We start from the raw sequence: 142,335 nt of genomic DNA on the forward strand, positions 1-142,335 counted from the left end.
ATAGGTGGGTGTATTATTTTCCTGGGGTTGCCATGTCAAAGTACCACAAATGGGGTGGTTTAAACAACAGAAATTTATTCTCCCATTGTTGCAGAGGCCAGAAATCCAAAATCCAGGTGTCAGCAGGGCTATGTTCCCTCTGAAGGCTCCAGGGGAGGGGCCTCCCTTGCTTCTTCCAGCTTTTGGCATTTGCCAGAAATCCTCGATGTTCCTGCTTGTAGAGGCAGCCGTCTTCTCTCCGTGTCTGTCTCTGTGTCCAAATGTCCCCTTTGTACAAGGACGTCAATCACGTTGGATTAGAGCCCACCCTAATGACTTCATCTTAACTTGATCATCTGCAAAGATCCTATTTCCAGATAGGGTCACATTCACAGGTATTGGGGCTTAGGACTGCAACATATCTTTTTAGGAACACAATTCAACCCATAACAGTGGGTCTCACCCGGTCCTTGGGCACCTAGCCCCTAAGTTCCTCCCCAGCCACTCTCATGGGTACTGTGGAGTCTCAGGGTTTTGACCATCCACTTGATACCATCATTTTCCTTACCTCTGTCCTCTGATCCTTGTAGATATGTTTGCTACTTAGGCTGCCAAGATCCTCAAACATCTGTGAAGACCCATAGGCAGTTTGTGGCTGTAAAATGGCCCTGACAAAATGTCTAACTCTCCCCTTGAGGAGTTAGTGAAGCATTCTGACATTTTTGCAGCAACTTCTACCATGGACCCAGGAATGAGTCCATGGGGCTGGCTGCACACAGCAGCACCTCATCTCTGGGCTTGTTCACTGGCCTTGGACTGTCTGCCATGGGCCCCACCACCTTGGATAGCCTCAGCCCCCATGCATGCCCTGCTCTGCTAGTAGGCTCTTTGCCCTGCTGGTGATCTGGCACTCTGGGGGCTGGGGGGTGCATGCCCTCAGAACCCCCACCTGCAAGGCTGGGAGCCCCCCGTGAGCAAGGCTGCCTAGCTTTTTCCAGTGGGCCATTTAATGTGTCATATCTTCCCCTGCATCTCTAGTACAAATAAACTGGGAACTGCTGGTCATTTTCTGGTCCCACTCTGTTGTTGGGCTCTGCTGACCTGCTTTTTGAAGCCATCTCTGCTGTGGAAAACTTACAAATAGACTTGCAGCTGCTGGAAGGGACCACTGTTTCTGGACCCCTCCAAGCCTTGTTCCCAGCTGTACACAAGGAGCACCAGTCCCTTCTTTGTCACTAAGAGCACCGTTAATGACACAAGTTCTGATCCTAATCTTTACAACCCAGAGTAGAAAACTTGTCTTCAGCTGTGAGCTCCAGGCCCCTGCCCACCACGCAAAATAATATGGCTCTTTAGGACACACCGTGAGTGTGAGGGTTCATGCCCCTTTGCTCACTCCACCTGCCCTGATTATTTTAGAGCTCTCAGACCCTCACTGCTCACCATTTTCACTACCTGTTCCTCAGCTCAAATTCCTTTTAGATGAACAAATGCAGTGGCTGGAGTTGCTCCAGGACACTGGAGATCAGTGGTTCTGCTTTCAGCCCGCCTATCTCTCAAAATAATTCAAGCTCATTTTCAAAGTTTTAGGTTTTCCTAGTACTTCAAAATGTTTTGTCCTTGTAACATGCATTCGATGAGGTCTGGACAGTACTGAGAAGAGATTTTAAGGGTTCTCTTTCCATGCAGCTCTGTAACAGCGTCAAGGATGGACCTGTACCTGATATTCAGAGCAATGGGACAAGCTTGCCTTTTGCCTGTGACACAGTTTAAAAATTCTAGTCTCATTTCCTTACGGGCTCCTGTGCCTTGTGATGCAGACCAGCCAGCATGTTTCAGGCCCCTGCTGCCTCTGCTGACTGAGAGGGGATGTGAATGCCAGTAGCTCTCCAGCACGGGTAATGAAGCTCCCGGAAGTGGGTGTGTTCGGGAAGACATTGATTGAACAGATGATTGCAAGATTATTTGGAAGGAAAGGTTGATTACCAACAAAAAGAGAAAGGGAGGAGAAATAATGGATGGACGTCTTAAGGATGTAGATGAAGTATTAACTTTGCAATGAATTTAACTTGGCATATACTTAGGACCACAGTTCCCGCATGGTGTGCCATGGTGCCCTGCAGCAGCACTGAGAACTCACGGGGCAGCAGGATATTTTAAATTTTGGAGGGAACCAGTGAAATCTGTCAGAAACCATGTGGATTGCTAGCTTCAGATAATGCACCCTTTCAGCATTAGATTCCCCTGCATTCCTGATGATGTCATATCTTTGCAAAGTTAGGCTTCTGGTGGTTGCTGTGATCAAAAGCAATTACCACATGAAAATCGGTGTGGACAAGAAACAAGGATGGCTGGTTCAATTCCCAGGTCTGAGAAGTTGTCCAGTGTCCAACAGGCATGACTGTCCCATTAATGTGTAACTGCTTATTTAGGAAGAAAAATTCTTTTGATGTGTATGGATCATTTTTTAAAAAACAGCTACTAAGTTGTTAGACCATTAATTTTTTGTTTTCAAAAATAGAGGGAATTTACATCACATAAAATTAGCCTTTTTTATTGTAAAATATATATAAGATTTATCATTTTAACATTTTTAAGTGAACCATCAGTGGCATTTAGTACATTCACGATGTTGTGCAGCCTCTATTGATACCTAGTGGTCATCCTGCCGGAAGGAAACCCCATACCCGCTAAGCAGTTGCTCTGTATTCTCCCCTCCCATCCCCACCCCCGGGCAACGGACAGTCTGCTTTCTGTCTCCATGGATTTGCCTATTTAGGAAATTTCATATAAATGAATTGGTACAGCATGTGGCATTCTGTGTCTGGCCTCTTCCACTGAGCATAATGATTTCAAGGGCTATTCAAGTTGTAGGACCTCACTCCTTGTTATGGTTGAATAATATTCCATCGTATGGCGAGACCACTTTTTCTTACCCATTTGTGAATCGATGGACACGTAAATTGTTTCAACCTTTTGCTGTTGTGAAACATTCTGTGAATATCTGTGTACAAGTTTTTGTTTGAATTCCTGTTTTGAATTCTTTTGGGTCTATACCCATAAGTGAAATTGCTGGATCATATAGTAATTACATGCTTAACCTTTTCTAAAGTTTTTTTATTTTATCAAATATACATCACAGTGGTTCAACAGTCCCCTCCCCCTTTTTAACCACTAGTCACTCCTCAGTGTCTATGAGTCTAATGCTGTTTTGTTCTTTCTGTTTTGCTCTGTTTTTATATTCCACAAATAAGTGAAATCATATAGTATTTTTGTCTTTTTATGCCTGGCTTATTTTACTGAGCATAGTACCCTCTAAATCCATCTATGTTGTTGCAAATGGCAGGATTTCTTTTAATGACTGACATACTTAACTTTTTAAGGAACTGTCAGATTGTTTTCCCATAAATACTTTTAAAGTTCAATCCTAATTGCATAATAACTGAACCTACTAGACATTTCTCTGGGCCTAGGGTGGCTATAGAGAGATTCCTGAGATACTAAGGGTGCCATGTACAGGGCAAGGTTGGGAACCCCTGACTTAGGGGTGCTCTGGAGATAACCTAAGCGGGCCTCACTTGAGTGACTGAGTCACCCAGTGCTTTAGGGTAAGTGTCAGGAGATGATGAACCCCCAAGGTGCTCCAAGGGGCAGCATTGAGGAGGACGGGAATCAGTGCTGCTGTTTGGGACAGGTCAGCTGGGAAGACCTTGGCCATGTGGTAACATTGAACAAACCTGGTGAAGGCAGGTGAGGCTGACAGCAGACTGGGGGCAGAGCATCCCGAGAGAGGAGCCACACTCACAGAGGGTCTGAGGAAGGAAGAGACCAGTGTGGCCTGAACAGAGCCAGGACAGGCGCTGCCCACCCCTAGGGGGCCCAGAGTTGGGGAGCTCAGGGTTGATCAGCAGCCCCCTAATAAACACGATGACACGCCCAGCCATATGCCCCGTGAGCCTGTATCAGAGGAGTCTGACCTAGTCTTGGGCTTAGGGAAAGACAGAGAGATGGGCTGTGTGGGAGTAAACCAGGCCTCAGTTCAGCTTTCTAGACAGACAGGACAGCTTGTGCACAGGCCCTGGGGGACCGGAGTGGGGGACCGGAGAGAATCAGTGGGGGAGGCGGGGCTGCCAAGAGCAGCGGAGACGAGAGGATAGCTAGAGAGGTTGGCCTGTTTCCATCCGTTTTCAAAACTTCCTGCTGCCCCATGGAGAGTGCAGAGTGGAAATGCCTGGGACAGGTCCAGGGGCTGGCATGGAAGACAGAGTTCCATCAGGAGATACGTACGAGGAAAAGATACTGTCTTGGGACCAGACTGCTGACATTGTTAGGGAAGGTACAAATTGAGACCTACATGCCCCGTGTTTAAATTGTTAAAAATTATGGTTAAAGCTAACAAAATGTTAAATAAAGTGGGCTGTCCTTCTGCTTTGACAAATATACCATCACAACAACTTGGAGGGCCAAATAACATCTGGGAAATCTCAGACTTCCAGCCCTCTTTCTACCTCCTGCATGTGGCAGAGAGAGGCCTCTGGACACCTGGGTGGACATCCCAGCCCCAGCCCTAGCTCTGCCCACATCCCCTGCAAACAGCTTTCCTGGCATACACCTTGGGCCTTAGGGTGCTCTCACAGCAGGGGGCCCCCTCTGGAGGAGGGACTGTGGGGGAGTTGGAAGGTGGGCTTGGGGACGTTTGGGGACATTTTGGGCAGGCGTGTAGAGCTTGATCCATGCGGTGGGCAGCTCCTGACCCCACTTGACTCCTGGCCCTGTGTAGTCAGCAGGCTCTCTGAGGGCCAGTGTGGGCCCTTGTGGGGCACAGCCAGGGCAGGCACGTTGCCCACATCTAGGGTGGGCAGCTCCTCTTGGAGGAGAGGATGATATATGAGCTTCTGCAGGCCCTTGGTTCCTGGTCTTCAGAAGAGAAGGCAGTTTGTTCTCAAGAGATGGGGGATTCTGGAAAGAATGAGTTTGTTTGGCAGTAAAAAATCAGAGGCTCATCTCAAACGTGCTGGGGTGCCTCAGAGACATCCTAGGGGCGGGTGCCAGGTTTAATCTGGCTCTCAGAGGACAGGTCTGGCCAGGATGTGAACACGTCGGAGTCTTTTGTTGAACAGATGAGAGCTGAGGCAGGTGGCCTGACCGGAGCGCCTAAGGGTGAAGGGGAGAGTGTGCAGTGCGGGGGCAGAGGGCGTGGCCTGGGGCTGCAGGGAGGGCTGAGGGAAGAGGGAAGCTGCAAGGCCATATTTTAAGTGTAGTTCAGCCTCCTCTCTCCAGAGCCTCTGGCAGCAGGTCCCCGAGGCATGGAATCAGGGAATGATCTTACTTGAAGGCTGGGGACGGACGTGGGGCCACTGAGTCAAAGGAGGGGGCTCCGAAAACGGGGGTTTGTGTCCAAGAACATATTTTCTTGAGAAAAGCTAGAAGTTGGGGGTCGGTCCCCCACCCCGTCCCCTGGTTCCTTCGCCCGCAAGCACTGGGGTGGCTGAGGAAGTCCTTGGCATGCAGTCTGCTCCTGGTACCCTCCAGAATGAATGAGGGCAGAACCGCAGCAGTGAACAGCGAGGTCCTTTTAGCAAGTAACATTCAAATAACGCAGGGAATTCTCAAAAACAGGCAAGTTGCAGCAGGTGCCCGTCGCAGGGCCTCCGTGGGGAGGAGCCAGCGGGCCGGAAAAGGGCGGCCCCGGAGGAGGGGCCGGGAGGACTGCGCGCTGAGTGGGGAGAGCCGACGGGAGGGGAGGGTAGCCAACTTCAGCGACGGAGAAGGCGGGTGGCCTGGGCTCTGCGGCCCTTCCCGGGGCGCTCCGGCCGGGGAGCCGGGTCCGTCCTCGGTGGCGCCAGGACCTGGTGAGCCACTGGCCCCGGAGCGCCTGGTCAGGGCGGTGCGCCGCCCTGGGGAGGACACACCCCAGAAGTCACCGCAAGCCCGCGCCGCGCGTCCCTCGCCGGGCTCACGCCGCGCGCAGCCTCCTCGGACCCCCGCGGCGGCCGAGGCAGAGCCCCCTCTTCCCGCCTTGCGGGGACCGGCCATCTTGGAGAGCCTTCGCCCCCCCCCGGCCCCTGGGCGCAGGGAGGGTCCGTTCCCCACGGGGAGGCAGAGGCTGCTCACTGGGTCCGCAACGGTGCTAAATGGCCGGTGCAGAGGGGGGCATTCCCTCCGAGCCGGGTGCCCCGGGGGGACCCGGACATTGGCCACTGGTAAGCAGGGGAAGGCAGGCGGGGGCCGCCGAGGGAAGTGCGGATGGGAATTCCTAGGAAAGGGCCCGCAGGAGCCCCGGGGGCCTGCACGTTCCTCCCCGCGGCCGCCCCCAGCTCTCCCGCGCTCCCGGGCGGGCGGGGTGAGCGCCTCTGGAGGGCTTCCTGCCCTCGGGGCTCCCTTCCGCGGACCCTCCGGCCCGGGGCTCCGGCGCTGCGCAGCGCCCGCCATCCTGGTCGTGCGGCGACCACCGGCCCTTCGCAGACGCGGAGGCGTCAGTCTACGCGACCGACCTTCTCAAGTCCGAGATGCCAAACGGATGCAATTACTGCGCCAAATTTCCTTCAATCGGTCCACTTCTATTTTTACCTAAAGCTTAGTACAAAGAAACTTCATGCCTTGATTAAGGTTTTTCATTAAGGTACTCTGTTGACACTGTGGTAGGTTCACTCAATTTAAGAGGATATGAACGTTTACAAAGTGGTGGACAAGGTTTCTTGCTTTATTAAAGAAACTACTGCAGCTCTTCAAGGTGCAAATTCAAGTTGAAATAATATTCTGACTAGATTTACTGTATTTTAAAGCTGGCCTTGAAAGCTTTAAATTTCAATTTGCAAATGCTTGATCTCAAACATAAAATGGTACGTTAGCCTTTTTGTAAAGCTTATTACAAGTGATTAAATATCTACAGTTCTAGAATGACAGATCTTTTTATTTTGTACCTTTCAAATTATTGTATCATTTCCACAAAATGATTTGTGTTCATTTAAAATCTTTTTATCTACTCTGTCACTACTACTTGCTATGTATTTATGTGGAATATTTGCACAACAATAAAACTAAATATTTTCTTCTCCTTAGGTACTTTTGTCTTACAGCTTAATGGAATACCAAGTTTTCTCTGTCAAAAATGATAAGGTATCTTCTGCATCTAAACTATCGTTGGGGCTTGTTGGATGGCCACTGAGTAACCATAAAGGTTACTATCCCCTCACATTAAAAAAAAAATGCTAAAATAATCATGAAAATATTGAAACTGTGACTTACTCTTATACCTGCAAGTATTAACCTTACCTGCCAATGACCAGTGAACATGAGATATAAATAACAATTACTACTGTCCTATCATACCAGAGGGGCCAGAACCCACCTGTCTTCACCAATGCTACAAGGATTTTTGTTTTCCTTTTACTGATGAAAAAATGGATTGAGTGGTAAAGACCTGAATGTAAGTCATGAAACCATAAAACTCTTAGAAGAAAACATAGGCAAAAATCTCTTGAATATAAATATGAGCAACTTTTTCCTGAATGCATCTCCTAGGGCAAGGGAAACAAAATAAAAAATGAACAAATGGGACTTAATCATGCTAAAAAGTTTCTGTACAGCAAAGGACACCATCAGCAGAACAAAAAGGCATCCTACAGTATGGGAGAATATATTTGTAAATGACATATCTGACAAGGGGTTAACATCCAAAATATATAAAGAACTCATATACCTCAACACCCAAAAAACAAATAACCCTATCAAAAAATGGGTGGAGGATATGAACAGACACTTCTCCAAAGAAGAAATTCAGATGGCCAACAGGCACATGAAAAGATGCTCCACATAGCTAACTATCAGGGAAATGCAAATAAAAATCACAATGAGATATCACCTCACACCAGTTAGGATGGCCAACATAGAAAAGACTAGGAACAACAAATGCTGGCGAGGGTGTGGAGAAAGGGGAACCCTCCTACACTGCTGGTGGGAATGTAAGCTAGTTCAACCATTGTGGAAAGCATTATGGAGGTTCTTCAAAAAACTAAAAATAGAAATAACCATTTGACTCGGGAATTCCACCCCTAGGGATTTACCCTAAGAATGCAGCAGCCCAGTTTGAAAAAGACATATGCACCCCTATGTTTATTGCAGCACTATTTACAATAGCCAAGAAATGGAAGCAACCTAAGTGTCCCATCAGTAGATGAATGGATAAAGAAGATGTACATATACACAATGGAATACTATTCAGCCATAAGAAGAAAACAAATCCTACCATTTGCAACAGCATGGATGGAGCTAGAGGGTATTATGCTCAGTGAAATAAATCAGGCAGAGAAAGACATACTGAATGATTTCCCTCATTTGTGGAGTATAACAATGAAGCAAAACTGAAGGAACAAAATAGCAGACTCACAGACTTCAAGAAGGGACTAGTGGTTACCAAAGGGGAGGGGTGTGAGAGGGCGAATGGGAAGGAAGGGAGAAGGGGATGGAGGGGTATCATGATGGGTGCACGTGGTATGTGTGGGATCACAGGGAAGACAGTGTATCTCAGAGAAGACCAATAGGCACTCTGTGGCATCTTACTACACACTGATGGGGGGGACTTGATAATAAGGGTGAATGTAATAACCACATTGTTTTTCTTGTGAAACATAAGAGTGTGTATCAATGATACCTTAATAAAAAAATATGGATTGAGTGGCCTGTGTGAGGAATCTAGCCAAGTTCAAGGAGGAGCCCGGCCAGTCGGCCCAGCTCTGGCTGGGATCTTTGTCCCCCATCCGCTTGCAGCGGGGGCTGGCTGCTGAGGCCTCTGTGGCTCTGGTTACCTGGCACAGGATCCCAGCGGAGCCTGCAGCAGACACTCCATAAATATTTGTCAGGTGAAGCAAGCGGATGATTAAATAAATGAAATCGGTGTGTTTTATTACTAGATCTGGGTGGACTGTTAGTCACCTAAGCTGCGGACCTTCATGGGGCTACCAGGAGTCTAGAGGAAGGTGCCTGGAGCTCAATCCCAGAAACAGCACGAATGACTCATTTTCTAGTCAATTCATTTTTTTCCCACCAAAATAATGACTACTGTACTTTCAAGTTATCTTTCTATATTTGAAAATCCCAATTATTTTTAAAATGTTAGTTTAAATGTTACATATTTTTACAAACAGGCTTGACATAACTAACCACTTGGCACTCTATTGTGGAGCAGTTTGACTTCAAGATTATGTGGTAAAAGATGAGCCTGCCCTCTTCTGACTGAGCACAGTAACAGCCCAGTGAAGGAGGGGAGGCAGTGGGCTGTTTACAAAGCAGAAAGGCGCTAATTACTGGTGGTAAAATAAGATTATCATATGTGCAGTAGAAGGTAAGGCCTGTGGAAGTTACGTGTGAGGCTTCCATACACCACCTAGGATCAGCCTCTCCTTTTTGGGTCACACAAAAACACAGAAGTCTCATTAGGATGCTTCCCTACTTATCTCTGCATCCTGCCCCCATTATTATCTCATTGGCCTAGAATCCACCTTCACTCACTGTACGGGAGGAAGTGGTTTTTAGGTGTGGAAGTTGCAATTACCCTTAACCTCTGACCCAGATATCTTTCCGAGAGGGATGCATTCAGGCTGGGAATTCTTTTTCCCCTCCAAGGTTAAAAAACATCTTTCCTTCTCAAGCAACCTATTCTACATGTCAAAAGAATCTGTTCTCCAGGAAAGGACTGAGGAACCCCTGCTGTCTTTGAACCAGGCTTTTGATTTGCTGTTGTGGTAGCTTAAAAAAAAGTTATTTCCAAAGCAGAAACTTTGGTATAAAAAACCCCCAAAGATCTCCAGGGAAATATATTGTTTATATTGATAGACAAAAGCCAATTCCAAAAGATCCCAAGCTATATGATTTCTGTTTGCAAACACGACATATTTTGAAATAACAAATTTTAGAAGTAGAGGAACGATTAGGGATGGCCAACACTCGGGGTTCAGTTATTAAAGAGCCATAGAAGGGGGTCCTTTTGTGATGGAATGTTCTCCGTCTTGACTGTAGTGATGGATAAACAGACCTACACAGGTGAAAACATACAGAACTTAATACACGCGAAGACAAGTAAAACTGGGGAAATTTGAATAAAATCGGTGGATTGTATCAAAGTCAGTCCCTGGTTGTGAGATATATACACAGTTACATTATTTTTTTTGCAAACTTTGGCAAAGTGACACCACTGGAGAAACTTGGCACAGCGAGTTATTTCTTACAACGGCGCGTGACTACAATGAGCTAAATACACGCACACCCGCAGGCCCGCAGCCGCGCCCCCCCACCCTGCTCCCGCAGCGCCCCGGGGAGGACGCAGGGACTCCTGGCGTGCCTTGGTGGGTCTGCAGCCTAGCGTCCGGGGGCGGAGCCGGCGGGGCGGGGCGCGCGGCGGAAGTGACGTAGGTGGGCGGGGCGCTCACCTGGGCACCTGGGCACCTGGGCTGCCGCGGCGGCTCGGGGCGGCTGCGAGACGCGCGCGATGGAGGGCCAGAGCGGGAGCCCGTGGGCCCTGGGGCTGCTGCGCACCTTCGACGCGGGCGAGTTCGCGGGCTGGGAGAAGGTCGGCTCGGGCGGCTTCGGGCAGGTGTACAAGGTGCGCCACGTCCACTGGAAGACGTGGCTCGCCATCAAGTGCTCGCCGAGCCTGCACGTCGACGACAGGTCAGCGGCCCGGGGCCGGGGAGGCGCCGCGGCGCTGGGGCGGGCGACGGGGTGCGTGGATTCCGGGGGGGTCTTCTCTCCAGCCGGGTGGCCGGAGCGCTCGGAGGGAAAACCAGGCGCCGGGCCAGACCGGGAGCCGCCGGCGGAGGGGCGCGGGGCGTGGTTTGCCGAGCTCCGCGCCCAGGTGCGCGCTCCGGGCGGGGGCCGGGCCCTGTGAGGGGCCGGTGGTGCAGCCCGGTTGCCCCCGACGCCGCGGACTTTCGGGGCAGCCAGCTCGCCCGGCGCCTGGGACCCGCGCCTGGAGGCGAATCCGGGCCGCCCGGACCCGCCTGGGCGCCGCGGTCCGCACCTGATTAGAAGAATTTTTGTGGATATCTGGGCTTTGTGAGTTAGACTCCGTTCGACTTCCTTAGTAATTCTCGGTGGAGCGCAGAGTGGTAAAGACGGTAATTATTTCGGTCGGGAGCCCTGGCTTGGTGTGGCCAGGCTTCCTCGGCGCCGCGGCACTTGGGGGCGGGATCTGGCCTGGCCGTGGGGTCCTTCGAGCGGCCCAAGGGCTTTTCCGCTCAGCGCTTCCTCGTAGCACCGTCCCGTTTTAGCTTGACTTCATATCGATGCCAACCCCGGACGGCGGGCGCTTGCATTAACCCTCGTGGTGGCCGCGCCACAGCGCCCTCCTGCACTCCAGTTGTCCGGCCCAAAAGCGGAGGGAGGATTTGCCTCCTTAACGGGGCGCTCAAGGTAATGCAGACACCGTCGGAAAGGACGCAAAGCCGCCCATACTAAGCTCGACGGGTCGGGTGCGGTCTGTGCATAATTTTGGTGGCGGGGGACGGGAGGGTCGTGAGAGGTAGCTTTTCTTTTTTTTTTTAACTATTTAATGTTGCATTTAATAATTTATATGTGAGTTTCGGTTGAGCACGCTTAAAATACACTTTAGTGAAGTTTGCATTCCACGTGGAAGTTGTGTTGTGCTTATGTTCTGTGTGAAAATCCCCCTTAGACAATCACCCCCAACACGTCCGCGCCCACACACACTTTTTCTCGGAAAAGCAGCTTTTTCTACGTATCGGCGTAGCCTTTGCTGTCTCAGAGACCTGGTTTATAATTCTCCGCTTATGAGTGTTGGGGCCTCCAAACCGGCTTTCAGCTGTAGGTGGCAGGTGCTGGTCTCTGGGGTGGTTCTATGCGTCCCTAGGAGTAAGGCATGTCTGGGATTGGAGTGTGGGCTGTTACAGGCAGTAGCAATAGGCCTGGGGAGAAGAGCTCCTCTCCCGCACCGGCTGCTGGTGCGTTTTCATTCTGGCCTACGAGATGAGAGTAGAGCTTTTGCTATAAGCCTTGAACTTGGCGTTTATCTTAGAAACTTCAGTGAAATGGTGACAAGAGGCATAAAAATGTCACTAACTCAAAGGTGCAATGCTCCTTCCCGGGCCGGGGAGCTGGGAACGGCTCAGGCTGGGAGCGGCGCTCTGGTTATTTTGGTGGTGGCCAAACCACCTTGAATGCCAGCCGGTGGTTAGACCCTGAAAGGCAAGACCCTTGCCATGCGGCTGCTCTTACGCTTTCGGGGGGGCATTTGTCTGATGGAGTCTTCTGGTTGAAGTGGGTATTTGTCATCAGCGAACACATTTCTTGTATTGGAAGAGCAAAGTAAACAACACGTCCCCAGGCTGACTCATCACCCTGCATCCTTAGAATCTGTTACTTCCAGCAACCAGGCCCTTATTTCCTGGGTGGCCTAGGGTAGGTAGGGTTTCTCCACTTGAGGCGGGACACTTGGGCGATTGCATAGCATGGTAGAAAAGTGTTTTGTCCTTTGACTGGAAACCTTTCCTGCCCTGCCTGAATCGGGCAAGTGGTGGCGCGTACTGGGGCGGCCAGGTCGAGGTCAGCATCGCCCAATAGGAAGCGATTCACCTGCACTTTGCTGGCCAGGTAGAGCAGGCTGGGGTTCTGCATATTTGCAGCAAAGGTGGAATTCTCAGAGAATATGGTCAAAGCCCTGCTCATTGTAAAGACAGCTCCTCTCTGTTAATGATTAACTGTATTGAGCTTGAGGCTCTCGGTAGGAATTTGTGTCACTGCCGCTGGTTAGCGGAGGGCGGGTGGGCTGGGTGCACCGCAGTCTTGCAGGGCTGCATCTACACCCTGGCTTCTGCTCTTGGATAAGCCACCCTCCATCCCCACCCCGCTACTGGCATGCTATTGCCTGGAGTGGGGAATAGGATTTTCCTGGGGTTCCTGGGTGCAGCCCCCAGCTCTGTACCGCTCCTGGCTAAGTCTTTCCTCTGTTTGAAGGATGACATCTCTCACCCCTACTATGAGGGTCTGGGCCTCTTCTCTCCCAGGATTGGAGTCAACTGTGACCCTTCCACATGTTACATAGGAGGCATTGCAGGTACAGGTGTGCACCAGGCCAATTTATGTCCACTGTTTCTCTCTCCAGGAAGCCTGGGGTGTCCTGGCCCCAGCCTTTATGCCTCTCTTTGGCCATAGCAGGGTCTGATCCCCAGCACCTGCCTGGGGCTCCTCTTGGAGGGGCAGGCTGCCCCAGGCCTTGCAAGCAGATATCTCTGCGTGGGAAGGTTGGGGGCTGCCGAGCCCCAGACACCCTTTGAGGGTCCTCAGGGGGCAGAGAAACACCTACTGGAGGGCTTCCAAGGGCATCTTCTGGGAGTTCAAGAGGAACCTCCACTGATCTTCCTAGCAATGGGTGTGCCTGTGGGGACATGCGGCCTCCCTGGCTGACCCTCATTAGCAGGTGGGGTCTAAGGATGGGCATGTTACCATCTAGGTGAGAACACGGTGATCCAAAGGCCCCGTTCCCCCATCCCCACCTCAGGCTAAGAGGAAGCCCTGAATAACAGTGCCTGGCTTGGTGCCGCGCAGCAGCTAATGCACCCTGGGCACCAGCTAGTCTGGGCGAGTCTGAGCAAACCCCAGGTCTGTAAGTACAGAGCTGACAGTCAGACAAGCCCATTTCTTGTCAATTTTAAAAATAGCAGCGTGGGAACCCCTTGGAGGCACCTTGGGAGCATAATTGGATTGGTGCACAGCAGGAAGGCCTAGCTGAGAGGCATCAGCTAACAAATGATTAAACCGTTTTCCCAAAGGTGGTTCCCAGGTCTCTCCCTCTGAGGAGCTCTTTGTCACCGACGCCTTTCACCACACCCCCATCTTTCCCCTCCCCTGCCTTCCTGGGCACCCCCTGGGTCTCCTTTCCCCCTTTCCAAGGGGTGTGCTTCCCAAACGGAAGCCGCACTTCCCTTGCCTCTGGACATCTCTGGAATTCCTGAGTCAGGAGGCAAACCCATGCCTTCTCCAGAAAGTGTCTTAGAAATGATCAGTCTGACGGGATTTCTGATAATTCTCCCGACCCCGATGGTCTCTGTGGGATACATTTTGGCCAGCTCTCAATGAGAAAAAAAGGGAATTAATATGAGTGCTAATGAGAAAGTATTGTCAACAAATTGAACCCCAGCTTTGTCCTATGCCCAGAGACCTTTCGTCTGGGACCAAAAGGGGGCCCTGAGGGTGGGGGCACCTTCTCCATTCCTGCTAGGAGACAGAATTAGCAACCCTTCCCCAAAAGACAAAGGAGGAGACATTTTTTTTGGAATGATTACATTAGAGAAATATGCTGCCACTCCTACTGAATTATGCCTAATTGTAGAAACACGATTAGCACATCACAGTTTTTAGGTCGTTTTAATTAGGATTGATGTCAGTGGATTTGCGTGGCCCTGAACTTCCCTCCTGATAATAAAGACTGGGATTGATGGTGGTAGGACCATGACCCAGACGGCACCATCAAGGTCAGTGCACTCCCAGCCCCTTACCAGCTCCTGGCTCTGGGACTGGTTTGAAAAGTCTGTGCAGGCCCTCAGGTAATAATAGTAATCGCAGTAATAGGTCTGCAGTTTCTTAGTGTTTTTGTCAACATAAACCAGAAACTCCACTTCTAGGAAAAAGTGTATTAAAAAAAAACTGCCACTGACCAAAAGAAAAAAAAATTGGTGTTTTCTTCGAGTGAAAAGCGTTTTCTGTCTTTTCTGAGGGCCCATTTCAGGCTTATTGAATCGCAAATGCCACCAGGGATGACAATGGCATCCCAAAGCTGGTGTTGGCCACTGGGGGTGTCCCAGGGGAGGAGGAGAGCACCCCTGCGGGTATCCCGGAAGCAGTTGAACAAGTCCTAGAGGATGCAGTCATTTGGATATGGGCTTAGTTGTTACTAGAATATAAACTGGATGAACATTTTTTTGTGCCAACCCTTGTGAACACAACCAGTGCGGGCCTTAGGGAACCCTGGCCAACCCGACTCCCCAGGCCTGTGCAAAACAGCCGGCCTCTGCAGCCACTTGAATGTCCACAGGCCTTCCTGGAACCCCTGCCTCTCCCAGGGGGTGTGGACATGGGCAGGGTCCTTCCTACCCTAAGGCATCTGTCTGGTTTGAGTTGTCACAAGGGGCCAGGAACCAACTTCTTTACCAGGACAGCTGGTTTTCTTCAATGAAATGTCCTGAATGTGCGTTCAGTTGTGTAAAGCCTGCCTGGCATTTATTCCAAAGAGGCTATGGGCTCTCTTAGACTAGTCAAGCTGTGAGCTTTCTGGAGCCAACCAACAGTAGTGGCTTTTTTTAATTTTTAATTTTTTTGTAACTAAGGTAAATGGGGTCTCTGTGTTCAATGGAAAGAGCCTGGGGCAGGGGAAAGAGCAGGAACTTGCTGAACTTGGTGTGCTGGGGAGGGAAGAGTGACCAGCTGCCAGCAGAGTCACTGATGAGCTCACCAATCAGAAGTCACCTGGGCTTAGGTATTAAGCCCTTTGGGCAAATGGAAGAAAACACTTTTTTTTGCAGATTGGCTCAGAGCTTCCACTTAGCAAGATACTCAGCCTTAAAGTAATTGACTTTGTTCTCAAGGTCCCATCTGTTACCAGTCAGCTTTGGCACTGGGCTCACCCTCTGAATGTCAGCTGAAAAGTGGAAAATGACTTCCTTAAAGGCCAGCCCATCAACATCTGGCAGTCTGTGCCTCAGAACCTGCAGACCAGGAGGGGAGGCCAGCACCGTGCCACACTGCAAGTGGGTCCCCGCATATCCTGCAGCAGGACCCATCTCAGTGCTGAGCAGCCACAGTGCCCTGCCAGGGACGCACGCTGGGAGGGGGTAGGTGGCAAGCCAGTCACTGTGAAAGAAGGTAAAAGCAATAGGACCCGACAAGTCACAAAACTGATTCTTAACAAAACAGGAACAGAAGCAGCAGCTGGTGGCCCTGGGATGGTGAGGAGAGTTGCTGGAAGTGGTCATGGTACTCGCACAGTGGAGGTGACAACCAGGGCTTCCCCCCCGGGTGTCCTTTCCTGTCTCCTTGAGTGACACTGCAGGCGTCCAGCCCTTCCTGCCTTAGAGACCGGCCCTGGTTGGGGTCCGTCCCTGTGGTCTCTGGCCCTGAGCTGAGGCTGCAGGGAGGGGCTGGCCCCAGATCCTTCCCATTGGAGCGGGGAGCGGCTCTTCAGCCAGGCCAAAACTGCACTGCCCTGGTTAGCTTGCTCTCTTTAACTGGCCATTCAACCAGCATACTAAGAAAGCAAGCCACACGGAACTCAACCTTTGTTTTATAGTAGCTGACTGGTTTCTAAGGTTAGTGGGAGTCTTTGCTCCTTGAGGAATTTGTTCAAAATCAAACTCTTGCCCCCCACCTTGTGCTTCTACTCCATGAATGCCCAGTGACCCCGGGCAGAGATCTGGAGTGTGGATCTTGTTACTCCTCCACATCCACTCAGTCATCAGCTCTCACTGATTCTCCTTCAGAAAGTGCCCTGTGTCTGCTGGCTTCCCCCTGCCCACTGCAGCCAGCTTGCCAGGGCCGGTGGCCATCTAGAGTATGTCCTGCTTCCTGGAGGCAGAGTTGGCTGCTGCAGCTTTTGGCCAGCTGTGTAATTCGGGATTCCTCATGCTGGCTGGCTGGCCTTTCCCTCTGCGAAATGTTTTCCTAACTGTAAGGGAAACCTGGCAGCACATAGACTCAGAGAGGAGGTCAAATTAATAAGAAATGGACTGGTTTTGTGGGTACAGTTTCAGACTCTGCAGACTAGGCAGTGGGAGCAGGTGCAGTCGGTGGGGTGGCCAGGTGCCTTCCAGCTCCACAAGACCCCTGCAGCCAAATGCGCAGCTGTGGGTCTGGGCAGGCCTGCTTGTGTAGGAATCTGCATTCTGGGGGAGCCCCTCTGGCTGCCCAGCCTGCTGCCTGTGTGGCGGGGTGTGGATGCCGGAGCTGCTCAGTTCCAGCTCCCATAGCGTAGGTCTGGGTGTGTGGTTCTAGGCTTTTCCTTTTAGGAGCTTTGTTAGAAAGCAGGTTTCTCAGCACCCTCCCAGAACCCATTCTCCAAGAGACAGATTAAAACTTTTTTATTGGATAAATTTGACATGTCATATTGTATACATTTAAGGTATTTATTGTGTTACTTTTATACATTTATACATCGTTAACATGGTTGTCTTTGGGATGGTATTTATTACATTATATACTTATAATATTGTCTGTTCAATAAACTCTGTAATCAGTCTCTGTGGCTCATTTTGTACTGGTTACAAGCTTGACCCTTAAATGCTACCAGTGTTATCCCCCCAACCCCGCCCTCTGGTCCCTTGGTCACCACTATTTTGCTCTCTCTCTCTTTTTGAACGTTTGATTTCTTAGGTTCCTATGTGGTGTCCATTACTTTCCCTTGTCTTATCTCACTTACTATAATGTGCTCAGCCTCCATCCTTGTTGCAAATGGCAGGATATTCTCCTTTCTCATGGCTGAATAATATTCCGTCATGTACATTTATCACATCTTTTTTATCCCTCCTCTGATGGGGGCATTTGGGTTGTTCCATATCTTGGCTGTTGTGAATAGTGCTTGATAAACACAGGACTGAGTGTGTCTCGTTGAAGTCCTGTTTTCATTTACTTTGGGTATATACCCAGAAGTAGGATTGCTGAGTCATATGGTAGGTCTATTTTAAAGTTTTTGAGGAACCCGCATACTGTTCTCCATAGTGGTTGGACTGATTTGCATTCCTGCCAACAGTGCCCGGGGCTCCCTTTCCCGCACCTCCTCCGGAGGAGCATCGCTGTCTCCTGTCTCCCTGATGACCTCCGTTCTAGCAGCAGAGAGGGTAGCTCACTGTAGTTTTGGCTTGTATTTCCCTGATGATTAGTGACATGGAGCATCTTCTCATGTGCCTGTTGCCCATTTCAATGACCTCTTTGGAAAAATGTCTGTTTAGTTCTTCTGGCCATTTTTAAACCAGATTATTTTTGTGTTTTAGATATTAAGCCCTTGTCTGATACATGGTTTGCAAAATTCTCCCATTCTGTAAGAGGCCTTCTCATTTTGTTCATGGTTTTTTTTGCTTTGCCAGCAGCTGTTGAGTTGGATATAACACCTTTGATGGTTTTTGCTTACTTCGTGCTTTTGGTGTCACCCAGAAGATCATGGCCACGACCAGTACTGACGCGCTTCCCCCTACATTTTCCTCTGGGAGTTTTGTGTTTTCAGATTTCCCATCTGTGATCCGTTTGATGTGGTCTTTGTGAGTGGCGTGATAGAGGGGCTCGAGTTCATCGTCCGGCAGTGTTGCCAGCATTGTGGCTTTAAGAGACTGTTCTTTTTTGTTCTTTGCTCCTGTTCTGGTTGAATATCAGTTGACCGTAGAAACAGATTTAAATTAAATGCTGGGAGTACTTATGAGGATGATTCCGCACTGAAGCGGTTTATTTTAAATTTGGCTCATGTGCTTTAGCTTGGTCTCTGTCAGGGCTTCTCAGATGTGGTGCTGTTGGTGTTTGGGGCCACATGGGCCTTGGCCTGGGGGGCTGTCTCATTCGTTGTAGGGTTGAGCGATGCTCCAGGTCTCGACCCACTGGATGCCAGTGGCAGCCCCCCCATTTGTGAGAGCCAGAATGTCTCCTGTCCCCAATGTCTCCCAGGGACAAAGTTGCCCTTCTGTGAGAATCACTGGTCTATCCCCAGTGTCTGTCCCTGGATGCCCACTCTGCAGCCCCTTGGCATGTGCTTATGTGGGGTGCAGCCCCCAGCTGCAGGGCTTGGATGGTTTGGCAGAGAGGCTGAGATCCTGTCTAAGCCCCTGGTGCCCGTGTGGGAGCAGGGCCTGGAAACCTGCATCTCCGCAAGCCTCCTGGCTGTTCACGTCTGAGCCTGTGCGTAAGAACCACTGGCCCGGATTGTACACAGTCAAGCTCTGTCCTCATGGCATTCAGCCCTTGTCCTGAGTGCACTCTGGGACTTTTGACCCATAATGCTAACATAGACTGTGACACTGGGATTCCAGTCTGCACAGGCAGCACCTGGAAGTGACCTTGGACTGGGGCTGGCATGATTCCCGTGGGGGGCTGGAGAGCACATGCCTCAGGTCCTGCCGGCTGGGCCTCTGCAAACGCACCTCACTGCCTCCATGCGCAAAGGCAGCCCGGCCCACGGGGACGTGGATGGTGTCACAGAAGTGGGGCAGGTGGTACACAGCAGTCTGGCAGTTTCTCAGATGGCTAAGCACAGCATTAGTCACAACAGGCAAAAGATGGAAATGACCCAAGTGCCCATCGACAGGTGAATGGATGAGTGAAATGTGTGTGTTCATGCAGCAGAGTGGTAGTAAGCTGTAACAAGGGGTGGGTTTCAGGTATACGGTACAGCACGGATGCCCCTTGAACACATGACGCTGAGTGAGATAAGCCAGACACAGAAGGTCAAACACTGCAGGATTCCACTCACTCGAGGTCCCCAGGGCAGACACGTTCAGAGGGAGGGGAGTGGGGAAGAGGCAGTGGGGGAGGGCATATTGATCAATGGGCACAGTTGGTGTTGGGGGCGATGGAGAAGATTTGGGAGTAGATGTCACTGTGATCGCACAGTATTGTTGACTGTAGGTAACGCCTTTGAATCAGACACTGAGCAGTGAGAACTAGTATGTTACGTGTGTGTCACTACGTTTAAAAAGGGGTTCTTGGGCAGTAGTCTGCAGGCCCCGGCTTCAGGCTACCTCTCACTGATGTAGGGTGGGGCGGTCAGGAGTGGCCGGGCCAGCAGGGGGGTGGGGTGGGCTTAACAAAGGTGACTCAGGTTCTTTCGTGGATAATTTGTTACAGCTTGTAAACTTCTCTTCCCTCATCTCAGAGAGGGATCGTCAGCGGGGGCCTCCTCACCCTGTGACACCTGAGCGTGCGCTGGTTCAGAGATACCCGGGTCTGCAGAAAATAATGAGAATTTCTCTTTTCCTCACTTAGGATAAACTTGTGATGCATAAATGTGTTTGTGTAGCCATAGGACCAAAGACTTCAGAAAGCCCAGAGTTTAGTTATAGGACACTGAAGTGAGCTCTCTGCACATGCATGCATGCACATACTTGCACGTGTGTATGCTTTTTGGTGATTTCTCAGCCTTTTGGAGCTGGTTGCCGCTTGGCAGTGGTGCTTCGTGTTAGTGTCTAGGTGGCCACTGCGTGTTCCTCATGTCTTCATACTTTTTCAGGGAGCGTATGGAACTTTTGGAGGAAGCCAAGAAGATGGAGATGGCCAAGTTCCGGTATATTCTGCCTGTGTATGGCATATGCCAAGCGCCTGTTGGCCTGGTCATGGAATACATGGAGACGGGCTCGCTGGAGAAGCTGCTGGCCTCTGAGCCGTTGCCGTGGGATCTGCGCTTCCGCATCATCCACGAGACCGCAGTGGGCATGAACTTCCTGCACTGCATGGCCCCGCCGCTCCTTCACTTGGACCTCAAGCCTGCAAATATCCTGCTGGATGCCCACTATCATGTCAAGGTGGGGACTTGCATGGTGCCCCATGTGGGGGCCCGTGGCTGTTGTGGCAAGGACAGTGATGGCAGGGGGAATGGAATAAAGATGGGCATGGGGTGGAAGGGGGGCTGTCCCTCTTGGAGGGAAGAACTGGAAGCAGAGGGCTTTCGTGGGAGAATTGGTCAGGTGGTCCCGGCTTGTAGTTGGTATAGACATCACAAAGCATGTAGCTGGGAAATGGACCTGAAGAGCATGGGTCACTCCCCAGATCCTGGAGCATGAGTCTGAATTGTGGGCACCCTGGATAAAGAGATTGTGGATTTGCACATTGGGGTCTTATCGGATGCCTTGTGAAATCAAGTTAGAAGTCAGACCGAGGATCAGCTGTCTCCGTGGAGTCCCCAGGCTCCGTGGTTTGAGGCTGCATTTCCCCTCAGTGGTTTTAGGGGCTGGGGGCTGGGGGAGCATGGGGATGCTCTGAAACCAGGCTGCAGAGGGCTGTGGAAGAGCCTCTGAAGTGGAAGAGCCTCTTCCAGTAATGCAAGGCCTGAGTTCTGCCCCCCACCTGTCTTTGGGAGAGGTTTATGGAACACAGGGAAGTAACAACTAAAAACGAGGTACCGGCCCCCTGCAGTCGGCAGTCAGTGATGCCAGGTTTGTATTGCGCTGAGCATGTCTCCTTTGGAAGGCAGCAGCCTGGGTCTGCTGTCCACACCGTGGGGGCACATGGCATGAGGTTCTCCACAAGGTGCTGTTCACATGCTCGGGAGGCCCAGGGTTGTATGCTGACCCGTAAGACACACTTCCCTTTCCCTTCCATTTGGGAAGGCAGATTGGCGCATGAGTGAGTGAGAAGGTCCCCAGAGCAGTGGGCTGGGACACAGGCGGGGGTCATGCCACGTGCTCTGACACTGCTGTCCCAGGCTGCATTGTGCTCTCAGGACACCACCGCCCCCCGTGGCCTGAGGAGAAGGAGGGGCCTGAGTCCATTGTGGCCTGCCCCCCAGCTCTCTCAGGGCCTCTATTTCCTCACCCATGACAGTGACAAGTGGCCTGTACGTGGCTACCCCAGACTTTTCAGTGGGCACAGTGCTCCTGGCTGAGCCAGCCTGGGGCTGGTGGAGAAGTCGATTTCACTTTGGACAGTAATTCAAGTTGCCCCTTGAATAGGCATTGCTTAGTAGTAAGATTCTGGCAGGAAGATGGCAGTGCCCTCCTGCTAACGTGAAGCGGGGAATGGTTTGGTTTGAGTGGGATCCCTGGTGGCTCCCAGTGTCCCCTGGAGTCTGGGATTCCTGGGAGGCCTCTTTCCTTCTGGCTGCTCATGCTGGTTTCCCATGTGGACCCTGCACCACCCACTAGCATTAGACTTGTTTTAGGGAAGTGGGGTCCAGTGGGCATCACGTAACAGTGAGGCCTATCTCAAACTTGGATATGTACAAGAAAGGGGAGATAAGATAGTGACCAGTCCCTGCTGGGGCCAGGGCCCCACCCCCACTGCAGGAGCTGCCGGACCTTCCATGGGGGTGCAGAATGGGTAGTGGCCCCTGCCAGGCTGAGGCTCGGGTTAAGTCACCAGCTGGTGTTGCCCACTGTAGGTCATCAAGCAGGAGGGAGAACGGGTTCTGCGCCCCTGGAACCCTTGCTTTCCCCTGCAGCCTGCCGCTTTCTGTGAGGTACTCATGACCTGCATGTGGCACATGGAAGTCACACAAGGGCAGAGTGGGCAGCAGGGTTTAGGTGTCCAGGCACCATGGGGTGGGGATGGAGTTACTTCTGCAACTGCAACTTGGAGGTGAGGGTAGGATGGAGATTTAGGCCATCAGAGCATATGGGGCCTCTCCTCCTGAGTGGCGTGGCGTCCTGGGGAGCCCAGCCCTCTGCCCCGGCTCTGCCCCTGGAGAACGGGCCACACCTGTGTGGTTGGAGGGCTTGTCCTGGCCTATGCAGGTGCTCAGGGAGGGTGGCGCTGTTGGAGCTGGTGTTTTTGTGGACAGGAGTCATCTTTTCCACAGTGGGGGTGTTGGCGTTCATCCAGGGATTGTCCCCAGTGCTGGGTACACAGTAGGCATGTTGTACCTGCTCAGTAAGGTGGTGAGAGCTGTGCTCTGCCTGGTACACTGTAGGCTGCTTTCCTTGCTGTCTGTACTGTGGCAGCTCATGAGCTTCCTCCCTTGAATACTTTTTTTTTCCTCTCTGTTATAAACCCCTACTTGGCAGGCCCAGTGCTTTGTAGCAGTTTTAGTAAGAGTTGGTGAAGATTCTTTTAAAAACCTAGCAGTGGGTAATAAGGAGCCTAGGGTGGCTGAGTAGGGAGTGGGGAAAAGCCTGCATGGACGGGTCCCGGCTGATAGGGAGCAGAGGGATCCCAGAGTGAACCGCAGCGCCTGGGCAGCTGGGGGCACCGGTCAGGGGCAGACCCACCCTGCTTCCCTGGCATGCTGCAGGGTCCTGCATGGCCACTTGTCTGCGGCCCCCTCTAGCAGAGTTAGTCTATGAGCCCCAGACAGGACGTATGTGCTTAGTAATCTGGGCATGCAGGGCAGTGGGGGCCTCTTTTGGGGTCCAAGTCGGCTGAGTGATTGGCCACAGGATTTCTGGGCAGTTTTCAGTCTGTGATTATTTGAAGCAATACAACAGTAATTTCAGAATCTTGAAATAAGATTGTAAATTGTCAGCCACATCCCTTCCCCCTGTGCCCCTGAAGGCTTCCTTTCTCAGCCTGGAGAGGACGATTGGGACGGGAAAGTCACACAGCAGCTGCCTACCTCCTTTGCAAAGCATGTTAAAGATACTCGTAAAATTAATACTTGGTATTCATGTTACATATACTAAGTATTAATATTAAAATACTAATTTTAACATTGGTACTAAACCCATGTCAAGTTGAAAGTGAAATAACCGCTTAAAATCTCAGGCTACCTCTGGCCCCCTTGCCCAGAGCAGACTGTTCAGAGGGTTTCCTGGGGTCCTGTTCTCCCGAGTTTGACATGGCCTTTCTCTCCGAGGCCGCACAGCCCTGGCCACCCCCTTCACTGGTCCCAGCCAGCCGGACCCGAGAGGGGTGGGATCGCGCCTCGGGGGAGCCGTGAGCTCTGAGCTCTGGGAGGTGCTGCAGCAGAGGCTGGGTGTGAAGGTTACGGCTCATCGGGGTTTCCATGGGGTCCCACTGTTGAGGAAGCGGGCAGTCAGGCCCTGGGTGGGAAGGGCTTGGGGAGCCACCTGAGAAGCCCTTGGGGCCCAGGCCATCAGAGAACTCTAGTTTCTCAGTTTGCATTTTGACTGCTGTTTTTTACATAGAATTTAAGGTTATTTTCTCTCACCAAGTATGTGTTGAAGTGGCTGGCTCTATCTGAAAGTAGCAGAAATAGAGAAAAAAGTCTACAAACGGGACACTGGGTGCCAAGACCCCTGCACCCCAGTCTGCCTTCATTTTGGAATGTAAAGTGTTCCAGCTGCCGAGTTTGGGCTGAAACTTTCCCCCTCCCCAGCGTGTTTCACGAGTTGCCGTGCTCTGCGCTTTCTCAGGCCTCGAGCTGCTTACAGGGGTCTGCACGGTCACGCTGATGGGTTTGCTCTGGGGAACTTGGGGTTTCCTTCCCAGAACGGGGAATTCCCTGAGGGTCGGAGGAAGGCAGCTGTCAGGAGCCCAGAAATGGCCAGGCTGGCCTCACTGGTGAGGACCTGGTGCAGCTGGCCGCAGGTGGGGCGGGTCCCGCCCTGCGGGCTTCCTTCCCGTCACCTCCCCGCAGGTGTGGTCAGAGATCACTGAAGGACCAAGTGATAAATCTCCCCGTGTTTGGTGGCGATGACACCAGGCTGTTGGCCCATCTCGGCATGGTGAGCCCAGAGTGAAGGCCTGACTCAGCCTCATTTCCCGTCACTCTATGGGTGTGTTTGGGGAGGAACTGTAGAGGTAATTAGGCGGCTTAAAAAAAAAATCCATAAGCCTTGAAGGATAATACAAAAGGGTTGTTTTCCACGTGGATCCTGAGTCCTTAATGCCAGTGAGTGTGGCCCAAGACCACACAGCGCTGACGGGTGGGATTCACACCAGGAGGAGGGGAGCTGGGGAAGCTGGCCCCAGAGCCTGTGATGGCTTCACTCTCCCTGTGTGGAGTGAATGGCTTCAGGACCCCCTCAGGGCCTTTGTCCACAGGAAACGAGGAGGAGGTGGAGGTGTGGGGCTGCGGTGACCGGGTCCAGGCACGTATCAGACCTTTTGTTGGGGGGGGGGGCAATGTGTCTGGTGAAGGAGCTGGCAAGTGTCTGCTGATGCCCAGACATTCCAGGTGGAGAACAGAATGCCCTGCCGTGGCTGTGCAGTGTTTTGTTTGATTTAAAGGGCTTCTGAAGATGCGTTTCCCTTAAAGAGCTTGCAGCCACTTGCCCGCCTCCCAGCTGGCTGATTGCAGAACCAGCTGCCCTAGCACCAGGCCTCGCTCTCTGCGTGTCACCTGAAAACTCCAGGGTTGCTTTTCCCTTTGTGCCGACTTGGGCAGTCAGCCACAGAGGCAGGTAGTGCCCGACAGCAAGAAGTGTCCAGTTCTGTCCTCGTGAATCCCTCTGTTCAAACGTCATCTGGTCCCTGTCCATCAGGCTCTTAGTGGCTTCAGACTTGGTTCTTCCTGAGCTGTTGGGCGCCCCTGGCTGCTGGGGGCACACAGGTGGTGCCTCTGCCTGAACGCACCCATGCAGCGGCAGCAGGGGACCCCTGCAGTCTGACGGTGCAGAGGGCAGATGTTCACATACCCTGAGACTGCAGCCCGTGGCACCTCACTCGGCGGGGCACCAGCGAAGCCTAATGGCAGCCTGCCTGCTGTGTTACAGATCTCCGATTTTGGGCTGGCCAAGTGCAATGGGCTGTCCCACTCCCACGACCTCAGCATGGACGGCCTGTTCGGCACCATTGCCTACCTCCCTCCGGAGCGCATCCGGGAGAAGAGCCGGCTCTTTGACACCAAGCATGACGTGTACAGGTGTGTGATGGGGCTGCAGGCCCTGGCCCTGGGTGTGGGACCTCAGGTTCAGTCCACAGAAAAGGGTTTGGAGTTTTTGGCCCATGGGTGCAGGCCCCTCAGGTGTACAGGCTTGCCTCTTGGGAGTGCTGCTGGCTGAGGACAAGAATGTGAAGGGTTGGGACCGTGAGAGCCGGTTGTATAACCAGATGGTGGCTCCTGCACTGGAAAAGCTTTGGTGTTCTTACCAAACGTGGGTTTCCTGGCTTACCTGCCGAAAGAGCCCATTGTGGCAAGGGGTCGTGTGTCTGTACATGTGTGGATTCGGGCTCCCCGAAATCCGTCCCCTCTGGCCTAGCAGCTCATGCTTCCTCACGTCACTTACCTTTGATAGAGGAGCACAGACATGCTAGAGACAGTCCACACCCAGCGTCCCTGGGATTTATGTACCAGGGACCAACCCCTGAGTCACTGGGTGCCTTTTCTTCTAAACTGTAAAAATCTTGAGCACTCAGACTTCCTGGAGAAGAAAAGAGGGAGGGAGGTGCAGGCAAGCACGTAAGCCCCTGTTTGTGGTCCTTGTCTTACACACGGTGACCCGGACCCCGAGCCCCAGAGCCTTCGAGCCCTGCCCTGTTATCGCCACCACCTGAAGTCCTGGCAGACTGGTTTGACAGTAACCACAGTGCCTGTGCTTAGCTGGGCTCGGAGCTCTTCATCTGTTAGGGAATGGCGCTCAGATGCCAGTCACAGCTTGTAGAGTCTGGGGAAAATAAGAGTCTCTGTTTTAGAACTGAGAGTTTCAACTTTTGAACTTGTAGATTTCAGTTAGTGTTCAATGGAGAATTCTTGCGTCTCTATTAACAGCGGCTACCAACTCAGTGCAGGGCGGTGGCTCAGAGTTAGGACTCCTGGTTTTGTTGTTTTTAAAAGATCATCAGACTAAGCTCTTTTTTTGGTGTATCCAGAGTAATTTTATGTATTACATAGATACACATGTAACTTCCAGTAACCCAGAAAGGGCTTTGGGAAGTCCCGCTTCTTGATTGCTTCCTGTTGTTTGTGCCCCATCTTCAATGGCCCCCCATAAAATCTCACAAAGTAACTGGCACCGGGCGGAGCTGTAGTCAGCAACTGGTTGCCCAGTGCTGCAAGATGGTGTTACAGGTGAATTAAGCACATGTGGGCCACAGCCCCCACGCGCTGGTGGCCTGGTGACAGAGTGGCCTTCCTTCCTGGGGATCTACCCTGCTCTTGGAACTTGGCAGGGGTGTGGTGTGTCTGCTGTTTAACCCCTCAGCTGTCGGCGTGGTGTGTTACAGTAACAGTGTCTGCCTGTTCAGAAAGTTCACGAGCAGCACCTAGGTGTCCTCTCTCTCATAGCCTCTGGAATGGCCTTCAGGCTTGTTGCTGTGACTGGGAGCTTTTAACTTCATTTGAGGATCCGGCTCACAGACTAACCTGCTCCATTCCCTTCCAGCTTTGCCATTGTGCTCTGGGGTGTGCTTACACAGAAGAAACCATTTGCAGGTGAGTGTGTGTGTCTCTGGGGCTGTGCGTCCACTTGCCGGAACAGTGGGGGGCAGGCTTGGTGGCCCTCTCCCTGCTGGAGCAGCACCCGTGCACCCCACTCCATGGTGGGGCTGCTCTGGGCCAGAAGGCCAGCGGGAGGCAGCTGGGGCTTCTCTGTCCTGCCCACAGGTCCTGTCCGCCGGGACACCTGAGGCCACCTCATCTCAGGCTTCCCTTTGTGCAGACAAAGCACTCTTATGGCATAAAGTACATGCAGAAAGCACAGATCTGAAAGTGTCTGTTTAGAAAGGATTTTTTTTTAAGGTGATAGCTAATTTTTTTGTGAGTGTGATATAATACTCATAACATAAATGTCATCAGTTTGTCCATTTAAGGTGTACAGTTCAGTGGTATTACGTGCATCCTCTGTGTTGCACAATCACCACCACTATCGAGTTGCAGAAAATTCTCACTGAGAAGGGACCCCCCCCATGCCTCCTGGTGGCTACTAATCTGCTTTTTCTCTCTATGGATTTGCCTGTTGTGGATGTTTCTGGCTTATTCTTTCTTTGGGGCTTCTTAATGGTGACAAAATACACATAATGTAAAATTGACCACCTTAACTACTTTTAAGTGTGTGGTTCAGTTGTGTGGAGCATGTTCATGTTGCTGGGCAGCCGATGTTGAGTGGATTTGATGCAAAGCTGTGCCCCCAGGTCACACACCTGGCCGAGCCCTGTGGCATTTCTTCCCGCTTCCAGGCTACCGGTGTTCGATTCCTGTCCTCAGTGGTAATAAACTGACATACTGTAAAAATTGAGTAGACTTTATTTTTGTTGGAGAAATACTCTGTTTTCCTCTGTAGGCACATCTGGGCTACTCATGATATTTTGTGGTTTGACCAATAATACCTAAAAATGTAGAGCAGAGTCAGTGGGCGCCCCAGCTCTGGGAGTTCCATATCTGGTAAGGTGCAGACTTGGAGTGGGTGTGTGGAAAAGGGGGGTTGCAAGGCTCAGAATGTCCTGGGAACTTTCTTGTCCTGATGGAAAGGATGGGCTAATGTGTGTATGATTGTCTTTCTACCCATTTCCCTGTCTCTCTGCCTCCTCCTCCTCTTCCTCCCTGGAGATCCGCAGTCTGAACTCCTCTTAGTGTGGCAGGCATGATAGCTGTAGCACCTGGGCAGGTATCTGATAAAAATGTCAAGAACTGAGGCCACGTGCTTCATTGCTTGGATAATAGGGAAGTTCAAGGTGCAGGAGCAAAAGGCATTTAGCAACTTTTTCCATCCATTTTTGGCAGCAGAAAATCTTCCAGGTGCTTAGTGTAGTTTCTTCTTATTGAGAAGACCTGCTGGGATTTGGAAGTCTGAGTTATCATGGAAATAATGTGTAGATCCCTAAAACAGCTGATTCACAAGATTTAACGGGAACATGAAACACGACATAGGGTAGTGTCTAGGCAGCTGTCGTTGACTTTGGGCCAGTTTCCCACACACCTGCCGATGAACACCTGCTGCCTCTCCAGAGTTCCCTTGTCGTGGGCGTGTCAGGAGCTGTGGTGGTGGTGGGTGGCTGTGGGGACGAGAGGCTCGGCGTCCAGCTGGATGGGCAGTGGGGTTTTAGCCTGAGCAGAGAAAAAAACCTGGCCCACTGAGGTTTCCGGTGGGCCCCTCGGTCAGTGACCAGGACAATGAGGATGAGTCTGTGCAAGCCTGGGGAGGGGTTGGAAGGAGGACAGATGGGGGGGCCCTGTGTCAGTCGCTTGGGAATGGACTTGAGAGGCCTGGCCGCCACCGCTGCAGCTGCCCCATGGCAGAGGCCACCCGGGCACCTGTGTTCTGGGGTAGGACTTGGCACTGGAATTCAGGAAGGCATTTCTGTCCTTGTAGGGAGTTTGGGTCTGTGGGGGCCGGACCCTGTGCCTCCACTGTCCCAGGTGCTACCCCCTCTTGGTGGGCGGGCCTCTTGGGAACATGTCTCAACAGTTATTTTTCTCCTTGACTTCTGTTTTCCTTTCAATTCAATGCCCAGAAAGATCTGCTCTGTGATGCACGGATTCCATTTTCTGCATCATAGGTGGTTTCCAGAGCCCAGAAAATCGGGAGCAGATGTGCAGGGAGGATAAGGAGTAAAGGCAGTGCCCAGGAGTGTGCGCTGAGAGTTCCCTCGCGCTCTCCGGCTCTGCGTGCAGGAGATAAGCAGCATGGCCGCCCGCTTGCACGCGGCCCTCACTCGTGTGCCTTCCCTTTGCAGACGAGAAGAACATCCTGCACATCATGGTGAAGGTGGTGAAGGGGCACCGCCCGGAGCTGCCGCCTGTCTGCAGAGCCCGGCCGCGCGCCTGCGGCAGCCTCGTACACCTCATGCAGCGGTGCTGGCACGGGGACCCCAGAGAGCGGCCCACCTTCCAGGGTGAGTGCCCTGGACAGGCATCCCCACCTCGGGCTCCCCTGACGTCACTCCTGGTGTCACAGGGAGAGTTGGTAACCAGGATGGGGTTGGGGCGCAGGCCTGGGAGGGAAGACTGAGCAGAGACAGGTGCACCAAGGCGAGCCCTGCACGAACAGAAGGGCTGCAGCACCTCCCCGGGGCCACCCAGCACTCGGGCTGGGACAGGGCAGCTGGAACTCGGAGGTCGCCTCCCGGTGCCCCCTCGGGGCTCAGGCCCTGGGCTGAGCGTGCTGCTGAGGAGCCCTCACTTGGTGTTCCAGGCCCAGATACAGGTGTGTGTCTTAGAGACTGTCATGACCTGAGGCTTTCTTTGCATTCCCCTTGGGTTCTGGTCCCCAGGAGCGGAGGTCTGGTCAGGACAGTGACTCTGATGACACTGCTCATTGCATCTGAGATGTGCCGGGAGACAGTGGGGCCTCACGCTGGGTGTAGGCCGCTTCGGCAGGTCGGGGCACGAGCGTGGTGGCCCTGGCAGGTGGGGCGCTCGCTGAGGGCGGTTTCTTTGGGAGCTGGGGCGCTGTGGCTGCCCCTTGGAGTCTGGCAGACCCTGTAGGTGGCTGTTGAGGGCAGGTGCAGGTCTGGCTCTTGTAGGGGCCCCAGGGCATGGGCTGTGGGCTCAGGGAGGGTGGAGCTGCCAGCAGCCGGCACATTGCAGTGCTGAATGAGTCCTGGGGGGCGTTGATGCTTTGTGGTGCTGCCTCTGTCCCTGCCTGAGGTCACACATTTTAAGTAGAGCGTATGTATGTGGAAGTCATTGTCTGAGTGATGTAGTGTTTTTGTTTTCTTTTTGTTTTCTCCACAAAAGAAATTACTTCCGAAACCGAGGACCTGTGTGAAAAACCCGATGAAGAGGTGAAGGAGACGACGGCCCATGATGTAGATGTGAGGAGTCCGCCGCAGCCCAGGAGCCAGGTGAGGGGGGCCGCCTCAGGTGCAGTGTGTTGACCGCTGGGTGGAGTTCTCCAGCTCCAAGCCTGTGTCCTCTGCTACCCCCACACCCCCTGCTCCAGACATTGGCCCGACGTCTAAGCCCCTCCTGGGCCAGCCCTCCTGATGCTTGCCGCTGTAGCTCAGTAGCAGGAGGGCAGGTTGGCCCTGGATTCATTCCTGCCCGACTTCATCACATCCCCACCTCCTCCCTGTGGTTAAGAATGAGCAGAGTGGGCCCACACTTGACACTGATGAGCTGCTGGCCGGGTGCCCTCTGAACTAGGGCACCACTTGGGGGGCTCTGGTGGTCTGGACGTCTTTGCTCCCTGGCTTGGAGACCTGGCCACTTGCTGACTGCTCATCTCATAAGTGATTTGTTTTATGAGTGTTGTGCAGGTTATGTAAGATGGGATAAGAAATTCCAAATGCTAGGGCTCGCTCGGTGTGAAGGCAGTGAGACCATAGCAGGCTTGTAAAGCGAAGCCTGATAAACTGACTAGATAATGTGTTACCTGGTGTTGCACAATTCATCCCAGGCCAGCGGTGAGAGGCTGGGGTACGAGGCTGGGAGATAAGCGAATGTTTATGGCCTGCCCACTGCTGAACATAAAGGGGCGTGCAGGTCAGGTTGGGGAGAAGAGGTGCCAGGGCAGGCCACTGGGCCCCTGATAAGGGAAGAAAAGCACCCAACACGTGGGTGTGACTTGGGGCCCAGGTCACCAAGTCTGAGCAGATCAGTTTCCGAGGAGGCGAGGATTGGGGGACACGTGGGAGTGAACTGGGAAGGTCGTGAATGACCCTCAGATTCTAAGCGCTCGCCAGAAAGGTGCCTTTCTTGTAGCTGCCAGTGAGACCCTTTGAGAGGCTGTCAGGACACATGTGGAAGCCGTGTTGTCCCTGCGGCTGGGCCCTGCCCATCACCTGGGTGCCACATGCAGGTCCCAGAGGAGGCTCAGAAACAGGTGTCAGGGTGCTAGCATCGTGGGGGTCCCAGCACAGCTCTGCCTGCTCTTTTTTTTTTTTAACAGTGCCAACCTGCTCTGGGCGGGCGCAGCCGGCACCCAGGTCTCAGCTACTCTTGTTCTGCTTCCCATGTTTATCAGGTCACTCTTGCCTCACAGTGCCTTCTGCTGGTGGGCCCGGGCGGTGTCTGGGCTCCTGGGGCCGTGCATGCGGTAACAGGTCAAGTTCCCTGTGTGGCCTGCTGGGGACCCCCGTGGGCCCCCCTTCCTCGGCCCTCCTCGTGTGCCGCGGGTGGCCTAATCCACCTCCCTCTGGCTTTGCAGGCCCCTGTGTCCACACCTCTGAAACGAGCCTCCGCCCCAACCTTTGATAACGACTACAGCCTCTCGGAGCTGTTGTCTCAGCTGGACTCGGGCATCTCGCAGACTCTCGAGGGCCCTGAAGAGTTCAGCCGCAGCTCCTCCGAGTCCAGGCTTCCGTCGACAGGCAGCGGCAAGCGGCTGTCGGGGGTGTCTTCAGTGGACTCTGCCTTCTCCTCCAGGGGATCTCTGTCCCTGTCCTTTGAGCGGGAGCCTTCCACGGGAGGTACGTGAGGACCCTGTGCCCTGGGAGTCACTGAGCGGAATGGTGGGCTGGGGCTGGCAGTGTGGGGGTCCACGAGCCACTAGCAGGAATTGCACCAGCTGGCTGTGTGGGAGTCCACGTGCCACCAGCAGGAATCGCACCAGGGTTCTCAACTGGACAATGGCTCTTTGTTTTCTCCGTGCCTTAGCGAGCTGATCTCGGGTGCGGTTTCGGTAGAGCTCTCTGAGCAGAGCGGGTACTCACTGCCCACTGAACACAGAGTCGAGCAGCTCCATGGGCTGTCACTTTGTGTGAGGGGACTGGGCCATGAACCCTGCTGTGCAGGAGGTTCTTGACGTCAGGTGTGGGGTCTGACCTCAGGGTTGCAGATTGAGAACCCCGAATTCTCAACTGAGTCCAGTGGATGGATTGAACCCCAGACCTATAGAGGCAGCCTGTACCCCCCTTCTCCAGTCATGCAGGGAAGGCACCCCCATGCTTTCTGATTCTTGAGCTCCCTGTTTGCTGTAGCCGTGCACTGTAGTGGTAAGTCTCCCTCGGAGGTGTGTAGGCCTGTCAGGGCAGGGCCCCATGGAGCCCGTCTGATCTTTCTGGGGTAGCTGTGGCGGTTTGCTCATTAGAAGGCACTTCCCTCCCCTGCACCTGCTCCACAGGCTGGTCCTTGGGCATGGGGCTGGTGCTGTCCAGGTGCTGCGGCCCATGAACCAAGGACGGTGGCCTGACTCAGGGCTGTGGCCATGCAGGGTGGCCCCAGGCGTGGGAAGGGTGCAGACCCCAGCAGGAGGGAAAGTTCATTTTTCCTGGCCGATTGGGGGATTCCTTCTGGCAGGGACTACTTTTCCTGGACACTGTGGATTTTTAGAGTGGCATATTTGGAGCAAAAGAAGGTATTTTGATTTGAGAAAATGTCCTGAGCAAGACACAGGAGAGGAAGGCCCAGCTGGACAACTTGATCAGGGTCAGCAGTGGTCGAAAAGAAAGAGATGCCCTGTCTGCCATGGAGTATATATGTTGTAGAAATTTCTCTCTGGGTCTGGTACTCTCAGATATCTTGTCTCTGCTTGGAGAGGATCTGTTGCTGGCCCCACTCAGGAGCCAGTGTTAAAGCGCTAAGACTGGGCTGATTCCAGTGTCTTATGTCTGCCCCTCCCCCCACCCCCACCCGCTGTGGAGGCCCCTTTGAGTTCTGTGTGAACAGAGAGAGTTGTTCCCTGTGAACCAGAGCCCCAGACAATGTGCTGGATTTTTCTGTTAAGCAGCACCTTTCATCCTGAATGACAGTCCCCCTGAAATGGGAGATTCAGTCCTTTGAGGGTGACCACAGAAAATGCCCTTTGTGATGAGACAGGAGATGCCACCAGGAGGCTGGCTGGGAGCAGGCCGGTGGGCCCTGGGCTGTCCTTGGAGGGGAGCGCGCTCAGCTCCCAGGTACACTGGGGGCTCCTGTCCAGTCTGTGTCATCTGGTCTTTTCCGTCTGCCCCCCTTGAAGGAATGGTAGTGGTCCCTGCCGTTTCTGAGCACTGCCGGCGGCTCTGAGTTTTACACCCTTTATCTAATCACGATGCTACAGGACAGCCAGAATGACTTTCTTTTTGCAAACGGGTAAGATCACCTTGGTATACTCCCAGGTCTCCCACTTGACCTAAAATTAAGCGAAGTAACACCAACCACATGTAAGCAGTTTAAGGGAAATAGCTTCCTTGAGGCCAGTGGGGAGGCGTAGGCCACATTACAACACCAGCCAGGCCTCAGAGAAGCTGGGGCCCATGGACAGGCGGCCTCAGGCTGACCCTGGATCTGTTTTCCCTGTAGATCTTGGCACCACTGACGTCCAGAAGAAGAAACTTGTGGATGCTGTGGTGACCGGGGACACCAGCAGGCTGATGAAGATCCTGCAGCCCCAGGACGTCGACCTGGTCTTGGATGGCGGCGCCAGTCTACTGCACCTGGCTGTGGAGGCCGGGCAGGAGGAGTGTGTCAAGTGGCTTCTCCTCAACAACGCCAACCCCAACCTGACCAACAAGAAGGGCTCCACCCCGCTCCATGTGGCCGTGGAGAAGCGGGTGCGTGGTGTTGTGGAGCTCCTGCTGGCCCGGAAGATCAGTGTCAATGCCGCGGATGAGGACCAGTGGACGGCCCTCCACTTTGCGGCCCAGAACGGGGACGAGTGTAGCACGCGGCTGCTGCTGGAGAAGAATGCCTCCATCAATGAGGTGGACTGCGAGGGCCGCACGCCCATGCACGTGGCCTGCCAGCATGGGCAGGAAAGCATCGTGCGCATCTTGCTGCGCAGAGGTGTCGACGGGGGACTGCAGGGGAAGGATGCCTGGGGGCCGCTGCACTACGCCGCCTGGCAGGGCCACCTGCCCATCGTCAAGCTGCTGGCGAAACAGCCAGGGGTGAGTGTGAACGCCCAGACGTTGGATGGGAGGACGCCCCTGCATCTAGCCGCCCAGCGAGGGCACTACCGTGTGGCCCGCATCCTCATCGACTTGCAGTCTGATGTCAACCTCTGCAGCCTGCTCTCGCAGACGCCCCTGCATGTCGCCGCAGAGACGGGGCACACGAGCACCACCAGGCTGCTCCTGCATCGGGGTGCCAGCATGGAGGCAGTGACTTCGGAGGGCTGCACTGCCCTGCACCTGGCTTCCCGGAATGGGCACCTGGCAACTGTCAAGCTGCTCGTGGAGGCGAAGGCCGATGTGCTGGCCCGGGGGCCCCGGAACCAGACAGCGCTGCACCTGGCTGCCTCCGGTGGGCACTCAGATGTCGTTGAGGAGCTGGTGAGTGCTGACATGCTCAACTTGTCCGATGAGCAGGGCCTCAGCGCGCTGCACTTGGCCGCCCAGGGCCGGCATGCCAGGACCGTGGAGACACTGCTTAAACACGGGGCCCATGTCAACCTGCAGAGTCTCAAGTTCCAGGGTGGCCACAGCCCAGCTGCCATGCTGCTTCGGCGGAGCAAGACCTAGCCTGCTGCCTATGGAGACCGGGGCCCCACACAGGGTTCTCGTCCCATTGTGTTCTGCTGTGGGGATGAAACGATGCTGAGCTGGTCAGCATCGCTCGCCTTGTCAGTGGCCTGGCGGGCATTGACCAAGCAGGCCCCAAAGAGGCAGGTGGCTGCTGACTCTTGATCCGTGCTGGGCATCTGCTTATGTGTTACCCTCCGAGTGAAGTTGGTTATTAGAACGTGCTTGGCTGCCAGCCCACCTTTCCCTCCGTGCCTGGTGTCGGGTAATGTGTTGGAATCATTTCGCTGTGGTCCTTGCTCCTGCTGTGGGTGCCTCTCTCAGCACAAGGTGGACCCCGAGCTTCGGCGGGATTGGGTCCGCCCTGTCATGAGCCAAGCCACGTGTGACTGTGTGCAGCGCACCAGCCTGGAGCAGCCGGTGTGGGAGGAGGTGTGATTCTTACTCGTGGGCAGTGGCAGGCAAAGCAGCCTGTTTCAGAAAGTTGTAGTGGAATTCTTGTTTTATAGAATATCTTTGATAGATGAACACAATATCAGCTGTTGCTTTAAGCCTGTTAATGTTCATATCTTTGGAGAGGCTAGTCTGAGGAATGAGTATATAAAGTAATAGGGTTGGTTTTGGAAAACAGTTATCCTAGCAGCTCTTTCATGTCCAAATATGTTTGTCCTGCCAGCAGTCCTCATGGCAGCGACACACGTCTCCTGACTGCTGCATGATCTCGTTAATTTCTTTTTGCATAAAATATTTTGTGAGGTCTAGAGCCAAATGTGTGAAAGTCATTAAGGAATTCATACGTGATAACCTCAGCTGTGGGCTGAAACCAGGGTCGCCTAGCTGATGAACCCCCTTACCCCTGGTTTCTCCCAGCTCTGGGCTGCGGTAAGGTGTGTGTGTGTGCTGCTGTTTGGGCCTCAGGTGTTCTGACCCACTTTACAAACAGCTGTGCTGGGCAGGAGCCTTGGTGATTGAGGTGTGACCCCGAGGTGGCTCTCGGAGACAGCTGCACACTTGGGTATGAAAAACTTTATTTTGTAACCCAATTCCCTTGTTGTTGTGTGTCCCGTGTGGCACTCCCTGAGTGTGTTAGAGAATGCTGCAGGGCGTGAGCTTGCACATGCCCTGTAGCCCGGTGTATAATACAGAGATTGATATTAATGTACCGTGTATGTTAATGTGAATCTGTGGGCAGGAAATACCCAGACTGCTTAGAACTGGCTATGTTTTAATATGCCTCGTGCTTTTACTATGTTATGCTATTGTTGTATAGAATGTGTGGAGGATGGAAAGTTCTGTTTGATGTCAATAAAGCTAAGTACTCTTTTTTTTTTGCATCAGATTCCACTTTTTCTTATAAAAACGAGCTCAAATCTAATTTCTGGAAACTAGAGCTGGGAGGCAGTTTTGTGGTGTGGAGATGCCTTCCAGACGGCAGCCCAGGGGTGCTGAATTAACCTGTGACCTGGGGGGGATGAAGGGAGTGGAAGGGTGGCCCTGGGCTTCCTGCCTCAGCCCAGGCCTTTGCACATGTGTGAGCCAGCGGGGAGATGTCTTGGTGGAGGGAGCTCCCCACTCCAAAGTTTGTATGTCTTTCTCAGTGTAACTCTCATTGTTAAATTTACATTTTAAAATAATTTCAAATTACAGAAGTTCCAACAATAGTGTAAAGAACTCTGGTGTACCTGTGATCTAGATTTCCCATTTGCTTATGTTTATCTTGTTAGCTTGGTCATTCTCTTTTCTTCCTCATCTACTGCATATCCACCCATCCAGCCATCCACCTGCCCACCCATCTACCCAGCTGTCCATCCATCCACCCACCCACCCATCCACCCATCTTCCCAGCCAGCCAGCCATCTGCCTGGCTTTCCACCCATATGTCTGAGCGGTTTGCAGACAATGTGCCCCAGGCCCCTAAGTACTTCAGTGTGTAATTCCTAAAAGCAAGGACTTAATCCTGTATAGCCCCAGTGTACCCATCGAAATCAGGAGGTCACTGTTAATATGATACTGCCACCTAATCCACAAGTCCTTTTCAAATTTTGTTGATTGTCTCAAAAATGTCCTTTATAAGAAAAACAGCCAACAGCAGCAAGAAGCAACTCGTCCGTGTCTGCTTCCGGCCCAGGACCTGCCATGTTCAATTGTCCTGACTTTTGGGCCCTCAGTCCTGTGCTCCTCAGCCTTGACTTCCATGACCTTGCTTTTCGTGAGCCAGTTATTTTGCAGCATGTCCTCAGTAGAGGTTTGTTTTAATTCTCGGGATTTGATTTAGTATTCCTGACAGAAATACCACAGACGTGATACTGTGTATTAAGTATAGCTTTCCCTTCCCTCTTTTTAATTCTTTATTTCTATCCGTGTGCAGTCACAGGTTCCTATTTAATCAATGGGTTCTTCTCCATTATCAAGTATTTTGATGATCAAATTACCCTGTCTGGCCAGTTTGAGTGCCCTCCCACTGGCTCTTCTTTCCCTTTGATGGATGCCTGTCACTCTTGAGTACTTCCTTGCTTCCTGACACATGAGAGTCCCTGGCTCATCTTGCACTTGCACACCCCAGCCTCAGAGGCAGCCATTTCTCCAAGGAAACCAGTTTCTTTTAGTGGAGAACGGTATTTAGAAACCAGCAACTGGGTGTTAGATGTGCTCATTGTTCCTGAGGTGTCGGTGGCTCAGCAGACAGATCTAGGGTTTGAGGGTGGGTGTGACTTACGTGTATCTACACTACACATATCTCCATCTCAAGAACCATGATTTCACACCAGTGCCTTCAATTACTGTCCAACACCCCAGGGTTTATTCTAGTTCATTCATAGTGGTATCCGCTTCCTCTGATAGGTTGGTCCCCATCATCCTCAGTGTGTGCACATTTTCTCAGTCCTTGTGTGTGTAAAAGATCTTCCTGCTCGCTCTGTGCCCTCACAGGCTGAGCCAGCCAGGCTCCTCCCAGCCTTGTGTGCAGCGGTGTGCCAGCTGAGTTTTTTGGCCCCACAGAATGACAATTCCTTTTAAGAGCCTTTTATGCCAGGAGTTGAGCTTTTGAACTTTTTCTTACTAAGACTTTGCCACTTGACCTTTCCCCTCTTGGTTCCACACATCATTTCCCTTCCTGTCCTGAGAGAGTGATCATCAAACATTATACTTTTCCTTCCTCACTCCCCAGAAAACAGGTAACTTTTCCTTTTTCCTCTGATCCCTGATCCATGTCTTTTCTTTCAGGAGCATCTAATGGTTTGAGGGCTGCCAAACTTTTCCCTTAGATATTCCATCTTAGGAAAAAACTGCCCTGCTGTTCCTGGGAGGAAACAGAAGTGAATCCTTAGCCTCGGATGCTGTGCTGTTGCTCTAGGGCTGAGGGCACCTTAGGACTCCCCAGTGAGTCCGTCCTGGGCCTTAGCCCTGAGCAGGATCAGAGAGGCGTGCCGGCTTTTCTTCGACAGCTCTGAGACACGGAGATGATTGATGCTGGAAGAGAAGTTCTCCCCGGCCGGAGCAGGCACAGGGCAACCCCCTTAGGCCCTGACACCCGGGTTCATAGGCTCCTGCTTACAGCAGCCTGGGGTGAGATCATTACCAGGGGGATGGGGCACCAAATATTCCCTTTTGCTGACCAGGTTGGGGACCACCTGGCAAGTAGTGAAACTAAGGACTCAGACTCGGCCTCTGATTCACACACCGCACAGCTGGGCAAGGAGAACGTGAGTCCCCTTAGCCTGTCTTAATGCCTGTCTCTCCTTGCCTGAAGCCAGAGTGTAGGCCACCTGACCACAAATGGCATGCCCCTCAGGTTCCACTGTTTCAAGACTCCGTTCTGCAAATCTTAGGAAAATCTGGGCCCCGGTGCAGGGTCTTTGTGAAGTCCTTGCTGGGCAGGGGTCCACAGCCAGTCAGCCTCCTGGCGCTCTCATCATGGACATGGCTGGTGGCACATGCACCTGTACACCTGAGGGCTTCCTCAGTAAACAACTAGATGACCACTGAACTCCACTAGCTGAGCTGATTAGCCAAGAGTTGCCACCTCCTTCCAGGTCACTGGAGCTGATTCCAGTTCTGCAGGGCCTTCCTTTGCTGGAGGCATTTCACTGTACTGAGCATTAGCTGTTCATTGCAAGAGTGGGTGTGGTGGACACTGTTATTACAGCCTCCTGTTGACATGGCAGCAGAAGGGAGCAGGTGTTCGCAGAAGCTGACATTCATAGGAGAGAGAATCCTTGCCCCTAAGCCTGTACTTTGGTGGCCAAGTTCTTGAAAATGTAGACTCCTGACCCTGGGCAAGTTCGCTTTCCATTCACCTTCCCTCCCTTGCCTTCCTATCTTCTCCCTCAGTGAAGGCCCAAACCACATGTGGAGTGAGGAAAAGGGGTCATCTCCAGTCACTGAGCTCTGTCTGGAAGAAGAGGCAAAGAACTATGGTCCCCACAGAATCATTGTCCCTCACAGAGCCAGGGTCCCTGCCAGGGAGAGTGGGGGTGCCCCAGCATTCCTAACTCAAGTGCGACCTAAGGGACAGCCCACCTAAATGAAGGGACAAAGCCACCAAATAATGGAGAAAGGCTTGTAGGAACAATCCCCTTGCTCAGGTGATTGCCTTTGCCAGCTTGGGAGGGAAAGAACATTCCAGAGCCTTCCAGGTAACTGCTGGGGCCACAGTGATAAAAGGGTTAACAAAGCCTTTTTATAAGGTGCCTCCCTGGCCAATGGCAAGTGCTAAAACCTATATTGAAAATGTGCTGAAAGAAACAAGCTCAAATTTTAAAAAATATGTTGAGTGTTGGCTCAGGAAGAGAAAAACACGCGGCAGGAATAAGCAGGCTGCAGGACAGGAAATCCTCTGCTTCGCGTTTCACGTGTGGGAGGACACGCGGCTAAAAGAGTATGTGCATGGTTGTATGTGACTCTTCAGAAAGTCTCTCCAAAGTGCAGATGGCGCTGCCCCAGACAGTGGGGATCCTGGGTGCTGGGCGACCCCCACCTTTTATGTGACAAGTCTGGGTCAGATGCCACCACTTCAAGTTTCATCAAGCCTCGGTCCCTCTGTGGCAACCAAAAGGAATGAGGTCTCCCTGCCATGTCCGCCTCCTCGTGTCACTGCCTGGACCGGCTGTGCCACCAGAAAAACGAGCCCTGGGTGGGGTGGCACCTGGCGGGGCCCTGGGTGGTGTTGGGGGAGAAAGCTGATCATAGGGTGGCAGCTGCCTCCTCTGTGGGCTGGGGCCCAGGCCCTCCTTGTGCTCTTCCTTGGGGCTCGTGGGGGGAGAGGCTGGGCACAGTGAAGCCCAGCCTATCACCCAGGGCCAGCCGGCTGCCTGGAGGGGAGCGCTCTCCAGTCCTGGCTGCCTCTTTGTTCCCCAGGGACACAGCCAGCCCCAGGGGCCCTACTCTGTGAGGACTGCCCTATGGGGCCCAGGAGGGCATATGGCATTGTGAGACCCTGTTTCTGCCATCAGGTGGTGACAGTTTCCGTGGGGAGAGCAGAGAGCAAATAGTGTCGGATGGTACCAAGCTGCCGAGGACGGTGTGGCCTGGCCATGTACCCCACCCCAGGGCTCTGTGAGCTCCAGACAGGAGGCGAGCCTCTAGAGGGCCCCCCGGGAGCTGGCCTGAGCTTGTCTTCCCAGGGCGGCGGGAAGGGGGGACTCAGCAGGAGGAAGTTAGGGCGAGTCTATGTACTCAGAAGTGACAGCAGTGTCAGCCCCAGCCCGCCAGCCCCTCCCCCCTCTGTAGCTCCTGGCGCCTCTAGCTCAGAGATTTGCCTGCAGCCCTGACTGTCCGAGGGTCCCCACCCGTCATGCTGCAGAGACACTCACCCTTTGAATGCCCCACCCCTGTGTCCAACACAGGGTGTCCAAACATCCGTTCCTAACTCCTGTCTGGAAGGCAAACAACAGGCCCACTGGACACAAAGACAAACCAACTCAACCAGCGGGGGAAAGTCCAGAGGAACCGAGTAAGGACCAGGAGGAAACTTTTACACATCTACAATTATTCCAGAGAGAAAAAGGAGATTTCAAAGAAATGTAAAGCAGAACAGGAGCGGGTGTGTGTGTGTAAACATTGGGAGAACAGAAATTGAAAAATTTTAGTGGGATAAGAGAAATCAAACTCTTAAAAGAAGGGAAGAAGCTTAAAATAATTCCAGGGGGTCCAACATCACAGTGATAGGAGTCCCAGAAACAGAGAAAGAAGGGCCCCCCCAGACTGAAGGATGCACATCTCAGCCAGAGTAGGTCCCCGGGTGCGTGGAGTGATGACTGGCAGGGCAGCTGTCCAAGGAGCAGCCGGGCCAGCCCCAGCCCACCAGCAACCTGAAAGCCTCCAGAGGTCTTAGGGGACTCTAATCAGGTGGCATCCAACCTCTAGACAACAACAGGCAGGTAAGTAGGAGACAAGGAACACACCTTCTTCATTCAGAAGGTGATTTTCAGTCTAGAACCTTCAAATTTTCTCATTTCTCATTTTCAACATTTCTCAACTTCCTGTTCATCTTTTCGTCTTTCTATCTCCCTGTGCTACATTGTGCACAGCTGACCCCTAAGCAGGGGGTGTTCTTTCCAGTTGCTGAGTGGAGCTGGTGTTGGGACGATGAGGCTGCATCTCATATGTAGCCAAACTATCCCTTGAGATCTTTATTTCACTCATTGTATTTTCCATTTTTGGAAGTCCTGCTTTATTCCTTCCCAAGCTGCCTGGTTTTCAGTAGTGTCTTACGTTCAACCCCTTATTTTCCGTCTGTAATAATTTTAAATATGTTTGTTTCAAGCCATTATCTCCTGAGGTTCTTAGGACTCCCATTTCTCTGTTTACTGGGTCTGCTGGTGGGTCGTGTCCTTGCATTTTATGGTTTGGGATTGTGAGCTCATTTTCGTCAGGGCTCTACCTGTGGGAATCTTTTGTGCCTGGGCTGAGGATCCGTCCTTACTGAGAGAGTTTGTGTTGGTATGACTGGCCGTTGTATTGCCAGCCTGTCGTCACTTTTATGCCAGTTTCAGGGCTCTGAAGGGGACAGGCCCGTCACTACAAGGGGGATTTTTTTCTCACCCATGGCTTAGGCTGAGATAGACATGCTCTCAGGTCTTCTCCCTTTGCTGGGAGGTGGCTACATTCCCTTGTGGGGGCCCTTCAAGGGTATCACTTATATAGCCAACCTGCCTTGGGCCGCCACCTTCTGTCCCTGGGATATCCAACCCATGCGTCCCTGGTGATGAGACAGGTGTGCTCTCACTGAAGCAGCTGTGTTCAGCATGCTGTTCTTCACATCTCTCTTCTATTTTGGCCCCTGGAGATTTCATTCCCTTTCTTGTATGTTTAGCTAGTCATCTAAAAGGATTCTCACAACTTATGCCCCCTTCCTAGCTATGAAGCAGGAAAGTCTTCCTTTTGGTCCCCACAGGCATGGTGTGGGTCTCTTCATCTTGATGCTCATGATGCATAAGCGGTGCGGTTTGATTTCGCTGTAAGTGATGATGTAGGTGCTCTGGGTAGCCCTGGGTGTGGCCGGGTTGTTGTGAATGAGCTACATACTCATCTTCCACAGTCGGAAACGAGTACCCAAGACATCCAACAGAAAAGGTGTCAGCATGTAACAGATGAACACAAGGAGAAAGGGCTGCCTGGCTGCACTGGGCTGCCCATGGGTGGGAGCTGGACAGGGGGCTGGGCAAGCTGTGGGCAGGGGATGGCCGTATTGTTTTCTTGCCATGGGCTTTCGACTTTTACACTGCGTCGTCTTACTGATCCGATAAAACACAAACTGACGTGAAAGAGCCTGCAAATGCTGCCTACACTTGTTTGCTGATGGGAGGGTCCCCGGAGCAAGCAGGAGGGCAGGCGCCGTGGTGGGGGCCCTTCTCCCTGAGGGATCCTGAATGGCAGAAATCAAGGGAATCAGCTTCCACTCTTTAGGGCAGCTGCCTTGAGTTTTAACATCAATTCAGCAAACACCTTCAGCGTCACCTGCTGCCAGTGGCCGGGCTAGGAGTGGAGGAGCTCACAGCTTCCAGACGGCAGAGGGAAGACGTGCCTAAGCGATGTCCCGGTTGGTATACCACCTGGTTGGACCCAAACGCCTGCCTCACTGACTTAGAGCCAGTCAGTTGACTATGCAGTCAGTGCACATCGGGTTCAGCTCTCCAAGCAAAGAAACCTCCAAGCCTCACACGGCTTCCTGGGAAGGCAGCATTACTGGGGAAATTTCCTCTCATGCCTGTAACTGCAAGTGGGAATAACCCGTGTTTATTTGATGCTGAGTGACTGGGTGGGGCTCCCCATGAGCCTGCTCCTCCTGCTCCCTCTCCTTGGCCCAGGCTCTGGATTAGCCTTCCAAAGAAGCAAGGTCTTTGCCTCTGAATGTGGGGAGCTTGCGCCTTGATCTCGTGCTGAGACCCTCGCCAGGTTTCCTGTTGTGCGGGCAAACCCCACTATTGCATGGTGGGCAGTCAGGTGATTGGGCCCCTCCTCTGATGACACCGCCTGCGGTCTGGCCTGCTGTGTGTTGCCCAACCTGCTAAGGTGAGTGGAGCTAAGGCACCTCACTGCCTTCCGCAGGGGCCTTGGTAACATGACGGCAGCCTTTCCCGGGAGCATGCGTGGTGCACGGCTGGGAGACCTCGGTCCCAGGCCTGGCCCTGCTGTTCCTGACCCGTGTGCCCTTTGGTCAAGTTGTGATGTCTGGAAACCGAGGGGTCCAGAGTCTTGTGAGCTATAAAAAACTGTTGGTGGTTACACTCAAAAGAATGGCAAGTAAGGGCTCAAACAGGTGCATGCACACCATGCTCATGGGGGCACTGTTCACAGCAGCCCGACAGGGGACCAACCTAAGTGCCCATCAGCATAAAAATGGAAAATAAAACATGGTCCATCGCACAATAGAATACTATTAAGCTATAAAAAGGATGAACCCCCAAGCATTACGCTCAGTGTGGGGTAGCAGACACAAAGGGCCACATGTTGTAGGATTCCATGTCCACAAAATATCCAGAACAGGGAAACCCACAAGGTAGACTGGTAGTGCCAGGGCTGTGGGAGGTGGGATGGGGGGAGACTGCTGATGGGCTGAGGGTGTCACTTTGGAGGGATGGGAATGTGGTGTGAGACAGAGGCGGTAGCTGCACATTGCAAATGTGCCAAATGCCTCTGATGGATCACTGTAAACTGGCTGATTTTATCTCGTGTGCCTGTCACCTCAGTGAGTTAAAAACAGTATTGGCTCCTCCACAGAAGCAAGTTCTGCAACTGCCAGTACCCTAAGGAACAGGAGCAGATGTACCTGTTCCCTCAGACAGAGGTGGGCGGCGATGAGGCTCAGCCCCGGAACCGAGCCCAGTGCCCCATTTCTTATGTGGACTTTTGCCTTATTCTATGATTCGCCCAGTTGCCTTTATGGTTCTTAAAGTCGTGGAACACAGGTGTGCAGCGTGAAGACGTCATTTGCTCACTTACCCACTCACTGGTTCGTTTTTGTCATTTGATAGGTGTACAGTGTACAGGGCTGCATTCCTACCATTCCTGTCCTCCTCCTTACAAAGGGCAGTGTCACCCAGCCCACTGTCCTCCATCCCTCCATTCACTTTCCCGAGGATGTGGGGTGAAGGAGGGAGCCAGCCTCCAGGGGAGTGACAGGGAGGGTGCCGGAGGCCCCCAGCCTGGGGAGCGTGCCCCGTGTGGCCGCTGGAGGTCTTGGAACCTTGCTGGTGGGGAAGAACAAGGAAACGGGGTGAGTCACAGCGGGAGCGTGGGGGGTCACCTTAACGCTGGGCAGCGTGGGGGTGGTGGAGACAGGGAGCAGCATGGGGCTGCCCTCAGATGTTAATTATGGGCCCTTTTTGGAGCCAGCTGGGCTGTGGCTCAGAACTGTCTCTGTCTGTGGCCCGGCATTCAAGGGATGTGTGAATAAGGCCCATGCTGGGCGGGCAGGCCCCCAGGGCAGAAGCAGGCTTGTGGCCAGTGCCATCCAGGCCTCCCCACCCCTTCCCTTCCCTGTCCTGCCACTTCCATCCTGGCTGCTAAGGCTCCCTTCCCAGGCAAGTCTCCATAGCAGGACCTCCTGCATGGCTGGAGTCTCTACTCACAGCAAATGGCCTCGTGGGAAAGGGCCAGTTCACTTTCTGTAAGAGTTTCTAAAATGGCAAAACTCCCAGGAAGGCAGGGAAGATCTGGGCACAAAGACGTGGGTGGCGTGAGGCGCTGTGTGGGCGCGTGGGGCTGGGCTGAATTTCCGGTGATTATTAGCCAGGGTAACAAGGACTGCCACACCCCAGCCAGGGGGCTTTCCAGGCCGGAGAGGTGGGGCTGGCACCTGCAGGAGGGGAGGGGGCTTGTGGGGTGTTCTGGGTGATCTGGCCCTAATCTGACCCTCCAGAAGGACTCTGTCAGCTGTGGCCAGGCCTGTACTGCTGTGTGCCTGATGCTTGTCACCAGCACATGGAACAAGGGCTCAGCCTTCTGCCGGTTGGCGGAAGGAGCAGCTGGGATGGCCTATGCTCCCTGTGTTCATCACAGCGCTCCAGGGAAACACCGATAGGATGTGGATGGATATATATTATATGTATAAATATGTACAAGGCTTTATTTCAATGAATTGTCTCGTGCAATTATGGAAGGTGGCAAATCCCAAATCTGGATGGTGGACCTGCAGGCCAGCAACCCAGCTAAGAGCCAGTGTTGCAGTTCAGGTGTGAGGGTCATGTGCACAGACTTCCCTCTTCTGGAGAGCAAGGCTTTGGTGCTGGTGGTCCTTCAACTGATTGGATGAGGCCCACCCACCCTGTGGAGGGCAATCTGCTTTACTCAAAGTCCACCAATTTAAATGTTAATTTCATTCAAAACCAACCTCATAGGAACATCCAGAATAATGCTTGACCAAATGTTTGGGCGCCCTGGCCCAGCCTAGCCGAGGCATAAAATTAACTAGCACTTGCCTCTCACCAGTGGCCCTGGGCCACTCAATCCAGACTCCCCTTGAGCCTGCTTTTCAGTTTGGTTGAGTGTCATTGTCCCCACTTAGCATCCAGGCAAACCCAGGGAGAGGGGCCAGCTTCCCCAGGGATGCAGGGTGGCCTGGGGGCTCCACTTGAGGTTGGGCCACATTTGCTATCTGGAGGGAACAGTGGGAAGAGAAGGGTTAACAACCACTCTGTGCTCAGGAGGCCAAGTCTCCAGAAACTGCTGCTGCTTATCCAGTACATTTTCCCTTCATTTATCAAAGCCCCAGGCAGCCTGTTGGGACCTGCCGCAGACAATCGTCACCTCCACCTACCTGAGCACAGCCTTCTTGGGGTGAGGGGACCGCCCCCCTTCCAGGTGGCCTCCCCGTGTCTTCATAGCGGCCTCTCCTGCCGCCTTCAGCCCAGGGGATGGGCACCCTGCGGTCCCACTGCCCCTCGGAACTGCGGGAGCCAGGGCTTTGCAGCCAGGGCTGATTTGCCCTGCCTTTGCTCCTTAAATCTGAGGCCAGCACCACCGCTCCCAGGGGAAGAGCGGGACATCACCATACCATCTGTCCCGTTTGAGGAGCAGGGGCAGTGGTGGGCCTCAGCCTCCTTCTGCACCTGGATAGAGCCTGGGCCGAGTCCTGTTACGTGCCTGCAGTGTTTGGGCACGCAGGACTCTGATGGCTGGGAACTGTGAGGTTATAATCTGCCTCCTCTCCCCACTTCCCCTTGCCTACCTTTTCTTTCTTCACCTCTGCTGTCACCAGCATCCCCAGCCACCTGGGCTGGGACCCCTGTGGTCTCCCTCAGCCTTGCCCAGCACTGCCTCTCTGCCCGCAAACTTCTAGAACTTGCCCTCTGCTCTCTGTCCTTCCCACCAGGCTCCAGCCCGCTGTCTGAAGCATTTCCTAGGACACTACCAGGGACCTTCGCATCTTCCAGCCGATGAGCAGCCCTCAGCTGCTCAGGGCTCAGCACTCCTACCCAGCTGGCCTTCCAGCTTCTGGCCCTGGGAGAGGGCTGGCCTGGTCTAGAGAGTGTACCGTCCTCCCTGCTTTCCCCCTTTGCTCTGACAGTTCCCCCTGGGTGCCCTCCACTTCCTCTGCCGTGGGCAAAGCAGAGTTAGGCCCTTCTCCTGGTCTAGCAGTCTCCTGCGTGGCTTCTCTGCGCATGGGATTTCATCCTGCTGCTTGTTGTGTGGCTTTTGAAAAGAAAGAAAGAAGGAAAAGAGAAAGAAAGTGAAGAAGAGGAAGGGAGGGAGGATGGTCTGAGCCCAGACCACCTGCAGGGTGGTGCCCATTCCTTTGTTTGGGGAACTGCTTCGATGTCATGTTCACGGCTGTGCACGTGGCAGGTCAGGTCTGCCTGGTGCCCGGCCCGGCTCTGAGGCATGTGCCCTCCAGCCTCTGGGAAGGCGCCGCTCCGTGCTGCCTCTGCTGGGCCCGGAAGGCCTTGCCCCGGCTGGACAGAGAGACCTCTCTGGGGAGGCCCAGGCTGGCCGGCTGCTCACGGCCTGGGCCTGCCGCTGTGTGACGTGGACTTGGGAGACACAGCGGGAGGCCTGAGTGGCTGAGGTCTTGGACACCAGTAGGCAGCACCGGCCTGGACCTCGGGCTGTGAGACCCCACCCACCCTCCATGAAGCCCCTGACTTGATCAATCCAGGTGGGCTCTTAGGGAACTGAGAACAGCAATTCTGAGCTCCAGGGCCCTCCCAGAAGGAGGCCAGCGTGCGTCAAGAAGTAGGGTGGCTAGAAAACAGATTTGGACTGGCTGTGAGCTGACTTTCGGGTGCCCAGCATTCACCCATAGAAGAGATGTGCCCCAAACTGGTGTTTCCTTTCCCTCAAGGCTTGGCCCATCCCCGGAGCTGCATCCCCGGGGGTGCCCAGCTGGACCTTGCCCAGCACTTGGGGCCTCTCATCACCTCACACCCTTCCTGCATCAGAATAACACCTGACTCAATTTGCATGTGAGTCATAGCACCTGAGATATGCAATGGTGGCCAACCTGGTAGAGACCTAGCACCTTACTGTAGAGGCGCTGAGGCTGAGACCCAAGGTCAAGAGCTATCTTGTGGCAGAACCAGGTCACCTGTCACCACCTGCCAGCCATTATCTCAGATAGTGTCGTTCATTGTCCAGCCACCAGCTTGGCGTGTACACCTTTGAGTGCTTTGCATGCGAGCTGCAAGCAGCAAGATAGCCAGCCCTCCCAAAGGGTGCGGCAACCGCTGAGCACCCCAAGTTTGTTAGAGCTTCTAGCAGGGGTAGCCAGTGCAAAAGGTGAAGCATGCCCAGTTACATTTAGATTTCAGATAAACAACCATTTTTTTAGTGTAATATGTCCTAAATATTGCATGAGACACACTTAAACTAAAATGTTATCCATGATGCAGTTTATTTTTTATTAAAATTTAAAATCCTCAATTTTACTAATTCTATTTGAACTTTTTATTAAAAATTTTTCATAATTTTTTAGAAGTGTATCCCAAATATTGCATAGGACTTATAGACGTTTATGAATAATTTACAAATATTTATAATTTATACTTATACTAAAAATTATTTGCTGCTTATCTGAAATTCACATTTACCTGGGTTCACTGAGAAATGGGAAAGAAGGTTGGCATGTGCATGTGTGTTTGTGTGTGCATGTGTGTGTGCGTGCGTGTGCATGCATATGTTTGGTGCTTCCTGAAATTCTAACCCTCCAGGACTCCAAGCCGTAAGGACTGGGTGAGCTTGGGAGCGGGTTCTTCTTCAGAGCTTCCAGACATCAGCCCAGCCAGGCTGGCGCCTGAACTTTACCCCAACAAGACCCGATGGAGATCATAGCCACACTGGACCCAGAACTGTGTGCCAATAGGTGGGCACCATTGTAAGCTGCTACATTTGTGCTCATCTTTACACAGCAGCAGGAGATCAATATGGAAGGTTTCTGTGATCTGAACAACACCCAGCCACTCAGAGGACCCACTTAAACCCATGTGAGTCCAGCCTCCAGGCCCCACCTGTCTCCCCAACATCCTGTCGCCTCCAGGTCCACCTATTTTGAAAAGCCAATGCTTTCTCCAAAGAAGATACAAAATGGCCAGTTGGCACACAAGATGCTCAATGTCAGTAGTCAGAAGGGAACTGCAGGTCAAAACCACAGTGAGGTATCACTACATACCTATCAAGGCAGTCAAGATGCCAGCAAGGATGAGGTATGGGAGCTCCCTGACATGGCTGGTGGGCACGGGGAATGGGGCGGCTGCTTTGCAAAACCACCTGGCTGTCCTGCAAAAGGTTAAACACAGACTCACCCTGGAACCCAGCCACTCCTTCCTTCGGTCTATAGCCAAGAGAAACAAAAGCCTATGTCCACACAAGACCTTACACACAAATGTCCATAGCAGCACTACACAGAACAGGCAGGAGGTGGTAATGGCCCACGTGTCCAGCTGAGGCATGGATGTGCAGAATGCGGTCTAGCCACACACCAGAATGCTGTTTGGCTATAAAAGGATTTAAGGATGGACACAGGCTACAGCATTATGCCAAGTGAAAGAAGCCAGTTAAAAAAGACCATGGATCACATGGTTCCTTTCCTATGAAACGTCCAGAAGAGGCAAACCCATCGAGAAAGAAAGTAGATCAGTGGTGGCCAGGGGCTGGGGGACTTGGGGGGTGCTAGCTAAAGGGTAGGGGATTTCTTTTTGGGGGTGGCGAAAATGCTTTAAAATTGACTGTGGCGATGGCTGCACATACTAAATATATTAACTACCACTGACTATACTAAAAACTATTGAACTGTATGTACCTTTTCGATGGGTGACTTGTATGGTATATTAATTGTGAAAGATGAGGGGTGGGCTGGGTCATCACCTCTCCAACTCTCTGTAGTGAGAAGTATCCCCTGAAGGTAGTCCAGGTCCTAAACCCCACACCTGTGCAGGTGGCTTATTTGGCAATAGGGTCTTTGCAAATGTAATTAATTCAAGGATCTCGAGATGAGAGCATCGGGGTGGAGGGGGCCCTAAATCCAGCGACGGGTATCCTGTAAGAGTGAGGCTGAGGGAGATCATATGGAAGAGCACAGGACAGACCTGCAGGAGGAATGGCCTGGGAGGCTGGTGGCAGAGAGCCGGGGGATGCATCTATGAGCCACACAACGGTACGGGCCGCAGGAGCCTCCAGAAGCTGGGAGAGAGGCCGCGGCCAGATTCTGCCTGGGCATCTCCAGGAGGAGGCAACCCTGAGACGCCTTAACCGGGGACAGCTTGACCTTGGGGGAGAATGAATGTCTGCTCTGTAAGCCCCAGGCCGGGGTGCTTTGCTACAGCAGCCCCAGCGACCCTGTGGACTCCCAGGGAAGGGAAGGACAGCACATCAAAAGATGCTCCTGCAAACTATCAATGCCGACTGAAGTCACTGTCGTGTGCAGCTCTTACATCAATGAAAAGCAAGGCAAATCTAGTCAACACCACCTAACGTTTCAAACACCATTCAGATTAAGATTGTTCCTTGCCTTGACTGAGCTTGCTTGACTGGAATGAAGTCTGGATGTGAACGTTGTGTTCTGCAGGCTTGGCTGAGGATCCCACGTGCTGCGGACTCAGTTTCCCTCCTCCATCCTCCCTTCAAAGTGCAAACCCGCTTTGCTGTGTTGCGGGGTCTTTAATGTGTTAAGCCCACTTTGCTCTTTTCTCTCCAGCTCACGACAGTGAGAGCAGCGCTGCTTCCACTGAGGCAGTGTTTTCCAGAACCTGCAGGAGAGACGCATGCTGCTGCGCTTTGCTGGACTTGGGGCTGGCAATGGGACAAGCGGCGCTCGGAGGTCTTGGAGTGTTGAGGTTCATTTCACACCAGCGGGCTCTGAGGGGAGTGACCTTCCAAGGTCTGAGCCCTGAACAAAGGCAAGGGGAGCAATATCTATCTTTCTGCTTCCTTATCTGCAACCTTTCTTCATGCACAGCAAGCAAGCGAGGGGAATTGAGTTTAGGGAGTGAGTGCCTGGCAGAGTGGGGAGTGAAGGGATGTGGGGGGGAAACAGGAATTCCTGCTGTCCTTGCTAACTAGAGCAGCAGAAGGGAGCCACCTGGACTAGACGGCTGTCCTTGTAAGTTTTTCCCTATCAGAAGCTGGTTATAAACAGGTGTTGGAGGAGAGATTGGATGAGGCCACGTCCAGGCTCCACTGTCAAGGACAGTGGTGCTGGGTGGGGGCAGCTGGGCCTCGGTGGTAAGAAGAGAGGTAGGGACCCTGGTGTACTCAGTGGGAGGTTTCTGAGGTGTTTTTGCCCACCTGCCTGCCTGCTGCACTGTCTGGAGGCCGGCAGACAGGTTGGAGAGTTCTAGAAATAGAACTTTTGCCCCTCCAGCTCTGGACCCTGGTCCAAATGCTTGCAGGGTGAGGTTGGGGGCAGGCTTCCCCTTGGGCCCGGCCCTGCATGTCTGGGGGTGCTGAGCCAGCGCTCTGTTGCTGCCCGAGGGACGCTGTTGCTGACGCACACCCAGGAGCCAGAGGAGAGGACCTGTGCAGACAAGGACCGTGGCCCTGGCAGGCTGTCTCCCCGACCTTAGGGAAGAATTGGTGACAAGCCTATTGTATGTTAATGATAATAATTAGGTCATTAAAGAGAAGTGCCCAATCTGCCTGCCCACTCCTTACCCCAGCCTGAACCTTGATCCTGGAAAGCTCCACTTCACTGCAGGTGTCCTGGTCTCCATGGCAACCAGGAATTGCTTTACAAACAGAAGGTGATGGCCCTTTAGGAGTGGGGAGATAAGGGAATCTCAGAGAGCAAAGTTTTCATTTCTAGCACCTCAGTATGAAGGTGTCAGGCTGGGTCTCAGAGCCAAATTGTACTCAGAAAGCCTCAGTGCAGAGAGCAGGAACTCCTGGCCCTTAACGTCAGCAGAACGGCTCTGGCCTTAGAGTCCATGCTCTGAATGCTTTTGGCCATAAGTAAGAGAATTCCTAATGCTCAGAGCAATACTTTTAATAGTCTTATGAAGTCTGGAAGAAGGGTGTTGAGTTGGTGAGGTTTTTTTGGCTTTCCTCATGGTGGCAAAATGGCTGCAGCGCCTCCAGGCATCACATCCTCTCAGGACAACATCAATGCAGGATGGAAGGCTAGGTGGCAAAGAGGCTTCTCTTTATAATTCCTTAATGAGGGAATCCTACCCTGTCCAGAAATGCTCAGCTACTTCATCTTACTGTTCATTAGCCAGACTGAGTCACACAGCTATTCTTGGACATCTAAGTTCTTTGAAGAAAAGGAAGCACAGGGCAGGGGACTTCCTGAAGTGTCTACAGTGTCTACTCTGTAGCAGAAAGCCTGTGTCTCCTTTCCCCACCTGCACTCACATACACACACATGCATGGGGTCATATGCAGGCACACACTTGCACACACATGCACACACGCACGGGGTCATATGTAGGCACACACTTGCATTGGTCCATGTTGTTCCCATGGGGTGGGACTGACCCCTTCTCTGGAGCAGACCCAGGAGTGAGGTCTGAATCAACCAGCTGCTCCCACACAGACTCAGGGATCGAGGGATGGGTGAGCTGTGAGCTCTTTCCCCAGGACCTTCCCCCCACCCCACCCCCGGCTCCGTCTGGGAGGAGGTGCCCACTGGAGCTGCCCACTGAAGTTACCCACTGGCCTGGATATGAGCCGGATCCAGGGCCATGGTTCCAGGCAAAGATAGCCGGGTGCGAGGGGAGGGCTGCCCCTCCTTCGTCTCCCCCAGCTGGTGTGCGCAGATGCCCAAGGACACAGCTTCACATTTTGTTTCTTTCCCTGAGACTCTTTTCTAGACAATGGATCTATTAAGAAAATAATTCACCCTGGGCCTCAGGAGCCCGGTTTTCTTTTCACTTCCTTACAGCAGGAAACCTACTGCTGCCTTGCTTAGTGGGGCCCTGTGGCAGGCAGCACACCTTGTTCTCGTCGCCATGTCACCCCTTGTTCATGTTGAGTCTTCCTGAATCCCTTGTCAGCAGAAGCCTTCACTGGAGTTTCGGTGTCAGCTGGCAGGCAGCGCTGCCTAGCACCCCCGTGGCCCTCTCACCACGAGTTCCCAGCTCAGGAACCTGCACCCAAACTGCCTTCCCCTCACTGTTCTCATCACAGCTGCTCTTTGGGGACCTGGGGCCTTCTGCGGGGGGCGCTGGCGTCTGGGAGGGCACCTCCCGCCCCCTCCACATCCCCTCCCTTCCATCCTTCACGCCCCTTCACCTCCTCATCCCCCTCCCCACCATCACACCTGTGACCAGGCCTCCAAGGTGGTCCTCAGGGTGACATCCCTCCTCGCCCACCAGCCCCAGGGGCCCTGGGCAAGCTGCTGGGCTGAGGGGCCTTTCTGCCCAAGGCTCCAGCAGGTGGGTATGACATGTCAGAGGAATGGCTCTCCCTGCCAGGGGGCGTGTGCTTCTCCAGGAGACTCCACTCTGCCTTCTGTGGTGCTTCCCACGTGGGGCCAGTCAGGGCCACAGAGCCAGGGTGGGGGCCTTGGCCCTTGCCGCCCCTGGGTGACCCTGGGGTGCTTCCGTGGGTGCCATGGGAAGGGTCCCGAGGGAGCGCACAGGAACCTGGACTTGGGGATAGTGGCCTTGCAGCCGCCGGGGGGCAGGTGGGCAGGTGCAGTCACAGGTCCCCGAGGTGAGCACGCTGAGGCCAGGAGGCTGAGCCCCGCTGGTCAGGGAGGTGACAGTCTGGCGCTGCCTTGTCAGTGGGGGTTCCCAGGAGCCTTGGGGAGAAGCTGGACCCTGTGCCCTGATCGCTCTACACTGATTCCTCCACACCGACTTGGCAAAGGACCCTCTGGCTAAAGAGGTTCCCCCATTCCTGTGGGAGGTCGTAGGGGGAATTCAGGACTCCATTGTGGTATGTAGGGGGGACCCTGGTGATGGACAGGGTCAGGTGCCACATTTCCATCTGTCCTGAGTGACCCTGCCCTCCCTGTCACTGGGATAGGACCTGGGGTTGGGAGGGGGCAAAGCCCCCTAAGAAATGGCCTTGTGCACAGACAGACCACGGTGGGCACTGGGTGGGCAGGGGGCTATGGTTCCTTCCTGGACCCAGTATTGTAATTATAAAATATTTTCTGTGGAATAGATATTAGTTAAAAAAAATTAGATAATATAGAAAGTATAAATAAAATAAAAACTTCCTGCGAGTCCACTAGCCAGATATAAGGGCTATTAACAATTTAGTGTATTTTTGTCCAGGTTTTTTTTTATCCTAAGTATGATTCAGTCAGAGCCCCACTAGAAAATCAGAAACTGCTCTAAATGTTTAAAACTTAATGTGTTTAATGCGGGGAATTGGCTGCATGATGACAGAAAAGCAAACAGTTAGAGGTGGCAGTAAGGTTGCCAGAAAAAATTTAAGATATCCAGTTAAGTGTGAATTCTAATAAACAACAAGTAACTTTTTAGTATGAGCATATCCCATGCAATATTTGTTTCTTTGAAACTCAAGCTCAAGTTCAACTGGGCATCTGTGCTTTCCCCCCCCTAAACCTGGCAACCCTGGGTGCCAAGGCAGCCCAGAGATCAGCATCCCTCGCCCCCGGCTGAAGACCCGAAGGAAAGGGTGCTGCCAGCGCCCAAGAGCCAAGGCCCTGCTCATGCATGGAAGCTACACGGGAAGCCTGTGTGGTGGGGCTGCAGCCCAGGCTCCGCCCGCATTCCCTGGGCTGGAGAGGGGAGTGTGGGGACAGCAGAGGAGGTGGCTCTCCCCAGAGAACCTAAACGCCAAATACCCGAAGGCCAGGCGCCAGCCACTGTGGGGCCCCTGCTAGCAGAGTGCTGTTCCCTTCCTCCGCCCCCAGCTCTGGCCAGTGCCTCCCCTTGTTCAGTTGGGCCCCAAGCAGCTGGCGGGCAGCCCCTGTGGCCTGCAGGGCTCAGCCCCTGTGATGGGAGGTGAGTGCGGGTCCAAGGAGAGATGCAGGGCGAACCTGCTCAGCAGACAGCCCCGGTTCGCCTGTAATGCCCCCTAGGCTTTCTCTGAGGGTGGAACTAAAACGCTGTAGAATACCGCAGTGTATCATGTACCTTAATGCACCTGACTATTCTGAAACTGGATGCTTAGGAAGCAGGACTGTCCACCAAAATTCTGCCGGGCAGAGGGCCCCAGAGAAACTCCAGGACCTTCTCCTGGGAGGATTTCAGTGGCTCCCAGGTCACCAAGCTGAGAAAAGATGTGGAAGAAATGCTCCGCTCACACCTGTGAACATCCTCATTGAGAGGCAGGGCCTGAGCTTGGAGGCGCCGTCACGCACACACACCTGCATCACCCCCATAACCTGTGATGCCGGTCAGTAAAGGCTCCTCTGATGGCCGGGGCCAGCTGGCACACTGTTCACAATACTTTCACGCATTAGGTTTGAATGACAACCAAAGTGCTTTGATGAGGTGGCTCTGAGAATGTGCAACTCTCCCTTGTCCCACTAAAGACACGTGCACATGCGCACAGATGCATACACGCAGAGCACACACACATGCATACCTACACTATGGCGGGCCACACTCATAGGCATTCACATGGTGCTCCCTCTGCCTTATGTGTCCCAGGACACCTAAAGCCAAGCCAAGTGTCCATCGGGTACCCTGAGGGAAAGGGAGACCCTGTGTTGGGGACCTGCCCTGCCTCATACTGGCTGCCTGGGTTTGGGGAGCTGCTAAGCCTCTGAGCATGGGGCTAACCAATGCCCACCTTGCAGGAAGTCCTGGGTTAGGAGACTTGGGCACAGAGTAGGTGTGCAACAAATGAGTATTCTTAGTAAGCACAGACTGAGTGGGCCCTCATTTGGAACAGCCAGGCAGGAAGCCCCTGCCCCCCTGGTTGGGGGTAGCCAGTGACTGCGCGCACATGTCTGGGGTCCATCGTGTGGCCCGGGAAGGGAGTTTCCCACTTTGGTGAGTCTGCAGAGTGCCTGAGGGAGGGGCCAGGCAAGAGGCAGTCGCTGCCTGACCAGTGTGGTGGTGAGCCCGGTCCTGGGTAGTGCCGGCGGGGGTGGTGAGGGACACCCCTGCACAGCAGGAAGGGACCCTGTGCAAATGCAGGTGGCAGAGATGCTTGGACACTCCTGTGGCCCAGTGAGGGCAGTGGGTTGGGTGGCCAGGGCACTGGTTGTTTTAGCTGTGGTGGGCAGGGTGATCCGAGTACAGGCATGCACGCTTGGAGCACAGCTGGGAGTCAGGGTGCAAAGGGGCTCAGGGCCCCTCCCAGCTCACCACCACCCATGGGCTCCCCGTCCTGCACTCACCTGCTCCCCACAGCCTCCCCTGCCTGCTGAGACCATGCAGACTCCAGCTACAGTGGGCCACCCACTCCCTGCCCTCACCACTGAGCCCAGGCCACTGCCCCAGACAATTGTTGGGCCAGGTGCTGCTTGGAGGGTCACTTGCCTAGACAGACTGGTTGACGTTTGTGGGGGGAGTAACAGTCATGGGTATCATGTGCCCCTCTGATCCCAGCTGTGGCTGCGGGGAGCGGATCTGGGTAGGCCCCAGCTCCTTAATACCAGCAGCACCCCCCTTCTCACCTTCCACACCATGCTCCTACACTGGAGCCCACTGGCATTCGAGCACATCTGGAAAGGTGGGACTCAGCCCCCTTCACTGTGAGAGACCCAGATGGATGGACAAGGTTGCTCCCTGTCTACCCTCCCTTGACGATTCCCAGAGGTTCTCTTCCCATCAGAGGCCCCAGAATCCTGCCTCAGTGAGCCCCCCTTCTCCACTGTGTCCTCGAATTGGTTTCCCCTCCCTCGCCCTTCTCTGGCTCCCTGGGGTCCCCACCTAACTATTGCCTGCATGTGGTCCTCTGTCCAGGCTCCACTCTGGGAAAGAGGTACGGACATCTGCTGCTGGCCAGTCTGGGGGGCTTCTTACAAGAGGAAACACAAGAACTGCAGGGAGCAGAGGTCTTCAGGGGAGCCAGGTGCCATGGCCTGGAGGAAAACTGAAGACGGAAGGAATATCAGAGACAGATAAGCAGAGGGACAAACTCTCCATGTGGCCACATCAGCAATGACCCACAGAGCCCAGTTGGGAAGAGACAACAGGTATCAGGCTGCTGATGCTCAGATGTCAGCATTTCTAACATAGCCGAGTGTCCAGCAGGCTGAGACTTCCACAGGTTCAAGGCTGCTCCAGCACAGAGGACGCTCAAAGTGCGACCACGAGTTTTGAGTTATATTAGTATAGGAAAGATAGATGGGACCCACTGGCCTCATGTGCATGTGTTTTCTCCAGGTACCGATTTTGAGGGTTGAGGCTTCCTAACTCAATGGGGCTAATGGCTCAGAAGCCCTCGACCTAGCCCACAGATTCATGGACTCCAAAACAGGTTCGCTTCACCACCAAGAAGTAAATGGCTTGTGCTCAGCAGCCAGTCAGGAACTCAGTGCCTTTAGCCTTGAGCAAAGGCGCCCACCTGCCAAGGGTGCCGACCACAGGGTGTGCTGGCTTTCTGCTTCGGGAGCCTCTCCTGGCCTGTGCCCCAGGAACCCAGAGTGGAGACTGCTATTCCAGGGTCAGCAACCTGCTGCTCCCTCCTAGAACTTGACCCAGACAGAGACGGCTGCACTGGCACTAGATCCAAATCACTTTCTAGACAAAGCATGAAGAGGTAGGTGCCAGCTCTCCCACATTCATGCCGCTCCAGCTTTGGCACTGTCATGATTTTGCGTCCAGCCTTTGCTTTGCAGCACCCTGGCTCCTGTCTGCCTGCAGTACAAACACAGAAAAAGACAGGCATGCCTCAGGGCAGGAGGGGCTTCCCCTCCCTCCCTGCCCCTGCTACCTTCCCTCTTTTCTTCCCAACTTTTCTCCCTACTGCTCCTCTTTTAGGAAATGGGCAGCGCTATGGGTTGAATTATGTATCCCCAAAAAGATATGTTGGGGTTCTGACTCTCCCCCACCTCAGAATGTGACCATATTTGGAGACAGGGACTTAACAGGTGATCAAATTAGAATGAGGTCATGGGTGGCCCTAATACAATATGACTGGCTGGTGAAAAGGGGCAGTTTAGACAGGAAGATGATGTGAAGGCCCAGTGAGGAGGCGGTGGCCATGTGACTGGGGTGAAGCATCTGTAAGCCAAGGAATGCTGGTGGCACCAGGAGCTGGAAGAGGCAGGACTGAGCCTCCCCAGGGCCTTCCGAGGGAGCATGGGCCTGCCCACACCCTGATTTGGGAGTTCTAGTCTCTAGAATTGTGAGAGAATGTATTTCTGTTGCTGTAGTCCCAGGTTGTGGTCCCTTATTAAGGCAGCCCTAAGAAACTAATACAAGAAATTAATTCATCAACAATAGCTTTTCAAAAACTACCTTGAACAAGGAGTAATATTATACCCAGCTGTCTGTTCTAGTTGATGAAGTAGTCATACATCAATCAAACTTTTGAGAAACCTAGTATATTTCTAGGACTCAAAAGGCTTGCTTACAAAGAAAAATCCCTTTATAGACCAAATTTATAGACTCATTTTATGTATATTGTCACTGATTTTGTTTGCTCAGAAACAACAAACACATGAACTGAAATGTTCTGGTGGTTAAAAATACCCACTGGGTTAGCTCCTCTCCTAGGACTTAGCTGCCAAGACCACCAAGAACCGTGGTCTTGCCCCACCTGCCTTTGGGAAACGTTTGAGTTCCAGTGCCCACCATCCAGTCTCGAAAGTGGAGGCTGCATGGAGAGATAATGAAGTGACACCATCTCCATTGTCTGCTGGGGGAACTGTGATGGCGTTGGTTCTTAGCATCTGGACTGGCTAGCTGGGGGCCTGGGGACAGTCTCTACTACTCAGGGTTAGGGGGGGCAGGAACCAACCCCCACCCCAGTTGGAGAAGGAGCGTCCACACTGTGGCCAGCACTTTCCTTCCAGTTTGAATTCCCTGTGAGAGTTCCCTTGTGGGCTGAGTCATCTCCTAAATGCTCTTGGAAGGCGCTGAAAGTGGGAAGTGAACGTGATGGTTTGGCCCCTGCCCTCCTGTGATTCCACAGGGTTGGTGTCCCAAACTGTGGGAAAGATGTTCTGTCCAGGCGGGTTCTGATCTCTAGGAGGGTCAGGTGGGAGGCGCTGAAGGAAGCACCTAGGATTCCTGGCTTTGCCATGTCTCCCCACACACAGAGATGATACCATACCCCCTTCAAGGTGGTCTTATAAAATGAACACACAGCACTTACCCATAAGTAAGTAACCAACAGCGTTGGCCTTTATGGTAGTGACTGTGGTCCCCTGGGGGGCATTGGGCTCTGAAGGTGTGGCCAGTGCTGTCCCCTGCCTGTGGCTCAGCATCTCTCCCATGTGGGGGCTGCCCTCTTCCAGTGGGTGTGCACCCACATGTGGCCAGCCCTCCGTCCTCATTCCCTGGACTGGAGGGGGCCTGGGTCAGAGTATGAGAGCAGCAGAGGAGGGACTCTCCCCAGAGAAACCGAACTGCCAAGCTGACAACCACTTCTGGAGTTACCTCCAGGGAGGATGTTGGCCTGATCACCAAAACATCACAGACTATTTGCACTGAGGGGTTCATGATCATCCAGTTTGAAGTTTGTCAGGCTTTTGGTTGGGACAGCGATGTTCCTTACTAACTTGTTTCCCAACACCCCTTGACTGTAAGGCTACGCACATGGTTCCATGTAGGCAAAAATCTGTTGGAGATTCTGGAAAAATGCTTTCTGACATTGGAGCCACTCCTTCCTGCTCATTGTTTCTTTTTTCTTCCTTCTGTTGACTGGAATATGGACATGGGCCTGGGGAGGTCTTGTAACCATGGAGCTACCACAAGGGTCAAAGCCAGATGAGAAGGATGGCAGAGCAGAAAGATGGGGGGAACTTGGCCCAGGGACTACATCATGGGGCTGCTGTAACAGCCAGGGATTGCTTATTTTTGGTAAGAAAATTAAAATACTATTTGGTTGACCCGTGGAATGGGGTTCTGTCACATGCGGTCAGATATAATCTGTAAGTGATACACTGGCACAGCAGACCAGTGCAAATTGAAGCAAAACTGCTTACCAGAATCGTCACTAATCTATGCAAGCAACTTGCATTACAGAGCTCCAGAATGGCTGAGGAATTGGGGTCAGGAGGGAATCTTTGAAGGTGGGAGTGAGGGGTTGGCTGAATAGTGAAGAATTGAAACACTGAAAGCATGCTGTATGAAATACTTAGTTGCTAAAATTTCCTCCTGTCTCCCACAGAGCCAACAACTGTCCCATCCCAACTGAAGAATACTCATGGTGTGTATACACGGCAGAGAAATTAAACCAGACAGGCTGTAGACCTGGTGACTCAAGGAAGAACAGAAAGAAGAGAAAGTTATCAAAGAAACAATACAAGAAAATTACCCAGAACTGCAGGACATAAGTTTCCTGATTGAAAGAGCTAACCAGGTTTCCAAACTATAAATGAAAATAGGATATCATCTTGAAATTTCAAAACACTGGGAATTTAGGAAAAAAGGTTATAAATATTATAAAAGAAAAACAATGAGATAATTTCAAAAGATCAGAATTTCTCAATTGTAATACTGGAAAGCAGAAGCTAATGGTGTAATGCCATAAAAATTCTAAAGAAGTTTTACCTGGAATTCTTTATCTATACAAACTATCAATCAATTGTAAGGCTAGAACAGAGATATTTGAAGATATGTAAGATTTAAAAATTGTACCTCACGTGCATCGTTTTTCAGGAAGTTACTGGAGGACATGTTCTACTTGAGCAAGGAAGTAAACCCAGAAAGAGAAGGACAAGGGGCACAGGAAACATTTCTAGCATGGAAAAATATAAAGAGGTTCTCACTGATGTTGAAGGGGTAGAGCTGTGCCACAAGCCAGGAGGCTCACCAGTACAGACACAAACAGGAAGACAGAGAGCTCCAGAAGGGAAAAAACAAGCCAATAACAGATAAAAGACAAAAATGAATGATTACCTGATGTGTGTGATTTTGCTGAGGGGACTTTTCAGCTTTGTCAGATAATTTTGGGGAATGATTATTAAGTAGTAAATGAAAAATTAAATATATGGAAAAAATGAGGCAGTAGTTAACCTCAGAAAAAACCAAAGTTGCACAAGAAAGAAAAGGTAATCTTAGTGGTATAAGTGGCTTAGTTGCAACATTTATGGAGTCATAATAATGTCACAACTAAAAGTTGATTTTGCCAAAGAGTGTGATATAAGTGAGTTATGAAGATGGTGGGTATGGTAGAAGAGGTTTGAGTGTGTGGGGTTGTGGGTATGTCAGCTAAACTGGAAAAACCAAGAAATAGTAGAGTAATCATGTTAGGTGAAAATGTGGAGGTGAAGATGAAAAAAAGCAGTGAAGAGATTCAGAAGTAGTTGACTTAAGGGAGCTGGAAGTGGGCAGGGGCGCGGTGACAGCCACCATTTATTATCACATGTCTTGCAACACTATCTGACCTTTTAATGTTATAAGCATTAAAAAGGAAGAAATAATAATAGGGTGACAGTTACGTACTCTCTCAGAAGAAAATCTGCACAAGCACGTCTGGGCACTCTCTCTGGTTGGTTTTAGAAACTCAAGCCAGGTTGTGGGGACCCCTGAGCAGGCACCCTAGGTTTCCTGAGATTCTCCTTTTTGCTGTGTCCAGGGGCTCCAATGGCAACAACCACTGAACTGGCTGGAGTCTGAGTACAGGAATATGTGACTAAGTCAGAGTCTTCTCCTGCCTTTGACTGATTTATGGGTTGGTGCAGGTGGATTTATTGCTGCACAGCCAGCTACCAATTAACAAGTGAGGGGTTCCAACATGTCCAAGTGGCAACACAGACAGTGGGGAACGTGGAAACTGTCTGTGCAACACTGTCCTTCTTTTCCTGACTGCTTCACAGTTTGTTTTCTTTCCCGGTGGAGCCCAGATGCTGGTGTTGAAGCAGCAGAGGAGCTGGGAGCTTTCTCCCACCAGGCAATCGCTGCATGCTCATTGTTTCCTGTCCTGCTCAGATGCCCCAACATGCCTCCTTTGGCACTGGACAGAGGATCCCCTGCAGCAAGGGCCCCAGAGGGGTTCCTCAGGTCTGCTGCCCTGGGGAGAGGTTGGAAGGGAAGGGGTGGCCTGCTCTTGGGCAGGCTCCTTCCTCTGCTCAGACAGACCACAGGGTCACATCCAATTCTGTGTCCAACTCCAAGAAATCAGAGCCGAGCTGTTCACCCTCTGCATTAGTTTCTTGTGGCTATCACAACAAATTTACACTGGGGGGCTTAAACAACAGAAATATATTTTCCCACAGTTCTGGAGGCCGGACGCCTGAGACCCAGGTGTGGGCAGGGCTGTGCTCATTCTGAAGGCTCCAAGAGAGGCTCCTTCCCACCCCCTCCTCCTTCTGGTGGGTGCTGGCAATCTCTGGGGGGCAGGTGGCTCTCCTCCGTCCTCACATGGCCGTCTCCTCTCCGGGTCCCTTCACATCATCCCCCTCTGTGTGTGTCTGTGTTCAAATCTCCCTTTCCTTTTGAGGCTACCAGTTGCTGGATTTGGGGCCCATCCTGATCTAGTGTGACCTCATCTTACCTTGATCACACCTGCAAAGACCCTTCTTCCAAATAAGGTCCCATCCACAGGGACGGGGGTTAAGAAATGAACTCCTCTCACCATGTAACTTATTCACTATGTAAGAATTTGTTCTCCTTGTAAGAACTTGTTCGTTATGCTTCAGAAGATTGGAGACTGATGAAAATTAGCCTTGGGGTGGATTAATGATTGTGCATTGAGCATTGACCCCCCTATACAGAATTTTATTGTGGTTAACAACCATTTGATCAATAAATATGAGAGATGCCCTCACACACACACAAAAAAAAGTACAGACTTCCAATTGTAAAATAAATAAGTAACCGGGATGTAATGTATAGCATAAGGAATAGAGTCAAAATATTATAACAACTTGGTATGGTGATAGCTGGTACCTAGAATTATCATGTATATAAGTTAAATCACTGTGTTGTACACCTGAAACTAATGTAATACTGTGTGTCAACTACCCTTCAATAAATAAATAAATAAATAAATAAATAAATAAATAAATAAATAAATAAAAGAAATGAACTCCTCCTGTTGCGGGGACACAACGCAACACCCCCCCAGCTGCTCCACCCTCATGGCTGCTCAGGACTTGCCCACCCTGAAAAACTCCTTCAATATGCTGACCTTAGAAGCTACACTCCTGTTACTGTCCCTCTTTCCTTGTCACCAAACTCCTTGGAGAAGTCCTGTACATTCCTGCACATCTCTGTGTTCTCGTCAGCATCATCTGCTCAGCCCACACTTCCCTGCCTGTGGCCCTGCGCCGCATGTCCCTCCTGGCACGCTGCGTGCTTGGGGCGGCCCAGCCCTCCTGTGGGTGGCCTTCTCCTGGAGGGCTGGCAGCTGTGTGACCTCTGCAGAGCTTACCCAGGGCAGAGCAGACCCCCCAGAACCTGACCTAAGTCAATCCAGTGTGGGTAGGTACTTCCAGAGGCCTAATTTGGGGGCTGGGGGTGGGATCCCACTGGGCCAGAGGTTGCTGCCATTCTTAAAGGAATGCCTGAGGCTCCCATTTGAGCTTTGTTTCCAGACTAGTTTAAGAACAACACAGATGACTATTGGGCTCATGGCTGAAGGGTTTCCCTTGCTTTCTATGGTGCATTTTAACTCACAACAGTTTCATCTAGCTGAAGCCCCTGCTTCCCTTTGCTATGAACCCCTTTTTTCTACTTCTAAAATCCACTGTACCCTCACAGTGCAGGTCAGACCACTGTGCTGGAGCCTGAGACGGGGCCACGGAGGGAACATCCCAACTGACAGCTGCTGCTGGGCTGGTTGCCTGACCTTTGGAAACCTCAGCTTTCTCATCTGGGAAGTGGCGATGGCAGCGCCTTCCCCACTGGGTGCCTATAGGAATTCGGTGAAATATTACTAGCAAAGTACTTGCAGTGCATGGGACATAATATAATAAGAGCTCAGTAAATATACCAACTGTGATTATTAATAAAATTTATTTTTCCAATAAACTGTGGCCTCCTGAGCTGCCCCTGTGAGCTCTGGGGTGTGTGTTCAGGGTCATTTTGCAAGTTGGTGGGCATGTCTGTGATCACTCACCTCCCGCAGGGGCTATTCAGGGGCCGGGCAGCTTCCCCTGGGCCTGCGAAAATGGTGTTGCATGGGGATAGTGAAGACAGGCTGACACTGCCGGCTGGGCTCAGCCAGGTGTTTTCGGGAAGCCCCTGCCGCAGCTGGGAACTGGGAAGGGCTGGGAGCTTGCAGGCTGTGGGCCCTGCCCCGCACAGCCTCCTCCTATGAGGGGCTTCGGCCACAGGGCCGAGTGAAAGAACTTAGAATCTGGAACTGGAAAGCCTGGGCTGGGCATTGGGAGGGCACCCAGGCCACAGCGTGGGCCTAATCTGCCCTCTCCCCCCAGCTGCCAGGCCCGAGCACTGGTGCGTCAGTGGCAGTGGCTGGGAGGCCTCCCAGGGCCTTCATCCCCATCACGGTCCTCCCCTGCCGGTGTCCCTGCCTCCTGGCTCTCTGCTGCAGGAGACGAGCTGTGACACATGGATGGGCACCCACCTGGGGACTCGGGGTGTGGTGAATTATTCCTCCTGTGAACACTGTGGGGTTTTTTTGTTTTTTACTGTATCAAAATACACACAACATTCTGTAGTCAGAATACTTGGGCTCAGTGACAGACTTTGCTGAATAATGAGCCTCATGACCTTGGCTAAAGGCCTCATCTGCCTGTGCATTGGTCTCTTCTTCTGTAAAGTGGGGATGACAACCCCCTGGCTCACTGTCTGCCCTCCATCAAGTCCCTGCTCAACACAACTACACGTAGCTCCTTCTAGCACATTCTGTCTGTATGTGTGTCTGTGGGGTCTGTCTTCCTAGCTAGGATGTAAGGCTCATAGGAGCAGGGGTTTTATATGTTTTGTTTACTGATGTGTCTTCAGCACTTAGAACAGCACTTTGTAGAAGCACACACTCAGTAAACATTGCTGGGTGAATTCCGACCCGTTGGGCTACGTGAGAACAAAATGAATTAACACCGAAGACATGGATGGGTGAGTGCCCGGTGGCGTCAGTGCCGAGGCAGCATGAGATCCCGGGCACATGGGGGGCGCCTTCCCACAGGGCAGGTTCTCCGAGGTGCCTGCTCTGCGTGCTGCCTTTGCCCACAGCAACTTGGTAGATAAAATAGGAGACACAGTGGAAAAGGCCAGTGTGTCTCCCGGAGGCTGACACATGGGGCGTGGTGCCAGCAGGCTGCGGACCAGCCCAGCGAGTGAAGGCAAACAGTCAGCTTCCTGGGGACCTGCCCGACTGGTCCCCACACCTTCCTGAGCATCACCCAGGAGCTGGCCAGAGGCGGTGAGTGGAAGGTTCTGTTTGCTGTGATGTGTTTGAGGAAGCCGCCCTCTGAGGCAGCCCCTCTGCTGAGTTGGCAAATACATCCGTGCCCCTCTCTCCCGTGGCCCCTATGAGAGCCAGAGGGGAACTAGTACCCTCGTTCTACTGCTGGGGGCCCTGAGGCTCTCACTCAAGCTTGCTGTTGCTGCAACATTGCCTGGACCTGACGCCAGGGGGGCATACGTGGGTCTCCTGTGCAGACAAGCGGGACATTGAGGATGCGCGTGGGAAGGGGCATGGGGACTACGGTGCTGGAGGAGTAGTGGGGACAGGCCGTCCCTCCTGCAAGAAGCCACACCGGCTGGAGGCGGGGTGGGGGGTGCAGGGTGGGAGAGGGGGAGGTTGGCACGGCTGGACTTCCTGGTGTGAAAGACTCAGACTGTGGCTGTCTGCAGCTGAAAGCCCGGAGGCCCATGTGCTCTGATTTGCGGGGGGCGCCTCCATGTTGCCTCCAAAGGTGGCTCCCCAAGGGCCAGATGCCAAACCCCAAAGCTCTCAGGATCCCCATGGCCTTCCGTCTTGGCCACTTGGGGACTGACTCAACCTCACGAATGGCCTGCCCTGATTTTTGTCTCCTGGGCCCAGTTCATTTCGTGTGGTTCCCCCCAGGACAGGCCATGGCCCCAGCAGGAAGTCTGCCAGGCCGGAGCGGTGGGGGTGGGGGTGGGGGAGTGGGTGTTTGTGGCTTTGCTGATGGATACAGCTGAGGTCATGGAACAAGTGTCTCCCTCAACAGGAAATGCGAGATGAGTGACTTGCTTGAAGTTCAAGCGCAATTATTAGTGAGCAATCCGCTAAGACAGGCTAACAGAACAGCCCCAGGGCTCCACAGCAGTGAAGGGGGTGGGCCAGAGAAGCCTGGCTGCCTGGTCAGAGGAGACACAGAAAAGGGAAGGGGAACCATCTGCAAGACACCTGTGTGTCCCCATCAGCCCGGGAAAGAGGCAGGGGTGCTGGGAAGAGCCAGGAAGGGAGGAACAAGGACACCCAGACCACCTCCGGGTGCCAAGAGTGCCGTGTCTACTTGTAGAGCATCCTCATACTAGGCCGTGCAGAAATCTGGGCACCGGATGGAACTCGGGCATCTGCAGAGGCAAGTGAAATGGGAATCAAGATCTTGTGACAGATGAGGAATTCTAAGCACACAGGAATTTTGCAACCGATGAGCTGCAGAGGACCTACCAGGTGGGCTCGCATGCCGGGCCGCATTTCCCCAGCCCACGTGCATTTCCAGTGAAATATCCCACGGTGGAAAAATGAACTTCGCAAATTGATAACTTGGAAAGAAAGGAAAGAAACCTCGTTTTAGGAAGCTGGTATTTGTTGACCCAGTCCTGCAGGCACATTATCGCAGTCTTCCCAAATCCCCTGAGCTGGGAGCTTCAGTGGCCGAATTTAGGAAAGAGTCAGCAGAGGACAGAGAAGAAACTTGTCCATGTGGCAGTTAGAGGTGGAGAAAGGACCCCAAATCCACTCTCACAGAAGCCCAAATCTCTAAATGTACACCCAGTTTGGAGCAGTTGAAATCTGGGCGATTTCTAATTTACCTTGTATGCCGAGACCTGGCTGCTGCACTGCTGGGAGGTGATGTGACAGTGGTCACAGCTGTGGCACATTGTGGAGAGTCACCCTCAGCTCAGTAGCTGTCGCAAGTCTCAGAAAATGGATTCATCATTGTGCTTGGAAGTTTCAGAGTGGAGACTAACTGTGGGCATATCGTGCCCATTGGTGACTGGCCTGGTCAAGGCTGTCCTCTGCTGGAGGGGCTGGTCAATGACAGGAGCCCTAGAGCCCCTCAGGGGACACCCAGCCAGTGGCCTTTGTAACTCGGGGACCATGAGCTCCCTTGGAAGTGACCGATGGCCCAGGTAGGACCAGGCGTGTCACTTGGACATCCCTCTGCAGAAGCTCAAGGCCAGAGCTAGGCTTCCTACAAGCAGAGGGTGCCTGGGAGAGAAGAGGAGGTAGAAGAGGAACATGTGAGTGGCCTGCGAGGAAGGACAAAGACGAGTCCAGCCTGCTGGTCAGAGCCTACCAGGTTCGAGGCAGACGGTGTGGCTCCTATACCCGCCTGCAGCCGGGGCAGCCCGGGAGCAGTGATGAGGCAGAAGCGGGTCACCTTGCTGCATGCTCAGATGGGACTCTTCAGCGCTTCTCCTCCCAGTGGTGCCCCGTAGGTAGGCAGTTGGCTGTCAATCCCAGACTCATGTGTCGCCAGGATGCCCTCTCCCGCTCCTGGCTTGGTCAACCCCACTATCCCTCATGGAGACCACTGCTTTGGGTAAACCTGTCTCCTCAACTGTGAGCACACCTTTACCTCACTCCATCCCTGGCCCTGGCCTTGGGCAAGTTAGTGAACTCCAGGGTGCCTCAGTCTCCTCCTCCGGTGGTTATGAGTCTTGAGTGAGTTCATGTGTGTGCAGAAGACCTTGCACAGTTAGCATTGCATACACGTTGGCCACTTGCACAATTGCTGTTGTTTTTCTGGCCACACTGGAGCCAGCAAGCTATTCGAACTCTTATTGAATCATGTCACCTTCTGCTTTTAAATCCATAAAGAATTATTCTCTAAGTAGTGCTGTGCAAGGATTGGGTTAGCTCGTCCCTGATAACTGAGACCAAAATAGTCTTTCTGTGGATGTAAGAGATAAGCGTAAGAATGATTTTTGTAAAAATGGAGGGAAAAATATTTAATTGATCTCAGTTGTGGGAAGGAATTGCAAGCATAAAATTAATTGGAGGAACCATAAGTGAAGATACAAGTATGTTTGTCTACATAAAATAAGTATCTCCTGGAATAAAAATCACGCAAAATAAAAATAAGTGGTAAACGTTGCAATGATATCTGCATAAATAAGGCAAGAAAGGGTTGAACTCCTTAATGTATAGAAGGGCTCTTATAATATGAAAACTATACTCCACTAAAAAATGGTCAAAAAACACACAATCTGAACATAAAACATTAAGGTCTAAGGGCTCTGATAACGGTAATGGCAATGTTTATGGAGCACTTGGGTCCCAGGCACTGAGCTGTTATCTGCACACATGTCTTTATTCAGTCCTCTGAAGGGCTCCAGGAGGTGAGCCTCAGTCCAACTCCCTATTTGCTGCTGGTCGCAGAGGCTCAGAGGGGTTATGGAATTCCCCCCACTACACCAACAGAGCCAAGATTTGAGCCCATCTTGGACTCTGAAGCCATTACCCACTACACTATTTAAATACTCATAAAAAATGAGCTTATTTTGAAAAACTCAGTCTAACAGTCAAAGAAATGCAAAGGTGGGGGGTCAGACCCCTCCAGACAGAATGCAAGGTGAGCAAGGACCAGAGGCGAGAAAGCCTGGTGTCCTGGGGTTGGGGGAGGGCAGCTGCCCAGGGCAGAGGTGGAAGGTGGGTGTGGAAATGCAGAAGGGCTGACCGGGTAACCAATCAGACTTTCCCGCAATAAGGAAATATCAAGGACTTCGTAAAGCCTCCTACCCCCATTATAAAAATAATAAATTTTGAAGGTAGACAATTTGGAAAACACAGAATATAGTAACAGGAAGACACAGATTGCTGCCATCTCACCAGCTTGGTGAAAGCGTTCATCACTGCTGGATGAATGTGCTGGCAGCATGCTTTTCTAGGCTATAGATGGGTGGGCAGATACTTTCCCCAAGAAATTACTGGAGCTTTTAATATATTATGACATCCATAATTCTTTATGATTCTGTCTCCCTTTACAGTGTGGACTGTGTCATACTGACCTTTGGATTCCAAGTATCAAGCAAGTGCCTGTTGACAGACGGTGGATGGACAGATGGGAGCCTCCTCTGTGAAGTCCTCTCTGCACAGTGCCGGGTGCCCCCTGTATGCACGGGTGGCCTGGTAGAGAGCACACCAGGCGGAGGGAAGGCTCTGCCACCCGTCGGATGGGCAGCCTGGGAGAGGCATTTCACTCTGCCAAGCCGCGGTTCCCTCATCTGCAGATGGTGCGAGACTGCCTCTACAAGCAGATGTGGGGGCCCCTGGAACCCCAGCATTGTTATAAAGATCATTGTGAGCTGAAGACATTGGAGATTCAAGAGATGCAGAGAGAAGCCTCCGTGGAGCTTCCCTTACCTGACTAAAGGCAACAATTTCCGAGAAATGGGGCCACTACCCACATCCTCTCTGGGGGAGCGCTGTAGCCCTGAGGAAGACAGAAAGCCTCTCCTACCTGCTTCAACAGACATTATCGCAAATTTGCTGTCTCTTCTGCTAAAAGGTCATTTGTTTTTCCTAGAGAAACCTGTATGTTTTTCCCATAGAAAAAGAAACTCAGAGGAGCTGTTTCTTCCTCCTTCCTTTCCCTACTAAGTCAGATGTATAAGCCTTTAACTGTGACCATAGGATGGCCAGCTACTTTCTCTCCCATTAATGAGTGTGTCAGTTTAATTTTCAGGCCTCAAGAACAGAATGTAACAGTGCAGTGAAGTAGATTTTGCTCCCCTATGCAATGGCCAGACCATTCGCGACAGGAGAGAGTGATCCACAACTTCGGCAGCAGTCATTCCAGGGTGGTCAGTGAGTGCCAGCTTCCCTGACTTTTGTCCTCATTTCTAATCTAGGATCAACCAGAGAAAGTCAAATATGCCCTGTTAACCCCCCACATAGGCTGCCCCACTTCCAGTGAGCCCGCCGGTCCCATCTTCCCCAGGCCAACAGCCTCCAGTCAGGGCACACCTGAGCCCCCTCTTTTTCTCCCGCTGTAATGCTTTCCCGCTCTGCCTGCCTGTGAGTCTGCCCGGCACGAGGAAGGGGGGTCTGGCTCCCCTTGGATGGGAAGCCTTTGCTTGCTCTCCTCTGGGTGGCTCCGTTTACTCCCACGAAGAGGACAGTAGTCGCTTCATACATGTCAGGCTCTTGACAGCAGCCACTCTCCTGCTTTGGGGCAAGGACACTTCTGACAGGTGCCTCCCCACCCTGTGGAGAAGGTCTGGCAGAGGTAAATATTCCTGCAGATGCTTTTCCATCAGATGCTGTTTCTCATCAACAGAGAAACAGTGAAGAGCCTTTACTCTTCAAGAAAATACAAGCATTCACAGGCTTGGGCTCCAGACTGGAGCTGGGCTCACATCCCACCATCCAATCTACAACCTTAGCCAGATGTGCCTCTTGATGCTGGAACAGGATCTGTGTGGCCTGGAAGAAGGCAGGCAGAGGTTTGACTGAGCACAGAGCAGGGCTGAGTAAACGCAGGCGGCTGTTACTCACTGTTCCCAGGTCTGGAGGATAGTCCCTCCTGCACCACCCCTGGGCAAGGCGGTGGCCCCAGGCTAGGGCAGAGCTGGGAAAGGCATTTTGAGAGCTGTGTGGTGGGTGCTGGAGGAGTGGGACGGATGGTGCCGTCTGCCCACATCAGACAGGAAGGGAGCCGCCAGCTCTTGCCCAAGGGACGGGCTAGGGGAGGAAGCAGACAGGGGTCCTTGGAAAGGTCAAGGTTCCTGAGCAGAGCCCCCCACTGCCTGGGTGTTCTGGGAGGGCCTGGGGTGGATGCTGCCCGCAGACTAGCGATGGTCCTACTACTGTGGGGTGGTCTGTGCCCAGGACGGCTGAGCTTTGCACCTGGCCTGATGCAAACATTCGCTGGTGTGAGCTTTGCCTCTGTGAGCTTTGCCTCTGTGAGCAGAAGGCACAGTCGCTGCCTGTGCTGCCCAGGGAGCTGGTGGGTGTGGAGAAGTGGGAAACCATGGTGGGGAAATGGCTTGTGGGGTAAGATCTTTGCTGAAGCCCAGGTCGGGGCCCTTTGCTCTCCAAAGATGTGGGCATGGCGTCTCAGAGAGTGACAGGTGCAGACAGCCCATCACTGAGCCTGAGGGCTCCGGCAGGCTGCCTGCGTCTCGTATTCCCCTGACTTTCAACAAAGTGCCCTTTTGGAAAGGCATCTGGCACCGAGTAACACTCCAACCTATTATTTGAATTTTTATCCTGCCAGAGGCCACAGAGCAGGGACTGTTCACGCTGCTTACAGGGGAGGGGCCCAGGTGTGGGGGCTCAGTTACTTTTTCTAAGACTTATTGTCAGCAAAGGGGAAAAATGGCTTCAGACCTGGATTGAAAGGATTCCACCATCTCGCCATTAGTCCACCCTTGCCGGTGGATAAAGCTTTACCTCCATCAGGTGCCTGTTAGAACTCGATGTTCAAAGCACGACCACTGGATTAGTTTCCTGTGGCTGCTGTAACAAAACACCAGTTAGTGGCTTAAAATAACACACCTTTCTTCTCTCACAGTTCTGGAGCTAGGAGTCTAGAATGAGTCTTGAAGGGGCTAAAACCCAGGTGTTGGCAGAGCTGGTTCCTTCTGGAGGCTCTGGGTGAGGATTCTTGCCTCTTGCAGCTTCTAGAAGCTCCTATCTGCCTCTCCAGTCTCTGCTTCTGTAGTCACACCACCTTCTTCAGAGGCTGGCCTTCCTGCCTCCCTCCTGTGAGGACCATTGTGATGACCTGGGGTGCACCTGGGGAGTCCAGGACACTTCCCATCTCAAAGTCCTTAACTGAATCTCACCTGTTTTAAAGTCCTTGCTGCCCTGGATGGGCACAAATGTGCAGGTCTGGGGACAATGGTGGGGGCACATCATTCTGTCTTCTGCCCCCACAGAGCGAGGAGAATAGCAACAGGGCTGACAGGGGCCAAACCACTGGAGTGCAGATGCAGCCATGGAGCGTGGCGTACAGTCGTGCCCACGGGTCTCCAGAATAGCTCCTTAACAAGTGGAAACTTAGGCCAAAAGAGGCCCCTTTCTGCATCATTGGACGAAGGGTGACGTTCAAGTCTGAATGCAGGACAACTTTGCCTAGACCTGAATCCAAACAGATGTGTCATCACAGCAGGACAGAAAGAGCACATCTCTCGGTGTGTTCTACCGTGGAGGCCAAGGGCCTGGAGTGGGTCTGAGAGCAGAGGCCAGTACCTCTGCGGGTTTCTCGTGGCATCCTCCAGGTCTCTGGCTTTCTGAACACCCCCCTGGCTCAGGTACAAAATCGGGAGGATGCTCGCTGGCAGGTCTGTTGGCAGTGTCTCCCCAACACCTCCTGTTCGAGGTAGACCTGTGTCTGGGCTGTCCTGAGACTGCGGCTGGACAAGTGTCTCTGCACAGGATGTGCGTGGGCCACGGGAGCAGGTATTTCAAGATGGATGAGAAACGTGCGGCTCTGGTGGACAAACATGCTGCTGATGTCCTCTGGATATTGAGAGGTTCTTCCAATGGGGAGGGTGCATTTGCCCCGATCCATTCACATTTAGAAGTAGGGGGATGCCCCTTCCAACCTGGGTCATAGCATATCTCTGGGCAGGAAGTGGGGTCACCATGTTCACGTCAGGTGCCATGGGAAGCAGCACCAAAGAATGGGGGGCAGGGGTTGGGGAGAAAGGAAATGAGGAGTTGTGCGGGATGACCTGCTCCCCAGAATAATCAAATAATAATAATAAAAGAATCCACATTTAAAATATCTGGGGTGTGGCAATAGTCTCTGCCTGCTAGTTAGGAGGCTGCTGTTTATCGAAATATCAGATCGAGTTCATTTTAAACCATGAGAAGGAAACAAAGGAGAAAGCAGACATTTTAAAGCATGGACAAGAGCTGTCTCCGTGGAACTTCTCATGCTTCACTGTGATGCCCACCCTTCAGGAGAGGGTGCTAAAACCTAGGCACCGTGGGGTCCAGTGATGATGAAAGCATACAAGCGAAGGTTCACCCTAGTTTAGTTTAATGGGTGAGTTTGGGGGCTCTTTTTTAAGACTGTGCACTTATGCTTTAGTCAGGTGGAAAAGTGAGCCATTCCAGGTCTGACCCCTGCCATCATCTGTCACAGCTGCCACACGGGGCACCTGGTGTCCAGGATGGTGCCTCTGACACCAGCCGGTGCCTCCTCTCCTGGGCTCTGCTGGGGCCTGGGTGTGGCATGCATGTCAGATGCTCTGCCCTTGGAGAAATTAGTGTGAGCAAGCTTGTACAGGGACTTGCAAGGGGGCCAGGGAGTGTCAGCAAGTGGCAGTGTTTCCATGTGTGCTTAACACCTGGGGAGGTTGGACGATGTCACCAGCCATCTTTTTTTGGCTTGACCTTCTTTTAAAAAATCATTTAACAACTGGAAGCTCTTGCTCCCATGTGCCCACTTTGCTGCAATTGAACACCACTGTCCCCTTCCCAGGTGGCTTTCCAGCCCCCTGTAGTCCTGCACGCCCACCCCCTCATCGGTGCCATCCCTGGGGCCATGAATGCGTTTCATTCTTCAGACAAGATGAAAATTGTCCTCAATTCCGAAATCCAAATTGAACAGAAAAGCTTTTCCTGTAGCTAACTTATTTGATGGCAAAATGTGATGTGACATGTGACTCATTTGGTAGCAGTTTCTGACCTGAAATGGCTATAGAAATGTTATTTATATCACTTACTGATCCCTTGCAGGGTGAAGGCTCTATGGTCTGGTGAAGGAATTTTAATAGTGCGCTGAGGGGTTGGGGACTGTCTGGTAGATGTGCCACTTTAACTTTCCTGAAATGCAGAGGATCTGGGCACCTCTCCCTTCCACGTGTGGATGGGTGTGGCAGTGCAGTAGTTGTCCTCGGGACAGCTTTTAGGGGAGTGACTTTAAGTACCTCCATTTTACAGATGGGGAAATTGAGGCAAGCAGAGCTAAGTAGGTTGCCTAAGCACCTGTGGCACAGCCGCGGTTTGAGTTCAGTTGTGTCCTGGGTCCATGCTCTTAACCAACATGCCACAGTGCCTCTGCACACCCGACCTCAACAAAACATCATGCCCAGTTCTTGCTGGGGCCCCTGTTGAGAGGGTTTCCCAGGGATCCCGGCCAGGCGAGGGAAGGTGCTGCCCGAGTCCAGCTGATTCCTGAGAGGCACAGGGACTCTGGATGAATCGCCTGTCAGAGGACACCCAAGGTGTGTGCCAAATCTGGGAGAGGATCCTTCCACTCAGGTGAGCTGGCAGGGAGGTGAAGTCATGAAGGGCATTCACTGGACTCAGCAGAAGCATAAAATAGCAAGGCTCAGGCATTGCATGTGGCCGGATGAGTAATGCCAGCCTGTGGCCCGGCAGATTCCGCAGCCTCACTGAGCCGCTGTGCCTCCACACCAATGGCCATCATGACACCCACCCCCATGCTCCTGAGGACAAGGTAAGCAGTGTACAGACCCCCTGAGAGCAGCTCCTCCCTCTTCCTCAGCCCTTTGGGGAGACTGGCCCTGCCATTACGGCTGCCCTTGCCCCCCTGGCTCATGGTTACCAATCTGAGTAGGTGAGCTAAGGCAGCCAGAGGGCTCCCCTTGTCTTCCTGGCAGATTTGTCTCCAAGCATTATAAATGGCGTCCTTCCGCCTCCTTCATTTCCCAGTTTCCCTGGCCGTGGCCAAGATGGGGTGGTGTCCCTCTCCCTGTATAGGCCACAAAGCATCAGCCCTCGGCTGCAACCTGCCCCCCACACTCCTTTGCATTCATGCCTCTGAAAATAGGATCAATTCATGGTTTTGATGAGGGTGGTGCCTGGACAGGTAAAATCCCCCGATCTGGGTAGATTCAGCAATGAGAAAGTACTCCCACTCCAGATCTAAAAGGATTGAGGCTGCCAGGCAGTGAAACTGTCACTGAAGACAGCAAGTGACCCAGGGAGGGCAGAGCAGTGAGTGGGACCCCGGCACCCAGAAGTGCAGCAGGTGGGTGGAAGGGGCACCCCAACGTGCAGGGTGGCTCCCAGCCCAGCCAGGAAGCTCTCAGAATGTGAACTGGCAATTACTGAGACCCTCCACGCTCCACAAGGTGGCCCTGGGTTGGAGGACTGAGAATCCACTAGGTGAATGAGGGGCTGACCAGGGTCTCTAATGGGAAAGAACCAACCCTCCCTGGGTGCATCCGGTGGACACGCTCTGTGTGAAGGGGCCTCATTGCGCCCTTGCTCTTTCCTGGTCTGGTAAATGGGTCATGAACCCGTGCCTCCCTCTCCCACGTCCCCCTTTCTCTGCCCCTCTCTTTCTTGGCTCTCTCCTAGAACATGAGTTTAGGGAAGACACAAAACACTTCCCTGGTGACCTGGGGGAGGGCAGCTGGGAGGCTGGAGGTCAGGGTGGCAGGGGAGTTTTCATCTTTTGAATTATAAACCTTTTTTTATTGTAGTAAAATATACGTTACATAAAATGTACTATTTTAAGTGTGCAGTTCGGTGGTCTAAGTATGTTCACGTTGTTGAGCTGCCATCAGCACTGCTCATGTCCAGCATGCTTCCTCTGGTGAAACGGCGACTCTGTCCCCGTGAAGTGCTAACTCCCCCGGCCCTGGCCTCATGCATACTGTAGCAGGTGTCAGAATTCCTTTCCTTTTCAAGGCTGAATAATATTTCACGGCATGAACAGACGATTTTGTTTATCCACTCATCTGTTGATGGACACTGGGCTTGTCTCCACCTTTTGGCTGTTATGAATCATGCTGCTGTGAACACGGGTGTGCCAGCATCTCCTGATGCCTGTTGTCACTTCTTTTGGGTACAGACCCAGAAGTGGGGTTGCTGGATTGTATGGTAACTCTGTGTTGACTCTTCTGAGGAATGGCCACATGGAGTGGCTGCACCATTTTATATTCCCAGCAGCAAAGCACAAGGGTCCCAGTTTCTCTACATCCTTGCCGACAGTTATTTTATTTTTTATAACAACCATCCTAATGCGTGTGAAGTCTATTGGATTTTGAACCCATCTCCTGATTTCCTGATTTCAGGTTCAGAGCCGTTCCGGGAGCCCTGTCAGTGGAATGACCTCAGAGCCCCTTCCCAGCTGCACACGAGGCCACCACTGGTGCTGTTTGTGGTGCCCGCAGCTTGACCACCTGTCTCTCTGAGGCATCACTTTGTCTCTGGACAAGTTTTGGCTGTTTCCAAAACTCAGATGCCTATTTTCAAGAAGCCCCTGCGGTGAGATGTGAAGGCATCTGTCTTGGGCTCTGCCCTGTGGGGTTAGCCATGCCAGCAGCGCAGCTTCTGGAAGGCCCATGAGGATCAGCTGCATGGGTGTGGCTGGTCCTCCCACTGGGGCTGCCATGTGGCTGGGGAGCCAGGCCCCTGGGGCCTCAGTTCTGACAGCTGGTGGAGCTGACCTGGGGAGGGATCCTGGTTATTGCTGAGGTTCGGGGTCTAGGAAGACTCATCAGACATGCTGGCATTAAATTACATGCCATTTTGTAAAATACCTAACGTTGTTGATGGGCTTTAAGCTCCTTGAAACTCAGAATGATGTTTTCCTCCCACCTCCCTTCATTCACAGACACTGTGCTGGACACCAGGAACCAGACACCAAAAGCCCTACTCCCACCTCAAGGAGCACTTGTCCCCCACCGACCCCGCCCCATGCCACCAGTGGTGATGCTTGTAGAATGCAGTAGGTGTCACAAGTAAAGCTGGGCATGAGGTAAAGTGGAATGACAGATTTAATAAATAAAATACTATTGCAATAGAGGCCTGCAGGGGGGGGCCTCAGCCTCAGTGTGTACAGGGGAGGAGGGCTAGGGAGGGTGTGTGCAGGGCTCAGTGGGGTCAGGGAAGTGAAGAATCCCAGGCAGGAGGGAAGGGGGCTGGTCCACGTGAGGCCCCTCTTTGTTGGGCTCCTTCGCAGCCAGCGGCTGGGCCCCCTCTAAGCTTGGCTGGAGCAGTCGGGTAAATTCTTCCAGCAGCCTTGGTTTTCCTCAGGCAGGCACTGTCGGGGGGCCAGCATCCTCCTTGAGCTGTTAGAAGCAATGCTGCTTTTAAGTCCATACGGACAAGAGGGCTCAGAAGGGCCTGGCCAGAGTTTGGTCAAGGAGAATTTGCCATAGGCTCTCAGTGGACCACAGTCAGAAAACACATGGAACAGAAACCCCAAGGTTGTCCCAAGAATGGGTGTGTGGTTTGGCCCTTGAGATGATGCACAAACACATAACTTTGTATTTGGCTCAAATGACAATTCTAATTAGTTTAACTAATTTTAAGGTTTTCTGTGCATTTAGAAGCTGAAATGATAGCTGTTACTGAGTTGGGTACATCAGCAGAATTTCAGTTAAATGATGTCAGTTGAATATATTATGTGTTATCAGATGCTTCAGATAGAAAAGCCAGTTAATTTGAGTAATTGTTTGATTTTTATTCAAATCATGAAATAAAAGTAAAGTTTTGAACATTTACTCTGTTGAAGATGTGTTATTTAATGTTTTTGATAGTGTAAGACCTAAGTGTAAATTCAATTAAATATTCAATAACAACATTATCATTTCTATTTGTTGTGCTAATGCAAATACAAATGTTGATGTCACACAGCATTATGGTAAAATGTGCTATTATTAAATTAAGAAAGTATGATGCAGAAATATAGTTGGAATTATTTGTAGGGAACACATCACTCATTAATGAGTCTTAACAAGCTGCATTATACCTCTAATTGAAATAAAAGCTGCAGATGTCAAAATGTGCAAACATTTTGACATGTATAGATTTAGAGTAAATGAACTACAGAATTTCTGGGAGAAAGCTAACATAGATTACCAAGAGGAAGCACTTAATCAAGGCAGTATGTATGCTCTCCCTTTGAGGTCTGTCATTGGTCATATTTTAGAAATGCATAGCCTTCGAATCAGTCATTTGTGAATCAGTCTGAATGACTCACAGTGGTAGTAGTCCTTGCTTGCGCTTGGCAGGGCTGTTTCTCATTGCAGTCATTTTGAGCTGTATGTTGTGATAGCCCATTGCAGTCTTAATTTTCTTTCCCTTGATGACTGATGCTGTTTATCATTCTTTGTGTGCTTATTTGCCATTCCTATATCTTCTTTGGTGAACTACCTACTTGAATGAATTTTTTTTAAATTGGCTTCTTTTTTTTTCATATTATTGCGTTTTGGTAGTTCTTTATATATACTAAATACTAGTTCTTTCTCAGATCTGTGATTTGCAAGTATTTTCTCTAGTCTGTGGCTGGTCTTTTCCTTCACTTAACTGTGCCCTTCAAAGAGCAGAAACTTTTAATTTCGATGAAGTCCCATTTGTCAATTTTTTTCTTACACACATTGTGGTTTGGTGATATCTAAGATAATCCACCTTGCCCAACTCAGAGTCAGTAAGATGTTCTCATATATCTTCTCACTTTTTAATAATTTTGGTTTTCACATTTAGATGTATGATCCATTTTGAGTTAAATTTATATGTAATTTGAGAAATGGTTTGGAAGTAGAACTGTACAAATGTCTAGGTCCAGATTCTCTATTCTGTCCCATTGATCTATTTGTCTATCTTGATGCCAATAAGTGCTGTCTTTCTTACTATAGCTTTTTTTTTTTAAGCAGAAGAAAGAAAAAGTTTACTTACATACATACTGGGAAGTCATGGAGAGTGAGGTCTATATGTCATCCTGAACCCAGGAGAAGGGGGTGGGGCCTGAGACTTCAAAGGAAGAGGGAAGCGATTCCTGGAATATGAAAAGAGTAAATGTTGGGTAAACAATATACTTGATGGGCCACACAGAAACAATGAGGAATCACAAGGGGGAATTTTAACAGATACGGCCATATGCCCTCCCTGTCTACTACACCTAGTTCACATCACGTTATAGATAGTGCTCCGCGTCACACAAGTCCTCTAGCTAAATTCTTTGTATGGAGTTGGGGAGTTGGAGGTCAGTGTTTCTTCCTGAGTCTTTTGGGCCTTGATTGTTCTCTGGAGCCTTGATTATTCTCAATTCTGAAGTAATCTGCAGGTCACAATGGCACATTTGGGGGCAGCCTGCCCTTGGTCCCTATGGTTTCCTCCTCTGAGACTTCCCTTGTTGGATTCTCTCAGAGGAGGACGCCGCCCCAAATCACTCACGGAAGGCATCTCTTGATGCAACAAGCAAGAGGAATTTATTCAGGAACCAGCTAGCTGGGGTCCAAGTGTCAGCCCGACGCAGCGGGTCTCAACAAGGACCTCGAGCACTCAAAGCCAAGGGTTTATATAGCATTTTCAAAGCACTTAACTCATAGTAATTTTCCACAGCCATACATTATTCTTGCAAGACATACATCCTGGGGTTAAGCAAGGGCAGGATAAGACTACTCCTCAATGGTTAGGGAGGTTCTGCACGATAAGCTTGGTATGTAAGATTAACTGACCAAGGTTAGCTGACCAAGGGTCACAGCTGCCCACCACCCAGTGCTCATGATTAACTTGTTTTTCAAGGCTTTACCCAGGCCCAGTTTTTTTTTTTCTTCCTGAGTCACACCCTCAGAAAATGGTTTCTAGGTTTCTAAGATGGCTATGCTTATGCTAATTTACTAATCTTACTAATGCTTAGATTCTACATTTCCCCACTTTTCTTTTTAGACATTCCAATCATGGAATGCTCGTTTCTTCTTGCTGTGTAAGAGAGTGATACTGTTGTCTCAGCATTAGTACCTGAACAGTACTCACCCTTTCTCTAACCAAGGATATTAGCCGGTTTAAAACACAGGGACTAAAAGTGAGAAGTATTACAAAAATAAGCAAGGGTCCCGCCAGGGTGGATATCAGGGTTGTAAGCTATGGGGATCGAGTAAACCAAGATTCAAATAGACCTTGGCTAGCCTCTCGTTTTCTCTTCCTTTGATCTAGTCTTTCTCTAAGTTTAGACATTGAATCTCTTACTATTCCGGAATGGTCTGCATAGAAGCAGCATTCTTCTTTTAGGGCTGCACACAATCCTCCTTCTTTTAAGAACAGTAGATCTAGTCCTCATCTATTCTGCAGCACTACTTCAGAAAGGGAAGTTAGGGACTCTTCAAGTTTAGTAATAGATTGCTCTATAGTTTTCAAATCTTCATCAATAGCTGCCCTCAGTCCCTCATAGTGTTGGTTCCCTTGGATGATGGCAGCTGTCCCCGTTCCTACTCCAGCTGCAACTCCTACTCCCAACAACACGGCTAAAGTCAGCGAGACTGGTTCTCTTCTAAATCTCTGTCTGGGTTCAAATTCTGTTACAAATGAGAGATCATCATGATACATCAGCCTAGGCACTAGCTGGACCATAATACAGAAATCACGGGTGGAATTGAAGGCGGAGGTGGAGACACACGGGGTCAGTCCAGTATTACAAGCCCACCACCCCTGGGGAGGAGGGACTAGATATCTGTTTTCACCTGAGGAAGCTACGGGTATGGTCTCATTCTTCCCTCTACAGATAGAGACTCTAGCTGCTGCTAGGGAAAAGGGGCGATGACCGCTCCGCTGCTTCGTGCTGAGAAGGGGGTGCAGTAAAGGGTGCAGCTAAGTTTCCATCACTGGTCAGTTGAGAGGGCCTCAGAAGGCTGGCGCTTCTATTCTGGGTTTCATTTCTATTACTATTTGCACTTTTGTGGCTTCTAGGCAAGATAAAACAAATTGTGTTATTAGGTTATGTAGCAACATCTGGAGTTGGATTTTCCATTCTGGAAGGAGGCTGCATTATTGAAACAATACTTTTCTCTAAAATCACTCTCATTTTTATTAGAAGTAACCAGGTTAAGAAAATAATTAACAGCTGGCTTGATTATTTGCACAAGTGCAGCAAGAAGAGCAATTGATTACACAGGCTCTTTTAAATATGCTTTGCTGGAACTTTTTGTAAGGAATTTCAGATTGAACTTTTAAAGGCCTCTTGAGGCCAGACAGCCAAGCCAGACTTGCCATCAGGCTTTGCCTGCAGTACCTGTAGATTTGGACGAATTTCTCTCTTCTCGAGGTCTCTGCACCTGCCAGGAAGTGACTTTCTTTACTCACCTGGTAAGGCTGCTGGGAACTCTGTAAGCAAGGTACCAGGCCAGTTCTTCTAAGGGGCTTTGTTGGCTTTATAAAGTCAATCTTAGTTCTTTAAAGTTGTTCACATCTGAGTCTATGCACATGTCTCTCAGGTATGACATTCCAGTCAAAGCCCTGGTAGTATAACCAGTGTTCTTAAGTAGTCTTCTCACAAGGAAAGCAGATTCTTATTGAACTCATGCAAATAAACATACTGCCATGGAATACAAAAACAGTCACTGAAAGTTTTTAAACTCTGGAGGGATCAGGTAGAGAGAAGGATGTTTCAATTCTGAGTCATTTACTAAACTGTTGTCAGTTTAAGAGAACAAGGTTAAAACAAAAAGACACAAAATCATTTTCTTTAGTTTATGTAAACTTATGTAACTAATACCCGTTCTGCTCAAATCTAGTTCTTTACTAGTTTAGGAATAATAAAACTGACTATAAATGACAAAAGACTTACAAATGACAATGGTTAAAGATCTGATGAGAGCTTACTGTAAGACAGTTGACATAAGGAAATTCTGATATTTCTGTAATACAAAACATTCACTAACAAAATTTAGCATCATTCTCTTTGACAGTGCTTTCCTGGTAAATATATATATATATATATATATATATATATATATATATATATATATATCAGATAAACAAGCCAAACCAGTCAAATACTTTCTCCAATGAGAAAAAAAATCCTGACATGTTCCAGGGGCCCTCTGGAAAATATCAGAGTTAACTAGAGGTAAAAGCACTTTTTTGCATTTAATTCGATTAGAACTGTCTATCATTACACATTTATTATCTATATACCCAGCACAGTAAACGAGATACCTTAAAAAGGTGGGGCAGCAGGGGAGACTGCTGCTGTCAGTTTAAAAGACAATATATAGAAAGTCAAAATAATTCTAGGTTACCAAGCATTCTTGAGAGAATGGTAGCAGATGGTAGATTCCTCTGCTTTCATCTTCAGGAAGGGAAAAAAAAGCTACAATAAGAATTCACATTTAGCTGAAAGAACTGTCTAAACTCAAGGCAAAGTATAATATCACCAGGCATTCAAAAGACCTGTTAGAGATACATACAAAGAATGAATATGGCTATAGTCAAATTCAACTTAAAAGTTTAAGCAGAATCTCAAATTTAAATGTCTCTTTCCTTCACACAGATATTCAGATCTGACCAGAAATATGCTTTGAGATGAAAGAGATCAGGCATTTTACCTCTTCATTTAGGGATTGAGAAATGATGACCTTTGGCTTACAATCAATAGCTTACAAACAGTGAAAATAATAAGAACATAACTCAGCATAAGTGTCTAAGACCAGATACAAAAAAGCAGAGAAAGTGCTTAAGTCTACAGGTCTTCCTTGAAAGCTTCAAGAATGTTTTACTCTTTAATAGTAGCTAGAGCTTTTAATAGAATTTGCATAGCAGCTTATAAGATCATTTGCATTAAAAAAATATGGAGAGTCCTCCATGTTTTTTTAAAACATACAAACATATCCACAGCATATAAATTAAACAAGAAGACCTGGTGGTTCTCAAAAAAATCTATTACACCTTTTCTCAAAAGTGGTCACACGTTCGTCCATCTAAACCTTTACAGTGAAACCTGTTTTTCTGGGAGAAACATAATCTTGTCCAGATTCTACACAGTTTAACTTTTAAGAATAAATTTTGATTTGTTAACTAAGTGCATTTAATCAGCTGAAAAAAGCTTTGTTACCATTCTGCTTAGGAGGATAAATTAAGAAAACAATCACTAACAACTTTAATCATGGTTAGAGATTTTTCCACTTATAAAAATATATGGAATAATTCAATTTCTCATGCCATGCAATCGTTTTCAATAACAAAATATTTCAAAGGCAAATAAAGGTTACACAGTTGTTGACAAACTTTGGCTTTTAGTCTTTTTAATATTACGATTTCATTTTTTTAATATTCTGGCAACTCACTGAGACCTCAAGCATGAGAAACTGCCCTGATCTTTCAACATTAAGAGCAGACCAACAGTCAAAGAAAACTGTTTAACTGGAAACGAGATTCTAATTGTGCTGTGCACTTGATATCAAGACTCACCTGCCTTAATTTCACTAGGCACGACTGTATCTGTAAGAATATAGTAATTTATTCTTCATTTGCCCCATGGTCTCAAGCACATAAACTGGTGAGAATTATGCCTGGGCTTGCCCGCGGCTTGACTGGGTTTATCTCACCTTATCTCTAAACATCCTGAGCTTCCCCCCAAAGCAACAGGCTGAGCGGATCTTCCACAACAGAAGGCACCACGCTGTTTTCTCTCTTTGTCTCTCTTTAAATAAACAGCCGTACTCCAGAACAAAGTCACTCTCCTTCATCACAAAACATATTCTTTAGCATGCAGAAGAGTTTCCACTCTTTACACTTTCTCTTATTAAAACATACATCTTTTAGCATAGAGAAATGCCCTCCTTATCACTTTAAGTAGTTCCAACTAGAACTTAAAACCATTAGAAACTTCAACTTCCAGTGAACACTGAGAAGTAGGACACTGCAAACTGTCAAACCAACATTCTTTAGATTGACAAACCCACGAACACATTCTACAATTTCTGCAACCATGAGCCTCACAGCACAATCTCCCAGCAAACACAGAGCACATCCTCCTAACCCAGCAAAACGCCAAGGCCTTAAGTTACCACAAAGATTCTCAGGCTGCAGGTAGGCATACACACTCCAACACACAATTAAAAAGGTGTTCACCTGCCACACCCATCCAGCTCACCCACCCGCAACAACCATGCCAGACCACTCACAAGACCCCCACTGAACACCAGACAAAGCCAAGCCTCCAAGCATTCCATTCCCAAAAGATTTAGCAGATAACATGACTCAAATGACCCTAGGTAAACCCAGGCAGCCGACAACCACCAGGACATGCCCGCCTCAGGCAAACTCAAACCAGCATCAATGCTCAACACCTTCCCATCAGGTTTTCCGGAAGTTCCAGAATACTCAACTCTCACAAGCGCTTGTCTTTAAATCAATCCCATCAATACCATCCGGAGGTAGAAAGATATATTCATTTACACACTTAGGGGGTTGTCTGAGTCTGTCCCATTGTCAGTATAACAATTATTAGGCATGTGAAAGACACAAAAAACAGAGACACACACAGATTAGACTCACAGCGGCCGCTCTTTGTTTTCTTCAGATTTCTGACTAAAAACCAAAAAGAATCGGTGGGTTGATACTCTTGGCGCCCGAAAATCAACCCTATCTCATCAGATTCACCTTGCCGGAAAAACAGGTGAGAGGCCACCAGGCGTCCCTGGCCCTCTAATCTCCCCGAGGCGTCCCCCAGGGTTGCAGCCTGCGGTGCTCCAAGTACGTCTACTGACAGCGGTCGCGACCCCTTTACGGGATCTGGACGACTGCCAGACAGAGGGTACCCCTTTCAGAATTCTGACCGGTCTCACTGAAAAACAGAACACAGAACACAGACAACTCAAGGCACCACTAATCTTACCTCTTCCTCCAAGAGTGACTTCGGAAGTGAAGTGGGGTGAGCGCACGATCCCGGATGAGCCCCCAAGTGTTGGATTCTCTCAGAGGAGGACGCCGCCCCAAATCACTCACGGAAGGCGTCTCTTGATGCAACAAGCAAGAGGAATTTATTCAGGAACCAGCTAGCTGGGGTCCAAGTGTCAGCCCGACGCAGCGGGTCTCAACAAGGACCTCGAGCACTCAAAGCCAAGGGTTTATATAGCATTTTCAAAGCACTTAACTCATAGTAATTTTCCACAGCCATACATTATTCTTGCAAGACATACATCCTGGGGTTAAGCAAGGGCAGGATAAGACTACTCCTCAATGGTTAGGGAGGTTCTGCACGATAAGCTTGGTATGTAAGATTGACTGACCAAGGTTAGCTGACCAAGGGTCACAGCTGCCCACCACCCAGTGCTCATGATTAACTTGTTTTTCAAGGCTTTACCCAGGCCCAGTTTTTTTTTTCTTCCTGAGTCACACCCTCAGAAAATGGTTTCTAGGTTTCTAAGATTGCTATGCTTATGCTAATTTACTAATCTTACTAATGCTTAGATTCTACACCCTGTCAGTTCACATTAAAAATTGAGATCATGAATGTTCTACCTCATTGAATCTAGTTTTTTCGCTAGTTCTGGACTAAAACAGTAACTGTCTATAAACCACAAAAGACTTAAAAATGGCCATGGTCAAAGATCTGATGCGAGGTTATCATAATGTAATTGACAAGGAAATTTGGTTATTTCTATGACACATGACATTCTAAGTTAAAAACATACCAGGACATCAGATTTCTAGAAGTTTCATATAACTTCTAGAAGACATTTAAATAACATTTTCCCACACCAATATAATCTAAGGTTAGGCATCATTTGTTTGACAATGCTTCCTATATAATTTAAGATACCAAATAAATAAGCCTAATTTTGTTAAATATCTCTCTTCTGTAAGAAAATTCTCTGGCATGTTCCAAGGGCCCTCAGAAAATCTCAGAGTAGAGGTGAAAAGGGCTTTTTTAGAATCTGATTTTTGGGAAGTTGTCAAAATATCAAAAGATTTGAACTACATAGGATCACAGACCATTATTGATAGAATCTGGACCTGAGTACTGCCTTTTGAATAAGCCCACCCACGATCTCAGAGAGACCTAGGTGTCATCATATTTAGGCTACAAGCATCCTCCAGAGGACACGTCAGCAAGGCACAAGTCCACCTTTCCCCTGACCCTTCCCCTCAAAGAACCTGCCAAAGCCCTGGCCATAAAAAGCCTCTTGACCTTTAGAGACTCTTTTCTTTTGTTCCCTTGGCCAGGACAGAGGGGTCTGTAAGTCTGGGGAGAGGAAATCCCGGGGCAAAATACCTCTAAAAACTGAAATCAGTCAAAGGGAGAAATAAAGTTTAAAACCTGTTTATTGCTCACAAACTGCAGTCCAAGGCCGTCTCTCTGTCCTGTTCCAGCAGAAGCAAAACCAGCCCTCCCCTCACCTCTCGGGTACAGACACGCCCTCCGTTGCCCTCGGTTGCCCGGGTAATTACCCATTGATATGGAGATGAATTTCTCTCCACCCCCGAGGAATGATGCAAATGCACTAAAGCCATACTGCTTTCCACCTCTGAATGCCAATTGATATGCAGATGTACTAAAGCCAGGCAAGATATTCTGGAAAAGTTAAAATTTTACCCACAGGGTCCCTCTCAGGTTTTGCAATAAACCTGCTTGGACTCTGGAGTTTGCTTCCTTTCTTCCCTCTCAATTATAAAATCAATACTTACTCATTTAACCAAAGTGACAATAAAAGACTTTAAAGGCAAAAAGAGAATGTTATATAGTTAGCAAAGCAGCTCTTTTAATATTTAGATTTTGTTTTCTTAAGAACTCAAAGACTGGATTTAGGCAGAATGAAGCACGATAAATTATTCTGATAAAACAATTAGAAAATCTTTCACAATCTCTTGATAATTTGAGAGCAGACAAATACTTCAAGGAAACTTTGTCCTTTTAACAAACAGAAAACAAAATTCTAATCTTGCCATGTACTTAACATTAAAATTCATTAATCTTAGAGAGTGTGACCACACATTAAATTCCTTTTCAAAAGTTCCTTTCACAGAAATCTCCTACAACTTTCCATTTTACTTTTAGAGTTTGTCCTGTTTCCCCTCTTTCCCAGACTTTAGGACAAGTTATTTTCTCTGCTCTTAACAAAACCACATTTCCATTCCTCAGACCTTCTTCCCCTAAAGCACACATCCTCCTTTCTTGCAGTTAGAGATGTTTCCCTTATTCTGCCAAGTGGTCTTAATTAGAACTTAAAACCCTTAGAAACCTTAATTTTCAATGAAAGCTAAGTAAACAATTGTGAACCGTTACACACATTCTTTAGACTGGCAAATTTATGAATATGTTTCAGAATTTCTAGAAACATGTGCTTCTTTGTAGAACAATCTTTCAATAAGTGTAAAGCATGTTTACTAACAGACCCCAAATTATCTTTAGTTTTCTGTAATGAGAAAGCCAAAAGTAGATAAACCTATGTTCAGAAATTAATGTTTCATTATTTCATCTTATTTGGAAATGACCTAGATGCTCAAAGAACTTAACATATTAGCATATAAAAACTTTAAGATTTCAGGTTACCAAAAAGATTTTCAAGATGTTTTTATGTACACACACCATAACACATAATTACCTACTACACCTATTTAGTTTATTTGTTCTTAACAGCCATGTCTGATTATCCACAGAAAACGTCATTACACTTCAAAGTTGGCCATTCCTACAGGCCTTTTTTTGAAAGATTTTACAGATGACATCAATTTAAATGACTTCTAAGTAAATGTACACAGAATAAAGATTTTAATTCTGATGTTTGGAACTCTAAAGACATGTCTATTTTAATTAAACCTTAAATTAGTATTAGTTCTGTAAGAATATAGTAATTTATCCTCCATTTGCCCCATGGTCCCAAGCACAGAAGCCAGTGAGAATTATGCCTGGGCTTGCCTGGGGCTTGACTGGGCTTACCCTGCCTTGTCTCTAAACATCCCGACCCTCCCCCAAAGCAGCAGGCCGAGCGGATCCGCCACAATAAAAGGCATCATGCTGCTGCCCTCTCTCTCTTTGTCTCTGCTCTCTGTCCCGCTGCTCTCTCTGCTGCTCTCTCTCTCTCTCCCCCCCACCCCATCTGTCTCTCTGCTGCTCTCTCTCTCTCTCTCTTTCTCTCTGCTACTCTCTCTCTGCTCTCTGTCCCGCTGCTCCCTCTCCTCTCTCTCTCTTTCTCCACCCCCCCTCCCTCTGGGGCAGCCACTCTCTCCTTCAGATAATAAAGTCTCTTGTGTGGGCCCGTGTCTTCTGAGTCATTCTGGGTAAGGAGGGTAGCGGCGAGATACCCTTTCATTGGTGCCGTGACTTCGGATGAGGCTCTCCTATTGACTCTGCTCTTCCTCTGGGAACCTGAGTTGCTCTGGGACCCTCACTGCCCGGTCCTCCTCCACGGGCTCACTGCCCATTTTCCTTGTCGCTCGTCTTCTCGCCCAACACTGGCCTTTGATTTGGTGAATCTCCCCTTCATGGTCGACTTAAATGTCCCTTAGGAACCTGGGAAGTGACCGTTGAGTGTCTGGCACCACCAAGGGCTCCTCTGGGACAGGGGCACGGTTGATCCCCATAGTTGACCCTTCTCTGCCTCCCCATGGTGAGAATCCTCATCCACTGAGGCCCGTCTCCCTTTATCTATGTATCTACTCGACTCAAAAATTCCTGGTACCAGGTATCAAGCCTCCCCGGCATTTTCACCTCGACCCCACAGTTAGAGGTGACAACCCCCTAACTGTGCCTGGTCCTCTCCGTGACCTCAATCGCTCAGGGATGCCTCAGTGACTTCTGAACAGTCTCGTTCTCACCATGGGATCTGGCCCCTTTGTTCCCGCAGATTCACCGCTAGGGTGCTTACTCAATAATCTAAGCCCCTCCACGTCACTCCAGACATCAAACCTGTTTGCTACGGTAATGAGATCTGGCCACACTATCCCTTGGACAATCAGTCTAAATGGCCCCCAAACGGCTCTTTAGGTCCTAAAATTCTCCACAACTTATACAACTTCTGTGAGCGTATGGGCAAATAGAAAGGGATCCCATATATCCAGGCTTTCTCCTACCTCTGAACTCTCTCTGTCCCCCATGCAATCCTAAACACCTACTACTTGCCTTAAAGTCCACACCCCTAAGCTTTTTTATGTTCCCAAATATCCTCAACTGCCTATAAAACTCCTAGACAATGCACCACCCCGGGCTCTCTTGTCCCCTCCTGGCTCATGCCAGGAGCTCTGTCTGTCCTCTCACTGTTTCATTATGTCTCAATCTGTATGTCTGTGTCTAAGTGCGTAAATTAAAAATATTTTTCTACCTCCGGATGGTATTAATAAAAATTGATTTAAAGACAAGCGCTTGTAAAAATTGGGCATTCTAAAATTTCCAGAAAATTCTAATAGAAGATATTAAGCATTAATGCTAATTTAAGTTAAACTGAAATATACATGTCCTTATGGTTATCAGCTGCCTAAGTTTACCTAGTCATTTAAGTTGATAATATCTGTTAAATCTTTCAAAGAAAAATGCTTAAAGTGAAGTGTAGCTTTGTTTAATGTGGGTAACTATTTAAGCAACTGTCTTAAAACTTTTAACAGCTTCCCAAAATCAAATTCAAAAAGGTGCTTTTTACCTCTAGTTCACTCTGACATGTTCCAGAGGGCCTCTGGAACATGTCAGAGGAATTTTTTCTCATTGGAGAAAATATTTGGTTAATTTGGCTTATTTACCTGCTTAATTACCTAGAAGGCACTGTCACAGGGAATGATGCTAAACTTTGTTACTGTTTTGTGTTACAAAAATATCTAAATTTCCCTATGACAACTGTCTTACAGTAAGCTCTCATCAGATCTTTAACCATTGTTATTTGTAAGTGTTTTGTCATCTATAGTCACTGTTTTATTTTTCCTAAACTAGTAAAATAGATTTCAGCAGAACAAGTATTAGTTACATAGGATTAAGTAAACTAAAGAAGATAATTTTGTGGTTTTTTGTTTCAAATGTTGATAAAGTGTTTAAACTTTTTCTCTTAAGCTGACAACAGTTTAGTAAATGACTGCCTTTATAAGCAGAAGTGAAACTTTATCTTTCTCTCTACCTGATCCCTCCAGAATTTTAAAACTGACTATTTTTATATTTCATGGCAGTATTTTTATTTGCACAAGTTCAATAAGAATCTGCTTTCCTTGCAAGAGGACTAATTAAAAACACTGGTTATATTACCAAGGCTTTGACTGGAACGTCATACCTGAGAGACACGTGTGTAAGCTCAGATATGAACAGACAGCTTTAAGGAACTAAGATTGACTTTATAAAGCCAACAAAGCCCCTTAGAAGAACTAGCCTGGTACCTTGCTTACAGAGTTCCCAGCAGCCTTACCAGGTGAGTAAGGAAGGTCACTTCCTGGCAAGTGCAGGAACCTCAGGAATGTCTTGGGAACCTCAAGAAGAGAGGAATTCACCCAAATCTACAGGTACTGCAGGCACAACCTGATGGCAAGTCTGGCTTAGCTTTCTGGCCTCAAGAAGCCCTTAAAAGTTCAATCTGAAATTCCTTACAAAAAGTTCCAGCAAAGCACATTTAAAAGATCCCATGTAATCAATTACTTTTCTTGCTGCACTTATGCAAATAATCAAGCCAACTGTTTATTATTTTCTTAATCTGGCTACCTCTAATAAAAATGAGGGTGATTTTAGAGGAAAGTATTGTTTCAGTAATGCTGTCTTATCTATACTAAATCCTAATACTAGTCATTGAGATGTAAACTCAATCCAGAATTCTAGTTTCCCCATGATACCTGGCTATGATTCTCAATTAGAATCTTCATATTTCTAGTTCTCATATTCAGCCATGCATTGTTAATCTCATCAAGTTTGTCCTTCCAGAATGGAAAATCCAACTCCAGATGTTACTACTTAACCTAATAACAATTTGTTCTATCTTGCCTAAAAGTCATAAAACTGCAAATAGTAATAGAAATGAAACCCAGAATAGAAGTGCCAACCTTCCAAGGCCCTCTCGACTGACCAGTGATGGAGACCTAGCTGCACCCTTTACTGCACCCCCTCTCAGCATGAAGCAGCCGTCGCCCCCTTTTCCTAGCAGCAGCTAGAGTCTCCATCTGTAGAGGGGGAATGAGACAGGGACCATAGGCTTAAAATAAGGTGAGAGCCTCTGGAGAAAGCAAGGCAGGATATTTGCAGTCAGAGCAATGTAACTAGGAACCGCCCCCCCACTAAAACTGTTGAACATTAAGCTCTAGAATCATTCTTCAGCGAGATCAGTTAATGTTCCCCAGAAAAAGAAGAGTAGCACATGTTTTATTATGCTAATCATTTGTAATCGTGTATAAGATTCACTTTAGCATGCTAAAAGGCCCAGGCCTATGTGCTGTCTTTCCTCCTTCAGATCTGACAAAGTGATTTTGCAAACTGATCAGCTACCTTAGCATGCAGACCCAGATGTAGATGGCATAGTAAAAAGCAGAAAGAATTCCATCTTAAAGATAAGGTTGCGTTTTAAAACCCAGGAAATTCCAGAGGCAAGATTCTTTAGCAAATAGACAATACCTCAGCCCACCTTGGGGGCTGGGCAGACAGCCTTTTGATATGCTCCCAGACCAAGGTGCCAGTGTCCCAGAGAGAAATCAAGGCAGGAAATTCCTTATGTTAAGTTAATTTTTAATATTCAGAGAACACTTAACAAGTCCTTCCCCGGTTGTAGGGATAGTCCCCACCTTTTTGGACAGGCTTTAGCCCAAGACCTCAAATCCCTTACTCTCTCTAGCTCCACCCTCCTTCAATATGTAGATGATCTCCTCCCGTGCAGTCCCTCCCTACAAACGTCTCCTTTTAAACTTTCTCTCAGAACACAGCTATCGGGTTTCACCCTCCAAAGTTCAGCTGTCTGCCGCTCAGGTCACATACCTGGGAGTTCAGCTCTCCCTGCACTACAAGGCCATTACCATAGACAGGAAAAAACTTCTCTAAACCATGCCCATTCCAAACACCAAGCAACACCATCCCTAACTCCCAAATGACAAAGACCATACACAGTAATCCTCCAGGGTCTTCCTGGAGTTAAACTCCAGGGTCTTCCCCACTAGATACACAACTCCCACCTTAAGCCGTTTGTCTCACCTTATTCCTCTCCCCCCAAATCTCCCACAAGTTCCTACTCCACCCTGAGGGGACCTTTTACTCCCCGCATTTCACGCTGCTCATCTCCACTTCCAGCCATCACTGAAGAAGTTTCTGCCAGCACAGAGTCCTAAGACCTCCCTTACAACTGCACGCATCATGCTTCAAGATTAACCCTGGTCTCAACACTTACTCTCACCAGACCAATCTTCCCAACACCAGCCCTTTCTTCTCTTTCAGACTGTCCAAAAGATTGCATCATCAAGGATTCCCTTTGCCCTACAGGTTGCTTTGCTGCCTACACATATGTCCCAAGGAATGCTATTAATTCAGCCGCCCTATGTAAATATAGCAATCAGCCCAAATGCAAAAAATTTCTAACCAAACCTTTAACCAGCTTATATTACAGGATTACCAACCCCTCTCTAAAGACAATGATCCTTATTGAACCTGGAAAATGCCATCGCCACTGCAGACCAAGGGCTCATCTGAGGACCGCCCCCCAACAATACAAAATGAACTTCAAAGCCCCTAATCAGCAGGAAGCAGTTACTGAAGACTAACCTTCACCCCTTCCCAAATCCTCTACCACTTATAGAACAAAAAAGGGAGGAATGTAAGAATATAGTAATTTATCCTCCATTTGCCCCATGGTCCCAAGCACGGAAGCCGGTGAGAATTATGCCTGGGCTTGCCTGGGGCTTGACTGGGGGACCGCGCCTTATTTCTAAACATCCTGACCCTCCCCCAAAGCAACAGGCCGCGCAGATCCGCCACAATAAAAGGCACCACGCTGCTGCCCTCTCTCTCTCTTTGTCTCTGCTCTGTCCCGCTACTCTCTGCTGCTCTCTCTCTGTCTCTGTCTCTCTGCTCTCTGTCCCACTGCTCACTCTCTCTCTCTCTCCCTCTCTCTTTCTCCACCCCACCTCCCTCTGGGGCAGCCACTGTCTCTTTCAGATAATAAAGTCTCTTGCATGGACCCTGTCTCCTGAGTCATCTGGGTAAGGACGGTCGCGGCGAGATACCCTTTCAAGTTCAATAAAGATGATCTAAACCACATGAACTTGAATAGCATTTGTATTAGTGTCTATCAGAATTTGAGAGTTTTGTAATGCCCAATTCCTACAAGCTCGGGTCTTCAAACCAATTACTTTAGCAGTACCATCCAGAGGCAGAGAAACATCTCCCACTTACAACAAAGGACACATACACAAACATACAAATGGCTGTAAACAAGGATTTTCTATAATATTTGTGAAAATTATATTTACCTAATTTCTAAATTCTTTCGTTTTTTCCCTCTGATGAGAAACTTTTCACTCAAGTATGTATACATATTTCTCCTTGAGAAGATGGGGGTGGAAAATTTACATCACAAAAGTATGGAGGCAGTAAGTTTCAAGGTTGAGTCCTGGGGGGCATATATTTGCCTATTATCAGACATCTATGGTTAATAGTTGAATGTTTCCTTTCCTCAAGTCCAAGACAATCTTTTTTTTCAAATGTCTTACTTAAAAAATATATATGTGTGTGGGTAAAATTGTAACATTTCCAGAATATCTCACCTGGCTTTAGTTCATTTGCGTATCTTCAGGGGTGGAGAGGAGTTCATCTCCATATCGGTGGGTAATTACCTGAGCAACTGAGGGCGTGTCTGAACCCAAGAGGTTAAGAGGAGGGGCTGGCTTGCCTGCTTGCTGGCTTCTTCCAGAGCGAAAGAGAAGGAGAGCCCAGGACTGCAGTTTGTGAGCAATAAATGGGTTTTAAACTTTATTTCTCCCTTTGATTGATTTCGGTTTTTAGAGGTATTTTACCCTGGGATTTGCTCTCCCTGGACTTACACCTGGTGCAGTCGGCAGGATTCCTCTGAACCCGAAATCTGTCATAATGGGTGCAACCTTTGGGAAGGCTGCCCCTAGAAATGATGGGGAGAAGTGGTGGTCCTGCCGAGGGACATGTGTCTACACTTGTGTGGTCATGGAGGTGCCACCAACACTACTGGCCATGCTGACCCCAGCCTGTGGCCCAAGCCTAAGGCTACTGCTTCTGCCACTGCTGCTGCTCCTGCTTCCTGCTGGAGCCTGGTCACAACCATGGAAAGGAGGAGAGATCCGGGTCACCTTGATAGAGAAGCAACTGGCTGCTGTGTACCACACCTTGCTGGCTACGGAGCCCATTGCCAGAACAGCTCCAACCAAGGTAATGACCACCTATCCCATCTTGGGGTGGATGAGAGACTGGACCCAAAGGTCACCGAGTGCTGTGGCACAGACACTTACTGTATATCATGTGACTGACCATTTGCCTTTAGCATCACCAGGGAATGATGAAGCAAACACTAACCCAGGTGCTCTGGCCAGAAGGAAAGTCTGCCTCTGATGTGGCCCAATTGCTACATCAGCATCTGTTACATATGGGGTTAAAGACAATGTGGGCTGTAGCCCATCGGTGGGGCTTGCCATTGACCTTTGAAGAAGTTAGCTGAGCCCGGAAGGAGTTCCCAGCATGTAGTGCAGATCAGCAAACCACCAAGAGGGGCCTGGAGCATCTCTTTGCAGCCTATAGCCAGTCGCTGGTGATTGAGAACAATCAAGGCACCCACTTTATTGGACATGAGTTGCAAGGATTGGTGCAGCAATTAGGAATAAAGTGGATATTTCATGTACCGTATACTCTTAACAGGGCAGGTATGATAGAGAGGTACAACAGTTTGTTGAAATCTGACCTGAAGTCAGGCACCAGTAGTCTACGAGGTTGGTCAGTTTGCCTGTGGACCGTGCTGCAGCATTTGAATGAGAAGCCACGTAAAGGAGCTTTGAGCCCTGTGGATGTGCTCACACACCTTCTGCCTCTCCTATACAACTGTACGTTCAAACGAAAGAAGAGCTATTGAAGCCAGGATATGGCCAGCAGAGCAACATCCTGCTGCCAGCCCTACTGCATTAATCCCTGGAGACACTGTTGAATGGACCTGGCCCTGGAAATTTTGACTCATGGATCAGTGATGGCTGGCCTTTCTGGCACCTTGTGGAAAGGCCTGGCTGGCCTCATGTGCATGCCTGGAATAACAGCTGAATGGCCCCCAAAGATCATGGTAGTGAACCCAAAACGTCCAGGACGTAAGAGCATCTTGCGGGGAAGTTTTGTTTTATCTTTATGGTCAGTGCATGTACCTCCCATAGCCCTATATGTTGACCCATCTGTAACTCCCACAGGGAGGGGGGTGAAAGTCTGGTATACTAGACCAGGACGAGGTCTCATTCCTGCCACTGTCCTACCACAGGACCCCTCTCTTGCATGTATCCTACCAGATGGACAAGATTTGCCTATGCTGGTGTCATTAAAACATGTATCTTATCGCCCTTAGGTTATTTTCTCCTACAGTCCTTGTGGCTTGGATATGTTCCCTGGCTGCAGCTGCTGCATGATGATTGCTCTGAACCCTCAGCTACTGTCTGCCTTTGGAATGGACGAACTATGGACTTAATCTGAATAAGACTCTGAACCTCGCTGAATCCTCCGGCTTGAGGGTTATCATGATTTTATTGCTGTTATTGTTATGTCATTAGTCTGGTCACAATGCTCCAGTTTTCTCACTGAGGGACCATTGCAGAAGAAGGGGAATGAGTAGATTGTAAGGCGAGATTTCTGGAGAGGTGGCCTGTGGGTAAAATTGTAATATCTTCAGAATATCTTGCCTGGCTTTAGTGCATTTGCATATTTCAGGAGTGGAGAGAAGTCCATCTCCGTGTCATTGGGTAATTACCTGGGCAACCGAGGGCGTGTCTGAACCTGAGAGGTTAAGGGAAGGGGGCTTGCTTGCTTGCTTGCTGGCTTCATCCAGAGCAGAGGAGAAAGATGGCCCAGGACTGCAGTTTGTGAGCAATAAACAGGTTTTAACTTTATTTCTCCCTTTGACTGATTTCAGTTTTTAGAGGTATTTTGCCCCAGGATTTCCTCTCCCAGACTTACAATATATATTTAGAAACATTTTAAGATGAATAGGCAAGGCCTGGATTTTTAGGTAGAGATAACCCGGGCTTTGAAATGCTTTTAGACTCTCTGTTCTTGGTCTTGTAAAGGCTCAGTTTGCAAAACAAGGGCTGAAATATCCATCCACCTATGTTGAAATGTTTCAGTTTGGCCAAAAGTGTTTTCATTATTCAGTCCTTAGCATAAAGTCAGATTTCAGCTGGGACAAAGAGTAAATACTTTTGGCAAGAAGCAACTTCAAAAGGGGTGCAAAAGACATTTACTAGATCTAGAGTTTCTCCCAAAGATAACCAAAGAACCGACAACCTGCAGAAGCCGGGAAGGCAGGAAGCCAAGGAGATGAGCAAGAAGGCAAGCGCTGTTCCAATGGGTCTGGATTTTCAAAAGAAGGGGCATCATGAAACCCCTTTCCTTCCTCTGCCTGCCCCAGCACATTGGCCTTCTGTTGATCTTCTGCAGGACGGTGTAACTCGGCAGGGGGCGGGTTGGGAGGGGGTGATAATCCTGGGGGCAAAAACCTTTGAAACCGAAATCAGTCAAAAGGAGAAATGAAGTGGGAGAAGCCCATCAATTTCTTCCAAGCAGTCCCTTTCTGCTCTCCTGTGGGTCTCACAACCCAGCTGCAGAAAAAGAGGCCCCACCCAACCTCCTCCGGCCAAATAAGCCCCAGCTTGCCCTGTAATTACCTATTGATATGGAAATGGCTACTCTCCACCCCTTGGAAACACCTATTGTGTGGAGCTGCACTAAAATAAAGCCAGGTGAGAGATTCTGGAAATAGTGCAATTTTACCCACAGAGCACCCCTCCAGAAATCTCTCCCTACAGTCTACTCATTCCCCATCTTCTGCAAGTGGCCCCTGGGTGAGAAAACTGGAGCATTGTAACCAGACTAATAACATAAAATCATGATAATCCTCAAGCTGAGAGATTCAGCTGGGTTCAAAGTCCTATGCAGATTAAGTCCATAGCTCGTCCATTTCACAGGCAGTCAGCAGCTGAACAGGTAGGGAGTTAAGAGTAATCATGACCTGGCAGCTGCAGCCAGGGGATGGGTCCAGGCCAGAAGGACTATAGAAGAAAATAACCTTAAGGGCAGTAAGATACATGTTTTAATGACACCAGCATAGGCAAATCTTGTCCATCAGGATACAATCAAGAGAGAGGTCCTATGATAGTACAGTGGCAGGAATGGGATCTCGTCCTGGTCTAGTATACCAGACTTTCACCCCCCTCCCTGTGGGAATTACAGGTGGGTCAATATATAGGGCTATGGGAGGTACATGCACTGACTATAAAGATAAAACAAAGCTTCCCCGTCAGATGTTCTTACCTCCTGGTTGTTTTGGGTACACTATGGTGATCTTTGGGGGCCACTCTGTCTATATTCCAGGGATACACAGGAGGCCAGCCATCGCTGGTCCGTGTGTCAAAATGTCCAGGGCCACGTACACTCAACAGTGTCTCCAGGGTTTAATGCAGTGGGGGCTGGCAGCAGCATGTTGCTCCGCTGGCCGTACCCTGGCTTCAGTAACTACTTGGTTTGCACATACAGTTGTATAGGAGAGGCAGCAGTATGTGTTAGCATGTCCACAGGGCTCAAGGCTCCTTTTGGTATTTCTCACTCAAACACCATAGCACTCACTCTCCACACAAGTCATGGCATACTGATATCCTCATATGGGCAGAGGCCCAATATAGTCTATCAGCCACCTGACAAGAGGTACTGGCCCCATTACTATTGCTGTGGGACTTGGTGTAAGTCCCACTTAGAGCACACAAGGCACTCCTTTTGGGCTCAGCTGACTTCTTCAAAGGTCAACGGCAAGCCCCACTGACGGGCTACAGCCCACACTGTCTTTTGCCCTGCATGCAACAAATGCTGGTGTAGCCATTGGGCCACATCAGAGGCAGGCTTTCCTTGTGGCCAGTGCACCTGGGCCAGTGTGTCTGCTTCATCATTCCCTAGGGATGCCAAAGGCAAATGGCCAGTCACATGATACATGGTAACAGTCTTAGTCTGACCAGAGGCCCACAGGTCTTGCCACAACTCTTGCCCCCAAAGGGGCTGGTGATCAACCATCCAGTTGGCATGGTACCATGTTTGTAGCTACAGGGTCAAGCCCCGATAGACGGCCCAGCTGTTAGTGTAGACAGCTATGGGGGAAGGCTCCTGGCTGATCACGAGCCATACTGCCCACAACTCAGCCCACTGGCTGCTCTTCTCCTCTCCATCTTCCATCCATATTGCCTCAGTCTTGGTATGGAAAGCCACAGCCCTCCAGTTCAGGGGTTCCCCACAACTGGAGCTGTCTGTGTACCAAGCATCTTCAGGTATAGGGGCTTTTCCTTCCCAATAAAGACTCGGCTACTTATAGCTCAAAAGCAAGTTCTTCCTGCTTTCCACTGGTATAGGTCACTGGCCCCAATAAGTGCTGGAGTTCTCTACTTAAGGAGCTAGTAGAGAGGGCACTGTGCTGCTGTAAATATGCACCCCATTTGGCCAGTGTAGGCTTCTGTGCCACACCACTCCATGGCCTTTGGGTCCAGTCTCGCACCAACCCTGCAATGGGATAGGTGGTTATTACCTTGGTCGGAGCTGTTCTGATGATGGGCTCCGTAGCCAGCTAGGTGTGGTACACAACAGCCAGTTGTCTCTCTACCAAGGTGCACCAGACTTCTGCTCCTTTTCATAGTTGTGACCAGAACTGGTGTGTCCATTCAAGCCTCTGCCAAAGGCCCCACCCATAACGTGAACATCTAGGTCACAGGGCCTTGTTGAGTCCATTATAGTCAAGGCCTGTATGGCCTTGACTACCTGCTTGGCAGCAGTAAAAGCAGCTGCACATGTCTCATCCCAGTCCCACCTGATACCCTTTCGTACCAACCTGTATAAGGGCTTCAGAATTTGTACCAAGTGTGGGATAAACACTCTCCAGTAGCCCGAAAGACCCAAAACCTCTTGTAATACTGCCACAGTGATAGGGGTGGGGGAAGCCCGAAGGCCTTTCTATGACTGTCTATGATTGCTTCTGGGATAACTTTAGTTTTACCTGACCAGACAACCCCCAAGAATTTCACAGACAAATGAGGTCCCTGAACCTTGGTGCTGTTCACAGCCCATCCTTTCTCCTGTAGATGTTGCGACAGTCTAGGAACTGCCCCTTCTAAATCTGCAAGAGAATCAGACGTGAGCATAATGTCATCAATGTAGTGATACAGCCTCACCATTTGTGGTTTCTTCCATGAGGCCAAGTCCTGGGCTACAAGCCTGTGGCAGATGGTGGGACTGTGGAGGTATCCCTGTGGGAGGACAGCGAATGTCCACTGCTGGCCCTCCCATGTGAAGGCAAACTGTTCCTGGCTTTCCTGTGCTATGTCAATAGAGAAGAAAGCATTAGGAGATCCACAACATAATTAGAAGATCCACATCCCTAGTTCATGACTGAGGGTGTCCAGATGTCTGCTATAGAGGAGACAGCAGCATGCAAAGCGGGTGTGACTTGTTCAATTCCCTATAGTCCACAGTCATATGCCAGGAGCCTCTGGCTTTTTCACTGGCCACACTGGGGAATTCAAAGGACTCTGAGTGGGCTTTATGATGCCCACCCTCTCCAACTCCTGGAGAGTTTCCAATTTCCTGTGCTCCCCAGGCAATTTATATATACTACTTAATAGTTGTCACCTGTGAGGTACAGGCAGAGCTACAGGTGGGTGCTTAGCCTGTCCCCTCAGAACTGCCTTTACCACACGTACCCTCAGTCTGAACTGCAGTGGTCTGTAACCACAGGCCCTGCAGGATATCTGCCCCCAAAATATATTCTGGGATGGGAGAAATTTACACAGTATAGGGGTTAACACCCTGTTCCCAATGGGATTTGGTCTTTCTAACTGCCTTCCCCCCATAGCATCTATCACAGTAGGGATTCCGGGAAAATGCTCAGGGTTGCCATGAATCAGAGAACACTCAGCTCCTGTGCCCACTGGTGTCAGGACACATTGTACATTCGTGGGGGGTCAATGAATTGCTAATTCTACATGTGGCCTCTGGTCCCCAGCACGTCCCTCAAGGTGGGGACCTTGATACTTCCCTCAGTCAAACCATGATGCTCAGTTGTCATCCTACGGGGCTGAGGGCCCAGGCGAATCCTGATTACTACCCCCTAGTAAGTCTTGCCAGGACACAGGTGGACATGGGGCCTTGACTCCAGTTTCCGTGTCCTGGACCTCAGTGGCTGGAACTACTGCTCTGGCTTCAATTGGTGCCACAGTTCTAACAATATTCTATCGGGCTGCCCATTGAGTTTTTCTTTCCCTACCCCAGCCTTTATCAAATCAACCCACATCTGGGTCTTCAAGACATTCACGGGCCCTTTGCACCTCTCCTCGCAGTCATGGCCCATACTTCCTTCCGTGCCCTTATTGTTTCAACCTCCCCCAGATCTGCTAAAGTAGGAGTAGCCTCACTTATGGGTTCCCCTATGTGGGGGGCAAGAGTATTCACTAGGGACCCAAAGAGAGATGGGGGAGCTATAGGGAGCACCAGGTTTCTCATTCCTACAGTGAACACCTCATCAGAGCCCTGGGGTCCATATTATAGATGATATTTTTCATACCCACCTCCTGTAATACCTGCTGGAGCTCTGCATACATTTCCCAGCTAGTGAGTAAGTCAGGTAAATCACGCTGATTAGGCCAAACTGCCCTGATGGCTGCTGTCAGCCAATCCAGAAGTACCTGATTCCCTGAGGTGTGATGGGCAATTTGCAAACACTGTAGGAGGGAAGGGAGAGTCATCAGGGAAGCCAATCTATGCATTTCAGAACCCAACATAACAATGTTTTCCACTCCTAAATCCCAGAGAGGCAAAAGCCTTGTAGGCAGAGGTTCTGACGGCCTCTGCTGATACAGGATGTTCACGTCCACCAGCTCATCCTGCGTATAGGGACAGAGCACGGAGTGCTCCCCATACTGGGGAGGGGGCGGCTCTTCCCCTGAGGGGCCCGCAGATGTTGCACTTTTAATTTTTTAAATTATAACCGGGTGGGCTTTTAATACAGGGGAAGCTGGTGCCTCAGGCAGTGGCCTCGGCAGCAGTTCAGCCCTCGGGCCCACCCCCTCATCCTCTCCCAACACCTCCTCTACCATCTCTGGGGCTGAAGGCACTGCTCTTTCCTCCCCCTCGCCCATGGCCACCTCCCGCAATGCAGATTATCTGCTGTCTCCTCCCTCACTGCTAACATATCGTCCAGGAGAGTGACCTGTCCTCTCAATAACTGTCTCTCTTTCTTAACGGCATCCCATAGGTCATTGCCCAGCTCCTCCAAGCGATGCTGAAGTGTGTCTCTCTCCTGCCGAAGGCTTTCTCCTCGATAACACTTTTCCCTATCTCGAGGAACAGAGATCCCACAATCCCGGCTGCTACACGACCACTCAGGGCCTCTAAGCAGTCTTCCATCTCATGGAGGGCTAATTCCACAGCTTCCAGTGTCTCCACCCTTCCCCCGTTCTGGAGAAGGCCCTACCCCTTTAGGAGGTGCTTTACCCTAGACCAATTCCCCACTAGGGGATCCCCAGCTAGGGGGCTCTTGGGTGAAGCTGCACCCTCTACCGCTGCAGCCACTTGGCATGTCCCCACCATCTCTAGGGGCAGCCCACCCAAGGGTCATACCCATGTAGACAGATTTCGGGTTCAGAGGTCCTGCCCACTACATCAGATACTCTGGAAAATTCTGGAGCAAAGTACCTCTGAAACCGAAATCAGTCAAAGGGAGAAATAAAGTGGGAGAAACCCGTTTATTTCTTACAGGCAGTTGTCCCACATCTATTGAGACCTGGCTGCCGAAGAAGAGACCTCACCCAATCTCTCCGGTCTGCTAGCCCTTGTAATTACCTATTGATATGGAGATGGTACTTCTCTCCACCCCTTGTGATGTAGGGGTTTTTGTTTGCGGAGGCGAAGAATGAGCTTCACAAACAGTCAAGGTAGGAGAGCAAGGTACAGGCTTTTATTTAGAGATAAAATGAAGGGACAGAGCTCCCGGCTCATGCCAGGAGGGGACAAGAGAGTCTGTAGTGGTGCGTTGTCTAGGGGGTTTTATAGGCAGCTGAGGATTTTTCGAAAACATAAAAAAACTTAGGGGTGTGGACTTGTTAAGTGGTCCCTGAATATTTAGAATTAACTTAACACAAGTAACTTCCTCTGATGATTTCTCCCTGAGATACCAGCATCTTGGTCTGGGGACATATGAAACAAGGCCACCTGCTCAGCTCCCAAGGTGGGCCGAGGTATTGTTTGCTAAAGAGTAAGTTAAGAATTTCTAACATCTTAACTTCCTGGGTATTAAAATGCAATCTTATCTTTAAGGTGAAATCCTTCCTGCCTTTTACTGTGTTGTTTATGCCTGGGCTTACTTGCTAAATTAGTTGCCCAGTTTGCAAAATCACTTCATCAGATCTGAAGGAGAAAGACAGCACATAGGCCTGGGCCTTTTAGTATGCTAAAGAGAACCTTACACATGATTATAAATGGTTAGCATAATAAAACATGTGCTACTCTTCTTTATCTGGGGAACATTAACTGTTTTCACTGAAGAATGACTCTAGAGCTCAATATTTAACATAAGAGTTTTAGCAGGGGGGTTTCCTTGCATGTAGTTACATTGCTCTGACTGCAAATATCTCGCCCTGCCCCATCCAGGGGCCCTCACCCTACTCTGACTATATCCATGGTCCCTGTCTCACTTGGAAACACCTATTGATATGGAGATGCACGAAGGCCAGGTGAGAGATTCTGGAAATACTGCAATTTTACCTGTAGATGTGGATATTAATTTTTGCTGCAAACCTAATTTCAGTACTTTTATCATGTCAAGGGAATCCCTAAGGCTGGTGTTACACTAATAGGATAATTGAGAGCTCTCCATAAGCTGTATTTTTTCTTTCTAATATAACCAATTTAAAGAATCCATTGTCTGGCTGTTAATGAGTAGGATCTTAATAGTGAGTCAAACCAATAGGCCTTTGTGTGGAAAGACCCAGAGGGATCTTTCCAGACTTAAACTAAGGATGCAAGGGGCATCCCTAGAGGGCATAGATGACAGCCCCAACGATCCACAAAGTTCACTCCTATACCCTAAGAAAGCAGAAACCTTTGTTGCACAGATCATAAGAATGGTGTAGTGGGAATGACATCTCCAGTGTCTTGCAAATGTGAGACTCCTCTGTTAGAATAGACAGCTAGTTATACACAAACAGGAGAAAGGGGCCAGCCCATCACCAAGGAAGACTCTGCCCATACCACCCCTAAGCCTTACTCAGTTCCCAGTTCCACAGTCAAGGGCACCTAGCTTATCAGGAGGCCCAAAGACACCTTGATAGTCAAGAGGCCCAGAACCACAGGGGTCTCCCTGATTACAGGGCATAAACAAGGTCCAAAGACTGTGTCCTCAAGTAACCTCACCTTATTAAAGGAACATCTAAATCTTATTAGCATTGCAGTTTTGGCCCCTTCCAGCGAGGGCTTTTCTTGGGCACTTATGGGGAAGGTGCCTGTGCACTGAGAGAAAGGTTAGATCTGTCAATCAATCTGTCAATCAAATGACATAGAAGCAGGGCAGGACGTCCTGCCACCTTAAGAAAAAAATAAACCAACCTTAACCCTAATAATGGGGCAGCTTCTGGTTTCCAGACAGCCGGCTCTCCTGTCTTGAGAGTGTACTTTTCACTTTAACCCAATAAATTCCTTGCTGCCTTTCTTGCTGTCTGGTCTCTGGACAGAATTCTCTCCTTCAGGAAGACAAGAATTGGGGTAACACAACATGTTCCACCGGTAACACCTGCATGGGTAACAGACCCGCTAAACTGGAAGGTGATACGGGAATGGGACTTTTCCAGCACTAACACACAGCCAAGGTTGGGATGACAGAAGTCCTTTAGTGGCTGGGACCTCTTATGACAAACGCCTCTGACAGCTGGTACAGCCAGACAAAGAACAGACTCCGGGGTCCACAGCCTGTGGGGCTGCCCGCCGGGTGTGTGCTGGTATGAGCACCCTCCAGGTGGCAGGGGCCAGAGAGGGTGTCCCTATGGTCACAAAGCCAAGGTCTCAGGATATGAAACAAGACATAAGGGAAACTTACATGCACATTAACAGCTTTAGCCGAGCCTTGGGTCTACTCAGAAGCCAAACTGACTTGTAGGAGCGCGAGCTGTGGGGTTGGGGACCGTGTGTTCTACAATGTGCCTCATTGCACAGAAAGTTTCTTGAGGTTGGCAGATGCCCTGATGTTCGTCTAACCTGCTCAGTGACCAGCTCGCCCTATCACCGGGTGGGAGAGGGTCTCTCTGAGGGGGAGCGAGCTCTTAACAACCTTTCACTGCTCAACCCATGCCCACCAATTCTGGGACCCTGGCTCCCACATTTACCCCTAAGCAACGGCCTTGACCTGCTGTACATATTTACAAAGGACACAAAGATCCAAAGAAAACCAAAGACCATATCTCGGAGGAAATAAACCAGCAAAAACCAAGAGTCCTCAACCAGATTCACCAAGAGTCTCCTAGTCCAAGGAGCCACCTCCACAATATTTTCTCCTGCTCATCCAAATTTAGAGAGAGAGAAAAAGGAAAAAAGACTCTCACCATTCTTGCTGGAATCTCTGATCCCACAGACAGAGATTTGAGGAGGCTGACATGGTAAGAAATCTTACCTTCTACCAGCTGTCGTCAGATGTCCTGGTATCACTCAGCTGCGGCAGCCTGGAGGCAAGCACAGTCCAGCAAGTTAAAGCCTCCTGCTGACTATGTCCACTGTTGGGGAGGAAGAAATTTCCTTGACCCCTCAAGGTTCTTATAGCTAAGAATCGAATTGACATGAGACAGATTAGCAGGAGAAAAGAAAGTTTAATTATATGTATGGGGAAGCCATAGACTGGGTTCCTTTTTTGTAGCTTTTTAATAAAACCTGAAGTCAGGTAGTGTAATTCCTCCAACAGTTCTTTGTCAGAATTGTTTTGACTGTTCTAGGTCTTTCCATTTTTGCATTAATTTTAGATTTGACTTGTCGACATCTACAAAAAAAACACACAAAAAAACCAGACCTATCGATTTGGAGGATGCATGAGTATATAGATCAATTTGAATTACATTCTTTTGTAGGTTTGAAAATATAAAATCAAACCTTCAGTCTATGAGTAAGTATTTAAAAATATATCATTTAAATTGTTTTTTACTCCTTTTATTCCTGAAAAAAATATCCTGACTTGGGGACAATAAACTTTGTGGCAGCTGGCCCTGAGTTTGAGGTGAGAGCTTAGGCTATCACTTCCTGAATCCAGTGATCAAGCTCAACATAAGCAAAACTGAGATAAGACAGTCTATGCTTCCCAGGTGACAGTGTGTAAAGACACCATCACTTGTGAAATATCACCAAGAACTTGAACCCAACTTAATTACGTTTGTAGAACCAGCTTCTATTTACCGGAAACATTAAGTTGGAGGAAGACCCTGAGTGACATAACACAGAAGAAATAGACAATTTCAGAAAGTAGAACATTTGACAGAACCAGCCACCCATTTCTTCAAGTCAGTGGGACATTTTTTTAAGCAAGAGGAACATCTCCCTAAAAAGACCTGCAGGATCTTACAAGCATATGTAATGAGCATGTCTCATTAGGAACCTGATTCAAACCAACCAACTGGCAAAAGACATTTTTGAGACAAATGGGGAAATTTGAATATGAACTCATTTTTAGATAGCACCCGGGGATCAGTATTGCTTTTGTTAGCTTTGGAAAGGGAATTGTGGTTCTGTAAGAAGTGTTTATAATAGCTTGCATCTCTATGAATACCAACTTATGTAAGGGTAAAATGACATGATGTCTAGGATTTGCTTTAAAATACTTCATCAAAGAAGAGAATAAAGGAAGAGGTTGGCTAAAGCCAATGCTGCCGAATCTTGGTACCTTGAACCTGGAGAACAGGATCATGCATGTGGAATTAACTGTTCTCTTCACTTTTAAAGAGGCTTGAAATCTTGTTTAAAATAAAAATTAAAGGAGGGTGAATAGGCAGAGCACAGAGGATTTTTAGGACAGTGAAATGACTCTGTATGGCACCATAATGATGGACCCATGTCATTATACATGTGTTTGAACCCACGGCATGCACACCACCAAGAGTGACCCTAAAGTCCTTGTGGGTGGGTGGTGATGACCTGTCTGCGGAGGCCTTGGTTGCACCGGATGCCCCACTTCAGTGTGGATGTTGACAGTGGGGAAAGTTGAAGATGTATGGGGGTGGGGGGCTTTTAAGAAATCTCTGTACCTTCCTCTCAATTTTACTGTGGACTTCAAACTGCTCAAAAAAATAATGTCTATTTCAAAAAAACTAAAATATAGTTAAACAGAGGCATAGTCAGACAATCAATTCTGGCAAGTGAGACACTAGACAGACCTAGTTGGGGCTTCTGGGAGAATGTGTTTCCTCATCCTTTAAAAGGAAGAATTCCTCTTCTCCTCTGAGTATCATTGTCTCTGTTGGATGCCAACAGCGGAGGAAACTGTCCCCACACTAGGAGATGGGGTCCCAGGGAAAAGGACAAGCCAGCCACAGGGAGGGTGGAGCAAAGACTGGGAGAACTTGGACCTGTGGAGGTCACTGAGCCATGAGGTGTCCATCCCGCTGTGTGGGTAAAATTGCAACATTTCCAGAATCTCTTGCCTGGTCTTTGTGCATTTCCGTATCGGTAGGTGTTTCCAGGGGGTGGAGAGGAGTAGTTCATCTCCATATCAATAGGTAATTACAGGGGCAAGTGAGGGCTTATTTGGATTGGGGAGGTTAGGTGCGGTCTCTTCTTCTGCAGCAGGGTCACGAGAGACACGGAAGAGCAGAAGTCAACTGCTTACAAGAAATAAACGGGTTTCTCCCATATTATTTCTCCCTTTGATTTCAGTTTCAAGGGTATTTGCCCTGGGATCTTCCCCCTGGAGTTATACACGGCAAGACTGAGTTCCCTAAGATGGGTGGTCTTGCTGCTGTGTAAGCAGCACGGTTTTCCCATCAGGCCCCTTCTGCCTGGGTTTTCCCTTATTGCCTTATCACTTGCACCCCTTAATAAATCTGGGGTACATGTGGCTCTTTGGTGGGGGAGTGGGGGGTCTTCTTCCAACTGCTCTGTAAATGACTAAAGGGCTTCATTTTATCACCCTTCCTACCTGACCTGCTGAATGTAAATTCATCCAACCGGCATCTTTTTAAACATATTCATTCAAATCTACATCCAAAGGCCTCGGGGAGGTCACAAGATGAACAAGTAACAGTCCAGCCCCTCCGCAGCACACACTCTAGACGTGAGAGGACACGTGTACATGAATGGGATCACTGAGACCACACAGGGTGTTATGTCTCTGTGGAAACTGAGTGCTGCGTTTAGAGCCTCAGGGAAGGCTTCCTGGAGGAGGAGACTAACAAATGGGGCTGGCTGTGCTTCAGTGGGTGGAGCTAGGTGTGAAGGTGGGTGTGGAAAGCTCCCATCATAACTGAGGCCAAACAAGGGCTTAACACAAGGAAATCCAGTTTCCTTCCAGGCATCTTGGCCCAAGTGCCAAGTTCATTGAGAGAGAAGTGTGGGAATCTAGACTCACATTGTAGAAGGTTTTGTAGGCCTCTGTAAGGAGATGTTTGGTCTTTATTAGCCAGATGTGGAAAAAAAGAATGTGATAATTAACGGCTTGGAGTCCTTCACTTTAGGAATAACACTACTGTTCTCCAGGTGAGCAGTTTGGCCAAGCTCATGAGACCAGACTCCTGGCTTCCCACTCATCAGCCAGGAGGCACACAGTCACCTCTGGGTGGGATGCAGGTGACACATCCCCAAACCCAGGGCTGACAGAGGAGGGTGGGATGTTCTCCAGGAGAAAAGGAGGGTTCTCAACCAACTGAGGTCCCCTTTACCTTTGCAAAATGGAGATAACCTCCAACTTAAACAGGGATTGAAAAGATTGAACAATGGAAATATTTTTAAAATCTAGTATGCAGCAATAGCTCAGTAAATGGTAATTATTCTTCTTGCAAGCTCTGATCAATTGACCATGGAAAACTGAAAAGGTCACCCTTTCTGGCAAGAGGACTAATCGCCCACTTATTAAATCCAATTAAAAATCATCCCCTCCCCCTGCCCCACCACCCTCCTCCATAACCACAGCAAGCTTCTGCTGACAACACTCACTCCTCCACTGGCTAACCAACTGTGGGCAACCCATTTAAGGGCTATTTTATAATTTACCGTAATTAACGATGCCAACTCCGGGCACTGAGCGTCACTGGAGAGGCAAGGAGCTGTGAAGGCAGGCAAGCCCTGGACTGGGCCAGGGAGGGCGGAGCGGGACCAGGATCCCATCTGGCGGGTGGGCTCTGGGGCACCACCTGGGGAGAACCCCGTCACCAAGCTGTGAGTTTCCCAGCAACAGAGGGAAGACCCCCTGTCACAGCCCAGGGTGGTCTTCATGGGTGTGCGAGGTGCCTCCTGGGGCAGCCTTCTACCCCTGTGAAACAGTCCCTCTCAAAGCAAATTCAAAGCAGTTGTTCTGTCTGCAGAGACGTTTGATCGAGGCTGATTGTCTCCCACAAGGGGCTAGACCCATCCCGGGTCATCTGGGGGCACCACCTGGTCTTCAGGGAACACAGGACACAAACCAATTCCCGTGGCCCTCAATGCCGGAGGGAGGGAGCAACAGGGAGCGACAGGCGCTCAGGCCCTTTGATCAGAAGTGGGCTCCTAATGGGCAGGTTACCTGAACTGTGAAAGGCAAGCTCATCTTTGTTCCTGCCGGTTACTTTCAAGGGGTTTGGCAAAGATTAAAACGATTCTTCCTAATGCAATCTGGGGACAGGAGTCTGGATGGGTGAGTTCTGGATCAAAGGTAGCAGGATTTCCTGGCATATGGAAGTTGTTTGGTAAACATGACAGACAAGTATGACTGTGTAATGAATGCATAAGCTGAAAGAAGGAGGCGGGGGCAGGGAGGGAGGGGCGAGGTCGGGCTGCCTGCAGCCCAGGAGGATGAAGAGCCTCTTTTCTGGGCACTGACACCGGCAAGCATCTTCCTGCCACTAGAAGAGAAGAGGGATTGTGGCCACAGTGCAAGCAAAGGACGGTGACTGTCCCGAGAAGAGACAGAGATGGGCCTGTGGCATTTGGAAAAAAAGCTTTACGGTGTTTAGTACCAGCCGACCAGTATGGTGCCTGGACTCCGCACCGCACGAACACTCACGTCATCCCGCCCACGCCCCGACCAGGTCAGCACCTGTGTTAGAGAGGAGGAAGCAGTGACCAAGGCTGGGTAGTGAGTCTGCGTGGTGGCGCCCCTGTGCGCCCATGTGACAGGAGAGCGCCTGGTGGGGCGGGCACACACATTGGGGGCGGAATCTGTCACCTCCACCAGATAGATCCTCAGCCAACAGAGGAAACCAGTTTTGAAGAAGCTTGAGAATGAGAAAGACCCGCACAGAGGTTAACACCTTATGCCACAAGCCCCAGCGCATTAATGTTTAGAAACGTCATGAGCAAGAACTGCCACGAGGAACGTCCACCATGTGAGATGAACATGCTCCGCATGAGCCGTGCTTGAGACCTGGTGCTTCGGCAGAATGTTCTTCTTTTCTCTTTTCCCATTTTTCTTAAAGGTGATGGTGGCCAAGGGGAGGAAGGCAAACCTACTTCTAGATGGTGACTTCTAGTAGCCTAAGACATGAGCTAGACAGGAGGCCAGGAAGGTGCATCCAGGCAACAGAAAGGAAGTGAACCCCGCCAATGCCCGGCCCTATGGAGGTGAGCAGAGATCAAACCCCGTCAGGAAAGGACCTGCAGATCCCTGCCCACCACTGTCACTGTGGGTCGGGGTGCCCAGGCTTTGGCAGCCCGCTAACCCACTGGCAGTGCCTTTGGTGGATGGGCCTGGCCTACCCTCTGCAGGAAGACTGCAAGGCCTCCCTGCCCCCCTGGGCAGAGCCAGCACCTCACAGGTCTTGTCTCTTGACTTGAGGTCTCAAGGTGGAGGCTGCAGACGTGCAACTGAGGGATTCTGTGTGGCCGAGAGGGAGGCTGGCGTGTTGAGAACTTAGCTTTCCATCCTCTGGGGTGGAGGCGGGCGAAGGGGAGAGCGACCAGCCGAGCACTGGAATGAGCCTCACTGCAGCCTCCCTCAGGGCCCAGGCCCACAGCTTCTGCAAGCGAGGGTGGTCTGGAGCCCACTCAGGAGGTCAGGAGGCCAGGATCGAGCCCACCTAGGATGCCAGCAGAGCTGGGTGTCTCCACGAGGCTCTGCACCTGCCCCTACCACGGCAGCAGGCGCGCTGGGGCTTGCTGGGACCTGCTCTGGCTGTAAGCACCACAGGTTTTCTTCCTCCTGGGAAGTTGCCAGGCTGATTATGAGCCTAATGTACACCCTCATGGGGTTCTGACAAAGGCCACCGAGACTGTAACCCCACGCCTGAGCCCGGGGCGAGGGGGCCCTGGTGAGAGCCACAGGCCTCTCCGCAGAGAAGAGGAGGGAGGAGGAGCGGCTGGCTGGACAGCCACGTCTCCAGAGCAGCTGCAGGTGGCCAGGAGCTCGCCACTCCCGCCCTCCCTCCCTTTCCCGGTGTCCAAGGACGACTGCGGGAACTGGGGGGTGGGAGGTGGGGGCCGCACAGAGTGCAGGGAGCGCCGCCTAGGGTTACACCCCAGCCCTGCAGCTCCTGGCCGAGACAAGGTCCTTACCCCTCTGGGCCTTGGTTTCCCCCTCTGACCAGCGGAGTTGTGTGAGGATTAAACACAGCCATCCCTGTGCAGCAGATTGTTTGGGAAAGTAGCCGCTGCTGCTCTGAGCCCCTGTCTGAGTCCACTCCCTTCAGCAACATGGCCCTGTGTCTTCTCATCCCAGGTGGGGCCCATTCCACACACCTGCAGGCCGAGTGACTCCCACTGGCCAAGACACTGCCATGCAAGTGGCATCATGCCAGTCTGCGCTCTGCTACTTCTGGTGGGGGTGCAGACGGCAGAGGCCAGGGAAGGAGTCAGTACCAGGCCCAGCAGGGGAGGGGCAGAGGCAGGAGGGCCCGGCTGCAGGATGTCCGAGGCCAGAGGCCATGCGTCTCTTCTCACGTGGGAATGTCACCTGAAGAAGTGGGCTCTTCAGAGACGTGAAGGATAAAGTCAAAGGCCTGTCTGCAGGGCAGGGAGTCCTGCGGAGACTGTGTTCTGGGTCAAGAAACATGCTGCCCCACAGGTGTCATTGGGTCACCAAGTGGGACGGGTGGCATCTCCAGGTGTAGCCCGTTCAGGCTTGCCAGCCTGGCCAGGACCCCTTCCCCCACATGCAGAGGGCAGTGGGGTCTGCGGGGGGGTTTGGAGCCGTGGCTGGGCTGCCTCTTGTTGGCTTTGTTTGTCTTTATGAAAGGATGGCTGGGGGGCTGCCAGGGCCATTGGCCTGGTTGTTCTTAGGTTATTCCTGCTCTTTGAACAGAAGATGCTTCTTCCCTTTTTGGTAGCTCAGGGTCTGCACTTACCTTTCGGTCCCTGTCCCTGTCTAAGTCCATGGGGAGTGGAAACGGCCCAGGGGTGTGGAAGCCCCTCACCACCCGGGCACCACGTTTGAGGTTCTGCAGCTGGCACTTGGCCATCAGGGATAAAAGTGTGTTTCTGGCACTGGACGGCCCGGCTGTGCAGTGGCTCTGAGCTGACTGGGTCTGTGCACTGCGACAGGCTACATGGACTTCTCTGCCTCAGTGTCCTCATCTGTGCAGCAGTGGTAAGCCCGGCCCCACAAGGCCAATGCCATGAAGTGTTATTTAAGGCTTTAGTAGTGCATGGGGAGAGAGGACGGAGCCTCGTTCTTCCCCGGCCTGGGATTCCTTCCTTACCTGCCGACCCCCATCAGCTGAGCTGGCAGGAGCTGGGGGCCCCTGGCTCTCCAGGGTAGGATCTCCAGGTCAGATTTAGACTCCCAGGGGTAGGGCTTCACTCACCTGGACTCACAGAACCAGAAGAGCCAGTTCCTCTGCGGACCCATGCTGGGAGCCGAAAGGCCAGGGAAGAGAGAAAACAGCATGGAGGTGTGTTGTGTGTACAGCCAGCAGGTTGGCTGCGAGAAGGCACCATTGAACACAGTTGACCTGTTTGGGGAGGAGTCTAAGGTCCCACCCTGCACCTTGCCCATGTCACCTGGGTGGTCCCATGGCCCCTCAGGGGTCCAGAGGGACGGAGGGCCCCTCCCAGAAGCCTCGCTCTCAGCCTCATATCCAGGGCTAGGCCCCTCACTGGACTCTGAGCTCTGGATACCAGAAGCCTTTGAGGTGAGCCTTGAAGCCCCAGCCTCATCTGGTTTGCGCAACGCCCCCACATCGCTCAGCAGATGGGCTCTGGGCTCTGGGCTCTGACTCCCTGGCCCAAGTTCCAGCCTCACCAATGAGCTGGAGCAATTCCGTTCACCTCCCAGAGCCTACGATTCCTTGCCTGTGAAATGTGTCTGACCTCTGACTCCGGAGACTGTGAGGGTCCTCCTGGCCAGACACAACCACGAGATACTAAGGCATAACCAGAAATCTGCGTCTGAGAAAAACAGATGTCAGACAGCAGCCCACACGCTATCTCCACCTACACACAGGCAAGGTATCAGAAGCCCCGTCATCAGAAGGGGTGAGCCCACATGCAGGAGGGGAGACGCAAGGGGCAGCAGGCCATGAATGTCCACACCACCAGGTGGCCGTTGTGGGTCACAGGCCTCCTACCTGGCCAGGGTTCCTTGTATCTGTTCTAGAACATTCCTTTCTCTTGCTTTATCATTTGGTGCATCCAGTCCTGCCCTGCAGCTGGGCGCGACCTTTGTTTGGACGCACTGACGTCTTGATCACATCCAGGCTGCTGAGACGGTGGGGGCCGTCCAGTGAGCAGGTGCCCCTTGTGCTGTCCTCAGAAGTCATCAGTACTCTGAGGGTATTGAGTAAACAATCGGGTTCAGACTGGAGACAGGTGAGAACAGAGACTGTCCTCAGCCGGCAGCTCAGCGGAGTCACCAGATGGCCTCCTGCGTCTCTCCGTGTGGTGGGTTTGCTCTGTCTGTTAACACTTTGGAACTATATTGGGGACAGAGATCAAGCAGCCCAGAGACACACATTTTAACACACACACACACACACATGACACGTACGGGTGCATGCACACCACACATGTGCCACAAGCACACCAGGTTTTATCATTTTTGCATCAGGTTTTCACACAATGGAGACTATTTTTGGCTGAAGAAAATCAGATTGGAGGTAACGTATGGTCTGTCAGTGGGTGCAGGCACATCCTAGAAACCCCCGGTGAATGTCGACAGACCAGATCAATACTCCGGACTTCCAACTCTGAGGGCAAGAGGAAAATGACCCAGGCTGCCACAGGGTGGAAACTGGAAGTCAAAGATCAGCCCAGCCCAGTGCCTTTCCCAGGGACAGGCCCTTGCTCAGTGTGTGCTCCAGTGAGGGAAGAGGGAGGAAGCCTGTAGGGCTTGGAGGGAGCCCCACAGTGGGGGTGGCAGTGGTGACCAGGGTGGGGGGGTTGGCACCAGCGACACAGGTCTTCAGAGGCCGGCAGTGTCCACCGGGCCTATTGGCCTTGAGGCCTCAGGCCCGGACGACTCTGGGCAGCTGCTGCTGGCTCTGCTCATTTGGGCCCATCTCCAAACTTCCCACAGTTAGTTTTCTCATCTTTAAAAGTTGGGGAATACCAGCCACTTTATGAAATGGCTGTGAAGACAGAAATAATATTCGTAAAGCCCAGAGCATACTGCGTGGTCCAAAACCAGTGTGCAGGGAATGTAAGCAACAAGGGGAAAATGCCCCGAATGGCCAGCAGGCAGGGGAACCTGCACAGAAAAGGAACCTTCTTTGTTTAGAAAAATGCACCTCCAGAGAGGGCCTGAGGACCTGCATGCCGCAGGTAGGAGGTGGCTCCCAGGCAAGGAGCAGGTGGTGCGGGAGGAGTGTGGGTGAGGGGACGGCCTGGGGGCATCACCTCGCCTGGGGGTGGACCAGAGTTTTCCTTTTAACATAGACAAACACAAGCAAGAAAACAAACCACTTCTCATGGGTAACTCCTAATGACATTTACAGAAAAAGGACATGTATCAGTGGAAGATCAAACAGTTTGGGAAGGCACAAAACGAAGGGTGAGCCTGCCCCACCTGCCCCCACACTGCTGCCCACGTGTTCTCTGTTCCTGAGGTAACGGGGGTGGGCATCAGCCTGACCCCTGGCCCAGTTCCCAAGCTGACCACCTTCTTGGGCAGGACCTAGCACCCGTCCCCACCTGGTCCCAAGGCCTGTAACCCTGGCCCTATCTGCTGCCCAGCCCAGCTGCTGGGACAGCCCTTCCCCTCCACAGGACCCCCATCTGCCAACCACAGGCTGCGCCAGCATCTTCCTGTCTCCTGCACCTGGACCCCCTCCCCATGCACACCTGGTGGGACCCGGGGTGCCTCCACAGCCTAGCATATGTGGGTCTGACTAAGCCGTTAAGGCCAGGAGGGGAGGCTGTCATGGAGGCAGAGGCAAGGGTGTGAGGGTGGCTCACAGGCCAGCAAGACCATGGGGCGAGGGATGGGGGACCAAAGCAGAGCCTCTGCCCTGCCAGCTGCACGCTTGTCAGCAGGGGGCCAGGGGACAGCATGGACATTCACCCCAGTGCCTGTCCTTGTGGCCATGGCCATTGGCTGGCACCTGGTGATGGCCGTGACAGGCCCTGGAGCCCAGTGCTTGGTGCCAGGGGTAACTGTCTTGCCCCTCTGCTCTCGTTAGCAGCTGGCAGGTGGGCAGTGGGACTTGAACTTTAAACTGTGCCCACGGGGCAGAGGCACTTTTCCCTAAACCTGGCCAACACCTCACGGCTCAGCCACCATGACCATCCCCCAAAGGGGACTGGACGCTGTCAGTAGCCTGGGGGATTCTGGGCTGGGGGATTCAGTGGCATGTCTTCACTCTGTGTCTCTTGCCAATCCTAAAATAATTCCTAACTTTGATGTGAATGCTGATTTATTTTGCAGATGTAGCTCTTCTGGCTACATGATCTGTGATATCGGTGCACTCATCATCAGTGATAAATTCTGGCAAACATTCTGTGTAAGTTAGGCATTCATATCAACTTGTGTGAGAAACAGAAATCCATTAACTTAATTTTCTGATTGAACAAACATTTTAATTGTTTCAAGCTCATCATGGCCAAAAGGATTTATTACAAATATAACAATGCATTGCAGATGATGAAATAAATAGTTGTAGAGTCACACTGTAAAATGTGTAATGAGACCCGGGCCCTAGGGTCCGACAAGGCTCTGTCAGGGCCATGGCGGTCTGTGCCTCCATTACCCGAACAAATGTCCCAACACCCAACCTTCCATTTCTGGCTGCTTCCTGCTGACCTTGCAACTTGGGGGCTGCCCTTGCCAGTGGGGGGGCCTCGTGGCTTTTGCCTTCTTCTGGCCCCAGCTCAGGCCACACCACTGGACAGCGGGGGCACTGCGCCAAGTATGTCTCCCAGCCAGCATCCCTGGACTGACGCGGGTTGCCTGGCCCTGGCCCATCGTGCCTGGAAGAATTCTCTTTTATCAGGGAGCTTTTCGTGCTGACCTGGAAAGAGAAGTTTTAGTTAGAGAGAAAAGAGATGGTTGGCTGCTGGTCCTCTTCCAGATTCCACCCTGTGTTAGACAGAGAGCTCTGCTTGCCGCCCAGCCGTCTCCCTTGTGGAGAGAAGAGGCCATGTCAGGTGGCAGAGTGCAATGTGGGGGCCTACCACGTGCACATGTGGATGCCAAGGCCCAGAGGATGCTGGGGCACAGGACCACCAACTTCACCCAGTGTTGTCACCCATGGAGGCTTGTTGCATTTCTATTATTTCTTTAAGGGCTGCAGAATGGGGTTTTCATCCAGGAAAAGTTAGATACCTACTGGATTTCCTTCAAATTTCTGTTTTAGAGTAAGAAGCCACTGTGCTGATTAGGTCAGAGTGAGCTGGGGTTTGGAGTGCGCTGCTCACCACTCACAGGCATCTGTGTGCGCAGAGCATCCGGGCCAATGGCATCTGCCTTCCTTTGGATGCCCAGCTGTCCTGTCCATGGCTGACACAGCTCCTTCCTGCTGACCCCTCAGTTTTCCTGGCCTGTAGCACCCTTGCCTCTGGCCAGCAAGACGCCCAGCTTGTCCAGAGCAGCCCTGGCTCTGGCCCTGCAGGAGCTCACAGCCAAATGTGAGATGCAGGTTACCCCAGTCAGGCCAGACCCCTCCCGTCAATGGCCAGAGACATGAAGCTTTTTTCTGCAGTCACATGATGACCTGGGGGAAGCCCGGTCTCCTGCCCATATATTCAGTGTCCTTTCCCCCACCCTGTGTGGTCCCTGTGGCTTCCACGGGGCTGTGTGGGGCCTCTTGGGCCTGTTCCCTGAGTTGGCCTGGTGCTGTGATGTCAGGGCAGCGTGGTGGGGAGGGCAGCGGGGTTGGGGTGATGTCCATGCTCAAGCTCAGGAGGGGCCAGGCTGGGCTTGGGGGACACAACTATGATGGCCACTTGAAAAGGTTTCCCATCCTTGAAAAAGAAAGGAAATTCAACCAGAAACTGGGGTCGCTCACACTTGTTCTGTAAACACAGAAGTGCGCTAGTTTGTGAGTGTGTGTGTGGTGGGGGGGAGGTCGGCTCCATCCTGCTCCGGCTGCTCTGGCCAAGAGGTCCTGCTCTGTGGGAGGCATTTGGGGTGATGGTGTCACCCTCACCGTCCTTGCCTGTCCTGCTGGCACCTGCTATCCTGTTTGCAGGATGCCGGCCCTGTGTGTGCCCACGAACCAGCTGGAATTCCATGTCCCACTGGGCACAGGGTGGGTTTCTCTCGGGGGCTGCCCCCTACTCTTATCAGGGCTGCCCATTGTCAGGCTGGCTGGTGAACTCACACAGGTGGAGGCCCTGCTGCTGGCTGCCTCCCAGGACCAGAATTAGGCTGGGCGGTAGGGAGGCCAGGAGAAAGCCCCAATGACCGCACTCCAGGCAGGGGGCCGGCCCAGGAGCCCCCGGGGAAGGCTCAGAAATGGGGTTCATCTGCTGCCATGGTGTGCTTTCCTTGGGCATCTGGGGCCTGCCCAGCAGCACCCCCCACCAGGCTCTTCCCGTCCTTCTTCAGAGAACTCTGTGGGTTCGCAGCCAGAGAGGACCCAAATCTGAGCTGCTCTTTGGCTTTAATTCCTTCCTGCCCTGGGAAAGTCTTTCGTCCAGCCCGTGCCTCAGTTTCGTCAGGACTCATGGCCAGGTGGGCTCTCCCTGCCCTGCTGCAGGCCTCGGAAGGATGTGGCAGGGGGACTAAGGTGAGGTCTGCCCAGCAGCTGTGTAAGTCAGTGCGGCAGCTCGCTGGCCTCTGCAGAAGGGGCCAAAGTATGGACAAGAGAGAGACTGTTGGCCACCACGCATGGTCATCGGCTTCCGTCCCACCTGGAGCTGGGGCCTGGCATGCTGTCAAGGCTGGATGCAGATTCTCTTTTGTCTGCTGGGCGTCCAGCGGTCCCTTTGCAGGTGATTCCGGGCACGGATACGCACGAGGCTGGGCCTGCCTTCTGTTGCCTCCCCCAGGTTGGGGTAGGGGACCGATCTGACACCTTCCCATCCCCAGAGGAAGGAGGGTCCTGAGGAGGAGGTGGAGAGACTTCCGTCCTTGAGTCACGTCTCTGGCCTGCGGCCCAGCAAATACACTCCAATCAGGCATTGCCAACATGATAAATGCTATTTCTTTTCCTAAAAGGAGGAAACTGCTTGAAAGGCGCTGGGGCTTCTGGGAACAGCTGGCTGCCGTGTGAAGACCTCATTCGATTGTGATTCCATCACTAAAGAAAAGGGAAAAAGAAAGGAAACGCAAGAAAGACAAGGGACCTCCACCCCTGCCCCCCAACAGCCGGCTCCCAGCTCCCAGTTCCCAGCCTGGGGGTTCTGGGGGTCCCCTGCAGGACGGGGCACTCCCCCTCTCTCTCCACAGCCTCTCCACGACCTGGCTGACCTTGATGTGGAGGAATCGCTGCGAAATCACCCGAGGAGCAAACCGGCCCTGCCCAGCCTCTGCACCCCGCTCAGCACATGAAGGCTCTCTGGGGCTCCTCTGCCTTAGGGGGCTCTGAAAGGGGGCGCACTGACCCTCAGAACATTACAGTGTGATTCCGTGTCCCTTTCTCCAGCTTATGAACTTCATGCTAAGGGAAGAGGTGCTGGGCTTCCCTGAGCTCCTAGCAGTTTCTGGCTGACTGCTTGGGATCTTGTCTGAGAAGCGCAAGACTTAGGGCAAAGGGCAGAAGAGGAGGCTTCAGCCCCAGTCCCATCCCTGCACGTGCATGTAGAAAGAAGGTGGGTGATGGCACGCACCACACAGCATCGTTGCGCAGGGAAAGCAAGATTGTGTGTAAAGGACACTTAGTGCCCGCAGGGGGCTCAACGAGTCACCATAAATATCTGTTGTATATGTTATAAACATAGTATAACCCCTAGAAATAGCAGTAGCTGTGGTTATTATCAGCCTCCATGGAGAGATATGGCTCCCTGCCCTGAACCCATCTGTGTCGCGACAGGTGTGCAGCGGTGTGGGGCAGGGTTGTGCTTTGAGGGTGCCCTGTGCCCTGTAGGATGTAGAGCAGCATCTCTGGCTGCCCCCCACCAGATGCCAGGAGCAGGCCCCACCTAGCTGTGATGACCAAAGATGTCTCCAGACACTGCCCAGGTCCCCTGGGGGGCAGGGTCACCCCCACAGAGAATAGCTGCAGTAGACAAATAACTGACTCTGAGCCCAGGTTCCCTCTTGGGAAAATGAGAGGAAGAACAGCTCTTCTGTGTACCTGCGGTGGTGAGGGGACAGTGGGAGGCTGTGCCTCCATGTGGGAAGACGCACATTACCCCCCGACCCAGGAAGGTGAGGGGCTTCTGGGCCAGAGGCCACATGCCCCCCACCCAGTGCAGACGGGGGCCAGCTGCATCCCCGACCAGGCAGATGGTGGTGCCTCTGGTTGACCGGCCTCCTGCTGTGCAGGGGGTCTCCTGCCTGTGATCTCACTGAGCACCGGCGAGAGCCGGATGCTCACAGCAGGTGCTGGCTGTTAGCAGGCGTTCTGAGAAGCTAAGATGTGACCTGGGCTCCCAGCATTTGCCCCCTAATCTGGGAGACACAGGGCACATGGGGAGCAGGAGCTCGGGGGGAGAGGGAGTGGGTGTACTGCTGTAGCACAGGGACCGTCATGCAGGGCCCGGGCTCGGCTGGTGCACAAACAGTGCAGAGTGAATGAAGGTCCTGGCGAAGGACCGAGAAGTGTGGTCCCAAGGGCAGGTGGCAGCCCAGTTCCTCCCCTGGCCCTCAGCACCCCAAGTGTTCCTGCCCAGCAGGACTTAACCAGATGTTTGCTCGTGCTGACTGAGGGGCCTTGCCCCACATACTGCAGCCCCTGAAGGCTTCCTGGAGGAAGTGGGGGGGGGAGGGCATTGTCTCCTTAGGGATGTGTAGTGTTCTGCTGGGGAAGTGCTATGGGCTGAACGTGTCTCCACAAATACATGTGTTGAAGCTCAGCCCCCAAAGACCTCAGGATGTGAGTGTTTGGAGATTGGGTCTTGAAAGAAGTGATTGAGTAAATGAGGTCACTTGGCAGGGGCCTTAAACCCATGTGACTGTCTGACTGTCATCCTGATAAGAAGTGCAGATGAGGACGCAGACATGCACAGAGGGATGATGACGTGAGGACACAGGGGGAGGACGGCCGTCCACATGCCTGGCAGAGAGACCTCGGGGGACCAGCCCTGCCCACTCCCACTCCTGGATTCCGACATCTGGCCTCCAGGACATGAGACAGTAAACCTCTATCGAAGCCTTCATCTCTGCAGCCTGAGCTACAAAGACAAGCTGTGTCGGAGGAAGACCCCAGGCCCCTTGTCAGGACCTGCCTGCACATCTGAGGGTCATGCCCGCAGCCTCGCAGGTCGTGACATCTTCCAGAAGCCTGGGAATCCTTGCTTCCCTTCCCCGGGAACTCTGCGTTCCTTTGATCTGAGAAGTGCCTGCGAGTGACAGAAAAATTGACAGTGTGGGGCCCCATCTGCATCTTGGGGGCTGCTCTGGACCCCCACTCATGAGTGGTTTTATGGCACCTGGGTTGGGGGAACAACTCTTTCATTGGAGATGGTCCAGGTCACCATGGAGGTGTCGCGCCATGAGAAGACCTTGTCCTGTCCTGTGGCTCCTGTGAGGGGCCAGGGAGGGGAGGGCCCGGCTTGCTCCCCAGAAACTCACCCTGTTGGGACCCTCACCCTCTGTGGAGTGGGCTGCAGCCCCCTTAGCTCGGTGCTCCCCAGGTCTGAGCTGGCCCTTCTCAGCATTTGCTGCTGAATGAGGACATTCTGGACGGGGCAGGAAGGGACGGATGTCTGGAAGTCCCTGAAGTCTAGTCAGAGCTGAGCCCGTTAGGGCTGCCAACCTCAGGGCCACGGGGAAGGACTTCTGGAGCCCAACTGGCGAGTCCAGGCCACCGGGCCCTGCAGGCCCCCAGGAGGCAGCCAGAAGGCTGCTGTCCTGGCATGCGGAGCACCCGTCTCAGGGCAGCCAACCCAGCGGGGTGCTTGGCAGCCTTAAGTCATTAATCCCACACCTTCCTTATGAGGTAAGTGTTATTATTCCTGGTTTCCAGGTCCCAACAAGACAGGACAGGCAGGAAGACCTCATCAGCCAGACCCCTGGGCTGCAGGGCTCGAGGAGCTGAGGGGTGGGGGGTAGGCACTGGGCCTGGGGGACAGTAGACTGGAGGGAGGAGCTCAGGTCCCCGCCCCGCAGCTGCTCCCAGCTCCCCTCCCTTCACCTGCTCTCCCCTGGCGGCGGGGGCTCCAGTGGCCACCTTGGGGGGCATGGTGCTTAGGTAACACTGTATCAGGGCTTGGGGGTTGAGGGCACAGTGAAGACGAACAAACTTCAGGGGTCTTTGCACCAGGACTGGGTGGGCCACCCAGCTGCCATGAACTTCACCCGCACCTTGCCCGGGGCATTTTCCATTGGAAAAGAGCCCGATGCCTGGGAAGCCACGTTGGTTTGAAGTCAGGGGGTAGAGCCGGCTTTGAGCACCCTGGACCTGTGGCTGAGCTGTGGGCTCAGGGTCCTGCCCCTGCTAGGCTTTGGCTGACAATGTTTATTCTTGGTCGAAACACCTGCCGGGCTGGACCTCTCCTTCCAGTTGTTCTAGACACATTCACACAGGGATCTAGGCCCAGAGGACAGGACTAAGAGTCAGGGGTTCCAGGTGTGAGTCTAAATTCTGCCTCCCATCTGTCACACTAATTTTGGGCCTTGGGTTCCCTGTTAGGACAGTGGGGAGGGTACTGAATGGTCCCAGGCCCCCCACCCAGCCCCTGTCTTGTGCTCAAACACTAGAATCAGCCTCTCCTATTCTCACTGGGGCTGTCCCAGCAAGTATCCTGACACTCAGATTTTAGGGTTCAGGATAGTCTCAGTGCTTCTCATGCCCTGACCTTTGCTAAAGCCTACTGACACCACTCCTCTCTACAGACACTCTTAACTTCAGGAAAAAAATGAAGAGATAAAGATAATATCTCATTGTGACCACCCCTCAATGACATGTAGAATTCCCAGCGGGACCGTGACTGGGTCCTGGGGCTATCACAGACATTTCCCCATCACATCGCAGGTGCCTCATCTCTGGATGCATCATTTATGCTCATCACTACTTAGACATGGTGGTTATTAGAACCCATAGTCTTACAATTAAATGTGCTCACAAAGGAGCAGATACTATTTTTTTTTTTTTAAACAACAAATTTATTTTGAATTTTTGGAGGCTAGAGAAGTCCAGGTTCAGTGTGTTAGCAGGTTTGGTTGCTCCTGTGGCCCCTCTTCTTGCCTTGCAAATGTCCTCGTATATCCTTCCTCTGTGTTCCAGCTTCCTTGGTGTCTGTGTGTTCAGATTTCTTTTTCATATGAGGACGCCAATCAGATCCAAATAAGGCCCATCCATATGACCTCATTTTACCTTAATCACCTCTTAAAAGGCCTCATCTCTAAATACAGTCACAGCCTGAGATAGTGGGCATTAGAATTTTCAACATCTGAGTTTGGAGGTGGCCACAATTCTGTTCATAACACCATTCATTGCAAATATGTTTTAAAACTATATGTTAAGCATTTTAAATTATTTTGTATTGGGGGCACATAGCTGGAACTGCCCTCAGTAGTGCTTTGTAAAACTTGCTTGTAATTTGGGAATGTGAGGTATAAACTAAGGAGTAAGTATTAAATCCATGTTGAATTTCTGTCTCTACTTAAAAAAAATTTGATGTCAGCTAACCTCCATTAGCATATAAAATAAGCATTATCTGAGTTTTTATTTTTTTTTGAGAGGGCATCTCTCATATTTATTGATCAAATGGTTGTTAACAACAATAAAATTCAGTATAGGGAGGTCAATGCTCAATGTACAATTATTAATCCATCTCAAGCCTAACTCTCGTCAGTCTCCAATCTTCTGAAGCATAACGAACAAGTTCTTACGTAGTGAACGAATTCTTACATGGCGAACAGTACAAGGGCAGTCATCACAGAAACTTTCGGTTTTGATCACGCATTATGAACTATAAACAATCAGGTCAAATATGAATATTCATTTGATTTTTATACTTGATTTATATGTTGATTCCACATTTCTCCCTTTATTATTATTATTATTTTTATTTTTAATAAAATGCTGAAGTGGTAGGTAGATGCAAGATAAAGGTAGAAAACATAGTTTAGTGTTGTAGGAGAGCAATTGTAGATGATCAGGTGTGTGCCTGTAGACTATGTGCTAATCCGAGCTAGACAAGGGCAATAAACCATCCACAGATGCAGAAGATTTCTCTCAAAGCAGGGGAGATGAGGTTCTGAGCCTCACCTCTGTTGATCCCCAATTTCTCACCTGATGGCCCCCCTGCGACTGTGCCTGTCTTAGGTTGTTCCTCCCTTGAGGAATCTTACCCGTCTCTGGCTAACCAGTCATCTTCCGGGGCCATACAGGGAAATGTAAAGTTGGTAAGTGAGAGAGAAGCCATATTGTTTGAAAAGGTTAGCTTTTTACTTCTTTGCAGATTTATGCCCTGTGGCTTCTATGCCCAGCACTTGTCTCGAGGTATCTTTACCACCTGGAGGAATTATGATACTCGGTAACTTCGATATGAGGCACGAATTCTATTTAAGGGTTGTAATTAGGAAGGAAGAAGAAAAGCTATAGAGGTAGCATATGGAAGAAAACATGGGAGGATTGATTATTTCTTGGACATATCTTCTTGTAGAGTACCTTAAGTATGTATAGGTTTTAAGCTACTAATTTGTACACACATATTAACATAATAGGAATACGGTGACATAAACAAAGCAAATCTATAATTACCATCCATCTCCAGTGAAGCCAAGAAAACCATTTAGGCACCCTAGGCATTTGTGAAAATTTGTCTATGATATGATGGATATTGTCCAACTGTACTTGAACAGTCTGAGAGAAATCAGACAAATTAAAGCAGCCTATTTCTGGGATCTGTTCACCTCCCATATGTCCTTTTAACCGTAGATAGTCTATAGTCATAAGATTTTGGAGTGCTACACCTTGCACCCCTCCCAACTCCTGGTTGAGTTCCAACAGTACAGATCTGGTCAAATTCGTTGTCTCACTGTATGCACATGCCAGCCTAGACATCTCCCTCCTCATTCCTATGGCAAGTCCAGGAGATGGTGGGGTGGACGCAGCCACGACCACAGCATCGCCCGGATCCCTGTGGAGGCTTTTTGATGATCATCCCCCGGCACGAGTCCTCCAGAGAGTGCTGATGCCGGAAGCTCCTCCTCATATCGTATCTTAGTTCATTTTCTGGGTATCCAAGCTAGGCCTTGATCTTCTGCATAGAAACAAACAGACCTTTTGCCCACACTTTGACATGCCCTCTATACCACTGTGCAGAACTCATTGGAGGTCAGCACACAGGGACTGCATTTTTTTTTTTTTTTTTATTAAGAGAAAGGAATATTATCAGAAAAGAGTACCTCCATAGCTGATCATCTGACACCCTTTAAGTGATCAACATTAAGGATATTTAAAGCATGCGTTGATCTTTGATTTACCAACAGTTTTATCCTATCAAGGAGTAATCCCCCTTTTCTTTCTTTCTTTCTTTCTTTTTTTTTTTTTTTAATCTTAAATCTACACTTACATGAAGAGTACTATGTTTACTATGCTCTCCCCTATATCAGGTCCCTCCTAACAACCACATTACGGTTACTGTCCATCAGCTTAGCAAAATGTTGTAGAATCCCTACTTGTCCTCTCTGTGTTGTGCAGCCCACCCTCCCCTTTCTCCCTCTCCCCCATGCATGCTATTCTTAATACCCCCCTTCTTCTTCCCCCGCCTTATCCCTCCCTGCCCACCCATCCTCCCCAGTTCCTTTCCCTTTAGTACCTGTTAGTCCATTTTTGGGTTCTGTAATTCCGCTGCTGTTTTGTTCCTTCAGTTTTTCCTTTGTTCTTATACTCCTCAGATGAGTGAAATCATTTGGTATTTCTGTTTCTCTGCTTGGCTTATTTCACTGAACATAATACTCTCCAGCTCCATCCATGTTGCTGCAAATGGTTGGATTTTTCCACTTCTTATGGCTGAGTAGTATTCCATTGTGTATATGTACCACATCTTCTTTATCCATTCATCTACCGATGGACATTTAGGTTGCTTCCAATTCTTGGCTATTGTAAATAGTGCTGCGATAAACATAGGGGTGCATCTGTCTTTCTCAAACTTGATTGCTGCGTTCTTAGGGTAAATTCCTAGGAGTGGAATTCCTGGGTCAAATGGTAGGTCTGTTTTGAGCATTTTGATGAACCGCCAAACTGCTTTCCACAATGGTTGAACTAATTTACATTCCCACCAGCAGTGTAGGAGGGTTCTCCTTTCTCCACAGCCTCGCCAACATTTGTTGTTGTTTGTCTTTTGGATGGCAGCTATCCTTACTGGTGTGAGGTGATACCTCATTGTAGTTTTAATTTGCATTTCTCTGATAATTAGCGATGTGGAGCATCTTTTCATGTGTCTCTTGGCCATCTGTATTTCTTTTTTAGAGAACTGTCTGTTCAGTTCCTCAGCCCATTTTTTAATTGGGTTATTTGTTTTTTTGTTTGTTGAGACGTGTGAGCTCTTTATATATTCTGGACGTCAAGCCTTTATCGGATCTGTCATTTTCAAATATATTCTCCCATACTGTAGGGTTCCTTTTTGTTCTATTGATGGTGTCTTTCGCTGTACAGAAGCTTTTCAGCTTAATGTAGTCCCACTTGCTCATTTTTGCTGTCGTTTTCCTTGCCCAGGGAGATATGTTCAAGAAGAGGTCACTCATGTTTATGTCTAAGAGGTTTTTGCCTATGTTTTTTTCCAAGAGTTTAATGGTTTCATGACTTACACTCAGGTCTTTGATCCATTTTGAGTTTACCTTTGTATATGGGGTTAGACAATGGTCCAGTTTCATTCTCCTACATGTAGCTGTCCAGTTTTGCCAACACCATCTGTTGAAGAGACTGTCATTTTGACATTGTATGTCCTTGGCTCCTTTATCAAATATTAATTGACCATATTTGTTTGGGTTAATGTCTGGAGTCTCTAATCTGTTCCACTGGTCTGTGGCTCTGTTCTTGTGCCAGTACCAAATTGTCTTGATTACTATGGCTTTGTAGTAGAGCTTGACGTTGGGGAGTGAGATCCCCCCTACTTTATTCTTCTTTTTCAGGATTGCTTTGGCTATTCGGGGTCTTTGGTGTTTCCATACGAATTTTTGAATTATTTGTTCCAATTCATTGAAGAATGTTGCTGGTAATTTCAGAGGGATTGCCTCAAATCTGTATATTGCTTTGGGCAGGATGGCCATTTTGACGATATTAATTCTTCCTAGCCATGAGCATAGGATGAGTTTCCATTTATTAGTGTCCCCTTTAATTTCTCTTAAGAGTGACTTGTAGTTTTCAGAGTATAAGTCTTTCACTTCTTTGGTTAGGTTTATTCCTAGGTATTTTATTCTTTTTGATGCAGTGGTGAATGGAATTGTTTTCCTGATTTCTCTTTCTATTGATTCATTGTTAGTGTATAGGAAAGCTACAGATTTCTGTGTGTTAATTTTGTATCCTGCAACTTTGCTGTATTCCGATATCAGTTCTAGTAGTTTTGGAGTGGAGTCTTTAGGGTGTTTTATGTACAGCATCATATCATCTGCAAAGAGTGACAGTTTAACTTCTTTACCAATCTGGATTCCTTGTATTTCTTTGTTTTGTCTGATTGCCATGGCTAGGACCTCCAGTACTATGTTAAATAACAGTGGGGAGAGTGGGCATCCCTGTCTGGTTCCCGATCTCAGAGGAAATGCTTTCAGCTTCTCACTGTTCAGTATAATGCTGGCTGTGGGTTTATCATATATGGCCTTTATTATGTTGAGGTACTTGCCCTCTATTCCCATTTTGCTGAGAGTTTTTATCATGAATGGATGTTGAATTTTGTCAAATGCTTTTTCAGCATCTATGGAGATGATCATGTGGTTTTTGTCTTTCTTTTTGTTGATGTGGTGGATGATGTTGATGGATTTTTGAATGTTGTACCATCCTTGCATCCCTGGGATGAATCCCACTTGGTCATGGTGTATGATCCTTTTGATACACTGTTGAATTCTGTTTGCTAATATTTTATTGAGTATTTTTGCATCTACATTCATCAGGGATATTGGTCTGTAATTTTCTTTTTTGGTGGGGTCTTTTCCTGGTTTTGGTATTAGGGTGATGTTGGCTTCATAGAATGAGTTTGGGAGTATTCCCTCTTCTTCTATTTTTTGGAACACTTTAAGGAGAATGGGTATCATGTCTTCTCTGTGTGTCTGATAAAATTCCGAGGTGAATCCGTCCGGCCCCGGGGTTTTGTTCTTGGGTAGTTTTTTGATTGCCGTTTCAATTTCTTTGCTTGTAATTGGTTTGTTTAACTTTTGTGTTTCTTCCTTGGTCAGTCTTGGGAGGTTGTATTTTTCTAGGAAGTTGTCCATTTCTTCTAGGTTTTCCAGCTTGTTGGCATATAGGTTTTCATAGTAGTCTTTAATAATTCTTTGTATTTCTGTGGAGTCTGTCATGATTTTTCCATTCTCATTTCTGATTATGTTGATTTGTGTTGATTCTCTTTTTCTCTTAATAAGTTGGGCAAGAGGCTTATCTATTTTGTTTATTCTCTCAGAGAACCAGCTCTTGGTTTTGTTGATTTTTGCTATTGTTTTATTCTTCTCAATTTTGTTTATTTCTTCTCTGATCTTTATTATGTCCCTCCTTCTGCTGACTTTAGGTCTCATTTGTTCTTCTTTTTCCAGTTTGGATAATTGTAATGTTAGACTATTCATTTGGGATTGTTCTTCCTTCTTCAAGTGTGCCTGGATCGCTATATACTTTTCTCTTAAGACTGCTTTCGCTGCATCCCACAGAAGTTGGGGCTTAGTGTTGTTGTTGTCATTTGTTTCTATATATTCCTTGATCTCTATTTTGATTTGTTCATTGATCCATTGATTATTTAGTAGCATGTTGTTAAGCCTCCATGTGTTTGTGAGCCTTTTTGTTTTCTTTGTAGAATTTATTTCTACTTTTATACCTTTGTGGTCTGAAAAATTGGTTGGTAGAATTTCAATATTTTGGAGTTTACTGAGGCTCTTTTTGTGAGCTAGTATGTGGTCTATTCTGGAGAATGTTCCATGTGCACTTGAGAAGAATGTATATCCTGTTGCTTTTGGATGTAGAGTTCTATAGATGTCTATTAGGTCCATCTGTTCTAGTGTGTTGTTCAGTGCCTGTGTGTCCTTACTTATTTTCTGCCCGGTGGATCTATCCTTTGGGGTGAGTGGTGTGTTGAAGTCTCCTAAAATGAATGCATTGCAGTCTATTTCCCTCTTTAGTTCTGTTAGTATTTGCTTCACATATGCTGGTGCTCCTGTATTGGGTGCATATATATTTAGAATGGTTATATCCTCTTGTTGGACTTAGCCCTTTATCATTATGTAGTATCCTTCTTTATCTCTTGTTACTTTCTTTGTTTTGAAGTCTATTTTGTCTGATATTAGTACTGCAACCCCTGCTTTCTTCTCACTGTTGTTTGCCTGAAATATGTTTTTCCATCCCTTGACTTTTAGTCTATGCTTGTCTTTGGGTTTAAGGTGAGTTTCTTGTAAGCAGCATATAGATGGGTCTTGCTTTTTTATCCATTCTATTACTCTGTGTCTTTTGATTGGTGCATTAAGTCCATTTACATTTAGGGTGACTATTGAGAGATATGTACTTATTGCCATTGCAGGCTTTAGATTCGTGGTTACCAAAGGTTCAAGGTTAGTTTCTTTAGTATCTTACTGCCTAACTTAGCTCGCTTATTGAGCTGTTATATACACTGTCTGGAGATTCTTCTCTTCTCTCCCTTCTTATTCCTCCTCCTCCATTCTTCATATGTTGTGTGTTTTGTTCTGTGCTCTTTTTAGGAGTGCTCCCTTCTAGAGCAGTCCCTGTAGGATGCCCTGTAGAGGTGGTTTGTGGGAAGCAAATTCCCTCAGCTTTTGCTTGTCTGGGAATTGTTTAATCCCGCCATCATATTTAAATGATAGTCATGCTGGGTACAGTATACTTGGTTCAAGGCCCTTCTGTTTCATTGCATTAAATATATCATGCCATTCTCTTCTGGCCTGTAGGGTTTCTGTTGAGAAGTCTGATGTTAGCCTGATGGGTTTTCCTTTATAGGTGACCTTTTTCTCTCTAGCTGCCTTTAAAACTCTGTCCTTGTCCTTGATCCTTGCCATTTTAATTACCATGTGTCTTGGTGTTGTCCTCCTTGGATCCTTTCTGTTGGGGGTTCTGTGTAATTCCATGGTCTGTTCGATTATTTCCTCCCCCAGTTTGGGGAATTTTTCAGCAATTATTTCTTCAAAGAGACTTTCTATCCCTTTTCCTCTTTCTTCTTCTTCTGGTACCCCTATAATACGAATATTATTCCTTTTGGTTTGGTCACATAGTTCTCTTAGTGTTGTTTCATTCCTGGAGATCCTTTTATCTCTCTCTATATCAGCTTCTATACGTTCCTGCTCTCTGGCTTCTTCTATTCCTTCAATGGCCTCTTGCATCTTATCCATTCTGCTTATAAATCCTTCCAGGGATTGTTTCACTTGTGTGATCTCCTTCCTGACATCTGTGATCTCCCTCCGGACTTCATCCCATTGCTCTTGCATTTTTCTCTGCATCTCCATCAGCATGTTCATGATTTTTATTTTGAATTCATTTTCAAGAAGACTGGTTAGGTCTGCCTCCTTCTCAGGTGTTGTCTCTGTGATCTTTGTCTGCCTGTAGTTTTGCCTTTTCATGGCGATAGAGATAGTTTGCAGTGCTGGTATGAGTGACAGCTGGAAGAGCTTTCTTTCTTGTTGGTTTGTGGCCTTCCTCTCCTGGGAGAATAGCGACCTCTAGTGGATTGTGGTGGGCAGCTGTGCGCAGACAGGGCTTCTGCTACCTGCCCATTTGCTATGGAGTTTATCTCCGCTGTTCTTTGGGCGTGGCCTGGCTGGGGCTGCTCCTCCAAAGTGGTGGAGCCCCGTTGGAGGGGGAGCAGCGGGAGGCTATTTTTCTCTGTAAGGGGCCTCTGTGCTCCCTGTTGCCCAGGGGGTTAGAGTGCCCAGAGATCCCCAGGTTCCCTGCCTCTGGTCTAAGTGTCCTGTCCTGCCCCTTTAAGACTTCCAAAAAGCACTCTCCAATCCAAAACAACAACAGCAACAGTGAGAGAGGGAACAGAAAAAAAGAAAAAAAGGAAAAAACACACGACTTTTTTTTTCTTCCTCAGGCGCCGGTCCCAGGCACCTGCTCACTGGTCCTGCTGCCCTGCCTCCCTAGCACCGGCGTCCCTGTCCCTTCAAGGCTTCCAAAAAGTACCTGCCCACCAGTCCCGCAGGGAAAAATGCGCGATATTCTTTGTCTTCAGGCGCCGGTCCCAGGCATCCTCTCACCGGTCCTGCTGCTCTGCCTCCCTAGCACCGGGGTCCCTGTCCCTTTAAGGCTTCCAAAAAGCACTCGCCAAAAAGAGAAAAAAAAAGGGGGGAAAATGCGCGATTTCCTCTGTCCTCAGGCACTGGTCTCAGGCACCCGCCCACCGGTCCCGCAGGGAAAAACACGCGATATTCTTTGTCCTCAGGTGCCGGTCTCAGGCACCCACTCACCGGTCCTGCTGCTCTGCCTCCCTATCACCAGGGTCCCTGTCCCTTTAAGGCTTCCAAAAATCACTCGCCAAAAAGAGAAAAAAAAAAAGGGGAAAAACGCACGATTTCCTCCGTCCTCAGGCGCCAGTCTCATGCAGCCACCCTCCGGTCCCACAGGGAAAAACACAGGATAGTCTTTGTCCTCAGGCACCGGTCCCAGGCACCTGCTCGCCAGTCCCGCCTCCCTGCGTCACTAGCACCGGGGTCCCTGTCCCTTTAAGGCTTCCAAAAAGCACTCGCCAAAAAGAGAAAAAAAAAAAGGGGAAAAGCGCGTGATTTCCTGCGTCCTCAGGCACCGGTCTCAGGCACCCGCCCACCAGTCCTGTAGGAAAAAAACAGGCGGTAATCTTTGTCCTCAGGCGCCAGTCCCAGGCACCCCCTCACTGGTCCCGCCGCCCTGCCTCCCTAGCAATGGGGTCCCTGTCCCTTTAAGGCTTCCAAAAAGCACTCGCCAAAAAGAGAAAAAAAAAAGGGGAAAAACATGTGATTTCTTCCGTCCTCAGGCGCTGGTCTCAGGCACCCGCCCACAGGTCCCGTAGGGAAAAACGTGCGATCTTTGTCCTCGGGCGCTGGTCCCAGGCACAGCTCACCAGTCCCGCCGCCCTGCCTCCCTAGCAACGGGGTCCCTGTCCATTTAAGGCTTCCAAAAAGCACTTGCCAAAAAAAAAAAATTCCACCCACCAGGAGCCGGGGGGAGGGGTGCTCGGGTCCCGCCGGGCCGGGGCTTGTATCTTACCCCCTTCGCAAGGTGCTGGGTTCTTGCATGTGTGGATGTGGTCTAGATTTTGTCCTGTGTCCTCTGGTCTCTATTTTAGGAAGAGTTTTGTTTGTTATATTTTCATAGCTCTATGTGTTTTTGGGAGGAGATTTCCACTGCTCTACTCGTGCCGCCATCTTGGCTCTGCCCGTGAGCAGATACTATTTTATCTGTTTTCACATTCTGTAATCTCACTGGTTTCCGTTAGAATGCTGCATATGTTATCCCAACACATTAATCTGAGAAACATTCATGGCACACAAAGGTCAGGAACGCCCACTTTTTATGATACCATCTATGTCTCCAGAGAGTTTTTTTTTTTTTGAGAGGGCATCTCTCATATTTATTGATCAAATGGTTGTTAACAACAATAAAATTATGTATAGGGGACTCAATGCACAGTCATTAATCAACCCCAAGCCTATATCTCAACAGTCTGCAATCTTCTGAAGCATAACAAACAAGTTCTTACATGGTGAACAAGGTCTTAGCTAGTGAATAAGTTCTTACATGCTGAACAGTGCAAGGGCAGTCATACCACAGAAACTTTTGGTTTTGATCACGTATCATGAACTACATACAATCAAGTCAGATATGATTATTCGTTTGATTTTTATACTTGATTTATATGTGAATCCCACATTTCTCCCTTATTATTATTATTATTTTTTAATAAAATGCTGAAGTGGTAGGTAGATGCAAGATAAAGGTAGAAAACATAATTTAGTGCTGTAAGAGGGCAAATGTAGATGATCAGATGATCAGGTGTGTGCCTATGGACTAAGTATTAATCCAGGCTAGACAAGGGCAGCAAAACATCCACGGATGCAGAAGATTTCTCTCAAAGCAGGGGGGGTGAGGTTCTGAGCCTCCCCTCTGTTGGTCTCCAATTTCTCTTCTGATGGCTCCCCTGCGACTGTGCCTGTCTTAGGTTGTTCCTCCCTTGAGGAATCTTACCCGTCCCCAGAGACTTTTAAGTCATTGGTTTGTTTCTAGCAGGACTCTATCCATCCTCTTTCCTTTGGGGGATCTGTGAGGATGCTGGCCCGTGGAAGGAGGACCCCACTACATCGGCCTTCCCCGTCTCATTTGCGTGTGGATCCCGAGGCCTGGGCTGGAGTGATTACCTGCCCAGGGTGAGTGCCCTGTTACGTCACATGCCCGCGGGCTCTGGAGCAATCCCTTTATCCCGTAACTGGGTGCAGCTGCTGTCCATCTTGCATGTAAAATTTTACTGGAGCCCAGTTACCCCCAGCTTAGCTGTCATCTGTGACCGCCTTCTGCTGACAAGCCCGAGGCTTGGAGGTGGGCCTATAAAGAGAGGCAGGGGCTCAGGGAGGGAGGCGCTGCTGGCTCCTGGCCCTGACACCCAGTCTCTGACTCAAGGCTGGCTTGGGAATGCTGTGGTCTGAGCAGTGCATGGTGCGGCATGAGCCCTTCGGGCCCTGCAGTGAGGTGTCCTCCGTGTGCACGTGCCGCAGGATCCTGTCACTGGACATTAAGAGTGAGCAGCATTCCCAGCCTCTCATCTCTCCTCTGACCGAGCCCCTGCTGCCTCAGCTATACTGTTTATGGTCTCCGGGTGGCCTCAGAAAGGTCAGGAGATCAGTCAGTGGGCGACGTTCAAGCAGATGGGAAGTGTGTGTCTTTCAGCACCACCTCTGAGAGCTCAGTCTCCCCTGGGGCTGGAGCCCTGTGGCTGCTGGAGGCCCTGCAGCTCCCACAGGGGAATGTGATGACGGGGAGAACCGTCCCGTGGGCATGCTGGCAGGGAGCGCATCAGTCCCTGTGCTCCTGCAGGGGTGCTGGTTGGTTTCACAGTGCGGACTCTGTCGCTTACCTTCAGGTGTCCTGGCCTCACGCCCCCATGGCAAGTCCGTCCCTGTGTCTGCTGGTAGCCTACCTGGAGGAGGCTGCCAAGGTGAGCACTGGGCCCTGTGTCAGGACTACCTCCTTCTCCAGGTAGGCCTCCAGTGGGGTACCACTTCTCCCCAGCCAGTGAAGGCGCTCATGCCTTATGTCTCTACACCTGGGAAGGTGAGGCCTCTGGGGCCCCTGCAACACGCTGGGCCCCAAACAGCTGCATCCTGCATCCCCCACCGGTCAGCACCTCAGTCTCGGGCATGGGAGGAAACCCACTGGGCGGGCTCAGCAGTGGCCGGGTAATCTGTAGACCAGCTGGATGGCAGGCATCGACACATTCGGCCAAAATGTATTTGTCCCTGGCTCTTTCCTGAGGGAGAGCCCCTCTCCCAGCTCATTCTCACCCTCAGTTGTGAGGGCGCCACCTCCGTGGAGCGGCTTCTCCAGCCCCCAGGTCCGAAATGGTCCGCCATGCCCACCCCCAGCAGTTGTCTGACATCAGTACCCTGCTTATCCCAGGCAGCACAGCCCCTGTCTCATTCTGGGCATTTGTATGCGGTCCTTTCCCACCTGGAGTGGGAACAGAGACAGCTCTACAGGGTTTCCTCCGAGGCCCAGACATAGCTCAGTGTCTGCTGCATGAAAGACATACCCTAAATATTTGTGGGATGAATGACAGAAAAACAGAACAAATGAATTTACACAGACCCTTACATATATCAGTACAATTATCCAGTAACTTGGCTGCAGTGATACAACTTTGCTGAAACTGTGGCTCATTCATTCTAAGCTTCCAGTTTTTTCTCCTCTTCCTGCTGCCGGTTCCCCCTCTGTTGCCATGAACCCCTCTTGAAGGCAGGGTCCCTGAGCCTAGGCAGTAAATTCATAGGCGCCCAGCAGGAAGCAGACCCACAGTGTCATGGTGTGGCAGAACCTTGTCAACCTCCAAATGCGGTTAGGGACCTTGCAAGGCTGGAACCAGCTGTACCAACACCAGACGCGGGGAGCATTGCTCGGCAGGTGCGGGATCCCAGTGAGGGCAGGGGCTGAGGGGGCTCACTGGGGGTGGGGCTTTGGTGGAACCCCAGGGACCCTGTTGCTGAGGAGCTCTGTCATCCCACTCTGCAGGCCCTATGGGTTTCATTTGAGCCGCATTCTCCTCTATTCAGGTTCATGGGCTGGGACTGCTGGGACTGAAATGGGAGATGGCATGGAGACAGGGTTGGGAGACCTCAGCTGCCTGCCCTAAAAAACCTTTTTAAAAGTTGTGGTAAAATATCATGGCATAAATATGCAAAGAAGTAAAAAGCTAACCTTTTCAAACAATAAGGCTTCTCTCTCACCAACTTTACATTTCCCTGTATGGCCCTGGAAGATGACTGGTTAGCCAGAGACAGGTAAGATTCCTCAAGGGAGAAACAACCTAAGAGAGGCACAGTTGCAGGGGGGCCATTAGGTGAGAAATTGGGGATCAACAGAGGTGAGGCTTAGAACCTCACCGCCCCTGTTTTGAGAGAAATCTTCTGCATCCGTGGATGTTTTATTGCCCTTGTCTAGCTTGGATTAACACTTAGTCTACAGGCACACACCTGATCATCTACATTTGCTCTCTTACAACACTAAACTATGTTTTCTACCTTTATCTTGCATCTACCTACCACTTCAGCATTTTATTAAAAATAATAATAATAAAGAGAGAAATGTGGTATCCACATATAAATCAAGTATAAAAATCAAACGAATATTCATATTTGAACTGATTGTTTATAGTTCATAATGCATGATCAAAACCGAAAGTTTCTGTGATGACTGCCCTTGTACTGTTCACCATGTAACTTATTCACTATGTAAGAATTTGTTCTCCATGTAAGAACTTGTTCGTTATGCTTCAGAAGATTGGAGACTGACGAAAATTAGGCTTGGGGTGGATTAATGATTGTGCATTGAGCATTGACCCCCCTATACAGAATTTTATTGTTGTTAACAACCATTTGATCAATAAATATGAGAGGTACCATCTCAAAAAAAAAAAAAAAAGTACAGACTTCCAATTGTAAAATAAATAAGTAACCGGGATGTAATGTATAGCATAAGGAATATAGTCAAAATACTGTAACAAGTTTGTATGGTGATAGCTGGTAGCTAGAATTATCATGTATATAAATGTTGAATCACTGTGTTGTACACCTGAAACTAATGTAATACTGTGTGTCAACTACCCTTCAATAAAAAATAAAAAATAAATAAATAAATAAAAGTTGTGATAAAATACACCAAAATACTATTTACCATCTGCCACAGTCTGATGTCTGTGTCCCCCAGCTTCACATGCTGAAATCCTAAACCCAAGGTGTTGTGTTAGGAGTGGGGCCTCTGGGAGGGACTAGGTGGGGAGGGTGGGGCCTCTGATGGGATCAGTACCCTCACAAAAGAGACCCCTCAATGCCCTTTCCCCTTCTTGCCGGTGAGGCTGCAGTGAAAGGCGGCCACCGAGGTCGCAGGTCCCCAGCACTGAACTGACAGGCATCTTCACCCTCTCAGCTCAGCAGTGCTGAGGACATTGGCCTCGTACCACCATCTCCAGCACTTTTTCATTTTGCAGAACTGAAACTCTGTACCCTAGAAATACAGCCCCCACTCCCCTTTCCCCCACCCCCAACCCCCACCCCCAAGGAACTATAGTGCCTTGGATTTTTCTACGTGAAGAAACAGAATTTGGGGTGCCCATGTGCGTGTCAGAGTCCACACAGTTGCCGTGGAGACCTGTAACTCGGCCACCCCCTTAGGCCTGCCGTGCACAGGCAGAGGGCCATGGGGGGTCCGTCCCAGCTGTGTGGCTTTGGGGGGCTTCGGTTTTTAGGTTGGAGACTGGTGTTAGTAACTCCAGTCAGGCCCCTGCCACTCCTTCTGCAACCCCATCCTGGGCTGGGCCCTGCCCACCTACTCAGGAGGCAGCCCGCCCAGCCCCTCACCGCTCACTTCCCTCTAGGGCACGTGGCTATGTGGCTGGCTTGTCCTCGGGCCGCGACCCTCCTTTCTCCATCCCCCTGGTGAAACCCAGGGGTCGTGGCAAGGGAGCATGGGGAGAGAAGCTCAAGAGTGTGGACAAATCTCACAAGGCTCATTTTGAAACCAGGTGACATGTCCGAGGCATCCAGGCCTCCTTGGGGAGATGGGGACACAGACTGTCTGGGGACAGGGCTGGAGCTCTTCTGGCCACAGGATGTCTGGGTAATTGCTTTTCCCTCCTGGGGAGATCGCTTCAGGGAGGATCCCACCCTCCCTGCTGTTTTCTTGGGCATTTACCCTGCCTTGGGTGTGGCACCAACTGCTTTTACATGTACCCACTCCCCTAATTTTCAAAGCTTCCTTTTGGAAAGGTCTGATCATAACTGACAGGTAAGGAGAATTGAGCTGCCCACCTGTGGCCTGTGTAACTGGTGGTGGTGGATTTGAACCCAGCCCTGCCAGCTGGGCTGCATTCTGGTCCCCAAAGACCTGCCATGGGGACCACATTGCAGAGTCTGCTTCTGCTAAGGCGGGAAAGAGGCTCTGGGCCCCGGGAGGTGGGGTTGACCCAGAGGTGGGGGTCCCCACAGAGCAGAGCCCCCCAGGCTGTCCCCTCCCGAATGATGTGCCTCGTGGAATTCCTGGGCCCCGGCCCACATTCCAGTTCCCCATCAGGCTCCTGAGGTACCACTGAAGGTCGCTCGCAGCGGTGGTTTTCTCCTTGGAAGGCGAGAGTGTAAAAGAAGCCACATTTGTGTGCATGTTTGTCTGTGCCCTAGGGGCTTTGGTGGGGGCCCCAAGTGGGGGTGAGGTTTTATCATGAGTCTTGTGACTTTGACAGAGTAGCAAGAGTGCCCCTCACATTTTCTGTGTAACTCAGCTGTTCTGCAGAGCAGGGCTGGGAGAGACGAGAACTGGCACGTTCTGTCCTCGGCTCATGCCCACGAGCCTGCCTCTGGATGAGCTAGCACCTTATATAACTCTTGGGAGAACATGCAGCATCATCTGAAGGGGCAGAGACGCCACCAAACCCATCCCCATGGTGACGAGGCTGGAACCCTGGGAGATGAAGCCCTGGGCTGATGGCTCCTCAACCAGGCTGCAGGGCTCACCCCGCCCTCTGTAGGAGGCTCTCTTGGCCTGTGTGTGCATGTGGCGAACTTCTGGCGGTATTTGGTATATGTTGATGGGAGAGGATGGGGAGGCACGGAGACACTCTCCCAGTGGACCCCAAGAGCTGACCTTGAGCATCACCTGGAAAACCTGCAGAAACCTCAGGTGCTGGGTCCATTCTGAGGGCACCAGACTGGGACTGAGACTTGGACTCGGGGGTGTTCATGAGAGCTGTCAGAGAGGCACCCCGGCTACAGCCTCCCCAGCAGCAGCTGAAGGGGACAGTGGGTATGTGGGCCCCGACATGGAAAACATCTGTACTGCACGAGAAAGAGGAAAGCAAAGGGCAGAGCAAGAGGCAGAATGAGTAAAACCCCCAAGTGGCTCAGTGTCCACGTGCACACATACACCTGTGCATACCTGGGGAGCGCAGTCTGTAGATGGGTGTCCAAGAGGACTAGGAGTAACATGGACACAGGTGAGGACGTCACTTTTGTTATTTTAGTATTTCCTGATCGTTGAACTTGTAAAAACAAATATGCATTACTTTTGAAGGGTTTTTTAATTGCCAAAAAAAAATGCAAAAGGTACAAAAATTGCTTCTTGGGTATCTGCTGATTAGTCAGGTTTGGAATGACAAACTCATACCCTAGAGTTTTGGCCTGGTCAAGGGGATGCCAACTGGCTGTCAAGTAGGGCACAGTGAAGGTGTTTGGCCAAGCTTACAGGCTGGAGGGCCGTGGGCCGGATCTGCCCAAATGCCCTGGTGGTCTGCTCCTTCTGGTGGATGAAATGTGAACTTGGATGTTTCTGGAAGGAGGGGGTCCAGTTCACCACAGGCCCGCCACATGGCAGGAGTACTTCTAGGTCCTTCCTGGCCCATGCAGGCCTTTGACCTTGCAACAGCTGGTATGGAGAGGAGTAGCCCCACCATCCTGCATCAGGGACCATCTGAGCTGTCGCCGACCCAGTGTAACCCGCAGATAGGGTACAGTGCAGCCTGCTGCTCCCTGCCAGATCCCGCTGCACCCAGCTGCCCATGACACAGGGACTGACGGGCTGCCACTAAAGCCACTGGCCCCTTGTCAAGGAGGGACAGGAAGAGGTGTGGCTTACTCACTTCTCTCTCTGGACCTCTCCTCCCCATCTGCTGGCTAACAGCCAGTGAGCACGTGCAGGGGTCTCACCTGGGCTGTGGGTCCAGGGAAATGGTCCAAGGAAGGGACTCTAAAGATGACCTCCACAGGGAGATCCCCCATGGGGTAGCAGTTAAGATTGACAGCCCTGGCATGTGATAAGCTTATTGGGGGTAAACAGAAGGGCTGTACCATGGGTGAAGGGTCACTGTGCTTCAGAGGAGTCTGGGGGAACCATCCTTGTAAAGACTGGAAGGGGGTGCTAACAGCTTCAAAGAGGCAAGCTGACCATCTCGGACCCATTCATCAGCAACTTAAAGCCTGCACAGACAGCCTCAGCTCCCATGGCAGGCAGACGCAGGACAGTCCTGTGACAGCATGTGGCTGGGGTCTGAGGAGCAAGAAGTGACAGGCGCTCCACGTGCATTGGCAAGTCACATGCCTTCCAGACAGTCAGGGATAAACCTGACAAGGATTCCGGGCCTGTCACACTGTTGCACCTTCTAGAGTGATCTGGGACTGTGCCTCCACAGCAAAGTACTGCAACATCCCCCTCCTACCGTGAAGACAAAGCACAGAACTGGGCAGGCCTCCTCGGTTTTGGAGGCAGCACATTCTGTGCCTGGGAATGCTCCTCTGACTCACCTCCCAGACATGCTGGGAGGCTGCTGATTTGGAGCACGGCCCAGAAAAGGTGCCACAGCAGTCTAGGCCTCTGTGCAAGCAGTCCTGTTGCATGGGCTGTGCAGCATGGCAGATTCCTTGGTACCAGAGTAGCTGAGGTAGAGTAAGATGTCAGGCAAGCCTCCAGCAAGACCCGACAGGCCATCCGGGCAAGCCCCCAGAGGCCTAGAGCCAGACTGCAGCCAAGAATGGCCCATCATTCCCATGGTGGCCCTCCGGGGGCCTCCCTGGGCGTGCTTGGGCCTTGGGAGAAGCAGGACCCGCCCATGGGAACAGCCAGACCTGGGACTAGATGCCAGCCACAGGAAGGAATGAGGTTTGACCCACACTACAACACAGATGACCTTTAAGGACATTATGCTAAGTGAACAGAGCCAGGCACAAAAGGCCACATGCCGTGTGATTCCATTCACATGGGGTGCCCATCCAGGAGGAGACAGGATTAAGGCTACTGGTTGCTGGGCCTGGGGGAGGGAAGGAGGGACTGAGGGTGACAGCTAGAAGGCTCAGGGCTTCCTTTTGGGGTAATGAAAATGTTCTATAATGGTTTGGGGTGCATATACTAAGTATCCTAAGACTGTGACTGTACTAAAAGCCATTGAACTGTATACGTTAAATGGGTAAATTGTATGGTAGGCAAATTATGTCAATAAACTGTCATAAAAAGATGTTGTATAATAAAAAATAACAGCTACCAAACCCACACACTAATGTGCTAATAGTTACCGGTGCCGCATCTCAAATACAGATCGTGCTCTGCCCTTGACCTGCCCTCCTGCCTCTTAGCACTGCTGGGGCCCTGGGCTCCCCACTAACTGGAAGCCAGCCTCTGGGGCTGAAGCTGGCTGTCCTGCGGTATCTGGCTCTGCCCTTCCTCTCTCTGTCTCTGCTGATTCTGCACCGAGTCAGGCCCAAGGACCAGAAGAACAGGATTCCAGCCCCAGCTCCGCTGCCAGCTGTGCAATCTTGGGCAAGTCACTCCACCTCTCTGGTTTGTCCTCTCTTTCTTCACGCATAAATTATGGGCAGTGTCCTAGGTCTCAGATCATCAGATTTAATTCTGAAGCTTTAGCCATTTATACATTTGTATGGTGGGTCTTTTAGGAAATAATGGCAAAATGTTATAAAATTTCTATTTCCCTTTGCTTTTAGAATTACTGTTTTATAAATCGATAAGCTATTTGACAGCTCTGGTTTCTTAAATTTGAATGGCTGAGAGTGACTTCCAGGGATCACATTGAGGAAATGTGCCTATACAAGAGCAGCAGCCATCAGCAGGAAAGCTCCCGCGACACCCTCAGTCTCCAGGAAGGGACGGTGCCTGGGGAGGGCCTGCCAGGCTCCGGTCAGAGCCCCATGCCAGGGAAAGGGGCCTCCAGGCTGCAGGCTCCGAATGGCTCACCCCGCTTCCTCCTCTATTTCCTGGTCGCAGACTGGGCCCTGCTCACAGAGGGAAAGGACAAGTTCAACTAGGCATCATTCTAAAGTAGTTTGAGATCAACATGGAATGGTTGTGTGTACCCCCTGCAGCAGCTGAGAAGTGTGCCACCTATCTAGTCGATCAGAGGACGGGAGATCGGTGTCTCCTTTGCTTTTTGTCTCTTCTTGAACTTGGGAGGAAGGGTGCAGGGATGAAGAGGGACTCCCTTGGGTGCCCCAGGCCTGGTCTCCTACCTGCTTGATTGTTCCCCTGTACCTCCTCCAGCCACTCCAAAGCTCTTTCCTATGACACACTTGATCCTTGCAGGCTTGGGGACACAATCAATGTTCGGGGAGCCAGGCTGAAGTGGCATCTGGCAGGGCCAGCTATGTAATTTGCAGAGCCCAGTGCAAAATGAAAAAGTGGTGTTCCTTATTCAAAAAGTATTAAGAATCTCAAGATGTTGCCAGCAGAGCTTTCAACTAAGCTCTGGGCCCTTCTGAGTGTGGGTCCCTGGGTGTGCATGCCCTGGTGGGCAGTCTCCCGTCGGCCCTAGGAATGGAGAGAACAGAATAGAGGGACAGTGTTTTTGTTTTGTCTGCACCATAGAGACACGTGTTTGTGCAGCTAAATGACACTAAAGGAAGTACTGCATTTCTCAAGCCACCTGCTCAGCTATGCTTGCCCTTGGAGAAGGTGCAGACAATGCCTAACAGGCTGGGCAGGCAGCCCAAAGCCAGACGCGCAGGAAGTGCTCAGGACAAACCTTGTTGGAAGCTAATATGGAGCCCGGCCTGGGTGTGTGACTAACAGTCAGTTAATGAGGCTTCTCCAGAGTTATGAGCCTTTCCTGCTTGGCCTCAAAGTGGTAAACAGGTTTTAGGAAACATGGTAAAAATAGATTTTTTGTTTCCTAATAGAGTGACACTGAAGTATGAGGAGCAGAGACAAAGTGGGTCCAAAATGTTCCTTGAACAAACACTCCAATTAAAAAATGGGCAGACGACTGGAATAGACATTCTTCCAAAGATGACATACAGATGTCAACAGGCACATGAGAAGATGCTCCACCTCACTAATCATCAGGGAAATGCAAATCAAAGCCACAATGAACTATCACCTCACACCCGTCAGAATGGCCACTATCCAAAAGATAAGAAATAGCAAGTGGTGGCGGGGATGTGGAGAGAAGGGTGTTACTGAGTCTAAGCTTGTGCTTCTTGCCATGTGACATGCCAGGAAGTCAAGAGACAAGGTGCTGAGGCCAGGAAAGAGACTTTATTTGGAAGCCAGCAGACTGAGAAGATGGTGGACTCATGTCCTAAGGCCCCATTTTCACTCAGGGTGGATTGGAAGCTTCTCTTATGCTGAGCAGACGGGGGACAGGTTATGGGGTGACTGATGGCCGCAGACACCTGGGCGCCAGCGAGGGTCCCAGGAGAGCTAAGAGGCTCTGTGTCCTTGTCCTCAGGTAGCTGACTCTCAGCAGCCTAGGTCTGGTCACAATGCTCCTAGAACTCGTTGGCAGGACTATCTCCCTGTCTCCTGGAGGAGGCACACTTCAGGTACGGGGCTGTTTGCAGAATCTCAAGTCATAAGCAAAATTCCTCTTGATGATTTACAAGCCTGTGTGCAGGGCTGCAGGCTGAACAGAAGCCCTTTTCCTTTTGGCCCAAAGGTTAAGGCAGCAAAGGAGACAAACACAGCATGGGGCAGAGGTGCCAAGCTTTTCTACCTGTTACAAGGGGAAATCTGTGCCGCATTGGTGGTAATGTAAACTGGTGTAGCCGCTGTGGAAAACAGAATGGAGGTTCCTCAAAAAATCACAAATAGAAACACCATACAACCCAATAATTCCACTTCTGGGAATTTGCCTGGAGAAAACAAAAACACTAATTTGAAAAGATACATGTACCCCTAATGTTCATTGCAGCATTATTTATAATAGCCAAGATATGGAAATAATGTATATGTTCATCAATAGATGAATGGATAAAGAAAATGTGATATATGTAACAGAATATTACTCAGTCATAAAAAAGAATGAAATCTTGCCATTTGCAACAGACCGATGGACCTAGAGCTTATTATGCTAAGTGAAAAAAGTCAGGCAAAGAAAGACAATACCATATGTTTAGAACAGAGGGAGAGTGTTCTACAAACCACAAATGAACAAACAAAACATAAACAGACTAATAAATACAGAGAATAAACTAGTGGTTGCCAGAGAAGAGCAGGGAGGGGATGGGCAAAAAAGGGAAGAGGATTAAGAGGTATAAACTTCAGTTGTAAAATAAGTCACAGGATGAA

General features: G+C 50.4%; 1 protein-coding gene and 2 long non-coding RNA genes across 5 annotated transcripts; 2 read left to right on the forward strand and 1 right to left on the reverse strand.

The window, feature by feature from the left end:
- The first annotated feature begins 10,394 nt into the window (after positions 1–10,394).
- RIPK4 (receptor interacting serine/threonine kinase 4) lies at positions 10,395–36,170 on the forward strand. Its single transcript, XM_037014798.2, has 8 exons — positions 10,395–10,647; positions 20,192–20,483; positions 25,290–25,438; positions 26,898–26,947; positions 29,188–29,346; positions 30,191–30,297; positions 31,602–31,863; positions 33,677–36,170. Exons 1-8 carry the CDS (start codon positions 10,466–10,468, stop codon positions 34,834–34,836), a joined length of 2,361 nt encoding a protein of 786 aa, XP_036870693.1. The 5' UTR covers positions 10,395–10,465; the 3' UTR covers positions 34,837–36,170.
- Positions 36,171–42,523: 6,353 nt separating this feature from the next.
- Positions 42,524–62,829, forward strand: LOC108383804 (uncharacterized). Its single transcript, XR_012129109.1, has 3 exons — positions 42,524–43,347; positions 44,310–44,551; positions 59,977–62,829. It is a non-coding gene; the product is annotated as an uncharacterized lncRNA (long non-coding RNA).
- Positions 62,830–75,673: 12,844 nt separating this feature from the next.
- On the reverse strand, positions 75,674–86,099 carry LOC118971756 (uncharacterized). Of its 3 annotated transcripts, XR_012128696.1 has the most exons (5): positions 85,889–85,987; positions 84,124–84,412; positions 80,310–80,531; positions 78,526–78,625; positions 75,674–76,916 (listed from the first exon to the last, which is right to left on the reverse strand). It is a non-coding gene; the product is annotated as an uncharacterized lncRNA (long non-coding RNA). The 3 variants fall into 3 exon arrangements; XR_005060406.2 differs by lacking the exons at positions 80,310–80,531; positions 84,124–84,412; positions 85,889–85,987 and adding an exon at positions 86,020–86,099; XR_005060405.2 differs by lacking the exons at positions 80,310–80,531; positions 84,124–84,412.
- Between the last annotated feature and the right edge of the window lie 56,236 nt (positions 86,100–142,335).

This window comes from Manis javanica, chromosome 3 (assembly GCF_040802235.1).
Source record: "Manis javanica isolate MJ-LG chromosome 3, MJ_LKY, whole genome shotgun sequence".
NCBI lineage: Eukaryota > Metazoa > Chordata > Mammalia > Pholidota > Manidae > Manis > Manis javanica.

Excerpts from the sequence above, each read along its gene's own strand:
- RIPK4 (XM_037014798.2), top strand. The coding sequence starts at position 10,466 with ATGGAGGGCCAGAGCGGGAGCCCGTGGGCCCTGGGGCTGCTGCGCACC. Across the intron at positions 20,484-25,289 it reads ATGCCCACTATCATGTCAAG|ATCTCCGATTTTGGGCTGGC; the intron begins GTGGGGACTTGC and ends GCTGTGTTACAG. Across the intron at positions 26,948-29,187 it reads ACAGAAGAAACCATTTGCAG|ACGAGAAGAACATCCTGCAC; the intron begins GTGAGTGTGTGT and ends TTCCCTTTGCAG.